General features: G+C 46.4%; 1 protein-coding gene across 1 annotated transcript; it reads left to right on the forward strand.

Moving 5' to 3' along the window:
• Positions 1-5,021: 5,021 nt before the first annotated feature.
• EEPD1 (endonuclease/exonuclease/phosphatase family domain containing 1) lies at positions 5,022-114,008 on the forward strand. Its single transcript, XM_059171553.1, has 8 exons — positions 5,022-5,496; positions 5,973-7,040; positions 75,068-75,119; positions 100,982-101,092; positions 104,568-104,702; positions 107,014-107,152; positions 111,566-111,760; positions 113,299-114,008. The coding sequence occupies exons 2-8, from the start codon at positions 6,163-6,165 to the stop codon at positions 113,496-113,498; spliced, it is 1,710 nt and encodes a 569-aa protein (XP_059027536.1). The 5' UTR covers positions 5,022-5,496; positions 5,973-6,162; the 3' UTR covers positions 113,499-114,008.
• Positions 114,009-132,502: the final 18,494 nt, after the last annotated feature.

The raw sequence follows: 132,502 nt of genomic DNA on the forward strand, positions 1-132,502 counted from the left end.
CTTCCCATGGGGCATGAAGATCGTGAGCTCCACGGAGCCTGTCAAGGGAGTATGGGAGATGGGCCAGGTACTGGACACAGTGCCGGCAGGAACTAAGCAGGACGTAACTGATGCCATGCGCTCACAGCCTGCCGCGAGAGGACTTTGTGCATCCAAAGAGAGAGGGGCCTACGTGCTCTGCCTTTGCTCACAGGGTTCAGACGAGAGGATGGCTGGCACCTCCACAGCCTTCACAGGCAGTCTCCATTTTATAAGAGAACGGCCCTGAATGCTTCGAAATTCTCTTGTGATCCAGCTGAAAAAAAAAAAAAAAAAAAAAAAAGCCTTCAAACCACTTTCTTTGAGGGAAATCAAAGCCTGGTGAGATCACACTAAGAATGGGACAGAGGTCAATGAATTGTAAAGGGGACTACCTTTAGGGCTATGACATTGGCTTTTCTTTCTGGAAAAAAAAGGCCTGAGGATCACATCTATCTGATCGATATTTCTGGGAGACAACCTTTTCAATATTTATAAACCTCTAACAGTGTGTTCTCTCTCATAGTCCCGTAGAGTTGGCTGGGCTCAGCTAGGTGGCTTTCTCTGCTTCTTGTGGTCTCTCCTGGGCTCACTCCTGTGGGTTCATCCAGCTGGTGGCTGGGCTAGGGTAGAAGGTCCCAAAACGGTCTCTTTCAGCCATGTGAGGCCTTAGTGTTGATTGTGAGCTGGAGTGCCCCTTCCCACAGCAGGAAAGCCAGAACTTCCCTCTAGCATGGCAGTTGGAATCTAAGAGGAAACATTCCATGGTGACAAGATCCAATGGGAAAGTGCTTATCAAATCCTTGCTTGCCTCATGTTAGTGTCCCACTGGTCCTAGCAAATCACAAGGCCAAGCCCAGAGTCAACATAGGAAGGAATCACACAGGGATGAGAGGACTGGGAAACACGACTCACGGGGAACCGTCAATGTCACAGTCTACCCCATATTGCTGTATAGCAGAGCAACAGGCTTATTTAGAGAACCCAGTGAAAATGGTCCTAATGGTAAGTTTTACAGCTGAGGGTCTGCACACAGAGCAGCAGAAGAAATGTGAAGTCTGACAGTATATCCATTGTCACTGTCCATGGGGTCCATCCATGGTCATTCTGGGCCATCAAAAGCCATGACTCCCAGGGAGGCAGGGTCTGATTTAGAAAGTTCAAGTGTACTGTCAATGGCTGTGTTTCATCGGTTTGGGAGCCCAGAAGCTGGCTGCGGTGGAGAGTGACAAAACTACTGTTGATGTCACACGAATATTCAGGACAGAATCTAGCGCGGTCATTGCCCAAGGGTTGGTGCCAGCGTAGATGTCAGTAGCCTGGCCAAACCCCTTGCTGACTGGGAAACTGGGGCCTCTCTGCAAGGACTGAGGTTTTGGGGGTTGGGGCATCTTTCCTTATCCGTCTGTCAGGTGTCATCCTTGCCTCCCAAGGAAGTCCCCTACACTCAGTTATTTTTAATGTACAGCTGTACCCTCTTCCCCTTTCCTTTATTCTAACATGTTCTGCTCTTGCTGATTTAATATCTGCATTCTGCTGGCCTCTCAGCCCTGGGAATAGAGAAATCATGTGTTTTCCTCATCACCATATCTCCAGGGCCATGGATGTTGAAGCTGAACATCGAAAACTGCTTTCCCTTCTTTCCTTCCAGCACCTGGATCACCCTGAATCACTGTTTACCTCTGAAACCACCCACTAAGAAGCAGGACAGCGACCCCCACCACTCTGTCCCTCTGACCAAGGCCCCAGGCAATATCTCTGTTGGAAGGAGCAGCGGCCACAGGGTATGGCCCTCAGCAGGAATGATGGGACCCTTGCCCTCTGCCAGACTCCTGTCACACAGATGTCAGCCAGACCCTCGCTTCCTGTCCTTGGAAGCTCAACCTTCCATTCCCTGTGTAGCAGGACCCCAGCCAAGTTCTCAATCTCAGTGGGGATTCGTGAAAGTCAGACATGTCACCAGGTCTCCCTGAGGTTTTTGTTCCAGTGAATTCCGGATCTCTCCCTCATCTTGCATGTTTCAGCTGCCCCTGTCTCGCCATCCCATAGCTGCCCAGAGAGGCTCAGCTCCTCTACCTGATTTCTCCTGAACAGCACTCAGTCAAGGCCATTGCCTTTCTTATTAGAGGTTCAGGGTATAAGTGTGGGGGTTCCATCAGAGAAGAGCACAGCAGATAAAACAGACTGTCAGTCATCATTAGTCTTAAAGCCTCTGGCATCCCCTTTCCCTCGGCCCCATCCCTCCCTCACTGGGAATGTTCGCTGCTGGTCTCTTCTGTTTCCTCCAGACTCAACTTCTTCCTGGGTCCCTTTGTTCCCCTTCACCTCCCTCCGCCTCACCCTGGCTCATCTCCTCCCAAAATAATCCTGCCTCCCCTTCTTCCTCCTCCTCTTCCTCCTCTTTCTCCTTCTTCTAGTTCAAAAAGCAGTCTTTTATCTTTTGAAGGTTTTTTCCCAACTTTATTAAGACATGATTGAAGAACACTAAACTGCACACATTTAAAGTGTACAATTCTCTGTTTTGACAGACACACACTCTTGAAACCATGATCTCTCCAACAACATTTCCATGACCTCCCCGCCCAATTTCCTTGTGCCCTTTTTCATCCACTCCTTCATCCATCACTACCCCCAAGCAATTGCTGATCTGCTTTCTCTGCTTATAGATTAGCTTATATTTTCTAGAGTTTTGTGTAAATGGAATCAAGCCGTATGTATTTTGTTATTTTGTTTGTTTTCTTGTTTTTTTTTTTTTTTTTTTTTGCTTGGCTTCTTTCATTCAGTATGATATCCTTCAAAAATGCGTGTGTTAGAGGTTTGTCTTTATTGCTGGGTAGTAGTAGCCTGTCCTATGGATATTGTTGTTTATCCATTCATCTACTGGTGGACTTGAGTTGTTTCTGGTCTTTGGCTTTAACAAAGCTCCTAGAACATTCATGTACAAATCTTTGGGTTTCATGCTCTCATTTCTCTATGGTAAATACCTACGAGTGGAGTGGCTGGGTCATATGACAGAAACTGCCAGACTGCTTTCCAAAGTGGTTATACTGTGCCACACTCCTACCACCAACGTGTGAGTTTTAATTGCTCTATATCCTTACCAACATTTGGTATGGCCAGTCATTTAGAATTTCATCATGTTGTTGTGGTTTTGTTTGTTTCAATGCACAGTGGTTTTGCTACCTCTTGGCTTCATTTCTACCATATGTTTAGATTAACCAGATTAATATATGCTTAGATTAGCCAGGTTATGCCTGCTGTGCAAGTGAAGTTAATAGTGTCCCTTTTACTCTGTGAAGTGTCCTGGTTTGTATAATAAAATATGTGATTTCTTTACTTCTATTCCAACTGGTCATACCCCTAGGCTGTCTGTCCACAGCCACAAAGGCTCATCAAGGCATTATGCTCAACAAAGACTTTCCTCCTCTACAAAGGATTTTCATGCTTTTTCTGAACATTTGTTCTCCTATCACAACAGGATTCCAGGAAGAAAGGATTGGCATAATGTAGTTTAGTACTAGAGTTGCAGAGTGGGGTGGTGGATGGAGGGAATAAGAGGAGAGAGTCAGACCAGGTCCTGATGACATCATTTGAGTGGGATGCAGCCATGCTTGACATAGGCTTTATTCCTTAACTTTTGCACACAAGAACACAGAACCCTCACCTTTTTGTTTTGTTTTGTTCTGTATAAGCTAGTGTAACTTGTATTTCAGTCACTTGCGATTAAGCCCTGACTAGTATGCACAGTAGGGGAATGTGCCCCAAAAGTTAATAGCTTTTGCCAAGCCCTGGCTGCCTCTCATTTCACATCTAAAGTGCTTTCTGCCTTCCCTAAGAGTTACTGTTTTTGCTGACCTAGCCCTGGGAATTTAAAGCAGGAGCATTGGTCACATTGGTTGGGGGAATGAAACTTCAGAGGACACTGAATGCCCAGGGTCAAAGTATTCAAAACTATCACCACATGGTTTGTTTAATCGAATACTCCAGCTCCCTGTACCCGCTGTAATTCAGCAGGCTCTTTAATCTTTAACTACAATGTCATTTAGTGGTATGATCCAAAAACTGTTCTGAATTTTGGTAAGCAATCTCCCTTTCCATCTAGCATTTTCTGTCTTAATGATTAAATTTAATCCTTATAGGAACATAACCATATTTACTCAGAGCTATACGTTCAAACCAGCAACCCTATTAAGAGATGTCTTCCAGCACATCTCTAATCGGTGGTTCATGCCCTCTCCTAGCAGGGCAGTGAGTTACTAACGTTGTGAGGACATCTCTCTCTGAGCAGTGCAAAGGTAATTCTCCAGTGGAAGAAAAGAGGAGGTCGAAAGTCTGGGAGGGTCAGAAGTTAAAAAGATCCCATTCAGTCCCCTCTGGAAATGTTCTCAGCTTGACTGCTGAACTGAACTGAGCGAGGCCCCTGACAGGCAGGTCTCCTTCCCCACAAGGAGTACCCAGACCCTGCCCCATGCCCCAAAGATGATGTAAACTCGGGCTATTGGCCTGGTAGTGTTTGAGCCCTGGGCTCTTCTTGCCGTAAAGCAGCTTGCCTGGTCTCCCCTCGGGCAAGACTAAACACCCTCCATCCCGCACATTCAGCCCTGGGTCTCTGATAAAATCACTCCCCCCAACCCCCCAAGAGCTGCAGGACCCAGGGCAACCTCGGTGTGACCGGCAGCCTGAGCATCGGCCCCGCCCACTCAGTCCCTAAATCCCGCCTCCGTGCCCCCGCGGCCCACCCCTCCCGCCGTGGCCCCGCCCCTGCGCTCCCGTATTCCATCTCCACCCCCACGCGCTCGGGCCGCCCCCGCGCACCAGGGCCCCGCCTCTCACACTTCCCGGCTCCGCACTCCACCCACTCGAGTTCTGACCCCGCCCCCTCGGGAGCCGTGGTCCCGCCCCCGGACCCCAGGGCCCCGCCCCAGCGCGCTCGGGTTCCGCTCTCCCGGGCTCGAGTCTGGCGCTCGTGCCCCGCCCCCACGTTCCCTCTGGAGTCCCGGGAGGAGTTGCCGCGCGGGGGGAGGCGTGGCCGTGGTGCCGGCCGAGGCGCGGGCGGCGCGGCCAGGACTTTGGCTTTGACACGGACGGCGAGCTGGAGCTGTGGCTCTGGTGCTGGGCACCGACGCGGTCCTGGCGGATCCCGCGTCCGAGTCGGGAGCAGGACTTTTCGGCTAGATCAACGCAACTGCGGCGACGCCGCAAGTCCTGGTGCAGCCTCGAGACTTGGTGCAGCCACGGCGGCCGCATTTCGCCGCCGCTACCGCCTCCGCGCAGCCCTGCTGCTCTTGCCGGCTCTGGGAGAGCGACTCTGAGAGTTTCTCTCGCAGAAAGAGCTGAGACGCGTGGCTGGAGGCGGCCCAGCTACTGACCATACATGCGCGGGCACCCGTATTGGAGGCAGGGGGCCCGCGCGGTCCTGGGCTAGGCTCAGGCTCCTGAGCCGCAGGTGGAAGGACGCCTTGGGGGAGCAGCGGAGAGGTGGGGCGCGGGGACCGGCGGCGGGTCTGGTGGAGGTCGACAAGTCTGTTCTCGGTACCTGCATTAGTAAGGACGGGATTCCCAAGTTGCAGATGGTGCTGAGCGTCAGGAGGAGGGGTGGGCGTGGGAGATGCGCTCTCCGTTCTTCCTGGGCCCAGGTGGGGGCGACCTAAGCGGGGGATGGCCTCATCGCTGCCAGAGGTGAGAAAGGCAGAGACCAGAGATGTGGGCTGATGAGGGTAGGTCTCTTTCCAAGAGAAGCAGCTCATAGTCTGTTTGGACCTCGATATGACAAAAATCGGACCTCTCCAGAGGAAAATCCATAGGGGCCAGCCTCATTGTGTGTGTTCAGGAGTTCATGGGCAGCCATCAGCCTGGGACTCTCCTGGTTAAAACTCCTGCTCTAGATAGGGAGTGCTAATGCAAACTGATTAACTGATTCAATCGATTTGTGTGTTTATAAATTTGTTTTCCAGGTGGCCAAGTGAAAGGTACTTTTGGACACCCTGAGCATGGAGATTTAGTGTTTGTCTTTGGTAACTGTTTCATTCCCTGCATCCTGAACCTTTCCTCCTTCTGTGCCAGTAAGGTCTATTGGGCTTCCTCCCTAGCCAGAAAGGAGTTCTGCGGTGGTGAGGCCGTCCTGGGCCACTGACCCTGGCCGGCATGGGGAGCACGCTGGGCTGCCACCGCTCCATACCACGGGACCCCTCAGACCTGTCCCACAACCGCAAGTTCAGCGCAGCCTGCAACTTCAGCAACATTCTGGTGAATCAGGAGCGACTGAACATCAACACGGCCACAGAGGAGGAGCTGATGACCCTGCCTGGTGTGACCCGTGCGGTGGCCCGCAGCATCGTGGAGTACCGCGAGTACATCGGTGGCTTCAAAAAGGTGGAGGACCTGGCGCTGGTCAGCGGCGTGGGTGCCACCAAACTGGAGCAGGTCAAGTTCGAGATATGCGTGAGCAGCAAGGGCAGCTCGGCGCAGCATTCTCCCAGCTCCCTGAGGCGGGACCTGCTCGCGGAGCAGCAGCCTCACCACCTGGCCACCTCTGTGCCCCTCACCCCACGGGTCAACATCAACACGGCCACCCCGGCTCAGCTCATGAGCATACGGGGCCTCACAGAGAAGATGGCAGTCAGCATTGTGGACTATCGCCGTGAGCATGGGCCTTTCCGTAGCGTTGAGGACCTGGTGAGGATGGGTGGTATCAATGCTGCCTTCCTCGACAGGATCCGACACCAGGTGTTTGCGGAGCGGTCCAGGCCCCCATCTACCCACACCAATGGAGGCCTGACCTTCACCGCCAAGCCTCACCCCAGCCCTACCTCGCTGAGCCTGCAGAGTGAGGACCTGGACCTGCCACCGGGGGGGCCCACCCAGATCATCTCCACACGCCCTTCTGTGGAGGCCTTTGGAGGCACAAGGGATGGGCGGCCAGTGCTGAGGCTGGCCACTTGGAACCTGCAGGGCTGCTCAGTGGAGAAGGCCAACAACCCTGGAGTGCGAGAAGTGGTGTGCATGACCCTCCTGGAAAACAGGTGAGGGTGGGAACCACTGGGGGCGTTGGGTGTGAAGGCAGTTCTCGAATGGCCTCACCTGGGCATGCAAACAAGTGGACTTTTTGGGGAATAGGGAGAGGGCAAGACTATTTAATCAGTGTTCTTGAGGACCTAGCGGTACTGTCAATGTGGCTGAGCTCTCCTGCTCTAGAATTTTTTGAATACAGCCATTCGGGCTTGTGGCCCATATCTTGAAAACGAGATATATCCGATATCAGTTCCTAATTTGGGGGTAAGTGGAGATTAGGTTGATGTTATTGCTTTGGAGAATGCTGTTTGACTCAGAAGACTTTGTGGGGTTTACGCCAAATCAGGCACTCAGAGGCCTGGGAACCATTGCATAGTTTTGCATATGAGAAGGGAGATTGTTGGATTTTTTTTTTTTTTTTTAATGAGAGGGAAAGTCACATTTGTCTCACCAAATATGCCTATTTGTGTGCACAAAATCATCTGAAAAGGCAGGTATTTGCAAACACATACGCTGTGTATATTCACCGAAATGCTGTGAATGAATCACTCCTCATTCTTTTTCCTTATTTAGCCTGAAGTTGGTGTTCAGGCCCACAATTGCTGCCCCAAATGTATGTAACCTCTCTTGTCCCCATAGCCAGGAAAGGTCAGGCTTACATGTGGTGAATATTGGCCAGATTTTCCCATTTGAACCACAGGGAAGAGACTTGTAGGAAGGACTCTTACCACAGCATGTTTACATCATTCACAACACTGCTCTCTGTAGGAACTTCCGTTACTGCCCCCCCCCCCATGAAACAAAACAATATCATTGTAGCAGTTAGCTCCTGCTGTTAGTAAAATAGTATAGTGTATCATGTAATTAGCTTTGGGAAGGAAAAGAAATATTTTTAATGGTCTCGTCTGGGTCAGAAATCCTCCGAGCCTGGTCTTGAGGGACCGTACCCCTGCTACCAGATGTAGGGTGGCATGTTTGTGGCCACTGGCTACTTGCCTTTGCATTGGCTTGTCAGTGAGCCTGATGGGCAACAGTTTAGTGACAAGAATTGAGTTCTCAGCGGGCAGTCGCTGTGCGTTGTGGCAGAGCGTCAGGATAAATGAGTGAGGAGAAAACCAGGTCACACCGTTTCCCTGGCACTGTCCCCATGGCACACTCTCATCACAGGACTGAGGGATTGTGCAGCAGGTTAGAGAACTGGACTGGGAGAGCTCCTGAGCGCTCCTCCTGCACAGCTGTGTCCCCTGTCTTGTGCTATAGCTCACTCCTTTTGCAGAATCGCCTTGTATGCAGGTGAGAACTAGACTCAGCGCTGGGTGATATTTATCAGGAACGGCCTGATAATTGTTCTCTTTATCCATTAGCAATGGAGGTGCGTGTGGGGGGGAAAGAAGAGGGGCGGGAGAGGGAGGGATGGCTGTTTAATTCCTATCTTGAGTTTTCTTAAGGCTCCGTTTGGGGAGGTGAAGGGGCTGAATCAGGATCTGAAGTCGCCCCAGAGAGAATGATAGACCAGGCAGCTCTTGCCCATTTACTGTGACAGTGGTTTTTCAAGTGTGGTGTCTGGACCAGCATCAGCGTCAGTGACTGACTCAGAAACCCTGGTTTTCTGTGTTTTCACACACTGTCCGGTGGTTCCAATACAAACTGAAGTTTGAACCCCATTGTGCTGTTCATTGGGCGATCAGCTGTCCCTGTGGTTTTCTCTGTAAAGCACCTCATCAAGGTCCGTGAACTCACAGACCTTCCAGAACTTTCTAGGTACTATGTTTTCTTAGATTGTTCTGATCATCCCTGTAGTTGTTCAACTTCACGATGCTCTTTCTGGCCAGAGTTTGAGGGGCTTATTCTGCCTCTAAAACAGATGAATGCAATGGGTAGGGAATGGGAGAGAGAGCAAGGGCCGGTTGGCCTCAGAGTGGTCTTTACTCTGCAGTGTAGACCTGGGTCAGCCAAGGGCACACTGAGGAGAGTACTAGCAACTCTTGTCCTGCATGGAATTAGGACTTCTCCTGGTGTTTCTTCTTTGGATTTCCTGGAGGGATGGTGGTTTGTTGAAGTCATTTAAATACTGTCCTCAGGTGAGAGGAAGAACTTACCCAGGCCTGGTAGGGATGGAGAAGGAAACACCTGTAAGTAAGCAGGAAGGTGACCTATATCCCCATCGCATTTCTCACACCTGGCCAGCTAGGTTGTCCTGTGGCTTGGTGGTTTCTTTGGCCTGTTCACAATGTGTTCAGAGTGTTCTGGGCACTCCTAGCATCTTATTAGTGTCCAGTCAACATACATTAATGGGCTTAGGGCTTGGTCCCCTGTAGAGCTGGAGTAGCTCCATTTGTCTATGACTGTCCCAGGGCACCCAAAGATGGCTGCCTGTTCCAGAGTGGGTCCCATGTCCTCAGAACAGAGTGCACATTCCCCAAGAGCTGTGTGTTCGTCCTGATTCACAAAAATCTCTCGCATTCCAGTTGATCCCTTTATTAGTAAGAGGACATACATGTAGTGTGAGCAAGAATGAGTGCTGGTAATCTTCAAGGTGGTTCTTATTTTTGTACATGTGTATGTGTAATACAAGTCTTGTTCATGTTTGCTGATACTGCATATTCATTTGGTTCCCCCATTAGCCTGGGAGGGGGGTAATGCTTGTTTCCCCCATTAGCCTGGGAGGGGGATGATGATGCTCCATCTCTGGGTGAGGAAACTGAAACCAAAGAAGTTAAACGACTTGCCTCCATCCCATAGCTCATTAGTGACTCAGCTGGGACTAAGACCCATTCCTTCTCACTGTAGTCCCATGCTCTTTGCAGGCACACTGTGTTTTGTAAGCACACCGCCTTCACCCTGCCTCTTGTTCAGGCATCCCATCCTCTGCCTACAGAGGCACTACACTTGCCAGTTTGTGTGCCAGTCACATTTAAGAAAATAAATTCATTGTAAAGGCACAAAAAAAGAAAAAAAAAACCACCTTGGCTCCACACTTTCTGTGTAAAATCAGTGAAATTCCTTAACCTTTCCAGGTCTCAGTTTTCCCATCTGTTAAATGTAACTAATGAAAGAAAAAAAAAAAAAAACCTTGAAAAAAAGGAAAAAAAGAAAAAAAAAACCCTTCTTTTGTAAAGGGAATCGCTAGCTGGCTCTTCATTTTCCTTTCTGTGGGTTTGCTTTCTTCTACTAAAGGGTGCCAGAGTAGGACTTCAAGGTTAGAGACCTTTCTTGCCCTGAAAGGCTGCCCCTGGATGAGCATGTGTGAGCTACAAAACACCGAGTCTTACGTGAAGACCGAGGTAGGACAGCAGAAAACTAGCTAATCATGCAGTCACCAGGAGCCTTCAAGGACATCGCCCTGTGGCACAGAGCTGATGGGTTTCATCACATTCCTTTGCCAAATCTCAGTCTCAGGCAATGTTTCTCCTCGTCCAGTGTTTATGAGGCAAGACAGAAAGAGGAATGCTTCTGCTAAACATCCTGGCAAAATTTGGGGACAGCCCACATATGGAATGAAGATTAATTTTTAATTTTCTCTTTTTTGCTGAGTAGCTCTTCTATTCTGAAAAGTCCCTTTGGTTTTTGGAAGCGTAAACCCTGGAGGAGCAGACGTTGACAATCTCCAAAAATAAATATATAAATAAATAAATAATAGGTTTACTATCCTACTTGTGCATTTCCCCACGGCCTCTGTCAGAAGGGAACCTGTCGAAGTTTTCAGCTTTATAATGCTCTAAATCTGTTTCCTTGCTACATGTCTGTCTGCAGTATCCAAGCACAAGGTGAATTAGTATGTTGTGCAAGATGGGATTTTAGTTGATCAGACTTGATTAGTAGAAGCCATGTAGACACAAGCCGTGTTGTCATTTGATTCATTCATTGAAAACTGTGTGGAGTAGCGGCTGTGTACATGCAGATGCTAAATGTGGGAATCAGGTTGTCCTGTTATTTAACTTGAGTAAAGTAAATGGGAATCAGCTTGTGTGACTTAGCCTCCAAAGAGTCTGAGAAACCCAGATTTGAGGTGGAGTGTGATTGATTTCAGGTTGCATCTTTCTCATCCCAATAATGAGCTTATCCTGGGAGACTGAACGGTGAGTAGATGCAGCCAGACATAACATCTGAGGCAAAATGGCCAGCAGTCCTCTTAAAGCAGAAATAATGAAAACTGCTTTGACTGTGGAAACTGAGGCGCAGAGTGATGAGATAGCCTCTGTGTGGCCTTCAGAAATGTGGATTGCGGTCAGGATTTGAAGCCAGGCTCTGTGTGATTTTAGGGCGGGGAGTGGAAGTGTCTTTTCCCAAACACCGTGTCCTTTTACTGACCCGTGGCCCACCTGCTGTTTCCTCCCTGTCTTGGGCCTCGGGTGGCCAGGCCTCAGAGTTTCACCTAGACTTCTAGGGCTCAGTCAGGCCCCAGGAGGCTTCTGCTCCCTTCCTGTTTTTGTTCCTCTGAAGGACAGGGCTTATGGCCAGAGGTAGAGCCATTCAGAGGGCGTCAGGGCCTCTCCACCCAGCCCCTCAAATGTGAGTCTGTGACCTTGGCTCAGCTCCACGGCAGAGTTCCGGTTTTGTGAGCCAAAGAGTTCTGGGTGGTTTCCAGAGGGAGAGGTGGTCTTTAATAAGACTTCTGTGGATTAATAAGAGGAGATGGTGTGGCTGAAGGGAAGTCCTGGGGTGGGCCCGGGGCAGGCTTTATTTCACCAAAGGGAGAGATGTTAGTGTGTCTTACAAGATGGGCCCATTTAGGATCTGATTTTGGAGGTTTGATAGTACTGCTTCTCCCAGGGGCTGTTCAGTCCTCTATTATTTATTTCTTCCACAGATACTTTTTGAGCTCTCATTAGGTACGAGGTTCTGCGTCAGGCCCCCCATAACAAGATACTGTCCCTGCTCTCATGTGAGGAGCTAGACAAGTCAATACATGATGGATAAAGACAGATAATGGCGAATGCTGAAGAGGATGGAGGCGAGCTGAAGAGAAGCCTGCTGAGGTGGATGGGGTAAAGGAAGACCTCAGCTAAAGCTGATGGATGAGAAGGACCCAGGCATAGAAAAAGCTCGGGGGAAGAGTACTCACTAGAGGACCCAGCACGTGCAAAGGCCCTGAGAGTGCTTGTTCTAGACAGAAAGCCAGAGTTCTGGGCATGGTGGGTGGCAGGGAGTGGAGGGGGGCAACAGAAGGAGGGGAGGCAGGGCCAGATGGATAGGGCTCTTATTTTAGCAGGAGGAGGCCATAGAGGATTAGAAGCAAAGGTTGGTGACTTACCTGTTACCAGGCTCTTCTAGCTGCCAGAGTAGGGGGAGGCGCTTGGAGCAGGTCCTGGAGTTAGGTAGAGGGTACAGTTTGAGAAGGTTGAGTTGCAGAGTCAAGGTTACAGAGGATAGTGATGGGGTGAAGGGGGAGTGGGTGATGATGAGAACATCCTTTAGCAGCAAGGACTGGAAGGCCATGCCTGTGTTCCAGATGTTGGGGGGATTAACCATGTGGATTCCTAGAAGGCAGGCTCAGAGGGGGTTAAGGAACCCCAGGCTAGCCCACGTGACTATGCATTGCATTAACGTGATGCAGCTTGCCAGCCTCACCCCTCCCCTCTCTTCTTGCCTCACACTGGATGGGTGCACGGTGCTTCTTCTGGACAGGGAGGGTCTCGGTCCATAGTAGATGGAGGAAAAGGCCTTGTGGTCTGTCTTCTGTGCACAGAAGATCATGTATCTTATGGGGCCGCTTTCCTTACAGTATCAGTTACATATATAACAAGGGCATATTTGGGGGGATTGGGGGTAACTATTTCTATTAAAAGACATTTAAATGAATTTAATTCAACATCAATTAAGAACCCCCTCTTTATCCCCTCCCCCCAGTGGCTTGGGATCACAGGGAGAGACCACCCTGTGGTTAAGGAGTTCACAGTCCGGGTAGGGGACACATCCATTGGTACTTACAGCATGCCATGGGCGGGGCTGTGAGGGAGGAGGTGACGTTTAAGCACAGGGATCTGGTACCTGTCTGCTGGGCTCTGGAGATAGATCAAGTCCTCATACAGGGGAAAGATGTGGGGCTAGGACCAAGTCAGGTGGCTTGGAGGGAGCTAATGTGGAGAGGAGGGTGGGGTCTGGGCGTAAGTGTGTGGTGGTCCTCACAGCGAAAGCCAGCAGCCCCCCAGCAGTTCCTGACACTTTGGGGATCCAGGCTGGCTCGCTGGCTGGGCTTATAATCCGAAATACTCAGGGAGCACAGTAGGTTCCCGAGAACCGTGCCTCACAGTAGGGAATAGTATTGAGGTAGGTGTTATTTGCGGTGTGTTATTTTTATCTCAAAATTACCCTACTTTACACAATTTTTATCTCAGAATTCCTTAATAACAGTCTCTGTGGATAAGAAAAGGATGCATTTCACCAATATTTGATGTGCTTGTCACAGACACCCTGGTCTGAGTGTAGTGATGCACAGTTGAGTGGAAATTTCACACCAGTGACTGCTGGTCATCGAAGCAGCCAGCAGATGCCACACAGAAATGTCCCGCTGCCCCTCCAGGTGTGTGGTCCTCCTCAAATATTTAGGAACCCCGGAAGCTTCCTGACCCAGCTGCTTGTGACTGTCTGCAGGCACGGTAGGTATAGCAGCTTTTACAGCAGTATTTTGATTGACAGCTGCCCAGTAGCTGGAGAGGAACCCTGTGGGTGTGTGCTCAGAGTAGAGGTTTCATTGTAACGGAAAGTCTTGAGTTCTTCTACCAAACTGCTGGATAGAGAGACCCTGGGTTTTCTTTCCTGAGCACAGCTCCCCACCTCTGTTGCTTTGGCATTTGTTTCCAGTGGCCCTGTTTCCTGAGAATTCTATTTTGGTTCCGTCATTACCTGATTAAGCTGTTAAACTGGGCCTTCAATTGTTTTATCCGGAGACCACGGTAAACTCCCGGAACGCTTTACCGCGGCCAAGACAATGTTGTTCATGTTGCCTCATTTAAGGCCGCGTGCATTTGGAGTGCGGTTTTACCGTGTTCCAAGGATCCCAATCCCATTGGCTCACCCAGATGTTGATAGGTGACGTCTGTACTTTTGTCTTTCTCAGCTTGTGCTAAAAGCACTGTGTCTTTCCAGGCAGGAGGTCTCAGAGGGATTGTTGTTTTTTAAACTACTGCTCCAATATCCTGTTGGAAAAAAAAACCCCAAACCAAAAACTTCTTCAGAATGTATTTTTGATAAGTATATTCAGTCTGACTTAAATTTTTTTGCTGTCTTCGTTTTCTTAAAGGGCAAAAAAGTATACTTTTTGGTGACCTTGAAGTACCGATGATCAGCTTTAGGTCGTGGACTCCTCTGGGCTTCCTGGCTCGGTGGGCAGCCTCTGCTGCTCAGGCCGCTGTGTTCCTCTACCCGTCAGGTTTTTAAAGAGTGGTTCTCAGTTGCTTTTATGTTGAGGACTCATTTAAAAAAACAAAACAAAGCAAAAAAAAAAAAAAAATCAGCAAAACACTGCATGTCCCTCCCACCACTCAGTAGTGGTGGTTGTACTTTCAGTGGCTTTGTGGACGTAGTAGTTGTACTAAGACCAGAAACAGTGGTAATTAACATGGTCATTCCTGTGGCTGAGGTCCAGAGCCCAGCAGCTTCACAAGTGGGTATTGCCAGTGGCCCTCTTGTAGAGATGCAGAGAGATGGCTCAGAGAAGTTGCATAATTTCCCCCAAGGTCACACAGCTTGTAAGTGGTGGAGCCTGGACAATAACCCAAGCAATCAGACCCCAAATTTGGATGATAAAAACCACTCACTAATGCTTTCGTATGTATGCCCTCGTCTGCACACCTGCATATGAGAATACATGTTCCTCTAACCAACCTGCTTTGAGTTCCCTAGGCCATGACCTTTCCTAAGTGTGTTGATCTGAGATGTTATCTATGTGTGTAGCTTGTCCTTGTTTCTTCAGAGTGGAGCAAGGATATTTGCAAAGAAATCTGAGTGCAGGATACTGTATTTTTATGGCTTTTCAGTCTTTTACAGTGGTCTCGCCCACACCTATTATGACAAAGGTTTCTTTAAACAAGTTGCCTTTAAAGAAGCTTTGCCAGCATTTGTCTTAGTTTTCTTGGAAACCACTTCTTTTTCTGCTCACTATTTCATCTCTTGATGTCACGTTTTAGGAGACCACAGTCACATGTCCAACTGACATAAACCTGGGGACAGATACACCTGAGTCCGGGTGAGCACGTGACACACAGTTAATCTAGCCAGGAGTACTGACCATGCCGTGGCCATTCATCCCTCAGTGGGTTTTTAGAAGGGACTGAGGATAGCCTGCTGGGTCCTGCAAATAGAGGTCAGTTAGGAGAGCATCTATGGGGTATTTTGAAAAATGCTGGTATCTGGGCCCCTGAGCCCACATGATACTATTTCTGTAGTCTAAAGACAAAACTTGCCGTATATGTATATTGCAGACCTCCTGCGGTAACTGCAGGTTGGTACGGACCCACTATTATTTTCTTAGAAGACTGACTCAAACGTTGTAGCTAGTTATAATGTCGGGGACTCATTGTCCCAAAACCCTCACCCCCTCAAAAAAAATCTCGTGCAACTTTTAGAAACAAAAGAGGTGAGGAAATAATGAGGGTTTTTTTGTTTTGTTTTGTTTTGTTTTTTTGACTGAAGACCTATACTAGCCAGCATCTTCTCGGTAACATGGATGCACTGCTTATGACATTGGTGAATAACAGTAAGCTGGGAGGAATTTAAGGAAGAGCCCTGGACTAGATACAGTATCTTTTAAAGTACCTCCCCAAATGTGTACCTCTGTGCTTTCTCTTTTCACTGGTCTGAACTTAATTTAGTTTTCAGGTTTGATTTTTGTTAATGTTAAATACACGCGCAGACATGCGGAACTGAGCAAGACACTGTCGTGTTGCTCTGCACACGTGCTGAACTCAGTGAAAGGCCAGGCAAGACTGTCTGGGGTTGGTTCGTAGTCTTCAGTTATGTTACTGTTAATACTTCCAACATTTCTAATAAAAATGCAAGGAGTTGTAAAATATCACTAGAATTTCAACTTAGAATTTGCTTCTGTCTTTAAAACTTTGAGGTAAATTTAATTGAAGAGCTTCTGAGATTATAAGGTGGTTGTTTAAAATGTTACCATTTGCAGCCATTTATCAAAAGAATATCAGGCATTCCTTATTACTCATCTTCCAAAGCAAGGTATAGAAATAAGCTAGATGATGGGAACTCCCCTCCTCTTGCTAGATAGGAAACAACAGGCTGATTAATAAAACCAAAACATCTTGGGGGGGGGGGAGAAATAAATGGGATGGAGAGTGAGAATGATTGCAGGATCACCCATAACCTCTGATTTCAAATGCAATGTTTACATTCATCAAATAGCTGTGCTATTTTTATTGGTGGATTGTATGGCTAAAGGTTATATTTTAGAAGTATGCGTTTCTTCTAAATCACAAAAGTCTCTTCTAATCCTGAGGCTTTTTCAAGAGAGGGTAAGTGATCACTATTTCTGCCAAATGCCCTTCAAATCTGAGAAGGAAAAGCAATTGTTCCTATGGGTAAGATGTGTATTTATTTGCTATGGCTGTCCTAAAAAGGTACCACAGACTGAGTGGCCAAAACATCAAAAATTTATTTTCTCACACTTCTGGAGGCTGTAGGTCCAAAATCAAGGTGTCGACAGGGTTTTTGTTTTTTAGTTTTATTTGTTTTTCTGAGACCTTCCTCCTTGGCTTGTAGATGACCATCTTCTCACTGTGTCTCAAATTGTCATCCCTCTCTACCTGTGTGTGTCCAAATTACCCCCTCCTCCTCCACTTCCACTGCTGCCACTACTACTACTACTACTACTACTTCTACTTCTTTTTCTTCTTCTTCCACCACCTCCTCTTCCTCCAACATCACCTCCTCCTCCTCCTCCTCCTCTTCCTCCCCTCCTTCTCCTCTTCTCCTTCTTCTTCTTTTTTTAAGTGGGCTCCATACTTAGGAGCCTAACATGAGGTTCAAACTCATGACCATGAGATCAAGACCTGAGCCAAGATCAAGAGTTGGACGCTTAACCGACTAAACCACATAGGTGCCCCAACCAAATTTCCTCTTCTTATAAGGACACAAGTCATTTTGGATTGCGGCCACTCTAATGGGCTTCTTTAACCTTCATTACTTCTTTGGAGACCCTGTCTCCAAATGCAGTCACATATTTGGGGGTTAGACTTCAGCATATGGCTTTGGGGGACACCATTCATCCCATAACCAAAAGACACAAGAAAAATTGCCCAGGGATTCCTTCTTGGTTCCTTGTGAGGACTCTGCATCTTTGGGTTTTTCCTGGAAAGATGATGATTCAGGATACTTGTTTAACAGTTTAAACACTAGAGAACATTATATGAGAGTCCTGGAGTGACAGTCTGATGGACAAGAGGGATGACTTTCTTGCCAGCCATAGTCAGCATGGACCAGCTCTTAGGGGCTGGGATCCTCAATCATTTCTCTTTGCAGCTTGCTAATCCTTGGTTTTCTCCTGAAATTCAGCAGTGACCTGAAACCTTGTACCCACCCTGCCAACAGTATTCCACTTTGCTGAGTTCATTGCTTACCCTTGGCTGCAAGGAATGGTGATACTTGAGTGTGTCTGCTCTTTTGAATTTAGTGCCCTTTGGAAGTGTTGGCAAAGGAGAGATTCAGAGGGACCACCATGAAGTCCACTCAAGTTCAGCTGTCCTTGGCTTGTATGGTTAAGCACTGCAGCTGTGGGCTCCCTGGATGGCTTATGTTCCCCTCCCAAATAGTCATTGTGTTGTAATTGCCTGTGTGTTGCCGTCTGCGCTCCTAGACCATAGCACAGCCTACTTTCAGTGCCATAATACTCAGGGATTTGTGGAAAGAAGAAACCACCACTGACATTTATTGATTATTTACTTTACCCCAAGCGCTTCGGCTAAGCCTTTTATCTTCACACCATTCCAGTGAGGCAGCTAAAGTATCCCACCTTGCACATAAGGAAACTTATCTTACAGAATTTGAAGAAATGTGCTCAAGGTCACATGGTTGGTGCATGTGGAGCAAAACTTCAAAGCCAGGAAGAATTACTCAGAGACCAAAGCCTTTTATACTCAAAGGCACAGAATCCATAAACTTGGAGATATCCTAGCCTTTTTGTATTTGGAAAGTATGAAGAGACACATTTAATTGGAGGAGGTACTCCCTGGAGTGGGTCTCAGCTGATACTGAGGAAATCATCCCATTTTATCATCTGGTGAAGTCAGGAATGTGGGGCTTTCGGGGTGCTGGATTTTGTAAAAATCGTGATATAATTTACATAGCAGACAATTCACCCTTCTAAAGTGTACAATACAGTGGGTTTTGGTAGATTCACAAAGTTGCGCAACCCTCACCCCTGTACTAGAACATTTTCATCACCCAAAAAGGAAACTCCGTACACATTAGCAATCACTCCCCACCCCACCGCACAGGGCAACCACCAAGCTACTTTCTTTCTCTCTGGATTTGCATGTTTAGGAAACTCCGTATAAATGGGATTGCATAATATGTGGCCTTTTATGTCTGGCTTCTTTTACATAGCATGTTTCAAGGTTAAGCTGTGTTGTGGTGTGTATGTTTCTTTTTTTTTAATGGCTGAATACTATTCCATGATGTGGATATACTACATTTTCTTTATTCAGTTGTCAGTTGATGGACAGCTGTGTGGCTTCTCCTTTGCGGCCATTATGAATAATGCTGCTGTGAACATTCGTGTGCAAGTTTTTGTGCGGACATATGTGTTCGTTTCCCTTGGGTACATATGGAGGAGCGGAGTTTCTGAGTCACATGGCGATTCTATGTTTAACATTTTAAGGAACTGTAGACTGTTTTCCAGAATGGCTGCACCATTTTATATTCCCCTCAGTGATATACTGGGTCTCCTATTTCTCCACTTTTCTCTAACACTTGTTATTCCCTTTTTTTCTTTCTCCTTTTCTTTTCTTTTTTTTTGATTATAGCCATACTGGTGGGCGTGAAATGGTATCTCATTAGGAGTTTGAGTTACATTTCCCTAATGACTAATGTTGATGTTGAGCATCTTCTCATGTGTTTCCTGCCTTTTGTAGATCTTTGGAGAAATGTCTGTGCAGATCTGGGTGGGCTGTTTTCACAACTGTTTCCAAGCGGATAAAATACAGGATATTTTTATGTGGTTTCCCTTTTTACTCCACATTCCCCCTCTTCCTTGCCCCTTAATCATGGGGTCATTATACTGGAGCCTAAACTAGAATAATCACTTTGTACTAGGAAAAAGGGCCCACCATCCTACAGGAATAACCTCCCTCCCCCAACCCTGTCTGGGGAGGAATTTTGAGAACACCATGTTGTGCTTCAGTACTCTGGCTGGAGTGGTCTGTCAACACTGCACTTTCAATACTGTCTTTGAGAAGTGCTTGGTGTCTTCTGAGTTTTATATTTAAACTATGTTTTGGGAGGAACTTTAGCACTTTTTATCTAAAGCCAAATGTAACATACGCTATGGCAGGGTTTGCAAAGAGAGAGGAGCTTTGGATTGTTCCTGACAATATCTGCAGGACCCCCAGCCAGGAAAAGAACCTTGAAGGGGCCCTTTCCATAAGACCCTGCCCAAGTCATCATGGCCAAATGGAAACTTATGTGTATTCTTTTGAGCCCAAAGGTGGAGATTTGAGTCCTTCCTTACACTCTGCAAGGTACGGCACCATGTGTCACCCATCGATGCTAGGCCCCACTTCTGTTTGGTTTTATTTTAAAAATGTCTTTTCTTCTTCCTCCACATCTCCCTTTACCCCCTTCCATAGATCCCCAGTGCAAAGTGTTAAATAAATGTCCTTAGACATATCTTGGAGAAATGGAGTGCCTTTAATCTGCAAACACCTCGTGTTTTTATCGTTGCCAGCTAGCTCTTTGCTGCTGACGGGACGGTTGCTTTGTCCCTGGCCATGTGCAAGGACAGGTGCCTCGTATGCTTACCCATCCCCCAGTGGTGACACACCAGATGGCCTGGGGCTCCCTGGTACCAGTGAGGCCAGCGTCTCCTTCATGTCCTTTTCAGCCATTTGGATTTCCTCTCTGAGGAACAACTTTTCTCAACTTTTGCTCCTTTTATAAACTTTAATATCACCTTAATTTTTTTAATTATTATTTTAGTTGTTCAGAACTATTTATGCACATTCTAGATGCCAGTCCCCAGAGACTGCAAAAAGCTCTTTTCCCAGCCCATCACCCTCTGCTCACTTTGTCTTTGGTGCCTGTCATGCAACAGAAATTGTTCATCTTGATGTGACCGAGTCTGCCAAATCCGCCTCACCCCCAGTTCGCACCTACATTTTCCTCTTCTCTTCTACATTTTATAGTTTGCTTTTGCATCTAAGTGTTTGACCTAACTGGAGAAAACCTTTGTGTGGGGATGAGGAAGGGACCCACTTTGGTTCTTTCCGACTTTCCTAACGCAAGTTATCCTCTCCCCCCTGATTTGGGATGCCACCCTTATCACATGTGTCCATCACATCTCATGATCCATTTGTGTGTACCTGTGTCGTTCCCACACTGTTAATACCATGGCCTCTTGTCAGGGGGACTGTCCTTTGTTCTTCTACTTCAAGATTTCCCTAACTATGTACATTTCAGAGTCTGCACATCTCAAACATCCCGTTGGAATTTTGACTGGAACTGCATTAACTTTACAGATGAAGTTTGAGGAAATATAACGTCATTGCAATGTTAACTCACCCTGTCTTTGAACATCTGTATTTTTTCCTTTATTTAAGTCTTCTTTTGGAACATTTAATGGGTCTTTACTCATTTCTCCATGGAGGTCCTGTTGCATTCTTCGTTGGGTCAAATCTTAGATGCTTTGATTCCTTATTTTTAAAATCCCCAGAGCAGGAAGTTCCGTGGTTTTATTCTGTCACTCACACTATTGTGACAGAGCCCTCTTTACTACTACATTGCTCTTCCTCTACTTACTCTGTGTCCTTCATTTATAGTTTAGGCCCTTTTTGCTGAATCCTTCCTGGTAGAAGTAAACACCGGCCAGTCAGAACCTCTGTGAGGCTCGCTCTGGACATGTGAAGGCCCCCATTCAGCTTCCTTCCACCTTATGGTCTTGCTCTGAATAATGTAACTTCATTTTGCCTTTCTCCACGGTTCACATTTTTCAAGGATAGATCAGTACTCTAGTCCTCAGATTGTTCTTTTTTTTTCTTCTTAAAGTTTCCTTGTTTCTTTTACTAATCTCAACACTCAACGTAGGGCTTGAACCCACAGCTCCGAGATCAGGGTTCACACACTCTTCTGAGTCAGCCAGGTGCCCCAGATTATCCTTCTTGTATGAGTAGATATACAAATATGAGTGGATTCCATGGGAGAACCTAAAGATATGCCACTGGCTTAACCTAAGCCTCCCCCAAAATACATATATATAAACCCTAAATTATAAATGTTTAAATTTCAAATTAATTTTATTTGTGTAGAACAACTCTAGCAGCGAGTTGCATTTTATTGCGGGTCAAATTTGAGATCAGAGACCTTGGAATTATCTTTAATAGTTCAAACATCATTTATGGAGTCTCATTTTTATAAATCTTATTTGCTTCTCACGTGTCCGTGAATTCCTGTGAGTCTGACCACAGACATATGTCTGTACATGCCTCCACCCACAGAGTGTCTGGGTATGTGTGAGTTATAAATATACCCATCGTTTTAAATAGATCTTTATCTTTAGTGTTAATTGCTTCTTTCTTCTTCCACTTTCTCAGTGAATAAGCTGAGTTGGGAGGACCTGTACGCAGCTGGCTGTGTACTCCCTTCTAACTAATTATTTGTAAGTTCTCTGTAGTTCGTTTCAACCCAGCCCAATGGTACCTGGCATCTGATTTCACCTAAAAGCAACCCAGGTGAAAATGAGAAAATTTTTTTTCTACAGTCGGCTTTCAGATGGCCTCGGGGTTACCAAAGTCAACGTCAGGTGCCATGACCTAAGTCTTTTTTGTGGTTAGAGCCAAACTGTGTTGTTTCCTTTTGGTGTCCAAGTCAAGACCTTTAGTTTTGATGTGAGACATTTAAAACATACAGAAAAATATAAATAATGCTTGACCATTTTCCCCCTCTTGTCAATGTATCTTGCTTTCTTGAGGACTCAAAGCCCTTTTATCCCACTGTCATCCTTTTGGATTCCTCCCACCCCACCCCTTCTGTGCTTGGAATATTTCCTTCCTTATAAGACTTAGTGCGCAGTAGAGTCCATCCCCTATGGGGGCAGCTGGAAATGCAGAGGCTCACTTTCCCAGCATCCTTTGCAGGTAGGGCCTGGGCTCTGCAGGTTGGAGGGGGAGGGTCTATCCTCATCTCTGAGTGGGCAGCCCGTGGGACTGACAGCTCAGGGACACGAAGAGCTCACTCTGGCCCTGGAGACAGTTTACACAGGATCGTGTCCCTGGGACAGCAGAAAGTGTGGCTGCTGGTAACAGTGGGGTCCCTGGGGGTTGCTGTTGACTGCATAGGCTGCAGCATCAAGAGTTTGGAATTGTGGCAGTGGGATCCTCACACCCCAGTTCTGGGGCATGTTTGCCCCTTGTTCCGTGATTGCCCAGCCCCCGCTTCTTCGTGTCCTTTTAATGAAGTACTTTTCTGCCTCAGTCCGTCGATGTCGGTTTCCGTTTCTTGCCATCTAGAATTGTGACTGATACACCCTGATCTAGAGGCCCTCATTGTGCTTTTAAAACACTCTGTAGCCAACAAAACCTGTTTGTAAATGAAATCTCATGGGGAAGCACAAGGCAAAGCCAGTGGAAGGGCTTCTTTGGGAGAGGGGCCTTCACTAGGCAAAGCAGAGTTGAAATCCACAGCCCTGACATTTTTTGACCTTGGATCAGTCACTGTCTCTCTGCCCACATTGCCTAAGCCCTGTTTTCTCTGCCACACAGCCACTGGACGGGCAGAGGGTGGCGTTGGCTACTGGTTCTTCACTGGTTTGTGTTTCCAGAACCCCAGGACTCTGGCCTTCTCTCTGATGGCTTGCACCGGTGAATGGTTACAAACGTGGCTCCAGATCCTGCACAACCTGGAGCAACCTGGAGCAAAGGACGTTTTTTTCCATGTCTTCCTTGGAGTCTTCTTTAAAACACACATCCATTTTACAATAAAAAACTTCACTGTCAACTAATTGGTGAAATTCACCCTCATGTGTGAAGAAGGAGGTGCCTTACAGCGGCATTTCTCAACCTGGGCAATTTGGACTTAAAAAGACCTTTCATTCTGAGGTTATTATAGATCCACACTCTGACATGTTGAGCCAGATAATTCTTGGTTGTGGGGGTTGGCTTGTGCATTGTGGGGTGTTTAATGACATCCCTGGCCTCTAGACTCCAGGAGAACCTTCTCCAGGTGTGGCAACCAAAAACGCCTGTAGACATTCATTGCCAAATGCCTTTCCCATCTCAGTCCATGTGTAAAGAAGCCTTGAAGTATGCTGTGGGGAGCAGGGCTCTGCCTGGCAGATTTTTCTTGGCTTCAGTAGAAGTGCTGGGCGGTGGGGCATGGGCTGGATAGGGAAGGAGGCAAGCCAAAGGGGCTGAAAGGTAAACCACCTGGTCTCGGTGAGGTTGAAGAAGGCAGGCAGGTGACCTCTTGTAGCTGGAGAGCTAGGGGAGGGGTAGTGGCTGGGGCATGTAGGTGTCAGCCATGGGGCGGCTGTATGTGGAGTAGAAGGCAGGGTTAGGGAGGTAAGGCCCCAAAACCCCTCTGCACCCCTGACCCTTGCTGGGGCTACTGAGTGAAGAAGGTACTTGGGGGCCACAAACTGATCTTCCTCCCTGGTCATGAGGGTGAGTCGGGGATGCAGGAAGGGCAGGAACACTAAGCATAAGGCCCCATGGAGGAGGTTCCCTAAAGAGGATAAATCAAGACCTTCCCTAGGGAGGCTTATGCACCTGCTGGGCTGTGGATCTCTGCCAGAGCAGCCTGGAGTAAATCCCTTCCCTCACACAGCCCGGTGCAGTGCAGAACTCTGCAAGAGGAGGAAGGCTTCATTATCTCCCAGCCTCACTTTACAATAGAAAAGTTGTGTCTCACGGGAGCCTAGTGGATTTGGCAAGTTCTCTTATGCAATGCTCCTTGAATAAAATTACTTCTGTCCTCTGGTGCTGGGAGGTATGGTTGTAACTGTTGCGAACATGTAGGGAAAATATTAGCTGGATTTGAGAAGTAGTGTTCGTACTTCTGTGGGGGAAATTATAATTTTCCCTCAGTAGTGACCCCCCCCCTTAAAATAAACACGAAACCCTTGTTAAAACAAAGTATTATTTTGTGTGTGTGCAGAGAAACATCTCAAAGAGATAATTGTATTTGACTCTAGATCGTGCTAATTTGATGTGTGCTTGACTGTATCATAAATATAATCCTAAATAAACCGCTAAGGCCGAAGAGCAGACTAAATCATTTTCAGTAAGGAAAAAGACGTGGGAGGAAATGGCATATGGTATAAAGTTGTACAGCCTAAAAATACAGCTGCCCGGTTCTCCTCAAGCAGCTCTGAGGCCCTCTGAGTGTCTTCAGTGGAAAGAAAAATAATGAATCAAAAAATGATAAGGTATATTTTTACTTAAAATGTGAACACTTTGATTTTTAGGGACAGAAAAGGGATCGGTGGTTGGGGCCGGGTTGACTGCAGATGAGCACAAGGAAACTTTTGGGGAGGATGGAAGGGTTCCAAAACTGGCTTGTGGTGACGATCACACTACTATAAATTTCCTAAAAACCACTGGATTGTACATTTGCAATGGGTGGAGTTGACAGGATGTAAATGTTCCTTCGCTAACACGATCTGAGAGTTCTCGCTCTGTGCTGGAGGTAATATCTTACTTGACTTCTCAGTAGTTTTTCTGTGTCTGTGTTTCCTGACCCCTTTTAACAGGTGCCTCACTTAAGGTAGGTCTTAAACTCTCTGTGCCTTGTGCCGTTTTCCTGGAAATGGGGGTGATCCTGTATTTCCCCAGAGGTTGGCCGGACCGGCAGCTTCATTAGTAAGTGTGAAGCCCTTACAGAAGCCCCTCTTCCTGATGTTCTTGTCACCACCACGGGCATCAGTATCAGTATTCAGGCCCGTTGTCATTTCCTTCTCTATCCTGGCCCAGGCCTGCCTCTGAGCCTCCCGCATCTTCCTTTCCACAGTCAGACTGCAGCTTCCAAAAGGAAAACCTAATATTTCTGAAAACAGTGCTGTAGGTGGTTCCCCATAGCTCTTTGGGTAGGGGCCAAACCCCCTGTACTAACAGGGACCCCCACCCTCGCTGTGGCCCCTTCTTCATCTCCAGCCTCACCTCCAGCTCTCTAGTCATCTCTCAGCCCTTGGCGTTCCTGTCAGTTGAGAATTCTTCCACTCCCCCATCTGGGCTCTTCCTGGAAGGATTTCCCCACCATTTCTCTTTCTGTAGGTGTTGGCATCCCTGTGGCTTGTGGGGAAATCAGCCTGGAGCCTGTGCCAGGCCCTTCCAGCCATTGCTCCTGTCATCCCTTACCTACCTACCGGGAACTCCACAAGGTAGGGCATGCCCATCTCCTCTGTGTTGGGCTCAGTGTCCAGCACAGGGCCTGGCACTTGGTCACTGACCCTTGAAGAACAGTTGTGTTTCTCAAGCGCTAGATTGCCTTGCTGCTTGAGTTGCTCCAGCAAAACGGGCTCCTCCAAGTGTGCATTCTGGTCCTTGTAGGAAGCCACAGGTCTGGAACCCTTTTTCTCTTTGGGTCTTTGTTCAAGAGAAAGCTTATCTGGTCTTCCACAGGTTTGACTTAAACTGGAAAAGAGATGTGGCCTTGGCATTTCACAGGATGGTGCTTTTCCAAGGCAAAGATCCTGTCTCCGTCTGGTCTCCTGGGATCTTAAAGCCCTAAATTAGAAATGCTTTCTTCGCATGGAATAAAAGAGCTTACCCATTAACCATCTGCTCACCTGCAAACCAGCTTTTTCCTGTGGAGATCTCCTTTATATTTATAAAAATATATTTTTATTTTTATACTTGTGTATAAAAAATATATTTAAATAAAGCAAGGTTTCTGTTTTAATTTGAGGGATTCAGTGGTTTAGCTTCCTCCCTGATAATCAGCCTTTCTCTCTCTTGCCACAGCTGGGCCAGTGGGGGACTGGCAATTCCCTCAAGTTTTATTTTTGTGAATTTTATCTCATCCTTTTAATATTTCTATTTTAGGTGTATTTGTAACATGTACAGTATTACTTTAGTACTAATACATAATTGATCAATAAGTTTTATATATATATATATATAAATACCAAGAATACTGGTGATGCTATAAAGATGGCTGAGGCAGTGATGTGTTATTTTAAAAATTAGAAACAGGATTACAGTAACATAAAAACTTATCTAGATGCAGTGGTTTGCAGACTTTTAAAAAAAGCAGAAGCTTTTCATACAAGGAAGTTGTAGGTAGAACTCCAGAACGTATACAACATGCACCCCGCACGTACGCACGAAGGACTGAGGCCCGGAGTCTTGCCCATGTGACTTCCCATGACAGCAGTGCTCAGCCTGGTTTTGTGCTTCCCAACCACCTGAGGAGCTTGGAGGATGTTCCCACGCCCAGTTTCTGCCCCAAGATGCCCCTGTGCTGCCCAGGGTGGGGCCGGGCGTGGGAGTTTTCCTCGGGGCTCCCTCCTGGTGCTGGGAGCAGCCCGTTGAGAACCGCTCCTCCCAGCCCAGTGAGCAATGGCTCCAAGCTCCCTCCGAAGGTGCTCAAATACTGGAACTGTAGAGCAGGAGGAAAGGCTCTATGCAGACTCTGACACCAAGAAGAGATTCACAGATAAAGGAATTGGGTAACTGGCAGGGCCTAAGATGCTTAGGATAATTGTGCAACCACGGGAGGAAGTGACAAGGGGGTAATGCCCCACCCATGCAGCAGGTGCCAACAGTTTCCTATCTGATTTGCCATTTGTCTGGTTATTATCTGATGTCATATTTCATTGTTGCCCTTTCCCACTTGGCCCGACCAGGGCTGGCAGAGGAGGGCAGAGGTGATGCGACCGCAGCTGGTTCCTTCCTTCTCTCCTGGCCCTGTCCCCTGCCATTTCCCATTCTGGGAGTAGCGGAGGAGAAGTGTCCAGAGTGGCTGCAGATCTCCCCCAAAAGCCCTTCCCAGAAACCAGGGCCATGGAGCCTCTTTCTGGCTCTGCTTATGGAATGTTGGGGTTTGTGTGGCTGTACTCATAGCTATGGGTTGTCGCAGAAAATAGCAGGAGGCAGGAGATGACATACTCGGGACAGAGGCAGGGTGGCTGGCACAGGAGCTCTGGGAGGTTGGGCATGGACCCCCGCCCCACAGCGGGGCTTCTCTCTGCTGTGCCTGCTGGGACAGTGGGCATCGATCATAGGCCTGGTCTGCAAACCCATAACGCCAGCCCGTCAGCGTGCACATGGCCTCATGCCCTTACTCATCTCGGGGCCTCTTGCCCCTTCTCACTTTGCCAGCTCCACGGTGCCCTGGACTGATTAGGCCTGCTTATACCGCCTGTCACTCCACGCCTCCCTTGCCTTCAGCAGCGTTTCCTAGAGTCAGGTTGGACAATCTGCAGAATTACCCAGAGTGCTTTCTTGGTGCGGATTCTTCAAGCCCTCCGGGACCCACAAGATCTGATGTCTGTAGGTGGGGCCTGGGAAGCATGCGTTTGACAAGCTTCCCGGTGATGCTGGTGCCGGCTGGAGTTTGGGGACCAGTGAGCACAGTCGCCCAGGTGCTCAACAGCAGCCTGTCCACAGGCCCTCTTTATCTTGCATCCTTCCCCTCTCCCCACCCCACTGTCGCCACATCCCGCTGCCCTCAGCCTCCTCGCCACCTCTGTTCCCTCCTACACTTGGAGGGCTTTGCAGTCCGTGTGGCACAAATGCGGGCCGGGGACCCCCCGTCCCCCGTCATGGTCCCCTCCTCCTGTCCTGTATTCCTCTCTCTGTTTTGGCCACTACTGAATTGAACTGCCGCCCACCCCAGGAATGACTTTTCTGTAAGCTTCTCAAGAGGAGGGGTCCTATTTCTGCATGACCGACAGCTCACATAGTCCGACGTGAGAGGCAGAAACAGACGTTTTGAGCTGAATGTGCAAGTCAAGGGTGTCCAGGGTATGAAGGCGCTTGAGTTGCCTGTATCTTGCACATTTTCCCTGTTCTTAGCCCCCAACCACCCTTCTCGTTTTATTTTTATTTAGTTACTTATTTTAAGATTTTAATTTTTTATTTGACAGACAGAGATCATAAGGAGGCGGAGAGGCAGAGAGAGAGAGAGAGAGAGAGGAGGAAGCAGGCTCCCTGCCAAGCATAGAGCCTAATGTGGGGCTCCATCCCAGGACCCTGGGATCATGACCAGAGCCGAAGGCAGAGGCTTAACCCAATGAGCCACCCAGGTGCCCCTCTCCCTCCTCATTTTAGAGGGAAAAAGTGTGGGTACATTTGGAAATACTTTGGTGTAGGAGATAAATAATTCTGGTCACAGAGTTAGAAAACATCCATGTTTCTCTTGGTGCCCCTGAGACCTGAACCCCGAGACAGGCCGGCAAATGGAGCTCACAGCTTCCCCTTTCATAGATGTGTTTAGTGCATTTGTTTTCATATCCCTTAAGCACAATTGTTGTTTCCCCAACTCTTTGTGGGTGTTAACAAGAAGGAGGAGGAGAAGAAGGGGCAGGGAATCAGGACAGCCTTGCCACGGTATGTTATCCCTTCCCTAATGTTGCCAACAAAAACAACTCCTAACACTCTCAACCCCAATTCCTATCTCTTCTGTTTCTCAGCATTGACTAATTGACTAAAGCCCTTGACAGGAATAAAGATGATTTACAAAAGAGTAGCATCAGGGAGGTGGGGTTAAAATCTGTGATAGGCTTCTGGGAATTTATCCTGCAAACAAACTGAAATACATGTGAGTGAAGTCTGGATTAGACTGCGCATTGTTTGTGACAACAAAACCTGCAAATAGTCTGTGTGTCCACTGTTAACAGACTGGGCACAGCCCCACCAGAGGACTCCGCAGCTGTAACAGAAGAAAGAGAAGGTCCACACAGAAAGATAGCCGTTCTATCTTGTTAAGGGAAGAAAGTAAGGTAGAGACAACATATATACCTTTGTGTAAGAAAAGGAGAGAAAAATAAGACAATATATTTGTGTTTACTTGTAAATGCATTGAGAGATGCTGGGTAGACACCAACGATCCAATAAAATGGTAATCTATGTTGGGGGATACCTGGGGACAGAGACGGGGATGGATTTCTCAGTGTGTCTCTCCATAGTATCTTGATTTTTTTACGTCTATGAATATATTTCCTTTAAAAAAAATTATATACAAATGAAAATACTTCTAATACGGTTCTAAATGTAATGGTACACCAATAGATTATTATTTTGTAATTTAAATGGAATGTTCACATTCCTTCTATTTGGTCTTTGCAAGGAGGTCATGAGCTTTCCTAGGGGCTTGTAGTCGGAAATGGGCAGGCAGGCTGGGAACGCCTGGTCCCCAACCCAGGGCTCAGTCTGTACCATCCTGCAGCAGAAGCAGAGAGCTTCCTTCCCTTCAGCAGATGGCACAGGCATTAAAACGGCTCCCTGGAATTGAGATCCAGCATCTTGGGTCTTCCAACCCTTTCAAAGTTTTGCTTCACTGCTGTAGGTGTTCTTTAGGGTGTCTGTGTGCAGGTACGCTCTACTGCTTATGTGACAATGACCTGAGATGCCTGACCTCTTCCTTCCTCTGAGGACAGCAGGAGCCACGGCTGCCTCCAAGTTCTGGTGTTGGAGAGTCTTCTTGGTTGGATGGGTCCTCGGGAAGGAAGGCCCAGAGGGGTGCCAGTTCTTGTGTGTAAGCCCCAGCCTCTAAGCCAGCACACAGTTCGGTTTGTTAGAACTGTTCTTGTCAGATTCAAGCAGCTGAGTTTGGGCTGCCCCTGAGTGTCTGAGGAAGTGCGGATGGCACACATACATCATCGTGTTCTCCGCAGGGACTGAAATCTGGCTGGCTTGGCACGGGTTTTGTACTTGGCTAATCCACAGTCTAGTTGTATTCCGAGGAGAAGATGGCGAAGACCCAGGAAGGCTGAGCATGGTCTCTCTTTAAAAGAATCTGGTCGTATCTACCTCGTAGACCATCCTGACAGAGAGCTCCACGGAATTGTGCACTTGGCTTCTGTCACGGGAAGCTCTCACTGTGGGGATATTGTCAGGACACCACCAGTCAGCGTGGCAGCATCACCCCTGATGGGAGAGCAGCTTTGCTCCAAGTAACTTATGTTTTTGTTCATTTTCCTCAGTCTGTGTCAGTTTTTCTACAGTACTGTGACTGCTCAAAACACAGATTGGTATCCCAGTCTTGATAACTGTGTAGGCCTCATCACCTGGATGGTCTGTCTCTCTGGGCCGGCCTCCCCGTTCTAGCCAGATGACTCCTGGTCCTCATATTTAAAATTTATATTCTAGTTTATTATATAGTGTCACAGAAGCCATAAATTCTTTATGGAATGAGCCTGAATATAAGCAAAGAAGCACATTTTGTGTCTCAAGATCTTTTCTATTTGCCCCGAGGAGGTCTTTGGTTTTTTTTTTAAACTATTCTCTAGGATGAGGTGGTCACATTTTTTTCTGTGAAGGGTCAGATAGTAAGTATTTTGGGCTTTTTGGGCCATTACCATTTTTTAAAAAAAGATTTTATTTATTTATTTGACAGAGAGAGATCCCAAGTAGGCAGAGAGGCAAGGCAGAGAGAGAGAGAGGAGGAAGCAGGCTCCCCATGGAGCAGAGAGCCCGATGTGGGGCTCGTTCCAGGACCCTGGGATCATGACCTGAGCTGAAAGCAGAGGCTTTAACCCACTGAGCCACCCAGGCACCCCAGGGCCATTACCCTTTTTGTTGCAATTACTCTGTTTGCTGTTTGTTGTAGAAGGAAAGCATCCACGACGACACACAGATGACTGTGGTTGTGTTCTAGTAAAATTCTATAGACACTAACATTTGAATTTTATGTAATTTTCTCATGTTAAAGACCATTCTTCATCTGATATTTTTCAACCATAAAAAAAAATGACAAAATTATTCTTCATTTATAAGCTGTACAGAAACCAGTGGCAGACTGGATAGGGCCCGTGGGTCTGCAGTTTGCCAAGGCCGGCTCTAAGCCACTGGTGGGTTTTGAGCACTTCTAAGCAAAAGGAGCTCATGGTATCTAACCTGGAACCTGTCTTATCCAAGTGACAATCACAGAGTCAAGAATCAAGTGTACCCTGGGAATATCAGATCTGGGACCATGTGAGGGCAGAAGATGCCTCTGGAAGGACAAATCTGTGTTTCTTCCTTCTCCTGAAGAATTCCAGTCCCTTCCGTTTGAAGCTAGAATGACTCTGTAGCTCTCTCTCATAACCAGAGGGTAGCTGTTGACTCCCTTTGCTTTATATTTATTTTTAAGATTTTATTTATTTTTTTTTTCAGAGAGAAAGAAAGAGAGGCACACAAGCAGGGGGAGGGGCAGAGGGAGAAGTAGACTCCCCGTTGAGCAGGGAGCCCGATGCAGGTCTCCATCCCAGGACCCTGGGATCCTGCCCGGAGCTGAAGGCGGCCACTTAACTGCCTGAGCCACCCAGGCATCCCTCCCTTTGCTTTTTTAAATAGCATTTTTATAAAACCACAAAAACTTTCACGAAATATCTGTAAGAGGTAAAGAATTAGAGAGGTGGTGTATACCCATTCGCTACCAACCAACTTAAGAAAGAGAACATGGTCCTCTTAAAATTCCCTTTGTGTCTTCCCGGCACAGAGATGATAACTTGGGAAAATTTGCGTTCATCATTTCATTGCTTTTCTGGAGAGTTTGACCACTTGTGTTTTTGTTTATCAACAGATGCATTGTCGAGCTGCATAGACTGGAGTAAAGTGCCTCGTGTTTCTCTGCAGCTCGCTCTTGGTCACACTCAGCCTCACGCTCCTGAGGTCTGTCCACACTTGTGCGCAGAGCCATCTCTCATTCGACTCGGCCACTGTGCTGTTCCACTCTGGGGGGGGCGGACCACGGTTCACCTGTCCATTCTACTGCTGATGGACATTTAGATGGTTTCCAGGTTTTCGTTATCGCAGGCAGTACCACTACAGACATTCTTATATATGTCGTGGCGTATGTGGGTGAGAATTTCTCTTGGGAAGAGATGAGAAGGAGACTGGCCAGTTTTTGGTGTCTGATTAATTTTTATTTTATTGATCACACTGGCATCAACCATCCCTTTGCCAGACATGATTTAACAGTGATTGCTCAGCACATCGATTCCCAGATCTAACTCCTGTGAGCTTGGCCCATCCCATTGCTACTCTAGCAAGATGTTGCCCTTTCCCACTGATGAAGGACACTGGTAGTTAGGAGCATCCTGAGTTGAGGTTAGCTCTTGTAAGAAAAGGAGAATCGTGCTCTCCATCTGTTCATGGTTCCTAAGCAGCTTTGATGTTTTGCTTGGTGCCCTTTGTGTTGGTGGCAGTGTGTTTGTTTGGCATGTTGTTAGGCTTTGCAGGGATCATATGTTCTCTATCAAGTTTCTTTTAAGCTCCATAGAAGGTCTTCACCTTGGCGTAAAAGCGTACAGCACAAATCAGAATATCCTTTTACCCATTGGCAAAAGGGACAATTTAACATGGGAGCAAGTGTAACTGGCTGTTCTATCTAGAAATAGTTGAAGTAACTTTACTCACTTTTTTCTTTCTAGAGATTATATTTATTTTGCTTGGTGGGTTACTTTTTTCCCCTGGCATTTGTAGAAACCAGCAACATATGATTGTATCTTTGCCTTCCCCAGGGATCCAGAGCCCAGATGGCCAAAACTTTGTTGGCACCCAGACCCGGCTGCAGCACCTCTCTGGGCACTCCCCTCCCTTAAGTACTGGCACACCAATTTCTCCTGCCGTTTTCCTTCCCTCTGTCTTTTACCCTCCTCTTCCTCAAAAATCTACTGTGTTGTCTTTAGTTTGCTCAGGATTCACAGTGAAGGGTGACAGTGAAGGCAGGTGGGGAAAGGGCTTTAGGAAAAGCTGGCTCTTCTTCTGACCCGGGAAGGTTTATCCCAGGTGGCATCATCCTAAATTTTCCGAGGATGATTCCCAGAGAGAAAAGCAGGGTGCATTCCTCTGGCTCCAACGCCAGACCTTCAGTGAGAGTCTTAGAGGCTTCTGTCAGCCTCATTTAAAGACACAAAAAACCACATCACTATATCCTCCTTTTGGATTGTGAAAATACATTAACAGCCTCCTGGAAGGACTCAATAATTGTCTGTTTTTTCCTTTAGGAGTTCATAAATCAGAATGTCTGCATGGATCTAAGGGAAATAGAATGATTCAAGGCAAGCAATTAAAAGCAATTCAAAATAAATGTACAGTTAGGGATGCCTAATTGTATACTTGTGTGGGTGGAGGTAAGGCAGGATTATTGCTGTGGCCGGGGCATATGCAAAATTTGGGCTGATCAAAATTTGGCAAGCTAGCCAATCTTTCAGCAGTGTTAGGAGCTATTATTGGAAATGTTAGATACTGAAACGTTTGGCCATATCACGTGTTTCTATGATGTAGGTTAGCTCATACACTATTATAATCATAAATATGGCAATGATGTCAGTATAATGTGGAAGTCAACTATTCCTAGCATATAAATATTTTGCAGCAGTGCACAAATCCAGCAGAACTCTGCAAGCCAAGGAGGAACCCATTCACCTTGTTCTTCTTGGTTCGTTTTGGCTGTGCACTCTGTTCCGGAAGTGACTTTGGGTGGGTCTGTCTGAGCTTTGTGCATTTCACCCTTGTCATTAGAACCTGACATCCCCAACCCCCTCATCTCTCCTCTTCAATCAAGCCACCTTTACCTTTTAGAATTTTAAGTGAAGTCTTCTTTTTTAAAATTTTAGGGGCACGTGGGTGGCTCAGTCGGTTAAGCATCAGCCTTTGGCTCAGATCATGATACCAGGGTCCCTGCATCTGGCTCTCTGCTCAGCGGGCAGTCTGCCTCTCTCTCTCCCTCTTCCTGCTGCTTTGCTCGCTGGTACTCTCTGTCTCTGTCAAATAAATAAATCTTAAAATTATTGTGTAAGACAGATATAACATAAAATTTGCAATTTTAACCATTGTTAAGTATATAATTCATTGGCATTAAGAACATTTGTTTTTATGGAAACATCATCACCAGACATCTCTAGAACTTGTTTTTATCTTGCCAGACCGAAATTATGTGCCTGTTACACACGAATTCCCCATGCCCCTTTCTTCCTCTGGTCCCTGGCAACAACCATTCTAGTTTCTGTCTCTGGGCATTTGACTATTCTTAAGTGCCTCATGCAATAGAATTATATGGTACTTGTCCTTTTGTGACTGGCTTGTTTCACTTAGCTTAATGTCTTCAAGTTTCATCTATGTTGTTGCACATGTCCAAATTTTTTTTTCCTTTTTCCAGCTTAAGAATATTCTATTCTTAATATGTATATAACACATTTGGTTTATCCACTCATCTGTCTGTAGACCCTTTGGTTGTTTCTACCCTTTGGCTACTGTGAATAATCTTGCAAGTCCTGTGCCTCTACTTCTTAGTGATGTAACTTAACTGTGCTGATAATTTTTTAAATTGGGATGGCTAGTTTCTTTAGTTCTCTGGGTACAAATTTGCATCAGTTTTGAATTGTGTCACTCTCTTTTTTCCTGTAAGCACCATTATTTTTACTAGAGGATTTTTAGAACATGTGCTTTTTTTTTTTTTTTTTGATAGTCAATATAGCAGTAATGATTGTGTGTGAGGAGAGGCCAGACATGAGTAGGAAGAGGCACTTCCTATTCTACTAACATCAGTTATATTGATGTAACTTTATCAGTCATTTTGTGTGTCTGGCACCTGCCGGCATAGAGCTGGGAGCTGTCTGGATGGTGTGGTAATGGTCTTCGATCTCCACAGCATTAGGATGCTGCAGCTAGCTAGCAGTGTGGTGACTGAAACTAAGACAGGTGGGCCAGATGGCTGTCATCTGTCCTGCAAGAACCCAATGGCTAGCAATCAATAATCAGCTTCAATGAAATGCGAGATCTCCAGTAAATAGATGGTGAGGGTTAATTCTACATCTTTTTCCTCTTGTCCTGATTCTTAGTCATCTGTTGAATTGAGTCTATGGTGACATGTGGTAACTAGACTTACTGTGGGGATCGTTTCACAGTGTCCACAAATGTCAAATCACTGTGTCATACACCGGAAGGGAATACATTGTATGTCACTTTTACCTCAATGAAAAGAAATGCCAACTTTAAAAAAACTGAGCGCTGAAATATGAAGTTGGCTGATTATGAATACTTTTAAATACCTTTGGGAAATGAATAGATGAAGTCTTATGGAGCTCATTGGTTACTATACAATGGAAATGCCACATGTTGTCAAGGATTTATATAATTTCATATTTGGAAATGCTTGGTAACAATTTATCAGCAAATGTTAATTTCTGCATTTAAAAATATCTGTTTAAAGCATGACAGATTGTGTGTCCTTTAGTGGATTCAATTGGACAGATACTGTGGAAATACGAATAGTAACCGATCCTATGGAGACATTCCTGGCCTTCACCTTGACCTCTGTGAGTAGGTGGCAGACCCTTTCCTCTGTGCCAGCCCCACAGGGGACCAGGGATGCAGTGAAGATGGCCACTGGGGAAACTCCAAGGCACCCAGCCCAATACGTGGCACAGTGCAGTCCTCAAAAATATATTTGCTGATTGGTTAACCCAATTTATAAGTTTCAAGATGAGTTCTAATCTGATGTCCAAGGATGGAATATTAGTCAGGTTGAAAATAGGGATTTTTTTTTTTTTTAGTATTTAGTCTTGAAATATTATTACTGATATAATTATTAAGTGTTCAATAACAATGGTATAACATATTCAACTTCTTTATGTTACCTTATGTTTAATTTTCCTAAATCTCTTTGACATTCTTTGATTCTGTTATCTTCTTTTTTAAAAATTTTGTTTATTAGAGAGAGAGAGAACATGAACACAAGCAGGGTGGGCAGAGAGGGGAGAAGCAGACTCTCGGCTGAGCAGGGAGCCCGATATGGGGCTCGATCCCAGGACTCTGAGATCATGACCTGAACTGAAGGCAGACACTTAACGACTGAGCCTCCCGTGTGCCCCCTGCTTCTGTTATCTTCTTGAGGTAGATTTTTGTCGAATGTGAGGATCTGGAATTCCAGTCAGTACCTGCTATGGGTAGAAGGCTCCGGTTGGTGTAGGCTTTCAGGGTCAGAAAAAAGTGTGTACCCCATCCGCTCCCACGATGACTGAGAAGGAAGGCTTCCCAGAAATTAGTTCTTCTAGCTCCCTTGCTGAGGTTATTTAATGCTGTGGTGAAGAGTGGAGATCTGTAAATAGTTCAGCTCCTATGCCTGATGCTTGCCGTGTCTGACATGTTAGACAAAGTTTTAACCTTCAGTGCCTCAGTTTCCCCACCTATAAGATAAAAATAAACATGGGCATTGTTGGTTTTGATGACATGTGGATGAGAAATGCATCTAAGGCTCTGTTGGCCTGGGGTCCCGGTCAGTGCCATTATTTTTAGCTTGGAGGCCTCAATTTGGCTCTTGTGTCAATCTCCCACTCTTAATTCCGTGCATAGTCAGACAAACAAATCAATGTAATCGTGACCAAGAAGTGATTCTTGTTTGATTTTTCAAAGCCTGCACGTGTCGTCTTTAGGCACAGGCCCCTCTTGAAGGTGAAACGGGGCACGGCAGCAGCACATAGGTTGGCCTTCGTGGACTTGCAGAAAGAAAAACATCTGGCACCTTCCATCAGCTTCCTTTGTTCCTTTGGGTTTATTTTCGTTCTCGGAGTCTGATACCTAATGGAAGCCCGACACACAAAAATAACACTAATCCGAGTACAGATATAAAGCAGCCCGCTCTTTGAAGATGGGGGAGTGGGGGATGAAAGCCTGGAGCTTGATTATCCCTGGGTTATTTTTAGAGAGGAGAAACCCACCGTCAAGTGATTGCATATCCTTCCTGGCCTCTGCTTTCTGGGGTTGTGTGGGAGCTGCTGAGGCCGGGGCCAGGAGCGTGACTCGTACCCACCACACCCAGAATGTTCGGGCTTCCTCATTCTGGTCTCTTGCCAGCCGTCTCCTCTGAAGTCATTACCGGTCATTGACCTCTTCCCCAGGAAAATGCTTAAGAGGTTTCTGAGCTTGAAAAGATTTCTACATTCGCTTTGACTCAGGGAACACTGTAGTTTCCTCATTTGGGCCAGGTGGTGTAAAAGCAGCACTTGAAAATGACCACAGTGGTATCGAGTTAGGAAGTGTCCATGGAATGTGTCAAGGAGACATTCTTCTGAGAAGAGTTGGTTTGTGCCAAATCCCATGACCTTGGACACCCTAGCTGCTGGTCCTAAAATTAAGCCTGGGCTTAGCCTGCCCCAAGCGAGTTCATGGGACTAGGAGATGAGCTCCTGAGCATTGCGGCAGTAGTCCTCAGTGGCTTTTGCCTAAAACCTAAAATTGGTGTGTCAGCCCTGATCCCTTTCTGAGGGTGAAAACTTTGTGGCATGGCTGTATAGGTAAGCACGGGAGAAGGTGTTTGCTGCACACCCAGCAGATGGGGAGAGGGAAGCCGGAGGAGCCTGGAAGCAGCTTTGTCCTCCCCATTATGGCCGAGACCAGAGGTGGCCGTGACCAGGGCTGACTAGCATTTGCTTTGCCGGGTAAGACGTCCAGCCTACCCTGAGTAAGAGAGAGGAGCGCTTGGATCAAGAATGGCTAGTGACCCATTCAGCTGCCTGGTCAAGTGTGAGCCATCTCAGGTGACATACAGGTGGGGCACTTCTTATTAAAACCAGACACGTGCTCATGTCCTGGCAGTGCTGGGTCTCCAACCAGCTGCCCTTCCTGGTGTGGCTCCGGGGCTCCGGGGACCATATCCAGGTGAGTTTGTGGCCAGAGACCATGCCTTTTCTGGAGTCTGGGATCCTGAGGCTGGTTATGATCCCTGTCATGTGCCTGTGAGTAGAATGGGCAGGTTTGGGGGGTCACGCTTCAGGGCACTGAGGCTCTCTCCAGTTGTTGGAACCACAGGTTAAAACACCTCATCAGTACAATCTAGAAGGCTCCGGGCACCCAAGTCTTACACCCTTTTCTAAAAGTAGAGAGTGTGAGCTTTGCATTGCAGATGTGATTTTTATTTTTAAACGCCAAGAGTGATGGTGTATGAACAGTGACGCATCCCCAGCCAGCTAATCTGTATTGTGTAAAAACACACAAACCACAAATTATTTTTAAAAGGGAAGAAGGCAAAAGAACAGATGCAGAGAAGTCCTCACGTCACGTGCATCAAGGGAAGAACGCTGCTAGAGGCTTTTCTGAGCAGCGGCAGAGGGAAAACCAGCTCGATGGGAACGGATGGGCAGGAAATTGTCTGCTTGCCTTCTCGGGGGTACTGACACCCGTCTTTGTCTCTAATTTTCAGGGCCTTGATGACAGCCATTGTTAGGTAGATGTGTTCCTTCTTTCTCTTAAAATGAATTTGAATACCTTTTTTGTATGTGCTGAAAAGTACAGAAATTGTAAGTATAGAAATTGTAGTATTGTCACAAAGTGAATGGATGTGGGGACTCTAGCAAGAGACCCTCACCAGTCAAAGGCCTGCATCTCAACACTGGGTAATACTGGGCAGCCTGGTTTACTAAACGCAGACTAACAGATCACCCAGTGACTCTTATATCACAAAATATAAATAAATAAATAAATAAATAAATAATCAAACAAACAAAATAAATTTTTAAAATTTGATATTAAACCCTGAGAAGAGAAATGATACTTTTTAGATCAATAACTAAATCGTGTTTCCACGAATGAAATATAAGTCCTTCAGGACTGAGTGGGAGGAATTCTTTCTTCCCTGTCCCTCATTAAAGGGGACTGGCTGCTCGGCACATTCTCCCTGGAGAGGAGTGATGCCCAAATGCTCCTGGGCTGGAGTAGAAGGGCTGTGGCCCAGGGTTCTTTCTGGGCCTTAGTCTCTTATATGGGCTCAGGTCATTGAAGGGGGTCTGGGGAGGGACAGCCTGGCCTAGACCCTTTCTTTCTGCTCTCAAGATAGTCTCAGCCTGGCCCTGCTGGGCCCTGGTCTCTGTCTAGACTGCAGCAACTCCCAGTCTATTGGAGGAAGCAAGCAGAGCACAGAGTGGGACCTTCACAGCATAGACACTAACCGAATCTTGGGGTGAGTGGGGCATTGGGGAAGGCCCCCAGAAGAGCTGATGATGAATGCTAAGCTCTGAAGTGCCAACCAGGAGAAGTTAGATGGAGGAAGAGACTCAGGGAACAAAGTTCCAGAGAGAGAGAGAGAGTGTGCAGAGGGCCAGAGCCAGGAGACGAGGGAATGCTTGGAGAGTAACGGAGGCAAAGTATGGTGAGTGTACAGAAAGAGCCATGTGGGGGAAATGAGGGAGAGATGAGGCTACACAGGAAGGGAGGGACCCCCTCATACAGACCGTGAAAGGCCATTCGGAAATGCGGAGTTCCCCCAAGGGCAGAGGGAAATCGTGGAAAGAGCAAAGGACAGCACAGGAAGACCCATGAAGTTCTGAAATTTTCATTATTACGTGTTAATGGAGTTGTGTCCTGAGGTGGCCAGATACCCTCTCCTAGTGGAGATGGAAGTCTAGAAAAGCTCCAGGGACCACAGCTTCTAGAAGGCCCTGCCTTGGTACACTGTCAGCTATTGTTCTGTGTTCTGTGAGGGGCAATCTTAAGGACACGTGCCTAGAACTGTGTTTTCTGAGACGTTCAGGAATCGAAGCCATCGTAGGAGATAAGTCAGTGATGAGTAGCAGACCAGCTAACACAGTTACTAAGGCTTTTTCAAGAATAATTATCACCTCCCTGTCATGTGGCCTTTGGGGCCATATTGCCATGCTGTGGCAGAGCTGGCAGTCAACTCGGGCCTTGGACAGGAGGTGAGGGGCTCGGAGGGCTTTGCTTAGAGCCGCTCATCTTGACTTGAGTCCTCACGACCAGGCTGCCCCCCAACAATCTCGAGATGGGCCAGTTCTGGGTTTGTGTGGCCTTTGAACTCCACGTTTGGAGTCTTCTTCATTCCAGAAGAATGATGCTACTTCCATCATGAGGGGAAAATAAGATCTGAGTTTATACATGAGGGACCTTTTGGATTTCTTATTCCACATGAGAAAAGGAGCCAAAGTAGTGGATTTATTTGGCTCCCTACAGTTGATGTCCTCTCATCTGGCATGTCTTCCTGGCCTTGGGGACCTCTGTTGGAACAGCTGAAACATATGTGGAGCCAAATTCATGCTGTAGGTTCAGACCCATATCCAGACTTGTTGAGTACATGTTGGTAGAAGAAATCCTGAAGTGAATGAATGAATGAATGAATGAATGAATTCTAGTTCCAACCTGGGAGAATTTTCAAGTTGGTGATTTTTACCCCAGACAGCATCTTACCCTGTCCATTCCTTTGTGCCCACCTCCATGGCGAGTATCCCCGAGGGCTTGGGGGGAACCTCACAGAACTTCCCATGTCCTGGGCCCTCCAGGGCACTGTCTTTCCGGGACTTGCTTCCCCCTGTTCCCTTTGCATCATGATTTAATTGTTGTGAATTGAATCTTCCAGGGTCTGTTCATCCTCATCTCAGGTCTTAGTCTCAGAGGAAAAGCCCTCACATGGCTTTCTGGGGGTGCTCTACTAGTGCAGGGACGCCAAGTGGGATGGACTGTACGTGATTGTTCTTATTAGAGGGTGGTCCTCAAATGTCCCCCTACTGAAAGCTCACCCGGGCCTCATTGTAGAGAAGCAGATTCCCTGGCCCCAGTCCCAGCCAGTCGGACTCGGTAAGCATGGGATGCAAGCCAGCAGTCATCATCTCTAACGGAAGCTCAGGTACTTGTGAGGTAGGTAGCAGTGGGGGTGAACGGTGCACTTAGGGCGCTGCCTGGAGGCGCCTGGGGCTAGGCGTGGGCTGGCCCAGGAAGAATGGTGGAATTGATTGGGAGTCTGCCATGAGAGAAGTGGATGGGAGAGGCAGTCTTGGGTCCTCAATCAGCCCTTCTCATCCCAGGTTGCCAGCCTCGTTGGTCTGGAAGTGCCCATTTTTGAAATGCGGGCAGTTTATCAGAAATGTGCGTGTCCCTCTATGTGCTAAGATTTGTTACTTGGTTCCAGGTCTGATTTGGATGCGACTTTACCTGGTCTCCAAATGCGAGACGCTAAAACTCATGTCCTTGGCGACTACTAAATCTTTAGTTTTCAAACAAATCCTAATGCCCCAGGTAGAGCTCTTGACTTGCAGTCTGTCTCTCGTCTCTTCTTTTGTTCCTTTCTGTATTCCCTTGGTGATCAGGTGTTCCTGAGTGCATTCTCTGTAGGGACCTGTCCCAACCCTGGTCATATAGGGAGAAGCCAGAGGCAGGGCCCCTTCCCGAGTGTCGCAGGCAGGTACCCTTTCAGCGTGGAACATGGGGCCGAGAGGGCTGACAGGGCTGGGGACCTGACAGACTTTGTGGTAGGAGGAGATGAGGGGAAGCATGTCTGATGTGTTCCCGGGACAAAGGAGGGGACTCAGAGTGGCCAGGCCTCCACAGCCAGCTTCCCGGCTGCAATGCTCTTGGCAGTGATTCCATCCAGGACCTGCTCCTCCCAGGAAGTCAAGGGTGGGTCTGAAAAATAGTTCCCTTCCTAATGATTCCTACAAGAAGCCAAGAAACCCATCAAGAACGACCTGAGGTCCTTCTGCACTGAGATCATAGTGACTTCTCCAGTTCTCGTTTAAGGCTCTGACAAAGTGTGCAGAGGTGAGCAGGGTACCCTTTGGGTCTGTGTGCAACTTGTAGAGTATGTCACTGCTGGAAAGTTGAGGCCCTTCTTCCCTGAAGATAACAGAGAGAGCTGAAAAAGATGAGACATTCTGTGTTCCTTGGTTTGTGGGAACAGGACGAGTGCTATCTTAAATCAAGGCACAGTTTGAGATTGAAGGTTACTTCGGCCATGATTGTCCCATCCGCAGAGGCCCCAGCCAGCACTGTCTCCCCAAGCATATGTTCATGGTCACAGGGGTGGAGCCTGCCTCCGCCCAGCCTTCCCCATCTTTGGGGATCTGACTTACTGCTGCCTTGTGGCCTGAGCAGTGAGCCTGGTAGAATGAGGGTATTCTGCTGAATGTGCCCGAAGTTCTCGGCAGTGAGGGGAAGACCTCAGGGAGGCCCAGGGGGAGTCTCCTAGCTGTCCTTCTGAGGTCACACACTGCAGGGGTCTCAGGATTGCCTACCCACCCAGCCAGCCCCAGCAGGACACAAGCTTTGCATAATGCCTTCCACTGAAACCCCTGGCCCAGAGATGCAGGTTTGTCCTTGGGGGAGAGGAGACAGGAGTTTTTTTCTCTGTCTGAGAAATTTGAAGAAAGTTCTCTGAGAGTCGCGGTCCCTGCCAATGCTGAGTACATGCTGCCTCAGACCCATATGTTTAGGGTGCTGCCCTCCGTAGCTGTCTCTCCGTGAGGTCTCAGGAAATGCCTCCGTTCTCCAGGGACTGTCTAGATAATAAGAATTTTCTAGGAAGGGGGACTTATCGTTATTAGCATACCATCATTATTAGTATCATTAGTAGTAGAAGCATTAAAAGTTCTTTATCCCCTCCCTTAAGAATTTTAAGTTTCTAATTATTGGCATGACCCTCAGAAGAGGGGGAGACAGTGGCTTGCTAAGAAATGGCAAAACATGGTGTTTGTAGGAAATGAGACCTCATGCCTGGGCTTAATAATAATATAATAATAATGTCTGGGATTAATGAACCATAACTTCTGAAACTTCCAGAACTCCCAGGACCAGCTTTGTAGAGCCTTAGGAGAAATGAGTGCTGTTGGATATGCCTGGGTTCAGACCACTATTTACTGCCTGGGCGATGTCTTCCTTGCTGACTCTCAGCTCCTTCTTCCCTAAAATGGGAATTATAGGCTCTCTCCAGGAGTCACAGTGCCCCCAACATCTGGGGTGGGAGGAAGGCTTCCCCTGGGTGTGGGGAGCTACGAGTAAATCTGAACTTCTTCCCACTCCTTTCAAAGATTTCTTGGTATTTTCTTCCACATCATCCCATGGCTTTAAGCCTGCCCAGTTTTGCTTCAGATGAAAGCCCAGCTCTACAAGGAAGAACTTACTTTAAAGGAATCATTACCTGCACCTTCCAATTTTTTAGCATGGATTCTCTGTTGTGCTAGATCTGCCCTTCGGAACATTCTTCTTGGGAAGATGACATCAAGGGACTTGTCCGTGTTTTTGTTCTTCCTGTCACTGAGATTACCAGATTTCCCAGGCTAGATCCATGCCCCGGGCTGTTGCCAAGCACTCATTGGAATCTTCTGCACGTCATCTGTTGTGCAAACTGGCCATCAGCAACCACATACCCAGGTTTCCCGAGTCCTGGAGCCCTACCCTGTGACAAATGGCACGTGCTTCAGAATCAGCTGTCCGGACATTTGGGTAGCCTTCGTGTCTCCCCCCACCATCCTTATTCATTACCAAGGAAAAAGCCAAAACTTTCCCCCAGAGACACCTGCAGACATCACCACACCAAGACATTGCATGCTCGGGCATCTCCTGCTACGAGGCCCTAACGAGAGCACAAGCTCTCCTCTGGGCTATTTTTGCCCAAGTGCATAACCTCAATTTAATCATGACGAGACAACAAACAAATACACATTGAGAGATAGTCTCCAAATGTCTGGCCAGTACTCTTCAAATACGTCTGAGTCCCGAAAGAGAAAGAAAAGCTATGGACCTGCTCTGTGCCAGGTTGCAGGGGACCGAGGAGACATGGTGACTCGGTGTGGTGTGGGTTCCTGGATTGATCCTGGGGCAGGAAAAATCCCCAGTGAATCACTGGTGAGATGTGCATGTAGCCTGTGGAGTAGTCAATGTATTATTGTGTCACTGTGACTTCCCTGATGTTGATAATTGCCCTGTTTTGAAAGAAGTTAACCTTTTAAGGAAGCTGGGTGAAGGGTTCAGCGTCTCTCCCACACCAGGGTGTGGAGAAAAGCACTCAGGTTTTGGAGCCAGAAAAGCCTGGTCTGGGTTCACGTCTTACCTTTGATAATGATCAGCTAAGTGACGCTGGCTAGGTAGCATTATCCGTCAGAGCTGCGGTCCCCTTCTCGGCCAGTCCCCTGGCGTTACTGGGAGTGTAGAGGCACCTGTTTGCACCCCACTGAGGTTAATGTTCCCTTCCCCAGTGGTAAACCAGGGATCTGTCTTTTTTCCCACCTCCCAGCCCTTCCCTGCCCCGTCCCTTATCTCTACCGACCTCCACCGTGCACCCTCTCGTTTAGAATTTTCAAAAAACCTGCACGTGCATTTATGCCCAAGGCCTGGGAAGCTGGTTCTGTGGGTGAGAAACCCTCTCTGTGGTTCTTGCCAGAAGAAGTCTGAAGTAGGAGTGAGGCCTGGCTCATCCTGCCCTTTTGCCAGCTCTGGTTTCTTTTAGGATTCTCCTTCAGAGGCTTCATGCCCCTGAAGCAGACCAGCAGCCTCAGATTCATCGAAGAGCATGCTAGAAATGCCGAGTTTCAGGCCCACAGGCTGTGACTCTGCATTTTACCAGGTGCTTCGTGATTCAAGCTTGAGAAGTCCTCTGCTTGACCTGTGAGCAGTCTGCCTTCTCGCGTGTGTCTCTGCCATAAAGAGGCCGGACGAGTTTTGATGAGAGAGCTGAGAAATGTGAACACAGGTCAGAAGAGGCTTCAGGAGGCATTGCTCTAGACCAGGCCCTTGTGTGGAATTCTCTCCTGCGAAGACTTCAGAGGTCTGAGATCCTGCCAACTGCCTGGAGTTTTGGCCGGGGCGTCTGCATGGGGGTGCCCGGCCAGGGAATCGCTGGGGAAAGGCTGTTTATTTTCTGTGAAGACTTGGATTTCTCCCCCTGTTTAATAGCCTGTGTCAAGCATGCCTGGTCCCTGCCCCCAACAGGGCTGACAGCATCCAGCAGCCCAGAGGATGTCCACAGGAAAAGGATAATGGCACAGGTTGCTTTGAGATGATTGGCTTATGGCAAGACTTGATACTACGCAGCGTGACAGGTACCGCATAGCTTGTCATTGAAACTAAGCTCACATTTCTTGGATGATCTAGAGTGCCTGGGAACTGAGCCGTGCACTTTATCTGCTTTGTGTTTAGCTCCCCCCGCCCCCACATAAGGTAGGACCACCATCAGCCCCATTTTAAAGTTCTGGACACCAGGACTCAGAAGGGCCAATAGGGGCTCAAGGTCATGTAGCTCGTAAGTGGAACTGGGATTTGAACCCAGAGCCCACTTTCTGAACCCTATATTGTACACACTTGGGTGCTCTTCTGTTGTCTAAAACAAGACAGCCACACCAGTGCCTTCCAGCAGGCTCCTTCCTGGGATTCTGTACTTGCCCCGAAACCATGTGCCAGGACACAGTGCCCCAGCTCCATGATGAGGCAGGGTATATTGGGTGCAAGGCTTGAGTTCTGGGTTTGGCTGAGAAGGGAGAGTTGTAGGCCGGGAGACCAGGCAGAACATATGGGTCAGGGATGCTCGTCCTGGTGCCATTCCTGAAGGCCAGACCTGAGCCGGCATCCAGGCTTCTTCCCACAGTGGTTGTGAGGCATGACCACTTCAGTTGGGTCTGGAACAGTCACAGAGTGGGCTGAGCCCGGACAGGAAGTAGCTCAGGGAGGCACCGCAGGTCATGCCTCACACCGCCCAGGCTCGTTCCTGTTCTGTGCGCATTTTTCTTCCTTACCCTTCCCTGTCTAACAGATGAGCAGAAGAAAGCAGAAAACCACCAGGGACTAAATGAATGCCCTGCCCTAGCCCCGGGACTCTGCTGCAGGAGAGGCTGGTGTATTTGAAATGGCTTTTCCTTTAGAATCAACTGAAAGGCTCAGAGGTAATTAGCTGTTACAGAAAGACTATATCATCATTTCCAAAAGCTGCCTGGTGGGAGTAATCATTATTTGTAATGGGGTGGGAACATGGCAGTAAAAATAGACCCTGGACCTCATTTGTAGGAGCTAATGGAAAACTGGCCAATTGGCTTAATGAAAATTAGGCAGTGCGACAAAAGTTGTCGCTCTCTCACTTTTAAATGTAAAAAAAAAAAAATGTCATGAAAAGAATGCATTTTACTGTGAAATTTTAGAGGAGTCAGAAAAGCACAAGAATAAAGAAAAATTACCCTTAATACTACCATTGGGAAGAACTGCTCCTAGTTCTGCATTTCCTATGCTTGCAGATAAAGGTTTTTATGCACAAAATTGGGATCATACTGATGCATTGTCTTATAAAGTACTTCTTTCACGAAATAATATTTCAGTTTTCCCCCATGTCATTAAATGTCCATTAAATGTTCTTTGCATCAAATGACTGCATTAGATAAAGGCATCATAATTTATCTAAGAACACCAGTGACAACAGCGATGATAAGGAGTGCACGAGGTTTTGTATGGAACGCGCTCTGTGCCAGGCACGATTCTGAGCTTTACGTTATGAATCTACTTTATCGTCACACAATCTGTGGATGAGGGTTGTTGTGCTTCCCATTTAATCTTTGCTGTTTGACATTTCAACTTTCTCTTTAAAACGAAAGGTATTTTAAACAACTTTGTAATAAACACATCTTTTTTTTTTTTTTTTTTTTAAGATTTTATTTATTTATTTGACAGAGAGAGAGCACAAGTAGGCAGAGCAACAGGCAGAGGGAGAGGGAGAAACAGGCTCTCTGCTGAGCAGGGACCTGACCTGAGCAGAAGGGAGATGCTTAACTGACTGAGCCACCCAGGCACCCCTAAACACACGTCTGGAAACACAGCCTGTTTTCCCACAGGTTGCTGCTGGGTCAGAGGGTGTGCACATTTTAAAGCTTTGAAATGCACTTCCCCTTTGTCCTAGAGAGTGAGTCTCCGCTCCTGTCTCTGTTCTTCTTCCCTTTTGTTTGGTCTGGAGGTGGCCTCGTGGTGGCCTGCAAGGTCAGAGAGGGTGAGCGTCTGCCCTCTGCCGAACACTGCAGCTTGTGACTGAGGGGTCTGGAGGGAGAGCGTGTCTTGAGTCCTGGTTCTTTCGGTCCCATTGCCCTGATCACTCTCTTGGCCCTTTATTGCCCCAAGTTAACTCCAGTCTCTTAATGTGGTGTCTCCCAATTAGACTGAAAATTCCTTGAGGGCAGAACTGTTTCTCGTGTGTTTTCTCAAAGCTCAGCGTCCTACACAGGCTGCTTGCTCTATAAATATTTGCTGACTGAGCAGAGAGGAGGAGACTAGTGTCAGTAAAGATGGGTGGAGTTTACGAGTGTCTGAAATAGATTTAGGAGGGGGTGAAATCTGATCACTGCCCCAGGTTAAATCCCCAGCCAGCAGGCCTGCTTTGGAAAGTCCATTGGGTTACATGGTGTCGGTCATTTGCTCACCTGAGTAGAGCACCAACCTTGACTCATAGACCACCCCCACCATGCACTTCAGGGTTCTCTGGGGTTCACAGGTGCCCCAGAACAGACGAGGAATGAAGTCTGGGGGTCTGAAGCCTGACCAGCAGATGGGGCCACAGGGGCTGCAGAGGCTGGGGCTGCCACCGCTCTCCGGGTGCGTCTCCCTGCTGCCCGAGTCTGGAGACCCTACATGGAGCTCCTGAAGTGATCCGGCGGCGGTCTAGAAAGTTGCCTGTGCTCTAGGACAGTATAGGAAATACTGGTTGATTCCTTCCCAGGTATCAGCTACATCCTGTGCTGACCCTGGGGGCGTAGAGATGAATAAGTCATGGCTCTTCTCCTCTAGGAACTGGGGAAGACCATCCTGTAATGGTTCTAAGACAGCGTGGAGCTTAGCTGTCCCTGAAGCTGGGAGCAGCTTCTGTTCGCATCAGTGGCCTGTCACACGCAGGTCCTCCCCGGCTCTCCTCCACGCTGATTCCCCACGGGGAGAGGGTTATGTGTGCCTGGAGCCCTGGCCCTCAAGGCAGGCCAGATGGGCAGGGGGAGGCAGGGCCTGCAACCAAACAGGCGAAGCAGACATCAGGTTGCCTCAGAATCCAAAGTTGAGAACAGAGCCCCGGACGTGGCCGTGGGGTGGGCTTTGCCCCTCACTCGCTTCGGTGTTTGGGGGATTATTTTTACCATGAGGATGCAGCCATGTGTTATTGGCATAAACAGAGTTATTTAGAAGGTAAACTGTAGAAAAGAAAATTAATCTTTGACTCTAGACTCTCCAGAGATGCCTCTCCTTTCAAAACTGGATGGTGTCTAAGTCAAGGCTGCTCGATTGTTTGGTAATGAGGAAGACTGGCCTCATAGTTTACATGGGGGAGGAGGGAGCAGCCTGCAAAGTATTTCTGGCCTCTAGTGAGCTTTGAAAAGGGTTTCAAGTTTCACTGCCCAAGCAGCCCGGATTCCTTCTTGGCTCCAGCCCTGCAAGGGGCCAGGCCAGGGAAAGCCTTTGTCTCTCTCAAGCCTGGTTTAGAAAATTAAGCTGCAGGTGAAGAGCAGGGATTGTGATTCTTTCCCCTCAGGTGAAGTGGCATTAGATTCGGAATGATATTTTTAAATTTTGAAAAGAGTGACGAATCCCCAAAGGGCGTGGGCCGTTTGATCAGGAGGGGTTATAAGCGAGGAGCACGTGGAAATCAGAACTCTGGCTCTTTCTAAAGTAAGAGTTTTAGTGCCTCTGCAATGTGGTATTTTCTGCAGAGGGGACAAGGGTAGCGAAGAGTATGGCATAGACAAAACCCCATAGAAACTCTCGCTGCGACTCCAGGGTAATGGGGCCACTGAGCTAAATGAGGGCAGGAGCCCGCTGAGTACAATGAGCTCAGGCTGCCAGGATGGACTGAATTGAGGCCGCCGTATCCTCCCATAGCACAGCAGTCCCTGTGCGCTCAAGCCCCAGACGACCTGTGGGGCTGCCTTCCTGGGCCACTGGTCACTCCAGCACCACCCGCACGAGGTTTCCTGGCTCCGGGAGCCTGGCTGAAGGCTGGGTGATAGCAGTGCGAAAATCCCTGGACAGAGGCGCTAAGGAATACGGGTTTTCTCAGGAGAACACTGAGAAGCGAATGAACTGTGTTATAGCCCAGGGCTGGGTTAGAGACACACAGTTCTCGGTGGACCGTCTACAGCAGTGCTGTCCCGTTGAAACACAGTGTGAGCCACATACACAGTTTTTAATTTTCTGACAGTGTAAAATGGTAAGACAAAGCAGGTGGCATTAATTTTCATATTTTTATTTAATTCAGTTATTTCCAAAATGCGGTCAGCATTTATGCACATAATCAATATCAAAAGTACTAATGAAATGTTTTACATTCTTTTTGTGTGCTCTTGGCTGCTGTACTGGAGAGTGGACGTCTAGGAACCGTATCACTCAGCATCTTACAGAGTGAGGGGTGCAAAGCTGCCAGAATGCCCTCTGGGCCATAGGATCATTGCGGCATTTGATGTACAGTTCTCAGAGCGTTCTTTCACCGCTAAAAAACAAACAAAAAAAAAAAAACATAACAAACAAAAAAAACTTAAGGGGTGCCTGGATGGCTCAGTTGGTTAAGTGTCTGCCTTTGGCTCAGGTCATGATCTCTGGGTCCTGGGATTGAGTTTTGCACCAGGCTCTCTGCTCAGTGGGGAGCCTGCTTCTCCCTCTACCTGCTGCCCCCCCTGCTTGTGTGTTCTCTCTCTCTGACAAATAAAAATAAAATCTTAAAAAAAAAAAAAAAAACCTTTAAACCTTAATAACAAGTTATAAATAATAATTCTTGACATTTTCAGAGGCCTTTCCATTATAGGATACTTTAGTATTTTCTCTCTTGCTCCTAAAACTCTAGGAGGGAGGGAGGCAGGGATAATTCATTTGACAAAAGTCTATCAAGGTTTTACTGGGTGATAGGCCCTGATTTCACATACAGCTCCTGCTTGGAGTTCAGATTCCAGTGGAGGAGAAAAACTACTCATTGTGTCAGTATGCTGGAACTATGGTGGGAATGTGAGCAGGGATGATAGGAGACACAGAAGGAACACCTGCATTTCTGCCCAAGATGTCGGGGAAGCTCTTCAGATGTAGGATATTTGAGTAGACAGTTGCAGAATGAGGAGACCTTTGCTAGGCAGAGGCATTCTGAAGGGGAGAGGCATTCTGAACATGATCCCCTGGAGTTAGAAGCTCCAAGCCTAGTAGGTCCATGGTACAGGGTAGACAGAGTAGGCCACCTGCTTGATGTCCTGCTGGGTAATACATAGGAGGGGTTTCTGGAGCCCAGGAGGTCAGGGTAGCCATGCCTAGGGGGCGATTTATTTGGAAAAAGTGATTTCTGAGCAGGTTCCTTAGAGAGTTGGTGATGGGAGAGGCCCTGTCCAGGGCCTTTCCTGCCTGTAGCCACCAGGACTTGTTTTGAGATCTGAAATAAGAATGGCCTGTGTGTAATTCTATATTGTCATTATGTTCAAGTTCAGTAAGGACGTGCACTTTAAGTACCATTTGCTGTGGTTCTGTTGGAGTTACTGGGGAGTCTTGGGAGAAAAATCACTATTTCTGGATGATTCCAACCCCAGGTGATCTGACTGCCCATCTGGAATCTTAGTTCACGGGTTTAAACCCAGACAGGGATGTGGGCTCTTGCCTTTTGTCCACAGAAGTCCCTTGGCCCCCATGAGGATAGGACAGAGACGGCACCCACATGCCGGCCGAGGCCCTGCTGCCCTCCAGGAACGGCAAGCCTCTGCTGGGCTCAGCAGTTTTTATTTTTATCTCATCAGCGTGTTCCTCCTTTTAAAGTGTGAATCCTAGTGACCCGAATGAGCTGTCTGCCTGGGCCCGGGCCAGAGGGACCAGGTTACTCCAGTTCAGAGGTGGCCCTGGGCTGGGATTGCAGAGATGGGGGTTTCCTGTGTGGCTGGCTGCAGTGGGGCAGGACGGGATCCCCCCTGGCCAGGAGCAGAAGTGACCTACCAGGCCAACAAGTTCTCAGGCTGGGCAAACATGATGCTAAATGTAACCTGGGGCCTGTGCTCCCCCCTCCCGCATCCCCTTTATAGCAGTCCTTTAAAAAGAACCAGCAGAGTTTGCAGAATTCAGATTAATGTTTAGAAACACAAAGTCAAAGGTGGGTACCTCTCAGAGCTTGGCTGTGGATAAAATTCAGGCCCGTTGGCTTTGGTGCTCATGCATGTGGGGCTTGGCTGAGATTTTATCCGTGCTGAGGCATCAGAACGACACGGTTTCATATTCAGAGGCCGGACATTGGTGCTGTGCTCTTTCCCTGGAAATGAGCAGTCAGGGGCAGCTGTCCCAGCCTCTTCGGGGAAGGTGTGGTAGAATTTCAGACACAGGAAAGCAGAGACCTGCCCTGCCCCTCTCTTGGCTGATGCTTGAAACCCACCTGAATCAGAAGTAAGAAAAATAATATTTCTGGTCCCCTGAGGCTGTACTAGGACCTGTGTTAAGTGCTCTGCCTACGTATTCTCATGAGTTCCATGCAACTGTTCTGTGAGTTTATCATTGTTAGCGGAAGTTTTCCTTCCACAGGGCAGTAGTTCTCCAGGTGTGGTCCTTGGACCAGGGGCATCAGCCTCACCTGGGAACTTGTTAGAAATGCAGATCCTTAGAGGATGCCCATGACCTTCAGAAATGAGGACTCTGGGGAGGGGCCCAGTTTATCTGTGTTTTTGCAAGTCCTCCAGGTAATCCGGAGGCACTCTAAAGCTTGGGAACCCCACCCAAAAGGTAAAGAGCACAGTCCTGGGGCTAGTCTGGGCTCAGGTCTCAGATGTGTGGCTTTGGGTGAGTTGGGCAAACCACTCTGTGCCTCCATGTCCTCATCTGTAGGTTAGGGGGTGGGTATTAATAGTGCAGTACACTGACGTGTGGATTCCATTAAATAATTTGTATTAAAACTTAGGAATGGTGCTAGGCATATGCTCAGCACCCCCTAAGTATTTGCTCTAACTTTCTCAGATTCGGCTTTGATCCCAGGTCTGATTGAACTCAGGGCTATTTACTCATTTATTGTACTGGCTGTTTTGTAGAAACACAATTTGTTTAGCATCTTATTCTGCAAAAATGTCAGATGCTCTGTAGGTCCAGGCTAGCAGGGATGTCCCTGTCTCATTGTCAACTCTGGTACCTTAGTAGGAGTTGCTTGAGGCCTGAGAGAAGGATTTTAAGACCAAACCTGATCTTAGCATATGTGTGTTGTTATTGATTAGTGATGGCTGTTCTGGGTGCCCACAGAAGGGTTCTTCTTTCCTGCTGTTGGTGGTTGTCAAGCAACCTAGAGTAAATTTCTTTTGCCTTTTTTTTTTTTTTTTTTTTTAAGATTTATTTATTTGAGGCGACTGGGTGGTTCAGTGGGTTGAGCCTCTGCCTTCGGCTCAGGTCATGATCTCAGGGTCCTGGGATCGAGCCCCGCATTGGGCTCTCTGCTTGGCAGGGAGCCTGCTTCTCCTTCTCTGCCTGCCTCTCTGCTTACTTGAGATCTCTCTCTCTCTGCCAAATAAAAAATAATAATAATAATAAATATTTATTTATTTACTAGGGAGAGCAAGCAGAGGGAGGGGCAAAGAGAGCGAGATTCTGGAAGCAGACTCCCCAATGAGCATGGCGCCTGAAGCAGGGCTTGATACCAGGACTGGCAGGTCATGACTTAAGCTGAAATCAAGAGTTAGTCGCTTAACTGACTGAGTCACCCAGGTGCTGGTAAATTTCTTTTCTTTTCCTTTTTTAAAGATTTATATTTATTTGAGAGAGAGATATGGAGAGAGAGCACAAGTGGGAGGTGGGGTGGTGGCGAGAAGCAGGCCCCCTGCTAAGCAGGGAGCCCTATCCAGGGATCATGACCTAAGCAGAAGGCAGTTGCTTACCCGACACTGAGGCACCCAGGCACCCCCGCCTCAGTAAATTTCTGATCCTTTTCTGTTATTGGGTTTTAATGGGAGGCTGTTAAGAGTCACCACTAAGTGCTGCAGGCCAGAAGAATTATTTTGGCATACATGTGTTCAGGGTGGGTTAGCAGGAGTCTGCATGTGGTTTGCGGGTCATGTCTGGCCTAATGTCCTCCTTGGCCTGGTGCTGTCCCTTTTGGCACTTGTGAGTGACCGTGGCGCCAGAAAGGGACCAGTTGAGGATCCGAATGTTCTGAATCTTGGCCAGATACATGTGTATTTTATCATGATTAATAGGAGCTTTTAGGTCCATTTTGCAGATATGGAAAGGGCTCTCACAGCAGAGTACCACAGACTGGGTGGCTTAAACAACAGAAATTTCTTTTCTCACAGTTCCAGGGGCTAAAAGTCTGAGATCAAGTTGTCACCAGGGTTGGTTTCTTCTGAGGTCTCTCTTCTTGGCTTATAGATGACTGTCATCTCCCTGTATCTCCACATGGTGTCCTCTCTGTAGCTATCTGTATCCATCTTCCTCTCCTAAGGACACCCACCATATTGGATTAGGGCTACTCTATGGCCTCATTTTGACTTATCCCCCTCATTCAGCACTCTATCTCTAATTACAGTCACATTTTAAGGTACTGGGGGTTAAGACTTCCACATATAGATTGGGGGGGGGTCAATTCAACCCATAATACCTGGCCTCAGATTATCCATGTGGGTCTTTCACAAAAGGGAATCTTGCGTGGGCAGGTCCGCCTTGAGGTGACTGAGTTCACTGAGTGCAGAGACGAGGAGAGGAGAAGCTAGCTTGGGGGTGGGGGAGCACTCTGGGGAGCACGACTTTTTGGACATCCTGTAAACATGAGTGTTTATAAAGCAGAGAGATAAACTGAGGTAGAGAAGTAGGCAGGAGTGTGGAAGGAAAGGAGGGACCCTGGTTTGAGGAGGTGGTTAGTTGTAATAGCTAAGGCAAGAAATAACGTTGTTGTCATGACTTGCTCAACATCCATTTCCCCCACTAGAAAGGGAAGCAAATAAAGAAGCACTTTGCCTGGTTCCCTGCTGTGTCTTCAGCCTAGAACCATGCAGGGCACAAAATACCAGCTTGGTAAATATTTGTTGAGTGAATACAGGAAAGCATGATGGTAAAACATAATACAAATGCACTGTAATTAAAGTAATGCTAGTGTATGTGTGGAGACAGAGATAAAAGGAACAGAATAATATCTCAGAAGCTAACCCTAGTATTTATGAGCTTTTAATATATGATGATGGAGTATCACCAATCAGTGGGGAGAGGGGATGAATAATTATTCAATGACCGATGCAAAATAATTATATCCTTTCCTCACAACATGTATCAAAATGAATTCCAATTAGACATATCAAATTACCATGAAAAATCCAAGGAAGTATGTGGGACCCTAGTGAAGAGTTGGCTTTCTAAACACAAAGCACTGGGGGAAAATTCAGAATAAAGAGTTGTGGATTAGACTACTTTTAAGAATTAAGTGTATAACTTAAGGCCTGTATCACGTGGCTTAGAAACAAAATTTATCATCGATGTAGAAATATTGAAACGTGACAGGAAAACATGTCTGAAACCTTTAATATGCAAAGTATTACTTATTTAGGTCTATGGGAAAAAAACTCACTAATATCTCAATAGAAAAATTAGCTAAAGGGAAGATATAGATAATGTGTAGAAGAAATATAAGCAACAATAATATAGGGGAAGATGTTTCACTTAACTGCTATCAAAAAATTGCAAAGTAAAATGAGATGTAATTTTTCTCCTGTCAGGTAACCCAGGAAAGGTTAGATTGCAGAGGGCACTTTGCTGAAGTGCTGGTGGTAGTTTAACTGGAGAAAGCTTTTTTGGCATAACATTTTAAAGAGGCTTAACTCTATACATGTCTTTTACCCTACTAATGCCAACTCTAAAATCTAACCCAAGGAAATAATCAGAAGTACATGCAAAGATATTATTAGAAATATGAGCTATGTGAGGGAAAATCTGCATGTCCAGCAATAAAGGAAATAGCAGTTTGGTTATGGTACATTCACACAGGAAATATCACATAGCCTTTAAAAATAATTTTTTAGGGGCACCTGGGTGGCTTTGTCGTTGGGCGTCTGACTTCGGCTTGGATTGTTATCTGAGGGTCTTGGAATGGAGCCCCACATTGGGCTGTCTGCTCAGCGAGAAGCCTGCTTCTCCCACTCCCACTTCCCCTGCTGTGTTCCCTCTCTCACTGTCTCTCTCTCTCTCTCTCTGTCAAATAAATAAAATCTTTAAAAATAATAATAATAATAATAATAACTTTTTAAAAAGACTTAATTATTTATCTTAGGGAGACAGTGTGTATGTGTGTGTGTGCATGTGCAAGCAAGTGGGGGGAGGGGCAGAGGGAGAGAATCTTCAAGCAGACTTCCTGCTGAGCATGGAGCCTGACTCGGGGCTCGATCCCACAACCCATGAAATCACGGCCTGAGCCAAAATGAAGAGTGGGACAAGTAACCGACTGAGCCACTAAGGTTCCCCCCAAATAGTTTTTTAAGATTATTTCATGCAGGAGATTTTAACTAAGGGCCTTTTTTTGCATCATGCTCACTAAAGTCCCATTGGCTAAAGCAAGTCATGTGACTAAGCCCTGACTCCTAAGTAGTGAGGAGTGAGGGCCACCGGCTTGTCAGATACGTTGGTATTATGATTGCATTTTCTAAATACAAGACACACAAAAACACACACGCCTATGCAAATAGGACAATGTTATCAATGGCTATTTTCTAATTTCTATGTATTTTCAAAATTTTCTGTAATGAGTATATATTTTATCACAAGCAAAAGATATACATTGAATTAGGAGAGTATGGCTATGGCTTCAGAGAACTTAATAGATGATAAAGGTTAGATTCAGAAGATGGTTGGGTAGATAGAATTAACCTGTATCGGTGGCTTTTCAGTGATGGGATATGGCAGGGAGTGGGGGGTTCAAGAATAATGGCGCTCGGGCCTTGGTTGGATGGTGTCTAAGGTGGGGGAAGTGGGTATAGACCAGCTTTGCTGGGAGAGCTCTCATTTAATGTGTTGAGTTTGAGGTCCCTCTGAGGCCTTGTAGTTAGAGTCTAGCAGATATGGGAAATACAGAGGTGGAGTTCAGCAGGGAAGTAGGTACTGGAGAGAGAAATATTTTTTTTTGAATCACTGCTGGTCATTGTGACAGAGAAAATTGGGTTGGGTCTTTGAAAATATGATTGGACCCAACATTCAAGGCACTAAAAAGACAAGGGTCAGGCCAGTTCCTTTTCCAGACCCTGGCTTAGTGTGGCTTCCTTGAGAAGGCCCTTGCTCCAGCCCCAGATTAGATTAGCCACCCCATACCTCGCATCCCCTCATATGCCCTCCGAGGACCTTGTGTTTCTCTTTTGGAGCACTTGACACATTTCTATTGAGATGACCAGTCATGTAGTGTGTTCGCCAGCGGGAGTGGGTCGTCAGCTGCACAAGAGCAGGGTGAGCCCTGTCTGTCCACTGTTGTTCATCACTGTGGTCTGGCATGGGTTTTCAGGGAGAATGAATGAACAGAAGCATGAGGCAAGCAAACCAAAGAATAAAAGGGTGAGAAGGATTCAGAGAAGCTGTTAGGGGTCCAGGAACATATCCAGAGAAGGGTTTCAAGGAAGGATCAGGGGCCAGTGCCGGGCAGTGGTGAGAGATGGAGAGAGATGGGTTCTAAGAAGAGTGGGAGCAGGTCCAGGGGAGGAGAATACGATCAGTCTTTCAAGAGCACAGGTGGGTGCGTTGGTCTTGGGTAAGGGGAGCAGAAGCTCTTCTGAGTGGCCAGGATAGCAAAGGGGATGGGAGAGGCATAGGAAAGAGCAGGCATGGAGTAATTCAAACGTCGTGGTTCGAGGCCAGCGGAGTTGAGTACTCTGTGACATCTGATTTTTCCAAACTGAGTGTCCACAGGAAATAGGTGCCCTGTTTGAGAAACAATAGTTGTAGTCTTATCTGGCAGCCAAGCCACCAAGAGTCTCCCCAGAGAGCCCTCCTTACCAAGGCTGGTGCCTTGAAAAGTTGTGCCTTGTAAAGTTGTCTGTGTTGAAATCATCATGGAAGTGGCATTCTGAGTGAGAGCATATTCTAATTCAGCGATTCTTCAAGTATGGTTCCCAGTCTGGCAACCCTTGCCTCTCCTGGGAACCTGACAGAAATGCAAATTCTCAGGCTTCCTCTCAGACCTGCTTAAATAGAAAGCTCTAGGGAGGGGGCCGGTGGTCTGTTTTAACACTACAGCTCGAGGACCACTGCTGAACTACAGAATGCAAGCCAGCACCTCTTGGAAACCAGCTCGCTCCACTGACGCTCAAGCAGCATCCTCCAAGAGCAGGGATGTCTGCTTTCTTTCTGCCTGCTTCCTGGAAGAGGAAGTTGTTAACCTAAAACCCACTTTGGAACTCGAGGCCCCCGTCTTGCAGAGGCCCCTTCCGTATTTCATATGGGGCCAGCAGTTTCTGCGGGGATCCCAGGCAGCTTTCTGGGCCTGATTCTGCAACAGGAGGTTCTGAGCCAGCTGGTGGGGGGAGGAGAGATGGGAGGCGGGCTTCTGGGTCTCCCTGATTTCAGTATTTTAAATTAAAGACAGTGAAGAACTGGAGAGGCCTGAGTTAGAGGCTGGAGGATAAGGTTTCACGCTTAGCAGCTGGAATTCATAGCAGCCGTGTCTGGGACGATTGCTTTGAAGACCCCGTGAGATGCTGTTTGACAAAAACAGGTCCCAGCCCCCCAGCCGCTGTCCTCACGGTGACTCGGCACCCCGCGGGGACAGACACCAAGCCCCTCTCGCATCTTGGGTTCCCTGGAGATAAAAGCTTGGCAGTGATGGCTGCTGCTGTGACTTTTAAGGGACTTCTTAGCTGCAGCTCACAGTATGGACATCCAGCTGCAAATGGTAATTGCTAGAGAGATTGAGGGAGTCTTCTCCCTTCATAATTTGGAGGGACAGATATCTGAGACAGACATCCAGAGACTGGCCAGATCCCCACACATGTGGAACTGACTCTAAAAACCAGGGGCTGGAGTTCTACAGGTAACCAAGGCTTCTGGCAAAGCGTTAAGTGGCCATTTGTCCCTGCAGTGACATGCTCACTCTCCCTCCGAAAGCCTGGGGATGTGCTGTTTTGGAAGCCTTGCTGCCCGGGGTTTGTGTTCCAGTCTGTTCTGCACTGTTGAGTGCAGTATTGTAGTTAGATCCTGAGGACCCGTGGCTGGCACCGGCCCCTGACGTTGGGGTTATTCCCAGGTGGGAAGGCCTGTGGGCCAGTGCCTGTGCTTTCGCTTGGGGGCTCCCTCTTCCCTTCTGGAAAACCACTGGGCCTCCCTGTAGACTGCAGACTTGTGTCAGTCTGACTAAATTCTTTTGCATTGTGCACAGTTGCATCGCTACTTCTTTTGCTGCCCACACTGTAGGGAAGGTGGGAGTCCTCAGTTCCGGTTCTAGTTTACCCAGATGACTTTGAGCCAACAAGATCTTTCAAAATACTCTTTTTTTTTTTTTACTCTCTCTGAAGTAAGTAGGCTTCAGTCATACTTCTTCTGGCTGGTGGGGCGCTAGACAAAATTTTTTTGGCAAAATATTGATAGTAGTTGTTTATCAAGAAGTTGGGGAATTAAAAAGCCTTGTACATACTGTTCTGGTATCTCCAGAGAAATATATCGAATTAGGAAAGGAGAGGGGGGAGACAAATGGTTTGAGAGCTTCCACTGAGGTACAGAGGCCCAATTGTTCATTGATTACCCTGCACAGGGCTGCTGAGCTTTGCCACCCCCCACACCCCCATCTACATCCCCACTCCAGGCTTTCCAGTGTGACTTCTAGGTGCTGCCGAATATTCCCTGGGGCTGCTCCACTCCCTTGCCATCACTCACTGGCTCTGATGAAAGAATAATTAAAACATTCAGTTTCTCTGGTGGACAAATACATGTAAATTTAAACAGCTTCATTACGCCTTTTCCACCTATTGGATTAGGGAGTTTTTACATAAATTACACAGGCCAGGGAAGTGGGTCATACAATGGGTAGCAGAAGTCCAAGTCTGCAGAGCAGTTTTGCAAAAATTATTTAAAATCTTAAAAATACTCATAGTCCTTGACCTCCTGGAAATTTATTGTTAGAAACAAAGTTATACAGAAAGTAGTATGTTCAGAATTATTCACCAAAGTGATCGTTAGAACACTGAAACATTGGAAACACCTGCTGGGGTGGAAAAATGTTTGTTTTACCCTTCTAGGTTCTTTGGCTGATGTGACAATTAAATTGACATAAGATAGATTAATAGGAGAAAAATAAATTTTTAATTTCATACCTCTGAGAATCTCATAAAAATACAAGACCCAAAGGCAAGTCAGGCAGTTGAGGCTTATATGCCATCTTGAGTTAAGGAAAGGGGAAGGGGCCTGGGGCTTCAAAGGGGAGGAGGGTGATTCATAAAGCAGTAGATGCAAGATGTGAGCAGATGTTCGATAATGAGCTGTTTGCTCTGCCATATAGATGGGTCGTTCACATAGAAAGTTATCCCTGGTAATAGCTCTCTTTCTGGGCCAAGCTCCATATCTAAATTGTTTATGGTGGTTAAGGGAGAGGTAAAAGTTTTTCTTGAATCTGCTGAGTCTTGATTGCCTTTAGCTAAAACAATCCACACGCCAAAGTGGCACATGGTGGGGCAACCTATTCTGCTCCCTGTCGCAGATTAGATGTCCAACAAAGATTACTAAATATAGCTTATATCTGTATTTATAGCTCTTTAGCTCCATTAAAATTATATCAAATAATACTTAATGACATGGAATCATGCCAACTAATAATGACAATAATTTATAACATAATGATAACTTAAAAATAATAGGAACAGCATGTACAATATAATTTCAATTTTCCAAAATGCATATATTCATCTTTTTCAAGTCTAAAAGGGTAGAGATGAAGTTATTAATGATAATTCCTGCATGGCAGAATTATGGACAATGTTTTTTTTCCCTGCCTCTTTTTGTATTTTCTAAATTTTCTCATATAAATATGTGTTTTGCGAATGACTTCTTTAAAAGAAAAAAAAATGAAAGATTGCTGTGAAATATGCCCTCATAATTGCTACTTTAAACAGTTCCCTGCCCAGAGAATATTACTGGCTCATTTGCAATATAAGGAGGAATGAATGTTTACTCTTTAAGCTGATTAATGAGGCCATTGCTTCTGACAAAACCCAGGGGTGGATTTTGTCTGGCCTAAAAGGAAGAGAAGCCTAGCTAAGAGGTGAAAGGTCAACCTTGAAGCCAGATGAAAAATTTTGGCTGGAACATTAAGTTGGAATCACAGACCCTGCATTGTGTTAGAGAACTTTGTAATTTCTAGTATGTTCTTGAAAGTGGAAGTTTTTTTTCTCTTACACATTCAGTTCATCACTCTTACTCTTTCCCAGTAACTAAGTTCTTAAGAAGGTGTCAGTGTATAGCTGAAATCAGCAGCAATAAGCCTCCTTGGGCAGCCATGGCACTGGGGTCACTGAGACATGGGCAGAGGACTGAAAGGGTCACAAGACAAGCCGGTCTTATTTGGTTTTGAAGGGCGCCTGGAGAAATCATACTGAGTACTATGTGAAAATAACACTCATTTCTTGGCTGAAAATATGTGATCAAACATAAAGTGGAGCTTTAGAAATATTCATTTCATGGTGGCTTGATGGAAACATTAAAAGGTGGAGGAGTTGAGCTGGAGGGGAAGAATGGCCATTTAGTCCAGGTTAAGGGAGGCTTTAAGGTTAAGGTTAATGAAATCTTCCAGGACGGCCTTGAGAAAGGCCTGGAGGACAAACATTCATGCTGGTGGACCTTCAGTAGAGCTCCAAGGTGGGCTCCCACACTGGAGTCTAGGAGTCTGCAGGGAGTGGTTCAGCTGAGAATGAGAGGAATTACTTTGAAGCCAGTCTTTGTGTGAAATACGAGACAAATCACTGGGCTCCGGCTTACTTTGAAATGCATTTCAAAAAAAGAAGAAAAGAAAAAAAAGATGGGTAGATGGGTGGTTAGGACAGATGTGTGATAAAGCAAATAGTGTGAAATGCTAATGATTATAGAAAGGGGGTGGTAGGTATGTGTTTACTGTAGAGTTCTCTGAATTTTCCCAAAGGTTTGAAAATTTTCATAATGAAAATATCGGGAGCAAAAAGAGCAACTAGTTGGCAAAACCTAAACTTGCGGACATTTACAGAAAAACTAGGTAACAAGGAGTCCCCCATGAATCCCAAAATACAAAAAGGGTGGGGACCAAACAAACAAAAAAAGCCCAAAACTCATAATTATTGCTATGATAGCTGGCCAGCCACATAGTACTCAGTATTCATTTCAAAAAGCAAAAGCGTGTGTGTGTGTGTGTGTGTGTGTGTTGCTTACTTCCATCTCACAGGATTTGATGCACGTAAGGAAATACATATAATGCAAAAAATTAAAATGTTGGAGGGAAGCTTTGTGAATGGAAAGGGAAGACAGGAAGAGACAGTATGTCAAAGTACATCTCATGTAGTTGTGAAGGAACTGCTAGGGAAGACCATGGGAAAGTAGAAATGTAATGGGAGAAAGGTCAAGCTATACCCCTTTCCAGGTAAGGTCATGCAGGATGGGGATACCATCCCCACAGTACATACAAAAACTTATTTGATCTGGTTATTTCTTTTACCTCCCCCAACGAAAGTCAAGGAGCAACCAAAGAGGATTTAGGAAAAGCCACCTGGAGAGGAGTGTGGTAAAAAATATTTCTTCCTCAAGGAAAAATTATCCTCAGATGATATCTGCAGCATTTTCTGATTTGTGTTGGGCAGGTAGCCCTTCTTGGGTGAAAGTATGTTGAAAAAAATTACGGAAAAAGGTATGAGTTCCAAGAAGTCCCCAGTTTACTTAGATTAGAGAAGGAACAGTACCAGTGTAAGAGCCCCCTTGGTTTAGGGACATCGGGGCCTGCATTTCATCATAACCGCTTGGAGTAAGAATGACCAACAAGAACCTCATGCAAGTTCTGAGGCTCTGTCATTAACTAGTTGGATGCGACAGCAGGTGGGGAATTTGAAGTGAAACCAAGAGGTGCCAGTCAGGGCCCTGAGCCCTGGGTTTGAATGATGGCTTTGCTCTTGCCATGTGGCATAGCCCCACTGTTGTCCTCTCTGAAGCAGAGCTAAGGAGGCCGGACTCTCTGTGATGGACAGACAAAATGGGGACGCTTGCGGGACATCTGGCCCTTTGCGTTGCAGATGGCAGGCTGAGAAGAAGATTTTTCATTCTCCTTTAATTCTCTGTCCTCATAATGAACCTCTAGCTATAGCTCAATTCTTTTTTTTTTTTTTTAAAGATTTTATTTATTTATTTGACAGAGAGAGATCACAAGTAGGCAGAGAGGCAGGCAGAGAGAGAGGAAGGGAAGCAGGCTCCCCGCTGAGCAGAGAGCCTGATGCGGGACTCGATCCCAGGACCCTGACATCATGACCTGAGCCGAAAGCAGTGGCTTAACCCACTGAGCCACCCAGCCGCCCTATAGCTCAATTCTTAAAGAAATAGTAAAAGTAGTTGAGCATTTTTCTCTGTTCAATGGGAGAGTTTCACCCTTCAGTGTAAAATAACTTAATACTTAATTTATTTTCAACATTTTATGCAGCTTTATCTTTGAGGGGGTTCTCGTCTTTACCGTTTTGTCCTGAGACTTGCATTCTGTATGAATGGCACAGCTCTGAATGAGTTTAAGAACCAATGCTGTGGTGGAGGCTTTACTTATTTATCTGCATATCCTTTTGTTTTCAGTTCAGAGGAGGAAGGAGAGCAAAACTATGGGGTCTACTCATCCAGAAGAGTTACAGCCTTCTTTGTACCTCTTTGAGGGAGGGTGGTGTAGATTGATTTGGAATTAAAGAGCTAATTATTAAAAAATTTAATTGAATTAATCAATAATAATAATAATAATAAATATGGGGACACTGCAAGTTCTAACATCAGTGTTAGAAGGCCTGGCATTAAGAACTTAGCGACTCCATGTGTATAGCAACATTTCTAGGTTGTTGGTCAGTCATTTAGAACTCGTTTAAGTGGCTAAAATACTAGCTTGATTTTCAGGAATGAAAACTTTATATTCTTATCAGTTCTAAGGAAGATGAGAATTGTGTACCAGGCCATCTCTATATCAGTTCAGATAAATATTAATAGCCATCATTAATTGAGTACCTACTATGTACTTGAAGGGATTATTCTATAGTAAGTGCCATTTCACCCAATCCTTATGATGACACCTTTAAATAGAATCATTAGCCTGACTCTACAGATGGGAAAATCCAGTCTCTGACCCAAATGTCATCTCATAGCACCCTTACTACTCCTTTACCCTGCTTAGGTTTTACAAATTCATCACCCCTGGGCACATTACCTAGTTGTATAATTTATTATATATTCAATTTGTAATTAATAGAAAATTGGTTTGTCGTAGATCCCTGCTCACGGTGGTATGCTGGAGCTGGTGTGAAGTGGCGTGTCTCTTGCCGTCTCTGTGTTTAGTCACGTCAAACTGGTGGCTTGAAATGGGCCATAATGGGAGTATATCCACCAGGGAAATCGGGAAATGCTACAGCTCTCCCGTCCCTGCTTCCCTAAGGCCGGTGGTTAAACAGAGGCCAGCAGACCGCTGCTCCCCATCCCTTGGCAGAATGAAAGCTTCACGAGAGTCAAGATTTTGTTTTGTCCATTGCTCTGTCTCTGGTGCCATATGCCTGCCACACAGTGGGTGCTCAAGGAATATTTGTTCATTGAGTAAAAAGTGGCAAGGGCTTTCAAATCATCCAGGCCTGGGTGCCATTCCCTGCCGTTGTGTGGATTTTTCACAAGACACTTGATTTCTCTGAAGCTAAAAAGTAGGAGTTGAAATCCTTTCCTCTTCAGCAGAGAGTAAGCTATCCCACAGCCAGGAGGAAGAAAAATTGATATTGTAGCATGCAAATCATCCATTCAGTCCCCAAATGCTCTTTCGCTTTGGAATCTGCAGTTTGTTAGAACAATGTCCACGAGGAGAAACTTCGAGGTGTAAGTAAAATAATGTCATAAAGGCTTAGTGCAGTACCTGACATCTGGAAGTCGCTCTGTTAATAGGATCCTCTTTCTCCTCTTCATTGGTTCTGTCTACATTTCCGTCTGTTCCTGTGTCTTTTCTTCCAAACTCCCCATGGGTAAAATTGCCCAGTGGACTAGAGCTTTATCTCCTGCAGTTAAAGCAGGCTGTTAACTTTCTAGTGGGCTTTCCTCAGACCTTAGATGATTAGGTTAAATGTTTCCGCGTTTTAGGGAAGTGGCATGAAGTAGGCAGTTTGCTGCTGAGGAAAAAAGTGCAGGTGTGGAAGAGTGATTCCTGGTCTCCATTTGTGAACCAACCTCACTCCCACTGTTAGCTTGTCCATTCTTGGATCTGATCATCTTCTGCTGTTTTCAGTGAAAGTCAGGCTTCCTCACTGCAGGCCAGGCCCCTGGTTTGTGCTTGAAGAGATTTCCAGAAGGTCCCACCCTGATTCTACCCTGTGGACACCCTGCCAGGTGTTCAGCAGCCTTGAGACCTGAAGCCCTGGGAGCTCTGAAGGGCCAGATCAAATGCGGGGAAATGGTTTCTCTTTCGGATACTTTTCCCCACAAGGAGGACGAAAAGCCCTGAAGTTTGAGGGAGCCAGTCTTTCCACATAATGAGCAGGCCATTGCTAAAAACAAGAGACCGGACATTATCCTGCCCTTCAGAGACCCCATCTCTGGAAGGTTTGGCTCAGATACCCATGATGACGCAGAAAAATAACAAAACCTCTCAGGCCAGCAAGAACTGAGAGGAGTGACCAATGGCAGAAACGTGGAGGTGTCAGCTGGTGACAGCGAGGAGGCGGACAGCACCAGGCTGGGGGAGCCTACCCGGGGTATTGCTCGTGACACAAAGAGCCACCGGGAGAAGACCCCACCTCACCACCACCCCCTTCTGCCTTTCCTGAAAAACAGTGACAAAGCAATTTACACGTTTTTCATCATTTGTTCCTGACTCACACACTTAAAGCAAATTCCAGCTGGTTAGTCTTTCCTTTCTATCCTCCGCTACTAGCCTCAGATGTGGGCCCTTCCTCACAGGGCCGTCTCTTTGGGATTTTTCTCCATTGCCAAGTAGAGAAAAAAGAAACATCAGACTATAACCAGATGGGAGATAGGGGGAAACTGGCATGATTTCAGTGCACTCTAGTAAATCTACTCCCCAGAAGCAAAGTGCTACAAGCGGGGTGTCCTGGCAGCTGCACGTGTTGGGAGACAGGATGCTTTCTATCTTGAACCGACTGAGAGTCTCTGAGGAGGAGGTGAACCTCTGAGCAGGAGTTGGCCAGGAGCTGTGCCCTCAGCCAGTCCCCTCCCATAGCAGGTCTGGAAAGGAGATCCATCCTTTATGCAGGTGAGCAGAAAACAGCCATGGTCAGTCTGCTCATAATGTCTGTTGAAAATCAACCATTGGTCAGGACAAACCTTTCCTTACTTAAGGATGAATAAGACAAAAAAAAGACTTTATGGAAAATTCCTGCAGAACAAAGTAAAGGCGGAAGCTTCTGGAGACCCAGAAAGTCATCTACAGCAGGTTACAAAAGAGAATCTGGGGGAAATGTGTGGCATCCTCCACATACTACGGCAAGACATGGCCGCTCTGGAACAGGGACAGAAAAACATAAGGAAAGAATGGGCTAGTGGGAAAAGGCAACAGAAATAAAATTTTAAAAAGAGATGCAGTGAATTAGGGAAGGTCTTGAGGAAACAAAATTTCACAACAGAACTAAAACCCAAATTAGTAGGAGTGTAAGGAGTATTAATGTGTGGTAGGCTGAAAAATGGCCCTGAAAAGATATCCATAGCCTAATCCCCAGAACTTGTAAATATTATGACCTTATAAAGCAAAAAAGATGCCACAGATATGATTAAGCTAAGGATCTGGAAAGGTGGGGAGACTATCCTGAATTGTCCTAAGTGCAATCCCAGGTGTCCTTATGAGACAAGCAGGGGCAGGTTTGCTGGAAGAGAAGGCGCTATGATCCAAGAGACGGAGACCCATCGCCAGATACTGGCAGCCACTGGTAGCTAGAAGAGACAAAGAACTCATTCCGCCCTAGAGCCTCCAGAGGGAGTGTGGTAGAGCCGGTACCCTGATTTCTGCTCAGTAATCCTGATTGGAGATTTCTGGTCTCCAGAACAGTGAGAGAATATATATGTGTTGGGCTAAGTCATCAACTTTGTGATAATTTGTGAGAGCAGCCCCAGAAAACTAACACAAATGCTATGAGAAATCAGTGATGTGAATGGAGGGGAAGAAAAAAACCAACCTTGAGAAATAGTTCCGGAAAATATAAGAAAGAAAGAGAAAAATAAGAGACAAGGTTATCAATGTGGAAGACAGAACTGACAGCCCCTATTCAGATTGGTGTTGGTGATTACTGGGACCAGTGATCCAGATTTAGCTACCTCCCTGAGTGACAGAGAGATTGGGTCTGGGTATAAGGTACTTGCTCACCATGTTCTGAACAGCTGTTGGAAAAAAAGAGGCCTGGATCTGGGTATAGCCCGGAAAACAGAATAACAAGGACAAAATGGGGAGAAATTCATGGGAATCCAAGCAGAGAAAAGAATAACAAAAATCAGGTTGGCTTTAGGCTTGTTCTCTGCAACAGAGAGTCTGTATCTATGGAAGATATTGGAGGACTAGAACACCTGGGAGTTTTGTGTTGTGTTGTCTTTAATTCAGATATGTTCCCAGGCCCTGTATCACTCCTCCCTAGGTGGGATCTGGAAATCTGACACATTAAAAGTTCTTCTGATTATCAAGTAAGTTGGCAAACCAACTCTGAAGTTTTGGGGGTTATGTTGTAACCCAACAATTTCACATCACACTCGGCTGAGTTGTCTTTCGTGTATGAAGCCAATCAGAAAGACATTCTCGGGCATGCAAGGGCTTGGGAAAACATAGGAACATACTCCTTACTTTAAAGCTTACTTTGGGGCGCATGGGTTAAAGCCTCTGCCTTCAGTGGGTTAAAGCCTCTGCCTTCAGCTCAGGTCATGATCCCAAGGTCCTGGGATTGAGCCCGGCACATCAGGCTCTCTCCTCTGCAGGGAGCCTGCTTCCTCCTCTCTCTCTCTCTCTCTCTCTGCCTGCCTCTCTGCCTACTTGTGATTTCTGTCTGTCAAATAAATAAATAAACTCTTTAAAGCTTATTTTAAAGATACATTGTAGAAGTTTAAGAGATAAGACAAAATATTGCTCAAGATGAAGTAACACAGGGGTGCCTGGGTGGCTCAGTCAGTTAAGTGTCTGACTCTTGGTTTCAGTTGAGGTCATGAGATTGAGCCCCATGTTGGGCTCTGTGCTCACTGGGGAGTCTGCTGGAGATTCTTTCTCTCCTTCTGTCCCTCCCTCCTTTCACTCTATTAAAAGAAAAAAAAAAAGAAGAAGAAGAAGAGGTAGCACAAGCTCTAGAATCAATAGAACTAGCAATTTTTTATTTTAAGTTTGGTAAAGAAGCAAATAAGAGTGTCAGAAATTGTTCTTAAGAGCAGCCACAGGACGCAGCAGTAGCAGTGGGACTATACTCTGGATCTGTTAACGGGTGTTAATGGAGACCAAAAAGCAAATGGGAGATAGAGAGGTTTGTTGTGCTGCTTATCTGGAAATAGGTTGGTAGCACAAAAAGTTGTTGCTTTCTTTATTCTGATTTTTAGAGAAGTGTTAATAGCTTAAAAAAAAAAAAACCCTCAATAATATTCATACCAGTATCCACCATTGAAAGTGGTTTACCCTGAACTAAGCAACATGATAAATACTTCCCCTGTGTCATCTATGTTCAAGGTCATAGGGGTGAATGCCAGATTCCTTCCCTGCCTCCTACCTGGAGGTTCTTAAAGTTCTTAAGATGCTGCAATGAGTAGGTGATACAGCTTGAACCCAGGCAGAGTAACTGCAGAGCCCTTCCCTAATCCCCCTACAGTAATATGAAAACTTAAAGGTACACACTGGGAGATTGAAAAAAAGTTCTAGAACTACTCAAACCCTGGGAAATAGAGAAAAGCATCATAAAATAGACCAAAAAAGACTATGAATAGATTTTTAAAAGCAGGAAACGTACAGGGTACTTCCTTTAACTTCAGTACATTAGAATTATAGAAAATACAAAACTATACAATTTAAAACCCAATTACTCAGAGATAGAAAAATATAATCCAAAGAACTATCGACTCCAATAAGAGACCAAAATAGCAGCTTCAGACTTGGTGGTAGACAAGAAGGCTACACAATGAGATTGGAAACAAGGATGAATATTTACATAGAGAATGAATTTTTATTCATGGCCTTATAGATAATAAAGAGATCTGAATCATGAATACCTGACTCAAGAAGGTAAATAGAGAAACTGAAGAAAACAATGAAACTTGGAGAAAGGAATTAGTGAAGGTAAATGTTGACCTGCTTAATTAGAAAATAAAATGGTCGACTTGATAAGTTCAGGACCTAATTTTTTTCAGAAGACCAATAAAAGAGACTGATCTCTTACAGATCTACTTTTTTAGATGAGAAAAAGTATCTATACACATTAAAGAACGAGGAAGGGGACATCAGCACAGAAGCAGAGGTTGTTTTTTAAGTTAAAGTGACCACTAGTACCATTCTGTGCTCAAACTTTGAAAATCTGAGTGGATTGGGCAATTTTCCAAGAAATTTCTAAGAAATGGAAATTTCTATAATTGATTCAAGCAGTCGAAAACCTGACTAGAACAAAAACCATGAGATTGTCGTCAGAGAAGTTTCCTGCCCACTGTTTCGCCACTAGTTTTCTCTAACCTGCCAAGAATAGCCAGCCAAGCTAAATTCCATGCTGATTGTTCTGATGGTGGTGGTGTGGTTCAGCCCTTGGCTTTGGGAAGGAAGGATGAGATGGTGAGTGTGTGTTTGGCAGCAATGGGACAAGATGCTGAAGAGGGCGCCTTCCCTGGGGGCCTGCCTTCTCTCTGAGGTGTGCACGCTCACTAATATCCGGAGGCCGATGTCCACTGTGTTCTCCCAGCCCTGAGTCAATGGTGGAAGAAAATCTAGACTTAGGGAAAACCAGTCTGCATTTAACCTCCGTGGCATCGTCTAAAATTTGATGATCAAAAGAGAACTCTTCCTTCCTTTATTCAGAAGTTAATGGGGAGCCTTCCTTCAGAGGGAAAGGAGAAGCAATCCAACGACTGGGTTGACCTAGTTTCTGAATTCGACTTTCGTGAAGTCTTAAGTGGCCCCCATGTCCTGCATGCGGACATATGGATAGAGAATCATCATTGCCTGTGGCTGCTGGCTGTGATTCCATTTTCTCTCCAAATTCTGCTCTCGGGCCCCCTGTCCCTTCCTGGGAGTCTGCCCAGAGTGTCCCCTCTCTAGAGATTCGCATCTGTTCTGCTGAGGATACAGGTGGTAACCATGGCCCCGTACTTGCCTGGTTTCCAGTCCGGGAGACAGTTTGGGCTGGCATGCTGGGTGCAGAGCTCGGGTCTCACTTACTCCATTCTTGTCCCCCACTCCCACTCCACCCCCAAGCCCTTCACACCAGAGCCACTTTATACCTTTATCGGGCATCTTCTGCCCCTTGGACTTTCAATGGCACCACCGCCCTAACTCATCATTAGCTACTCCTTGCCTCAAGATACAGTTCAAACTCCTTAATATGGTTTAACCAACCCTCTAAGCAGGCCTGGCCTCAGTTGTTTCTGCAGAATAATTCTTCGTCACCTATCCCATCCTCCAGACATCGCTGTGGTCCCTGTGGGCATTCAGTCTCTGGGCAGGGTGGAGGGATATGTTCACTCTACCTCCTGGTTCCTTTGCTCATACTTTTCCTCCCACTTGATCTCTCTGCCTCGCAAGCCCATGGGCATCAGCCTAGAACAGTCACCTCCCAGGGAGCTTGCCAGCTTTGCACTGCCCTTCCAAAGAGCCCCATGGCACCCTGTGTTTGCCCCTTGAGGGTGCATCTGTGGCTGATGTATGTAACTGGTTCCTCCATCAGACTGAGAAGTTTGAAGGCAGAGGCTGTGTTTGCCCATCACTGCATCTCCGGTGCCCAACAGTGCCTAGTGCGTAATGCATAACCTTAAATATTTTATCTGTGCGGTGAGTGGATCACTCCTCCATGTTACATGTACATCCATAACGCATTTCCAAATGCTGCTATATCTCACGCACTATACTGTGTCACCTCATAAATGCAGGGGAAGCTCGGTGCCAGAGTCCTCAGAGAGAGGGAGCTGGAGGGAATCCTTGACTCTGGTACCGCGCATGAGTTTCTGCATAGTCACAAGGTCTGGCCTTTAAATGATTTTGCGGCACCTATAGAACCATCTGCCTTTTCTCTTATCTGGCTCTTAGCTGCCTTTTCAGGGGCCATTAAGGTTCAGCCTGCAGCTCCAAGCCACCCCAGACAGCAGTGGGGCGGTGGTGGGGTGGGGGGAGCCCTCCAGCTTCTGTATCTTCAACTTTGTTGCTTTGCTTCCCTGCTTGCCGTGTCTGGTCCTTTCCCCATTGCTACCTCTCCTCGATAGACCTCGCTGGACCAGGCTCTGTGCCGCAGAATAAGGCCTCAGCCCTCAGCTAGCTCATCTCCTTGGGGATTAGTTAAGCAAACATTAATAGCAGGCATCCCCGGTCTACCCAAGTGTTGGCACTTCGACTTCAGAACTTGTCCTTAAAGTTGTCGTTTTTCTACGGAAAGCGCTGCTCTCGGCTGCTCTTGTGTTACCATTTGCCTCCGTTCTCAGCTGGGTGCTGAAAAAGAAATTGCTTGCCACTGAGACTGCTGATGGGAGCTCTGCTGTTTTCAGAGGGTGGTGACCAAGCCCCAGGCCACCATAAAGATATGCCCTCTTTAGTCCAGCCACCAGCCTACAGAACCCGGGAGAGAGGGGCACACTTCCCTCGGCACGTGCCCAAGCAGGATCCTAGCCTCTGGGAGGGCAGGGATAGTGTGGGTTCATCTCGGTCACCCTGATGCCTGGCAGTTTCTGAAATGTAGGAGGCATTCCATACACATTCATGGACTTAGCCAAAGGACAGAAGGAGGATGGGCAGGAGGGAGGGGACAAGGGAGGGAGTGAGGGAAAGACGAGCAAAGCTGGCACAGAGATGGGGGGGGGAAATGAGAGGTCTGAACTGGAGGATGCAGAGAACGGCTTCATACGAGTGACATTATGTCCCAGGGACTCTCGGTATCAGTATCAGTTTAGAGGAATCTGATACCACACATACTGAAAGAAATACCCCAAACTTGGAGCGTTTCCAATAAGGGAAGAACTAACATTAGGATAGTTATGTAACAGGAAACATCTCATATACTCTTTTTTTTTTTTTTAAGCTTTTATTTATTAATTTGACAGAGAGAAATCACAAGTAGTCGGAGAGGCAGCCAGAGAGAGAGAGAGATAGGGAAGCAGGCTCCCTGCTGAGCAGAGAGCCCGATGCGGGACTCGATCCCAGGACCCTGAGATCATGACCTGAGCCGAAGGCAGCGGCTTAACCCACTGAGCCACCCAGGTGCCCCAAACATCTCATATACTCTTAAAGACTACAGCTCTAAGGAGGGGAAAAAACCCACAGCTCCCTGAAGAAATCCAACATTATAAGCAGCTGGGGCAGTAATGTCTCAGTACCATGTGCTGTTTCCATTTTGAAAGATCTGAGTGTCTTTTCCTCTTCTCGTCTTTTCTGCCCCGCCCCTAAAGCAATCTCACCTCACGCTGATGCTTTCGAGTAGTGTGGGAATGCCCCTCTTTTTCTCTGACCCCCTGCATAGGTTAATACTCTTTGGCCTTGGTTGTAGAGCAGGTGTTAAATCAGTTTAACTTGATTTAACTGGAGTGTTGAGGATTCTGAAGCTGCATCGAAGGTACATGGGAGCAAAGTTCATGGGAAGAGGTGGAGAGGGTTGGAGAGTGGCACTAGACATGCCACGTATTTGCCACATCCCCATTCAGGAGGAAAGTCAGAGCAGGAAGCAGCATCCTTCAGGCCTTGACTTAAATGAGAGTCAACTGATGTTGTCTTTATATCATTTTTCCTTAGAGCCTGAAACTGTCGGTTTTCAGCTCACGTTCTATAATGGCTTGTGTGTACTATCTTTGCAAGCAGGGAGAGAAGGAGAGTTGACTACCTCAACAGTGTTCAAACCTTTCCTCTCATCGGTCGATGTCTGATATCCAATCCTGAATCGGACTTCAAGACCGTGGACTGGGGCAGAAATGAGAGACTGCTGAAAAATTTCCCCTGGTAGAATTATGTTCCAGTGGTTATTTCAGAAGCAGTTTAAGCTTCTGAAACTTGAGCTCCAGCTGGAAACCCCTAACTGAGCATGTAAGTTGCCATCCAAATCGGTGGCCTGGAATTTAGATTCATGGGGAACCAGAATGTGCCGAGGAGTAGCCAGGAGCGCTGACCGGCCACTGGATACGTCCCCTTCATAGCAGGCCTGTGCGTACATGCCTGCAGTGCGTGTCACTGAGGGAAAACACACACGGTCATCTCGTTGGAGGCATTCTTCTACAGAGAGAGAAACTAAGGTCCGGCCAGTGAGCCAGGCTGGGCTGCATCAGCTATAATATTGACTGGGCCCTGCTAGTCGGTTAGTAAGTGTTCCTTGAATCCTTTCCATGCCTCAGTCACAGAGCCTGCAAACAGAATGGCGAGAAGACCCTTGAGCTCTCAGCTGTCAGGAGCTTCCTTGCTGTTTGGGAAGGGACAGACCACAGCAGATCTATTAAAGCACCCCAACAAATCAATGCTTTAATGGACTAGGAAGTGGGCCGGAGAAAATGAAATGTGACGATCAGAGCTGCTGCTTGACCTCAGTGTCCAGAGAAGGCTGCTTGGAGGACATGGAGTTCACATTTGGCCTGGAATGACACAGTGTCAGAGTCAGGGTTGTGAAGATGTTGGGCAGGACCCAAGCCGGACGAACAACAAAACCAGTGTCCAAGACATGGAGAGTCAGTGTGGCTGGAGCAGAGGGAATGCCCCGAGTCCTGTCTTTTCACTCTGAGAGTTGCCGAATTGTTAGTCGTGCTGGTAGTGTCCTGTAAATTTTAAAACCATTATCGTCCTTCCCCGAGTTGCTGTTATGTAAGCCATTGCACTTGGCTGCCTGGGCTTGCCTTAGGTGCATGGAGAGAATACGAAGAATTCTGTAAATTAAGGTGAACCTTATCATGAGGAATAACCCCTTTGGAGGGAGGCTCGTCAGCTGGGGAGTATGGACATTTCTGCTCCAGAGAATCCAGGCAGGTTGGTCGGAGGTAGAGAACGCAGTGGCCAGTGACCACAAACAGACTGGCTCCGCAGAGAGGGAGCGTCACGCGCCACCCACGGCTGACCTGCTCCCTAAACGATCTCAGCGAGCACTCGTGCTTCCTCCCATGTGCGCTGAGTCTGGCCTTCTGGCCACAAGTCAAAGGCAGCGTGTCGTGATGGGGAGGATGCCTCCTTGTAAAGCCTGCATCCACTAACGAATTTACGTCTCAGTTGCTGGCTACCGTCCCGGGCTCTGGTCCCTAAACTGGAAACTGGAGGGTTCATACGCTCCACACCTCTCCAATCCCCCCGGTGCCTTTGCCTCTGCTGCCCCTCTGTGGGTGGCCTTTCTCCCCAGTCAAGGCTAGCCCAGACCCTCCTCCAGGAAGCCTTCCTTGTTCTCTGCCAGGACCGGGCTTCTCTTTGCATCTTGGCCCATCCCTGTGGCACCCTGCCTTGTGTTCTGACTGTGGTCTGATTGTGGCCTCCGAGAGGCTGTGAGCTCCTGAGCAGAGAGCGTGTCCTGGTCATTGCACACCCTTGCCCACCTGCACACAGTAGGGCTTGATTACTGTGCGGTCAGCAGCTGAGCAGGCCGTCTTCGTAAGCAGAGGTTTTAGCTGTTGGCTTATTGGCATCAAAAGGACATGAAGAAAAGATTAATACTGAACATGGGCACCTGTTTACTTCTTTATATTCCTCTGAATGTGTTCAGATCCATTGCATAAAGCAGCTGTCATTATTTTTTAGAATTTTTTTTTTTTAAGATTTTATTTATTTGTTTGAGACAGAGAGAGCACAAGCAGGGGGAGTAGCAGGCAGAGGGAGAAGCAGGCTCCCTGCTCAGCAGTGACCCCTATGTGGGACTTGATCCCAGGACCCTGGGATCATGACCTAAACCAAAGGCAGACACTTAACCAACTGAGCCACCCAGGCGCCCTATTTTTGGAATATTTTTAGGTGTAATGTACGTAACATAAAATCTGCTATTTTAACCATTTATGAGCATGAGACTATGTGAGTACATTCACACCACCATCCATCTTCAGAACTTTTTGGTCATCCCAAACTGAAGCCGCTAAACAACAGGTCCCCCATCTTCCCTCCCCCCGCCCCAGGCAGCCGCCCTTCTGCTTCCTGTCTCTTTGGATGCAACCGTGCTAGCTATCTGATAAAAGTGGAATGAGACAGCATTTGTCCTTTTGTGTCTGGCTTGTTTTACTTAGCATGATGTCTTCGTGCTTCCTCTATGTTGTATCACGGGCCAGAATTTCCTTCTTTTTCAGGCTGAATATAATTCCATCATAGGTCTCTGCCACATCTTGTTTATCCCCAGCATTGTCCATTAATGGGCATTTTAGTTGTGTCCCCCTTTTGGCTTCTGTGAGCATGGATGTGCAAATGTCTGCTGCAGGTCCTATCTTCAACCCCTCTGGGTGTAGGCCCGGACGTGAAATTTCTGGATCCTATGATGCCATCAACTGTACAATTTAGAAACATTTTTGATCATTCTGAAGCGGTCATTTCAATTCAAAGCAAAGGTTCCTTTAGATGGGACTCAGCAGAAATGCAGGCTGACAGGTCAAAAATTGTTCTCATGATTTGGCTGATGCTTGGTGATGTGAAATGATTTGTTTTCAATTTGAATGATTTGTTTTCAATTGGTTTTCAAGCCCAGTTTCTTTTTTTTTTTTTTTTTTTCTTACAGCATCAAGCTTCTAGCTGTGCAGGAACTACTTGACAGAGAGGCTCTGGAAAAGGTAAATCTTTTGTTCTTACCACCCCACCATCACAAACATAGAGCAGAGGGCCACACACGGGAAAAACTCAACTCCCTGTGGTCAGAGATAGCACTTACTGCAAAGTGCATCTGTTATTTTGTTCTTACCAGTCAGTGAAGCGTGCGGCATTTTCATCCACTTTCCCACATTGCTCACATCCTGTTACAGTCTCAGCACTGCTCGGCCACTTCAGGGTCCTGTTGAACGCAGAGGCAGCCTTTCTTTTCCTTTTAACACCAGGCACTGGACCAGACTCCATGCTGGCCCCTTCACTCCCCTTCTGTGTGTGGGTGTTAGTTCCTCTCTAGGCTTGTGAATGATAAAACAGAGGCCCAGTAAACTTAAGTCACATGCCCAAGGAAAGTTAACTAAGCAGCAGAGTAAAGATTTGAACCCCACGGTTCCATTTCCTAAATCAGTGCTTTTTCTGTTTAATGGGCGAGTTCATGAGTTTGATCCCCCTTTTAGGCTGGCTCTCTGTGAGGATTAGGAAACTCCCTCCCCAACTCAAACTACTGTTTCACTATGCCCTGGAAGAGATACCCAGTGTTTCAGCTTCCATGATCAAGTCAAGCAGGCAGCCGAGGATCCTTTCCAGGTCAGGAGTTCAAATTCTGTGTGCAAGGTTGGGTAGGCTCTGGAAAACAGATCGGGCAAGACCAAGACCCACCTCTTGGGTCTCTCAACTCATACCAAGCTGCTCTCCTGGGAGTGACTCTGTCTCTTCCTGAGTATGTAGCTATGGGTACTAATTAGAATCTATAACGTTAGTGTAAAAGGAAATGGTTAGAGATATAAACACTCAAGCAGTATTATTTTATTAATAGAATTTTACATGTTTGGATTAGTGGTCAGTCTGCTGGTTGGCCCTGAAGCAGTTTTGAAGCACCAAGTGGTCATGTGCGGGGAGAGGGCTGCTGAACGCTGGCTCTGAATTTAACATTACTTTAAGCTCATTTTGGCCCCGGGTAAAACAGAGATGATGCTGCTTGCCTGACCTCAGAGAGGCAACATGAGAACCAAATGAGCGAGTGCAGCGGAAGGGCTTTCTAAATGCCAAAGCACTCGACACATATTAATTCTTAATTATGTGTATCAATTCTTAATACACATCCAGCCATTAAAATGCAGGAGGCCTGGCTCACAAAGATATCCTTGGGCCAAATGACAATGTTGGATGTGGATCATGGATTAGATTAGAAAGTATTCTATCAACGTGAACTTTCCCTGAAGTCGATAACTGGCACGTGTCAGAGAATGGACTTGTTCCTAGGAATTATGCACTGATGTGTTTAGGAATAAAGGGGCATGCTGTTTGTGCCCTCTTCTCAAATGATTCAGAGAAAAATGTGTGTGTGTGTACACACACACACACACACACACACACACACGTTGGTGGGGAAGAGGTTGCGTAGATGATAAAGCAAATGGGGCTGAGTAGGACTGGGTAGAGGAGCGTATGAAGATTCTTTGTTCCAGAAACCTTTAAAAAGTTACCTCTCCACAAACAGTGTTCTCCTCAATATTCTTTATGATTCTTTTGTTTTACTACTTAATTTCAAAGAAACCCAGAGCCCTTCAGACAAAACTCATAAACCCGTGGCGTCCGTGCACTAAGCTGTATCCGTATAATAAGAACTCAGGCACCGAGACCATCGATTAGGTCATGCAGCTATGTTAATATTCGATTTGGAGAAGCTGCCCCAGGCAAGCCAGTTTGGGGGACTGACGGGGGGGGGGGGGGGGGGGGAGTCAGGGCTCACTGTGGGTGGCGGGCAAGCCGCTGTGCTGCCCTGAGGGGGGAGTGGTGAGCCTGCCACGGAGTGGGGTGGGGAGTGTGGGGCTCAGGCAGCCTGGGCCGGAGCCGTCTTCCTCCTTCGTAACTGGGGCATCCCAGGTCACTGACCCTCTCTGTGCTTCAGTTCCCCAGTCTGTGAAGTGCAAAACTTTATCATCCCCAGTTCACAGAGGGCTTGAGAAGATGGAGTTGACAGTCAGTGTAAAGGACTTGACTCTGTGTCTGACGCTCAGTGATCCCCAGAAGTTAGTGGCTGCACCTCCCCCCTCCCCTCCCCTCCCTCCCTCCCTTTTTCTCCCCAAGTCTGATGGTGGTTTTGTATTATTCCCCGATCTCTGCACGTGGTAAGTACGAAGATTTATGAGATGGTCCAAATATGCACAGAGGCTAGCTGGAGGCCAAGTTCACTTAGCGTCCTTCTTCCTGCCGCCTTCTGTTCATTCGTTCATCCATCCATCCATCCATCCATCCATCCATCCATCCATTCTTTCCTCTCAAGGCCTCTGCTGAGCTTCTATGTGCCAGGCAAGCAGCAAACATTCTTCGGAAAGTCCAGAAGCAACCAGTTGATGCAAGCTGGGTCGTCAGCGGCATTTTGAGGGACACGTGGTCTGTTCCCTGGCATCGTATTATTTTTTTTGCAGCAAGACTGACCTGGTTCCTTTGCTGGCATGAGATAGGCTCCCAAGGTGCCTCATGACATGTGGATTCTCATTCACCTGGACAAGTTCGAGACCCACCTAGGAAGGGGCTTAGTAAACTGCTTAGTTTGCTGTTCAGAGTGTGGTCTGTGGGCCAGCAGCATCGTAAGCTGGTTAGAAAGACAGATTCTCGGCTCCACACAGACCCCTAGAATCAATCTTCCTTCTAACAAGACCCATTGAGTTGTGTGTGCTAAGGTCCAGGAAGGTGTCCTGAGGATAATCAATTCTGATCACCATCCCTGCTGTCGACGCACCCACCTCCGTAGAGAACCTCTGAGATGTCAGGCATTTGGTTTGGGGGCCAGATAAGCTCTTTTTCTTCCTTTCTTTTTTTTTTCTTTTTTCTTTTCTTGCACCAGAAAAGCAGCAAACATCATCATTCTATTTGTCAGAACCCAGTTTTTATCTTTAGTTTTCCTGTTTATTCCTTTCATTTATTTTATATATTTTTTAACATAAGGATGATAGTTCAGTTTTTTTTTTGTTTTTGTTTTTGTTTTTTTTTTTTTTTTGACAGAGAGAGACAGCAAGAGAGGAATACAAGCAGGGGAATACAAGCAGAGGGAGGAGCAGTGGGAGAGGGAGAAGCAGGCTCCCGCTGAGCAGGGAGCCCAATGTGGGACTCGATCCCAGGACCCTGGGATCATGACCTGAGCTGAAGAGAGATGCTTAACGACGGGGCCACCCCGACATCCCTTCTTTTTATTTAGAAAATAGTCTTATTTAATTTAATAGTTAGAGCCAGAAAGGCGTCAGCTAGACAAACATCCTGCAAACCTCAAACCTCTTTGACTGTCTTTGGAGCTGGGCTTCCAACAGCAATCTGCTTTTGTGGTTTGCAAGACTGAACTCCCTGAGACCCTGCCTCAGTGGAACTGGTCCCCCTCCAGACTCAGGCCCAAGAGCGGGGACCTGTTGCCCTCGTGCCTTTCTCTTATAGTGTGGAAGCTCTTCGTGCGTTATCTCCCTCCTAGGGACTTGCAGGTTGAATCCGACCAGTAAACAGTCAGATTATATAAAACATACTGGAAAAGGCTGATGAGAAGCAGTGTTTTGGAGTCTCCTAGATACTAAGATTTCTAATCCTTTTTTTCCCCTCATATTAGGCATTATTATGGTCTTAGTATTCCAGCTTCAGACTACCAGCCATGTGCCTGACTCCTCCTGTCCCAGGTTTTAGGCAGAGAGCCTCTCTGCTGTAATAATGGCGAGGTGTTCCTGGCTTTCACAGGGCCCTGGGGTCAGCTCTGGGGAAGCTCTATTGTTGTAGAGCCAAGGTCCCCTCCTAATCTCACCCCTGTTTGGCTACTGGACCTGGCAAGGGACCTTCCTTGGAGGCCCCAGGCCCTTTCTTCATGCATAAAACTGATCTCTCTCGTGTCCTCTCACCCTAAAATGCTTGGGGTTTACTTTCCTAGTACATCTCTCATCACATCGTGGAGAGGAGGAAATTGTTTTTTCATACTCTGTTTTCTTGCATTTTCTCTGCTTCCCTGCCCCGGGGGTCCTTACTGGGCTTCAGGACCTCTATGGCTAACATTTGCCCTACTCACCATTAGAACACCCTTCCTGAGGAGATGTGAACGGTGAGCTCAGGCCTGTGTGTGTGAACCCTCACACACTCAGTAAGGTTCCAGTTTTCACCTCTCCTAACACTGCTCATCTTAAGTCAGGTGAAGTAGTAGATTGGGTTGGAGCTTAGGGATCCCTGGGAGGATTAGGTCTCTGAATTTCTCTTCTCTACAAAGGCTGCAAAAAGTCATTTCCTGGACGAGTGTCAATTACTTGTCTTTTATTTAAAAAATAAGCTATAAACCACACAATTAATGAACTAAGTTTCTCTACCAATTTCTTGTCTTAAAAAACTGTTGGAACCACGAGAAGATTCCTTAATATGCATACATGTCAGGACATGTGACAGTCCCCTGACAAGAAGTTTTGGATTTTGCTGGGCTTTGTTGTCAAGCATCTATCAGGAGCGGAGATTGAGGACCGACTTCGAGAAGGGTTCATGCCATCCTGTTCTCTCCATTCTCTCTGGTTTAAGTGTGGGACACTTTTGTTTTTCTGAACTTAAGGCACACAGACTAGTTTCCCAGGCCTTATAAACAGGCCGGTCTAATGCCTTTAAACGTGGCATTGCATGAGAGGAAATAAAAATATTAGTACAGCTTGATTTAGTAAGATCATTTTTCAATGACCCTTTCAAACAGCTTCCTGCAAAGCCGCAAACAATAGTTTGGCCGTTCACTCCAGCTGAAGGTCATCCTGTTGCTGGATGAGCCAGAGGGCAAAGCACCGGCTGACCCAACCCCAGATCCAAGTCGGCCTGAAGACCTGCCTGTGTGAGGTTGAGGCCACCCAGCACACAGCCATCGGCCATCTCTGTGCTACAACACCCCGGCCTCCACAGGCCATGACTCAGCCGTTAATCACAAGCTGGCTGAGCCCACGCTCTGTCCCCTGGGACTCTAGCTTTGAGGGTGAACAGATTGGGGTTGAATCTAGCTCTGATATTTACCAGCTGGGGGTTCTCGTGGGCAAGTTATTGATCAGACTTGGTTTCTTTTTAACATGAAGGGACTAGTACCTACCTCCCTGGATGTTTTACGAGAATTAAAGACGATAACATGTGAGATAAAAGAAATTATGTCTAGAGTGAGCATGAAAGTGATGGTGGCTGGTGCTGTCCCTGCTTAATGAGATTATCCCTGTTGTCACCATCACCATCATCATTGGTATCTCTTTTTTCTCCTTTCTTGAGAAGCCCAACTTGAGATTGAGCTGATGCCTTAGAGGACGTTGAAAAAGGAGTTACCACCCCTCCCTCCCCTTGTTTGGGAAGTTGTCCAGGGCAAACGGCCTGCCAGTCTTCGTGTGTGCTCTTGGACATTTTCCCTAGAATTTCAGCATTGAACCCAGGCTCTGAGTCTAGTTTTCCTACAAGGGGAGCAGAGGATCCCTCAGACCTCTTCTGGCACTTCATGTGGGAGATGAAGTGAATACATTTCACCCACGAGCCTGACCCTAGAAAAATTGAACTTGGTGCTTGCATGTGGTAGCTGGTCAGGAACTTTTGCAGCTGGACCCTGGTGGTGGGCAATGTTGGAATTCAAAGTTAATAGCTTTCTGGGAACTTTCAGAAGGAAATAGGGGGTATAGAAGAATGACATCGATGGGTATGAATGAGCTATGGATGCTAAGTGCTTGTGTCTCTAACTGGTGACCGGCTTTCCTGAACATATGCGCAGGTGCACATAAACTTTAGCTCTGACATTACCTGCTTCTGGAGTGTTTTTCGCTGTGATCTGGACTTCCAGTTAATTTAGTTTGTGCAGCAATTGAGTACTTAACATGTGCCTAAGTTGTACTGTAAACCAAGGGAGATAAAGTTACGTAAATACATTTGAATGGCGTGTATAGAAACTCAGAATGCCAGAGCTGAGGGAAACTGTTCAAACCCTGGGTTCTCACCCTGTCATCTTGTAGACAGGGCACAGAGGTCAAAGGAGCTGAAGTGTCCCCTTGACCCAGGGCCAGTTGTTTTGGAACCTGGAGTGCCCCAGTGGAAGGGGCTCCAGTCCAGAACTCCCTTCAAGAGAGCAGCTGCCTGTCTCCTGTGATCTCATTTAATCTGGACACTAGCTTTCCCGCAGGCTTTGTGGAAGCTTCTATCTCTGCATCTTCCAGGAGTGACCCAGAGGGTCAGTCCCAGGCCAGGTGATGGAGAGGTGAGACTCAGGGCTTTTAAAAGAATGACTTGTAGTGAAACAGACACAGGCATGTAGTGTTGGTCTCCCTGAGCCCCCCTTGGGTCCAGGAGGGGAAATAGAGAATATGGGCTGGGGGTTGGAGGGCCCCGGATGTGGACAGGCCCAGGGGAGCATCTGAGAGTGGTGTGAGGGCTGAGGGGGTCTGGGGGCCTGCAAAGGGGGCAACACAGAACGTGCAGCAGACATGCCCTCCACGTGGGCTCAGAGTCAACATGAATAGCTTCAAGAATTTCAACATGAAGTCTACTTAAAAATACCTTCAAAAAATAGCACTCTGTCTTCATTTAAAAATATCAGAATGAGATTCTTCAGCTCCCTTGGTTTATTTTTTTCTCCCGTGCCCCGGTCCTTCGGGTATTTTGAGCCTAATTCAAATACCATCTTAAATGGTCAGTATTCATGTGCCTGTTACTTTTTTTCTTTTTTTAAGTGGGTTGAGCCAGATCAGTGTCTAAGCATGGTTAAACTCATTGTAACCATGTTTCTGGCCAAATCCCTTCCAGCAGGCAGCTTGTTACCTTCCTGAAGGGTCCAGGAAGCAGAAGTGGAGACCCCTATTGTCAGACTCCCCCTGTTGGCTCTGGGGAGTCTGGCTCAGGTGCACGCTGGGCGGCCACAGCCACCCCCTCACCAGCTCTGCTTTACAAACTGCGCACTTGTACCCCACCCCTGTTCTGGAAAGGGCTCTTGGCTGGGGTCCCCCCCCCACATACACCTCCACCCCAGCCCCTCAGCTGCCAGAAAATGGAACATCTTGGTGAATTATGGGCCGGGCCTCACAGTTCATTTAAAAAAAAAAAAATGTATTTTCTCTTTATTCTTTAAGAATCACCAAGATACCAGGTAATTTTAGGGTCTCCCACCACCTTTCTTTCTTTATGAAAAGCTTTTATTTGAAGTGAGCAAAAAGTAGAATTCCAAAAGGGCTCTTAAATCCCCTTTAGCGTCCTTAGCTATTAAAGAGACGTAAATTAAGCAAAAAAACACTTTTAAATTTATTACATTAACAAAATTTTTTAAGGAACAGTATAGAATGTTCACGTGGGGATAGAGCCGGGGGGTCCCCATTCATTGCTGGGTGGGGCTGGTGATGAGGTGCCGTCTTCCCATAAGTTCCTGGGTAACATGTTTTATCAGCCTTCAAGATGCCCCTATGCTTTGGCCAGCGATCCTATTCCTGGACTCACATCTTAAGGAAATGATCCATAAAAGCAGAAAATAATAAGCCTGTCATATCATGCTTTATAATTACAATAATGAATGGCAGTTCAGTGCTCTGGGGGAAGGGAGGGGTTAAACAGTCTGTGGTAGCAGTCCCCAAACCTGAAATGTGTGGCTACTTGTCCTACTTTCCTCTTTGGTCCTGTCCTATTTCTCTTCTTTCTTGCACTTGGAGTTTCCTGTACCCTGCACAGTCAGCCTTCATCCCTCCTCAGCGATCCTGAACCCTTCAGAGCCTGACCCCTGCCCGTTCATCTACTACTACATCATGGATTACCCTAGCCAGCTTCCCACCCAGAGCATTTTTATTTAGGCTTTTTTATTTTTTTAATTAAAAAACTGTGAACTGATTTTAAATAGAACTTTAAAATTTTATAAGCAGTTATACATGTTTGATAATTTCTGTGTAACTTTGTTTTTGTAATGGATACATAATGATTTTATGTTAAATATTTTGTAACAGTTTGAAGCCATTTAGATACAATGCTAGGAATCTGGGAGTGGGAAAAGAAAAGAAATCATATCTGAGGCTTGTCTTGTCTAGGTGAGTCTGAACCCCCTGCCATATTGTACCTGTGATGGGTTGTCCCTGGGGCTGTTTTTGGTGATGGTTCCCTTACTTTGCCTTCATACCCTAAATTCATTACTTCTTCATCTCCTAATTGATTCTGTATGTATAGAGGAAAAAAGGAGAAATCTCATATCCACGTGAATTACAGGTTCAGGCAGAGGCCCACCCAAGGCCTATTCCAAGAGCAGAAAGATAATTTGATTCAGGACTTCAAAGTGGAGGAGTCCTTGAAAAATCACTGCTCTCTGTTTGGCTAAGAATTGTATTATCAGCCACAAGATAGAGAGTGACTGGCTTCTCCTAGTGGCTTAGAAATGATGGGCCGGTCTTGTGCATTTGTCTAGTCCATAATTTAAACATACTGTGTCCATGTTCATATTTTTCCTGTGCTGAGTCTTGGCTTGAGATGCCTTCTTTCCTCTTCAAGAGGGCATCTGGGGGCCCCAGTTCTAGAAATGGCAATGTAGCTTGTATCAGTATAGCCTTCCCTCAAACAACAACGATCAACTCTGCTTAAAATGCAAAAAGCATTTTAAAACTTGAAATTTCAAAAATTTCAGTAAAATTTTTTTCAAAAAAATTTTAAAGAATTTAAATTTCAAAAAATTTTCAATAAAATTTCAAAAATTTGAAAGCACCAGGAGCTACCCAAATCAGGCAGACAGGGGAGAGCCATCAACCCTGGAAAGAAGGAACCAGCCCCGAGTGAGATCCACATCTGTTTGGCTTTCCCCCTGATCACCTTGACTGGCTTGTGTGCTCAGCTAGAGTTCAGGCAGGAGATCTTTGGGGGGATATCATGAGTCTTCTTTTTCTTTTTTCTTGGTCACTCTAGCTAAAGGTTTCTCTTTTTTCGTTGGATTTTTCAAAGACCTTTTGAGTTTATTTATTGTCTCTGTTATTTTCTATCTTTTATTCTACTCATTTCTGCTCTGATCTTTGTATCTTTCATTCTCTTTGCTTTGGGTTTAGTTTAATCTTTTCCCCCCACCGGTGTCTTCAAGTGGAAGTTTGGGCTATTGTTTTGAGATCTTTCTTCTTTACTAAGATAAGCATCTACAGCTATAAGTGTTCTTCTAAGCACTGCTTAGATGACCCCCATAAGTTTTGGCATGTTGCATCTTCATTTTCATTTATCTCAAAATGTTTTTAGTTTCTCTTGAGATTTCTTCTTCTTTCTTCCCATTGGGAATTCACAAGTGTATTGTTTAATTTCCACTTAATTCTGGATTTCCCAAAATTCTTTCTGTTATGGACTTCTAATTTTTTTCCATTCCACAGTGATCAGAGAACATGCTTTACTTAACTTCAGTCCTTTTAAATTTATCAAAGCTTGTTTTATGACCTAGAATATGATCGATTCTGGGGAATATTCCATGTACACTTGAGAAGAAAGTGTATTCTTCTGTCGTTTGGCTGAGTGTTCTATAAATGTTTATAGGTCTGTTTGGTTCATATTGTTGCTTAAGTCTTTTATTTTCTGTTAATTATTCATTTAATTGCTTAACCATTATTGAAAGTGGGGTATTGAAGTCCCTAAATATTGTTCCTTCCTTCGGTCCTGTCTGATTTTTTTCTCATGTATTTTGGTACTCTGTTATTTGGTGCATATAAATTTATAATAGTTATGTCTTTCTGATAAAACCCTTTTATTATTATAAAATGTCCTTCTTTATCTCTAGTAACAGCTTTAATTTTAAAGTCTATTTTTGTAATATTAGTTTAGGCATTCCAGCTTCCTTATGGTTACTGTTTGCATGATGTGTCCTTTTTATCTTTTTACTTTCAACCTACTTGTATCATTTAATCTTAAGTGCTATGTCCTGTATGCAGCATGTGGTTGGATATTGTTTTTTACCCAATTTGACAGTCTCTGCCTTTTGATAGGGTTATTTAATCCATTCACATTTAATGATATTATTGATATGGTTGAGTTTACAGCTCCCAAAGTTTTACTTTTTGCTTTCTGTATCTTATATCTTCCTTTTTTCCTCTTTCACTGTTTTCTTTTGCATTAAGTGAGTATTTTCTAAGATAGCATTTTAATTTCCAAAATGATTTTTTTCACTCTGCTTTTTGAGTTATTTTCTTCATAGTCGCTGTTGAGTTTACCATATAAATCTTAATGTATCAGATTTATACTAACTTCTTTCAGATCTGTACTAACTTAATTCCAATGAGAGATAAACACATTGCTCCTGTATGGCTGTATTTCCTTTTCCCCTTTTTGAGGTGTTGTTACACATGTTACATCTAACTACTATGCTCCAGACCCAGATATACATATTATACTCATTACTTTATATACTTGTATGTCTTTTGCAGAAGGTGAGGAGAGAAGAAAGGAGAACAAGTAGCTATTTATACCATTAGCTACATTTACCTTCTTATTTACCATTTGTTTCACTTCATTTGTTCCTGTGGATTCACATTACCATTTGGCATCATTTTCTTATTGGCATCCATTATATGTATATACAAATGGATGGATGGATGAATGTGTAGGTGGTTGGATGAATGGATAGATGGATGGAAACATGGAAACATACATACTACATACATACATGCACAGCTGGCAGGTAGACAAATAGAATATTTATATTTATATATAAATATATAATATATAAATGTAATATATATATATAATATATAATATATAAATGTAAATATAATATATAATATATATATAAATATATAATATTTATATATTTATATAATATATAAATATATAAATATATAAATATAATATATAAATGTAAATATAATATATAAATGTAATATAACATAATATAATATAAATATATTATATATTATATATAAATATAATATTTATATATAATATAATATATATAATATATATAATATAAAAATATATTTACCGCTATGAGTCATGGTCACAAATGTTTGAAAACTGCTGTCCTGCACTATTGGTTGGCTTGGGGAGAGGAAGAAGCTTGCTCTGGCATTTTTTTTTTTAGTACTCAAAAGGCTTGCCCTTGGGTGTATCCTGAGCACTTTCCCCTCTGACCTTGTTTGTCCCTTGACTCTATGTTGCTTCTCAACTGAGAGAAAAGGTGCTCGACTCACCACATTCCCTTCAAAACTGTAATGTAGCCACCGCCTTGTACAAACATTCACATCATCATGGTGACTGGAGTTACATGCAACTTCCTGTCGTATTTGGTCCACCCTCAAATGCCTCTGTTATCAGGAAATGCTAACAATGAGTTAGTGCTGAGAGAACTTTCAATTCACTTTTTTAGAGAATTCTGAGACGTTTCACGAATGATTCATTCATTCATTTCTTGAGAGCATGACTTTGTACTTAGCAAGTGTGGGTTGCTTTGTCATTTTAAATAAAACAGAAGGGCAGGTAGGTAAAACTGTTTTGCTTAGTTGCTAAAAACATTTATGCTGGGTGTTTTCAGTGGGTAAAATTATCCTGATTGAGCTGGTCACTAGGGCTTGCTTTGTCAGAATTAATTCAATGGAAAAATCTATCAAATTATTAACTAGCCATTTAGAATGAGTAATTCCTACAGCTGATAAAATATTTTTTTATTAACCTTCAGGAGGCACTGAAAAGGTGAGCTTGGGCCTTAACAAGATTCCAAACTTCTGGGAAAGCATTCAACCTGCTTTCAGAGATTTTGATCCATCTTGGTAGAATTTCAGAAAAGTGTACTGACATCCCTTATGAACACAGTCCAAGACTCCTTTCTAGATCCTAGACTTGGTTTCTCTTCCACATTCTGACTGTGCTGCCCGGCACTCCTTGCCTCACCCCCAAAATTCCCACCTAACTCTCATCCATGAGATGTGGTCCCATTTTCACAGGCAGAATTAATTAGGTTGGAAGAAGACAGCCAGAGAAAACAAAGCAGCTCCCCATATATGAATTATTCTAAAATTGCCTGCCCTCCTAGGTATCTGTCAGTGACTTCCTATACCAGTAGCCAGTCCAGAGATTTATTTAAGTGGCTTTGTAGACTCATTACTGAGACAAAGAGCACCTTCCTGATGTGTCCAGCCGTCAGTAGCCACAGGAATCAAAAGTGCCCAGGGCTAAAGCAGGATCCCCAGCATCTATAAGCCAAAGAGCTGAACTTGGAAGGGGAGGTGACAAGCTCTGGTTTTTGGCCTGAATTTCCAGCATTTACCCCAGCTCTGGAGATGGGGGTAGGAGCAGTGGATATGGATTAAAGCCTTTTTGGCCTTAATTACAAAATTATGAGACTGTAGTTTTATATTACTGTGAATCTTTGCTGTCCAGCAAGACTTGTCTTCCCGTCATCTCTTCACCTGGCTGAAACTTCTAGTTGAAGAATAAGTTGCTACATATCAATTTTTCATTTTATCTCTAAATTACCCAGACATCCCTGTATATGCGTTTCATCAGTGGGGCTCTATTTGTGAATAAAAGGAGAAGAAGTACAAGTATTTTCAGGCTTCATTTCAGGATGTGGCAGGGACTTTTTTGATGTTGTTTTTGGTGTTTATTTAGCAACAGCAATTAATTTGCTTTTATTTATGAAGAAAATGCAACGTGTGTGTGTACACAGACTGGCACGTCTTCCTGCACAAAGTTCAAGCCATTTGATCCCTATTTATGCAATGGCTAGAAAAGTGAGATTTCTAGAAAACTTGAAAGCAGAGAGAAAAATTAAAGCATAGAAAAGGATTATTTGGTCTCCGTAGTTGAATTTTTTTTTCCGTCCTTCATTTATAGTGTTACCAGATAACCCTTCTAAGATGCAGGAGGGATCATGCAACACCTCTCTTGGTTCTTGCATCAGCAGGAAGCTGAAGGGCATAGTGGGGTCACATAGACGGGGATTAGGGTCCTGGCTTAGCCCCTTGCCCTCTGGGCCATCTTATCCCCTCCAGGCCACACTCTTCATTGTTCCAACCACGGCGTGAGTCTCATCAAGCCACGTGTGCAAAGAGCCAGCCGTCATGTTTGGCTTGCAGTGAGCTGCTTTGGTTGCAGCTCATGAATGTGGACGTCTTTTGGTGCCCTGCAGGACACTGTTCTGGCGTCCCTGGTTTGGTCCTTGCCTGGTAGGCCACTGGATTTGTGTACCACTTCTCTCCGCCCTGTTTGCTTTTACTCCACCCACTCCCAGGCATTTGAAAAGAGCTGGAGAGCCTATCAAGCTAACCTCAGGTAGCTGGGCTCTATTTTTTTTTTTTTTTAAAGATTTTATTATTTATTTGACAGAGAGAGATCACAAATAGGCAGAGAGGCAGGCAGAGAGAGAGGAGGAAGCAGGCTCCCTGCTGAGCAGAGAGCCCAACACGGGACTCGATCCCAGGACCCTGAGATCATGACCCGAGCCGAAGGCAGCGGCTCAACCCACTGAGCCACCCAGGCGCCCCGGTAGCTAGGCTCTTTTTAGTGCCTCTGGCCAAAAGTGTAACAGGAGGGGAGGTTGACTAAAAGATAGTTCGGGGACTTGGCTTTCCATTTCTCCCATTAGCACAGAAAACTGAGAAGTGATGAGCCTCAGGACATTCTCCAAAATGAGGATGCTGTTTCACGAACTGCAGCCTAGAGTTCTTGCTGCCAGAAATGGCCTGCGGTGTGACAAATCGCCCGTCTCTCCATCCCTTGCTGCCCACGCAGAAAAGAACAATCAAATATATGGGGTTTGCCCTGAAATAATTTAGGAAATATGAAGGCTTGAAAGTGTAGGATTTGGCATAATGCAAATCAAAATAAAGTAAGTCATGAATCAGTAATACTTTCACCCACAGCTTCGAAGTCTTTATTTTTATGATTATCGCTGCTGAGGATGGCAGCTTGCATAAACGCTGTTTAGAATAGCTGAAGGCTGGCGTTTTATAAGAAAAATGGCTACCAGAGCAATTTCCCTGAGGGTCCATAAGAACTAATTTTGTTTAATGTGACGGTTCCTAAATAACTCTGGCTTCTTCACAGGAACACACAGGGAAGGTCTGGGAGCTTTGCAGCCGAGACTGAGTCTAGGAGTGAACGAGTTGTCAGTCATTAGGGACTGAGAAAAATCTATCTCTGGGGCTAAAAAGGTGTAGGTGTTCTCGTAGGAGGATAGGAATGAGGAGCTAATGTAAACCGTGGCTTTGTTCTGCTTCTTTTTGGATTGTTTTCTTTGGATTTAAGTACCTAAATAATGGTCTCCGACTTTCTTGTCTTGGCTTTTTCGCTCCTCCCATCTTCCCTTTCCCTGTCCCCACCCTTTCTGTTGCCGTATCTGAAACCTCAGAAGTAAAAAATACTCTTGTTAATCAATTGTACTGTAGGATGGTTTTGGGGGGTCTAGAGACACTCTTTTCCTGATCTGTACCCATCTTTCCTAATCTTTGAGCCTGTTCCCCTGAAAATATCAAAAAGGGAAGGAGATTCTAGAAAGGAAGAGCCATTGTTGGCTACACCAGCATGGCTTGTCTTAGGAAATGTGATTGTTACCTTACAAGCTTGGGACAGATGCCTTTTGCTTCTAAGTGAAACGTTGTAACATGTCTGGATCACATTTGCTATCGAAATTTTGGTTCAGCATTTCATCAGGAAGGGACGAATGAAATCTGTGCTGCCAGCCTCATCACTGATATGTCTCTGAGGTGACGTGAAAATATTAGGATCTGTGAAATGGCATCTTCAGAGCAAACCATGGTGTGACCATCCCAGTGTCTCTGCTCCAACGTGGGGTGCTTCACTCTGCCCCTAAGCTTTCCTACTCTCTCCTAAAATAGCCACAAAATCCTCCAAAACTCATTGCTATTTTCAGACCAGCTTCCACTTGGAATAATTAGTTTCAATCATTACTCACATGTTTAATGCCTAATTTGGGACAAAGTATTTATTTTATTTGCCCTAAAACGGTCTTTTTTGAGCTTCGGAGAGCCTCTATTCCATGAATTACCGAGTGCTATGCTCCTCTTCTAGGTGACCCGTAATGTGCCAAGAACCCTGGAGTCACCCCCATTGCAAGGTGGCCTCCCCAGGTCTGGCACTGAGCCCTGATCCTTGCCAGGCAAAGGGCTCTGGGATGGCCCTCACCCTGGTTCGCTCCTGGTGTTTGTGGTCGAACAGAGTGATGTCTCTGCTTTACTTTCAACAGCCAATCCATTGTCCAAGGCACTGTCATTATTATCTACATAAAATTCACATCCCAAAGAATTAACCAGTTCAGAGCTCACGAGGAAGCATGTCATCTGGTGGCATTTAGCATGTCCACAGTGTCAGGCAGCCATCAACTCTGTCTTGTTCTAAGACATTTTGATCTTCAAAAAAGAAACCCAGTACCCCATTACAAGTCACTCCTCCCTCTCCCTTCCCCTGGCCCCTGGCAACTGCTAGTCTGCTTTCTGTCTCTGTGGATTTGCCTATTCTGGGCATTGCATATAAATGGAATCATACAACATGAGGACCTTTGTGTCTGGCCTTTTCACTCAGTATAGTATTTTTGAGGTTCATCCCTGGCAGACAGGGATTAAATGTCATGCCTTGTTGGGGGTCACTACCATTGCATTCTGTGGATGTAGCACACTTGGTGTATCATTCATTGCTTGATGGACATGTGGGTGCTTTTTATCTTTGAGCTGTTGTGAAGGGTGCTGCTGTGAACATTCCCATCCTAGTACTGATTTGAGTACCTGTTTTCATTTCTTGGGAGCCAGGTTATGCTTGTTTCATGATTATCTCCCAAACTTGTCCACTGCTCTCCCTTTAGTCAACCACCCTCATATCTTACTGCGCTACCTAACTGATCTGGCCCTTCTCCAGCCTGCATTCTACACTGCAGCTCAAAGGCCTTTTAAAAATGCAGATCTGTTATTCATGTCCTTCATTGATTTTAGGATTGCTCTTAAGGAACAGAGTCCTTGCAGGTCAGGCAGGGTTCTGCAAGCCAGGCCTTGGACATTCCTTTAAGCTCATTTCGCCATTCTGCACCTCACCACCAGTGCTGTAGCCACAGTGACCTTTCTGTCCTACAAATCCTCCATGTCTGTCCTACCTCAGGCCCTTTGCATATGCTGTTCCACTGCCCTGGTTACTCGCCTCTCCTCTTTGCGCAATTAACTCTGTCTCATCCTTAAACATGACCACACTTAACATTACAGCTTTAAGGCACTAGAGTGGGGTAGACATTCCATGGCATTGTGGCCTGGCAGGACACCTGAGGGTCCTCACAGATAGATGGACAGCAGGACAAATTCTCTAAAGAGAAATTTTATTAAAAAAACAAAGCTAGGGGCGTCTGGGTGGCTCAGTGGGTTAAAGCCTCTGCCTTTGGCTTGGCGGTCATGATCTGAGGGTCTTGGGATCGAGCCCCGCATTGGGCTCTCTGCTCGATGGGGAGTCTGCTTCACCCTGCCTCTCTGCCTACTTGTGATCTCTCTCTGTGTCAAATAAATAAATAAAACCTTAAACAAACAAACAAACAAAACAGGGGCGCCTAGGTGGCTCAGTGGGTTAAAGCCTCTGCCTTCGGCTCAGGTCATGATCCCAGGGTCCTGGGATCGAGCCCCACATCGGGCTCTGTGCTCTGCAGGGAGCCTGCTTCCTCCTCTCTTTCTCTCTGCCTGCCTCTCTGCTTACTTGGAATCTCTGTCTGTCAAATAAATAAATAAAATCTTTTTTTTTTTTTAAACAAACAACAAAGCTAAAGGGAAAAAATAAAGGTGAAATTTATTTATCTGTAAGTGAAAGAAACTGAACTATTTTTGAAGATTCCTATCTCTTATATCAAGAAGTTAAAAAAAGCAAGTGTCACTTCCTCTCTGATTGTACATTCCTGGGGCTTAAGCTTAATGTCTGTGGTCATTCACACTCTAGGCCCTGTGCTGCCGTCTATTTATCACCAGTATGTATATTTAAATAAGCAAAGACCTCCTGATTTATTTTCAGAGCTGAAGATGTTATCATTGTAAACACTAACTTACTGAGGATTTTTATTTAAACCAGTGGATGAAATCACTTTGAGCAAGTGAGGGTAGAACTGGTCTTACGGCTACCTCGTTAGGTGGTTTTAGGATGTTTATAGTGAAACAAAATGAGCCTCAAAAGAGCAGAAATCTCTTCCAACCAAAGAAACCTCCAGCACCGTAGGATGGCACGCCACATCACATGTATAATAGCATGTGAGACGTCCCACGGAGGGGATTTAGAAAGGTTTCTAATAGCATGGCACAGTATATAGCTTCCCACAGTAAGTGGGAAGAACAGAACACAGAGCCGCATGTGTCTGTAGGAACAGACAGACGTATTGACGAAATCCATAGGAAACAGCCTGCAAGGAAATCCACAAAAGGTTAGCGGTGCTCACCGTCGCATGGTAGCCTTGTGTGGTTCTCTGCTTTACAGGTTCTCCTATAATGAGCTTGTGTTCCTTTATATCCTGACATAAGCCTCGATTTAGAGAAGAGAAAAAACCCCACCACAAAACTATCACAGTCTTCACATCCAAAGACCTTTGGAGAAGGAAAAAAAAAAAAAAAAAAAAAAAAAAACCTTTGGAAGCAGCCCTGGAGGGCAGCAGTGAGCGCTGATGAGGACAGTGGGGAGGGCAGGGCGAGGGCAGGGCGGGTCCCTCCCTTCCCAACCCAGCTTCCACCTCCAGGAATCCTCCCCCTACCCCGTTCTCCATCTTACCATTCCCCCTGCAGAAAAATGTCTCAACGGCCCTTGAAAAGCATTCCCCCCCCCCCCACTTCTGCATATTTTTAACCATCTTGTTCAGGAAACAAGTGATAAGTAACTTTTGGGAGCACAGAGGAGAGGCTACCAGACCCGCAGCGTTCTGCTGACAGGAGTGCATGTGGGCGTCCCTTCGCCTGACTCTGTAAAAGCAGCTAATGATTAGCTGGTTGTGGAGGCTGAGGAAACGTCTCTTTGTTTGCTCTTTATCCTCCTCGGCATGATAAGAACGTTTAAACAAGGATGAACAGTCACCCAGAATTCCGCTCGGGCCCCCACGGAAAGCGCCTGTTCTTGGAGCTGATGTGGAAGCACCCCTCCCCCGCCGCACCGCTCCTGGGGAACAAGGGGGCTATAAGGCCATGGCCACCCTCCACGGGTGATGGAGGATGGGGTCCGAGCTTTAGAGCAGGGGCTGCCTTACGAAGCCCTGAGTGCTTGAGGTAAGTTACAGAACCAGCTCGTCTTGCCAGACCCCGGTGCCCACCAGCAGGAAGTCTGACACGCGGAACTTTCCAGAACTGCTGTGTCCCCACGTCCCCGGGCCCCCTGGGGCAGTGACGATGAGCTCCAGCAGCACTGTGGAGACTGCGCAAGGTCTAGTCCCGGAGAAGCCAAATCCTGGGGTCTGGGGGACACCCCCCCCCCACCCCTCCACCCACAGGTTTGGGTTTTCTCAACTTTTCCTCGTCTGTGCCTTTCGGCCTTTGAGCTGCCCATGCCTGGGTTCTTGCCTCGCTGGGCCCGCTTGCTGGCAGTGAGTGACCTTGCCGTGTTTCTTTTCCGTCGCCGCTTTCCTCGTGGGTCACAGGAGAGTATTATTACCTGCCTCCCAGCGTTGTCATTAGGATTAAATGTGATAATCTGTGAAAAGTACTTGCCAAATAATTGGCACTTAATAAATGTTGGTTCTCTGCCCTCCCCAATCCTTCCCTCTGGGTCTGTTTTTTATACAGGATTCAGAAGCTGACCTGCTTGTAGATTATTGGCCACCTGTGTTTCCTACTGTTGTTGGATGTAGCCAAACCTAACCTATTAGAATGACTACCTATTAAAACTATGCTCTTAGTCGGGGCAGTTTAGTGAGGGGTCTTTGAGGGGGGCTTAGGGGATGTGAAGGGAAGCTGATGCCATTTTGGGAAGAGGGGAATCCACTCTCCCTGTTCCGGTGCGGGGGGAAGCCTATGGAAAGTTCACCCAATGTCCTGTCAATGCAGGCAGCTTTTTCGCAGAGTTCATGCAGGGATTATCCCAGAGAAAGAAGGAGAAAGTTCTAGTCTTTGTGAGAATCTTGTACTCCCGCTCCCATCTTTACACTGACCTCACCCGTCCCCCCTCCACCCTTCCCTCACCTTCCTCCCAGGGTTCTAGAATCATACAGTTTTGGAGCCCGAAATGTCTTTGGGCTGGGTCATCTCCTCTCATCCCAGAACTTTATAGGTGGGGAGACCAAGACCAGGGTCCCAGAGTTCCTCCTCTTCTTCCAGCCCAGGAAGGGGGCCCTGAGGAAACTTGCAAAAGTAGGAGGAAACAAGCCCAGTTCTTTCTTTCAATAATGGAAAACTGTAGTTGCTCAGTGAGCCCCCAGGAGCAGAGAGAATGACCTGCTTCTCTCCCTCCGCGGACTCGTGGCCTTCTAGGAAAGGACATGATAGGCAGTGTTGTAGCTGTATTTAGAGAGGGGCTCTGTGCCCTGGAGTCCTCCCCGCCTCCAACATCGCTCTCTGTCCCACATTGCACCCGGATATGTACCTGTGTTTGCACTGCCCTAAGACAGGGCTTCTTTCTTCTATAATGGTCCTGGCTCTGTGGAATAAGCCAATGAGAAAACTTTTTTCTTCTGGGCAGACTGAGACAGAAAGAGGATTTAAAGACTTTTTGCTTTTGCTTTATGTCCTGTTGCATGCTGTGTGTGAGCCCCTGCTCTGCAGAGAGGCATGCCAGGGGCCAGTCAGATCTCGAAGAACCATGAAGGCACTTAGCTCCTAGTTCAACCAAGCGGTGGAACTGAGGACACTGCTGCCCCCATAGGCCTTTAAAACATCAACATCTTAAGGTCTAAGTATCCCAGGAAAACTTTCTAATAGACTTGTTATACTTAGAAGGCCAAACAGAGTTTGGTAATTCATAGGTAATTTGCTTTTGCATTGGTGTTTTCACTTAGAGTAGACTGACATTTTTTAATGACCTTAACCAATCCTTGGTTTCACTTTAAATGTGATCCTTCACCAATACCAGTAGATGTACTGGCTTCTATTATTGTCCCTAACATTTCCACCCTTGAAGATCCTGGCAAATAATAAGCCTTGTTTACTATTAGCCTTACAAAAATGTCTCTGTCCTTTGCTCCAGTTTCTATAGTATTCAAATGAAAGTTCAGTCTCTTGACCTCACACAGTCTAAAACAGGGACATTTGTATTTGATGATGGCAATGTATCTCTTTAAAGGAGAGCTTACCTGTGCTGTTTTATCCATCGTATGCTGCGTTTTCAATGGCCCGCTGATGAGTGCAGGGAAAATGGGAAAATCATGTCAAGGAGAAGTGACCTCCACACTCTGAAAAGCAAACAAAACAAGGAACTCAAGGCAAAGCAAGTTTATCTGGAAATTTGACCCAGAGGGTTCTGAGTGAAAACACCCTTTCCCCACCATCCCGGAAGCAGGATCAGGGTGGCCGTTTAGAGCTGGCCTTCGAAATGCCTGCCAGCACTCCTGATATTTCATCTTGGGCTAACTGGGTGGTCCCAACTACAACACATCTTTATGCCTAGCTCACAGAACCGCAGGTTTCCTTCTGACATAACCGGACAGGGACAATGCAGGGCTGGACAGGCCACCGAGTGACGCTGGAATGCCTTTCCTATTCGTGTTTCTCACTCAGGACCAGATAAGTGAGGATGGGGAGGGAATAGAAGGAAAGAAAAAAAGAAGTCCGGAGGTCTACAAACAAAACACAGTTGGTCTCAAGGCTGGGAACCTTTCTGTCACTATGGAGATGAGCGGGCAAGAGATGGTCCAGGGCAGACCCAAGCCACGGCACATCTAAAACAGGGCTGAAGGACTCTTTTCTTTTAGGACTTGACGTACCTAAATGCCAGTGCCTCGGGCGTCGTGTAGATTGGAGTTATCTGTCTGATGTTGAGGCCCCCTGTTGCCGAGCCAAAGGATAGGGTGGGTGTGGAGTTGATGATCAAGTGCACTGCCGACTGGACCTGCTGGTTATGGGGCGGGGGCTACAGAATGGTGATATCACCCCATCTGGTTTGCGGTTAGAAAACAAGTCCAGCCCATGGTCATTCTTGTGACTTATCCTGGGAGAGAGAAGCGGTCCCTAGGATGCTCGGGAGATAGCCCTTTGATTCATTCATTCTTTGGGCCGGTATCTACTGCTTGCCTTCCTGCACCTTGCCGCGGGTGGGCTCCCTTCATGTTATCTCCCAGGATCATCTGACAAGAGCCACAGTCAGAGGCTTTCCGAGTGTGCGGGGACAGCCAACATGCTATGCTTGTTTTGAAGAGTCAAAACCGTCTTTCTAGACCACAGGTATGAAAAATATGAAGGCTGAGTTCAAAATCAGCAATTGTCGAGCCTTGTCTGAGCTTCTGAAACTTTTTTTAAAAGATTTTATTTATTTATTTGACAGAGACAGCCAGAGAGGGAACACAAGCAGGGGAACTGGGAGAGGGAGAAGCAGGCTTCCTGCTGAGCTGAGCAGGGAGCCCGATGTGAGGGTCGATCCCAGGACCCTGGGATCATGACGTGAGCCGAAGGCAGATGCTTAAGGACTGAGCCATTCAGGTGGCTCGAACTTTAGAATTGCTCAGGGGAACTCATGAGAACTGCCCAGACTGGCCCTAACCTCAGTGATTCTGAGTCGGCAAAGAATGAGGTTCGCAAACCTGTGGTTTTAAAAACAGGAACCAGTGTGATTTTGATGGAGACAGGATAGGCTGAACCCCAGAATTTTAGAAACACATTTGAGAGGGCTTGTTTCGGGTTATGCAGGTCAGTTACCTGGGAGAATTCTTCCCCAGCATACACATCTCCCCATTTCCACCCTTTCTGGCCTGGTGAGCCTCTTTTACTTAGGAGAGTATTATCTCTGCCTTCTGCTCTGTGGGCAAAGCAGAAAATTTGAGAACCAACTGTTCTACATAAAACAGTTTCAGGCAGAGTTCAGATAGAGGGCTCTCAGAGGATGCTTTTGTTTTCCTAAGATATTTTTAGGAGAAAGGATGTAAGGCTTCGGTAAGGTGACCGGCCTCCACTGGGCATCTGTCCTACCCCCACTATTTCACCTGTCCAGCCGGGAGGTAGGGCAGCAGGAGGAAGACCTCAGTTTGGACCATCCCCTCACACTGACCCACTGTGTAATCTCGAATAGAAACTCACATTTCGGTTTAGCATTTCTGTGCTGCCCTTCACTTGGGAGTCATGGGTAGGCTGTCGGCCTCAGGCGGGCCAGTGGTGGGGGGTAATAGGGCTGGGGTATACAAAACAAGAAGGCTCTGAGCAGGCTTCTCACATTTGCCGAACTTGTAAATCACTCCAGGATCCCGTGAAAAGGCCTATTTCAGTGCAGGAGGTCTGAAGTGAGCCTGAGACTTGGCATTTCTAACAGACTCCCAGCTGAGGTCAATGCTGCCCATCCGTGGACCACGCTCCAAGTTGAAAGAATCTTTTTTTTTTTTTTTAATCTTTTTCTCCTCTGAGTAGCAAGAATCTCTAAGGTGCTCCTCAGTTTTGCTCAAACCAGGAGTGCCGTCGACAAAGTTAACAAACTGGCAACTGTTTTTTTAGCCCTAGGAATAGAGGACAGTCCTCCGGCTCAACTGGCACTGATCATGTAGATGGGCAGAGAAGGCTTCCAGCCGTCAACAACTTTTTCCCAGTTCCTTCAACTATGAAGTGTGTCTGATAACATAAGAACTACTGAAGAAGGGGACAGAGAGGGGGCTCGTCTGACTGTGTAGGCTGAGAGAGGTTATCAAGATCAAGGCTTCAGATGTACGAGGGAGAGGTGGCCCTTAAGGTTCAGGAATTACGGTTCCTTAAATCTCTTAGGAGTATAACTGCTAAAGAAAGGCTTTTAGGTAGAAAACGAAAGGAGAATGTCTTTCCAAGAACAGTAGCTTTAAATTGTGTCAGAGTCCCCTGCAGGGTCTGTTAAAATGCAGATCACCTGGCCCCAGCCCAGAGTTTCTAATTCAGTCCCTTGGGGCGGGGCCTGAGAACTTGCCTGTTTAATGAGTTCCCAGCCGAACCTGAGGATCCCACTTTGATTAGCAGACTCAAGGCCCCAAAGGCCATCATCTCGGAGAGTGGGAAGCACGGAGCACCGTGCTACGTCTTCACATTCTAACCTTTCTGATCAGAAGGGCGTTGCCCGGAGTGCAAAATGTTTACATAGAGCCGGTGGCTGGCGTTTGCAGTGTCAACTGGAGCTCCTCGTGTCTTCAGGTGTCGGAAGGTCCTGTGAGGGTTAGGAAACGTGGGATGTGTAGCACCTACATGTAGCTCTTTCCAGCGTGATGGGACCCCCCAAGGACTGGGGCTCTCTAATTTGGCTGGTTGGCTAATCATCTTATGGGACTTTTGAAAAATGGAGCCCCTTCCCCCAGCTGCTTCCTGGGAGATCAGGGAGCAGCCAGATGTGCGGGACTCCCCCCATGGGGAGGGGCGAAGCACCAGCCTGGCATTAGGAGCTGCTCTCCTTTTTAATGATTCTCAGATTCGGCTCTGGTGATCACTCAGCAAGCAAATGATTTCCCAGCAGGAAATCAGACCCTTTATGGAGTGCATTTCCTTGCTGGATCCCTGTAGTCATCGTCGATACATTCCGGCTGCATTTTCCAAAGGGCTTCATTTCCCATCCAAGGATGGCTTCCAGCCAGGACCATCTGGCCAAGGGGACCCATCTGCGATGAAGGCCCCATTAAGAACAGCGCTGGCCACAGCCACTCAGCCCCGATAAAAGCCCCGATGACCAAACCCCAAAGAGAATACCTCTCAGGCAAACTCAGAATCACATTCAAATTGAGGCAATTATTTAGATAAGGAGCTGCAAGGAGACGTGTTTGTCATACCCGGGTTTGAGGTGTGCTGGCCTCCCTGGGGTTCCCTGGTTCACCAGCAGATGCTCAGATGCCCAGAGCATGCCCTGGGCGCCATGCTCTGTGCCAGGTGAGCTTGATAAAGGGGGCTTGGGAACAGTCCCTGCTCTTATGTTACCTGTGATCAGGAAAAGACAGACACTTAATTGCCTACCTGTCGGCACAGAACCCCGAGAACAGCGTGTCTCTAGAGTAGACCTCCTGTCATACATCCTCCCTTGCCCGGGGAGGGGTGCCCCCTTTTCCCGCCTGAGGCATAAACCAGGTGAGGGCCCTCCCAGGAAGGGCCAGGAACGCAGCGCTGTGCGGTGGAACTGTTTCTGCAGGACTGATGGCTGACAGCTGTTTGCCCCCGCCTCTGCGCTGCATGCGGGGGTGGGGGGCGGATGCCTCTGAAGTCGGGGCAGGGCAGCCGCCGTGGCTCTCCCACCTTGGCGGGCATCAGAATCACCTGGAGGGCTTGTTAAAAACAGGTCGGTGGGCCTCCCTCGCCATTCTGATCCTGTAGGTCTAGGATGGGGCCAGAGGATTTCTAACAAGTTCCCAGGTAAGGCTGAAGCTTGTGGGCTCCAGGCCACACTTGAAGAACCAGAGGGGTAGCATGTGAGCATGGCCATCACAGCTTCCCCAGGGACAGATGGAGGGAGGCAGGAGCCCATCACAGCTATGCTGCTGACCCAGGTGAGAGAAGATGGGGCTCTGAAACGGGCCACAGCCGTGGGACTAGAGAACAGAGAGAGGGAGCTCAGGACATGTGTGACAGTAGAACAGGTGGGCCAGGCCCAGTGAGGGAGGGGATCCGGGAGGGGAGGGAAGAGTCTGAGTAGCTGCAGGGATGGACATGACAGGACCTGAGATGGGAGTGGGACCAGGAGAGGGGGGATGGGCTCGTCTCTTTGTGACCTGCTGGGTTTGTGGTTCGTGGAGACCTTCAGGTGGAAACGTGAAAGGGGCTGTTAAACTGCCCTTCAAGTCTCAGGAGAGAAAGCCGAGCTGCAGACCCAGATGTGGGGGACGAAGGTTTAAGCTAAAGCTGAGGAGTTAAGTAAGACTAGTTAAGGGCAGCTCCTAGAGGAGAGAGTGGTGAGGGCTGGGCAGAGAGAGAAAGAGGGGGCTGGCATTGCTCTGAGTGTAAGAAGCAAACAGACAGACAGACGGGGTCACCAGGAAGGAGCAGAGCCAGATGTTGGAGGACCTCAAAAACTGACACATTGTGGGGACCCCTCAAAAGAACAATCCTCCCGAGTGTGGGCTGCGTTTGAGGAGAGAGTAGGAGGAACGGATCCCCATGTTTTGAAATAGCTTCTTAACTCCTCATTGTTTCTTGACTCCCCATTGACTTGGCCTGGGCAGTTTTCCTTGGCCTTGGTGACCCAGTGGCTTCACAGGTCCGCCATTTTGGTGGAACAAGCATAAGCAAAAAGAAGCAGACCCTGCGAACACATGTGTGGTGCAGTAGCCATGGTAGTAGGCTTCCTTCTCCGAAGAGCGTCAAAGTGAACAGTATGGTAGTTTGGGGTGAAGCTGGGGGTCCGTTTTTCCACCTCTAAGCAGGCCTCCGGTGAGAAAAGACACTGAATTCCTCTTCCTTCCTCCCTCCCCATTTGATACCCACCTGGACCCCCTCTCACATCCCCCTCTCCCCCTTGAAGACCTTGAAGCCACTGGTTTTACAAGGTTAAAAAGGATTCTGACCGCTAGTTTTGTGCAAGTTGTGCGAGAATGCTACAGAAAGAATTGATTTCTATGAACTAAGAGCCCGCCAGGTGATAATTGTATAATTTATAGTTTGCTTTTTTAATTTGTGAGGCGTTTGAGTCCTCTGGGTCTTCACAATCCCTAAGAACACAGAGAAAGTCCGAAAATCTTTAAATAAGGCCGATGAGTCTGGGTCAGGCACTTCCTGGCCCCTCCTGTTGCCACCAGCTATTAGGAGCTTTGGGCAGGAACACACACCGACTTGTTGCTCTGTCTTTGCAGTTCTGTGCGGAGTTAAACCAGCCTATCCTGCCCAACATCCGCAAGTGGAAGGGGCCCCGGGGATGCTGGAAGGCCATTGTTGCTGAGATGCCCTCCACTCAGCTCCAGAAGGTACCCTCCCTCTGCAAAACCTGGATTTTGTCTGCATCTTACTGAAACCTCCTTTTTTCCCTAATCACAGGAATTTGCAAATTTCCTTTGCCAGCATCCTCGAAGCAATTCTGTGTTTCTGCACATTTCTTAGCTCTTTGCCATTCATTTCAAAATGCCCTGGTTCCTGTTTCATGTTTAGATCAGGAATGGACCGCTGCCCAGACGGAAATGGGAGTTTAGGGTGTTGGGAGGAGAGGAGAAATCCTGTCTGGAGCCAACGCTGCAAATGGGGTATTTCTGTCCTTTGTCCTCTTAATCCCGTCTCCACAGTTCCATCCTCTGCCAAGTTTGTGGAGAGCCCATTGTTCATTGAGTGAAAACTTCAGATTTGCTCGATTCATACACAAAGCATTTGCTTTCAGTGGTAGAAATTGCGCGCGTGGAAATGTTCTGTGGACATTTTGAGCAGATTCTCATTTTGAATGTTCTTTTGCTGGCATTTCCCCTGTGGCTGTGGGTAAATTATGGAAGGGGGACCTGTCACTCATACAGGTAGATTCACAGCCGGTTTTCACTCATTTGGAATGTCTGATATTAGTGGGGTTTTGATCTTAAAATGGACTTCCAATAGTTCATCATGAGTCAGAAACTGTCAGTACATAGTTTTTCTATAAATGCGCATGTCATATTTTTTTTTCTCTCTAGTATACCTCACATGTTTATAAACACACAGGAATTGTATTTATGTGAGTGACCCTGAGACATGGGGCTTTTAAATTACACATACATACTGGATTAAAAGTATGTTATGGACATTAAGCTCTCATTTGTGGACAATAAGCTCTCTTTTTAAAGCTACTATTTAAAAATGTGATCTAAATCTGATTTCTCTGGGTTTTATGTTTAGGACTATAAATGGTTACTATAGCTGGCAGCCAGTGTCTGTTTCCCCATAGGCTGGAAACTAAGCCAAACTGGGAGGTATCTCGTCTTTACCTCTGTTGCCCATGGCTGTCGCTTCTCAGTCCATATAGAAATAATTCCACCTTGCCTTTTTTTAAGAAAAAAATAGCATGTTATATGTATGTAGGGTCACAAGGCTCTCCTAGTCCCTCTATTTATCCACTGAGAAATTGTTAGAAATGTTCCCACGTGCCAGGCACTGTGCCACATGCCAGATACACATCAGTGAGAAGCACAGCCCCAGGGACCCAGGCCTGCCTGTTTGTAGTCCTTGCAAGTCCAGGGGTAGAATCCATGCTGAGCTGATGGGGCCCCTCTCAGGAGCTCACAGCCGGCTGGAGGCACAAGGTGGGAAACCCTGCTCCAGATCAGGGTGGCAAGGCTGTTGGAGGGTGGTGTGCTATTGGAGGGAGACCCGTGTTCAAGCCACTGCAACTTCTCAGCCTCAATTCCTTAATCTCTAAAATGGGAGCAGTTTTTCCTTCCTTCAGCCAGTCACTGGGTGGCTGTAGGATTTACTGCAATGCCCCATTAACTGAACACAGGCCAGGCCTGGTGGGGCCCACAGGAGGCAGCAGGCTGGCCGGGCTGTGCCAGCTACAAGTCCATGCACCTGTCTCGGGGAGCGGCTGGCTCATCGGGGCCTTGCTGCCATGGAAGCTGGAGGGCCTCTTGGGGACAAATCTCCCAGTCTCTCAAAAGATGCAAATATCTAGATTTTAATGTGAAATTTCCTGACTTTTAAATATGGACAGATAAGCAAAAATGTTTCTAAATGCTGTTGAACAAATTGTATCTGCAAGTCTCACACGTTCCACTTCTACCTGGACAACCATGGGCAAGTGGCCGCAGCAAACCCCGTTTCCCGAATGCCTAAAATGGCATCAGGCGCCTCTGTTCGGGTCTCCAGTCCTCGCCCTATAGCCAGAGGGGCGTCTCCGTAGATGAGAAAACGGAGCTCGATTTGCCCCAAGGTCTTCCGGTGGCGACATGGTGGGGTCAGGCCCGCACCCAGCTGTCGCTCTGGTTCTAACGGGATCTCCCGCTGCCCCGGAAGGGGCTGGGCCAGTTCTTCCCGAGCCAGGGGCTGCCTGGGTCCAGGGGATCGGGAGAGTCTCCCAGAAACGCCCCGTACTCACACAGGTGAGCAAGTGTGAAGGGCGGACCGAACAGGCAGGTGCCTGGCTGGCCGGGTTTTTCGGGCAGGGGCTAGGGCACACGGGGAGCCACAGGAGGGTCTGAAGTGGGGCTGAGCACCTGCGTCCTACCTTGTTTGGGGATCAGTACATGGGAAGACGACCCTCCACAGCAGAAGGGGAAAATCCCACTTCCGTCACTATATACCCGAGGAGACACATTGAGAAAAACAGGGGGCTCCGTGCCCCCACGGCGGAGTGACACAGGTGGCCCTGAGATCCGGGTCATCCAGTTCTTAAACTAGGGCTCTCTCCAGGGGGCAGGCAGGCCTGCGGTTCTAAATCTCAACCTGCACAGTTTACAGAACACGGTTGCCCATTGATGCTTTCCCTCCTCACCTCGAGTTGGGCTAGTGGAGGTGCAAGCCCAGCAAAGCATGGCGCTGGGACCGTGCGGTGCCGGGGACTCAGCAGAGGCCACTTAAGCTGTTCAGGGTCGCTGCTTCTCCTTCAGTAGTAAGTGTTGCTGGCCTCTCCAGTGATGCCACAGATCCTACTGCCCATCTCCAATCTCCTCCAGCTGCTGGGGTGGAGTGGGGAGAGGAAGCTTTTCCCTCTTTCCAGAAGGGATAGCGGCGAGAAGCTGGCAGACTGACAATGGCCCATCTGTAGCCAGAGAGGGTGGTGGTTAGCACCAGGACCCAGGACATTCCTGCCACCCCCTCGCTGACCCTCACAGGCCTCCATCCCGGGGCTGCAGGCCCCTGTGTGGGCCCCGTCCACCCGCAGAATGCCCTTGACAGATTCTGAATCGTGGGGACTGCTAGCGCTGACCTCCATCTGCCCAGCAGGTATTTATGGAGGATCCAGGAGGTGCCGGGTACTGGTGATGGGAAGCTGCAGCTCATCAGTAAGCAAAGCCCGGCCTTCGGAGTCTTCTGCTTCATTCTCAACATTGCTGTTTACCAGCTGTGGGATTTTAGGGTAGTTACTTAACCTCTCTGAGCAGCTGAGTCCCTGCCTGGTGGAGAGGGGTATGAGTGTCCATCGCATGGGTTGTGATGATTAGGAAGATGACTCTCTGCTTAATCAGGGCTTCCCCTCCTTTCACTCCCCAAAAGATAAGAGCCCCCGCCCCCCTCTCCTGCCCCAGCTACACCTAAAACAAATTGGCAGCATGGGAAATCTGGGGCAGCAGGCAGGAAGGAACATGCTGTGGCTTTTGGCGTATGCTTGTGTTTCAGAAGCAGTCCCTGCACATATGATCTCAGGACCCAGTGCAGAGTCCCCCTGCCTCCTCCCTGCTTCTCCGCCTCTCTCCCCAGGTTGGGGCTGAGCCCTTCCAGGAAGGAGACTGGTCTCCAAACTAAGTGATGCCTTCTCTTCTCCTGCAGGGGGCTGGGTTCTCTGGATTCCTGTGGGATACCACGGCCGGTGTGGAGCTGAGAGACGCCAGCTCGCAGGAAAATTCGCCTGGTAATGGGCATGGGAAGCCGCTGGGGCCCAGCCCGTACCTTGCACGGTTCAAGGTACCATTTGTGTTGCTGTGAAGGTCTACTTCTAAAATGGGGTTGGGGGGGGTGGTCCCATTCTAAACTGTGATCCAGAGCAGCCTCATCTACTCTGTCCCACGGTCAGGTCAGCACATACTCTTGGGGTTTCCTTGGCTGATGAACCTGTCCAGGGCAGGAATGAAGAGGATTCTGGGGGACTCTGACAACTCTGGCATCTGGACAGGAAGGAGAACAGGCGGCTGGCTCCCAAACCTAATACACATCAGAATCACCTGGGGAGATTTTCTTAAAATCAGGGATTCCTGGGGCACCTGGGGGGGCTCAGTCAGTTAAGCAGCTGCCTTTGGGCTCAGGTCATAATCCCAGGGTCCTGGGATTGAGCCCCACATCAGGCTCCCTGCTCAGTAGAGAACCTGCCTTTCCCTCTCCCTCTCCCTCTGTCTGCTGCTCTGCCTACTTGTGCTCTCTGTCCATCCCTCTGTCAAATAAATAAAATCCTTAAAAAAATTCAGGGGTTCCTGGACCCCACCCCAAACACACGGAATTTCTGGGTTAGGGCCCGGGATGGCCCATTTTTCAAAGACAACTTTAGGGCTTCTTCATCCCTCTGACATTTAGAAATCACTGGATTAGAGGACAGCACCCTTGTCTGGGGACCCCTTCTCCTGACTATGGGGAAGGGGCTCACCTTCAAGGGGTCACTGGGTTCAGAGGGGATTCTAAAGGAGCTTCTGGGCTGTGGGGTCAGGGAGAACAGGGGGAGCAGCAGGGAGACTGATCTGAGGGCTCTCTCTGATACCCCCCCGCCCCCATCCCTGGGGGGTGTACCTGAACAGCGAACACTCAGGAGGGAGAAGAGGCTGGCAGGTCGGCACTCAGCTGACCTGAGCCCCATGGCACTTCCAGTGAAATCACAGGGCAGGGCGGGAGTGGGCCCCCAGCACAGAGCCTAGCAAGCCACTGCTGGGTGTTTGAGCTCCCCCCTCCTTCTGTGTGCTCCAGAGGGGCTCTGGAGCCTGCGCATTCCCTCCAGCCACAGCGTGGTGTCTGGCAGCCCCTGGCTGGGGAGGCCCATGTTTGGGGCACCGCGTTGGCTCTGGTGGGGGTCTAGCCCTACTCTTGCTCCTGGCTGCAAGGCTGTTGGGGTTCTGTGTGTGCCCACACACCTGGGGCATCTGCAGGTTGTGCTTAGGAGACTGAGGTGGAAAATCAGCCACTTACCATATTTAGGTCCCCCTCACACCACACTGGGTTTCTCATTTACGTAAAGTGGTGATGCTTGCTCTGACCTGACAAGGCCACAGCCGGACCAACCAGTGTCTCTCACAGGCTGGCTGCTTCTAGTGGCCAACGAGAAAATGCTACCGTGTCCTCATTTGCTGGCGCAGATCCTCCAAAGTGCGTAGACAGGCCTTCAGCCCCCAGCCAGGCTGGATTTCCCAGCCTGTGGCCTCGTGGTGGTTCCTCTGTGGTCAGAGCCACCGCTGCTGACAGCGGTCCAGGCTGGGGGAGGGGGGGCGGTGGGCAAACCAGGGTCACATGTGTAAGATGAAACTGGCAGGCTCCACTTCCCGGGGGCTCCCCCTACACCCCCTTCCTCCCCGGCAGTGTTTCGTGTTTGTTGCCACGACAAACGGGAGGGCGGGATTGCCAAAGCCTGAGCAGCTGAGCAGCGCCGCGTACTCAGGAGACCGGCTCTGAGGGCGTGTCCCTGCACCTGCCCGCCGCGGCACGCACCCCGGGGGTGCAGACTGGGCATAGCCTGTGCTGCCGAGGCTCGGCCACCTTCCCCATTTGACACATCTGAAATCCGGTGAAAGTGAGCATCAGGGCAGAGCAGTCTCTGGAGGGAAGAGAAGGCAGAGGGGTGGATGGGCTGGCTGGGGAAGGAAGTGGGTCCCAGAAGAGGGTCCTGGCAGAGGGACCTCAGCCTGTCCTAGAGGGTAAGAACCCAGTCTTGGTTAACAACCAGCTGCTGGAATTGCCGCCGCCTCCTTCTCCGTCGTTGCTTAGAAGGAAAAAAACAAAACCCCAAACCTGATATTTCCAGATGTGCCTGGTTTTCCAGACCCTCAGCTGGAGTAGGGGATGTGATATGGTGGGGGTGGGGGGTGGACTGACAGAACAAGATAGGTTTCGGTCCTCCGGGTGCCTCAGAAAAAAAATCCAACCCTGGACCACCTTAACCCTTGGGGTGTAAGCCAGCCTGGGCTGCGTTCACCGTTGTCGGCATGGTGCGAGAAGCTGTTGGTAAGTGGGGAGCCACGAACATGGGCAGCAGGGACGTCTAAGCCTGTGCCTGCTGCTTTGTCTCCCCTCGCCTCAGGTGGGAAGCAACGACTTGACCCTTGTGAACCTTCACCTGTCAGCCTTGATCCTGCCGGGGAGTGAGAATCCGAGCAGGAATCACAGTGACAGCCACCGCTTGGCCAGCTTTGTGCAGACCTTGCAGGAAACCCTGAAAGGTAGGAAACACTCTTTCTCTGTGACTGGGCCCACGGCTCCCACTTCTGAAGGGCAGGCACCGAGTGGCCTCTTCCAAGCATCGCTCCCACCCCTTAGGCTGACCCAGCTATTGGCAGTGGTGTATCTTGAGGGCACAGAAGACCACCATCCCTGGGCAGGGTGACATCTGTCTCGGCGGGTCTACCACACATGTACTGTGGTATCAGCTTTGGGGTCCTTCTAACCTCCCTTTGATGGAAAGATTGTGGGGGGAGGATACCTTCCCTCGTGACCCGTCCTCCTGGTTCAGCTGCCCCTGTGGGGGTGCCACCTGCAGATTCACACGTGCTCGTCTTGTGAGAGAGAGACCATGGGTGACAGGGGACCGGGGAAGTACTGATGAGCGCCTGTAGGCTTTTTCTTCCTCGTGGGGTGCAGGTGACCCTGAAGGAGCCCTGGTGCTCTCAGAAAATCTGCTTGTTCATCTTTGCTCCTTCGTAGTGGTAGGACCTGGATGAGCCCCCCACACCACTTGAAGCCTGTCTGGTCGGGGGATGGCCGGTGCCCCCCTCCCCGGGATGCCTGGTGGGCACGGTAACTGTCTATGGATGAACCAGGCACATAGTAGGGGCTCAGCAGGCAGGAACTGACTCAGAAAATACCAGAACACTGAGAAGAGCAGAGCTTCGGGAGGAAGTCGGTTCTCTGGGTCCAGGCTCTGGCCCAGCCTTACAGAAAGTTCTTGTGTGCAGGGTTTACCGGGAAGGAAGCGTTGTCACTGCTGCGAAGAATGGGCTGTTGTCAGCTTGGTGGGGTTCTTGAGAGCCCTGCCCTTCTCTAGGTGAGGGTTTCTGGCTGGAGGTCTGGAATTCTCTTCCATGCTCGCCGATATTCTCTAGTTTTCTAAGCCTATTGCATGCTAGATCAGCCCCTCACGTGGGTGATTCATGAGCATCCGGCTATAAAAATAATTAGGTCGGGGCGCCTGGGTGGCTCAGTGGGTTAAAGCCTCTGCCTTCAGCTCAGGTCATGATCCCAGGGTCCTGGGATGGAGCCCACATTGGGCTCTCTGCTCAGCAGGGAGCCTGCTTCCTCCTCTCTCTGCCTGCCTCTCTACCTACTTGTGATCTCTCTCTGTGAAATCAATAAAGAAAATCTTTTTAAAAAATAATTAGGTCCTATTATAAATTTGCATCTTAAAAAGGTGTCTTGGTTATAGTAAAGTATATCTGACATGACAGTGACCTTCTTCACCATTTTTAAGTGTACGGTTCCGTGGTGTTAAATTCATTTACATGGTCTTACAACCACGCCCTCCATCCGTCTGCAGAACATTTTCTTCTTTCCAAACTGAAACTCTGTGTCCATTCAGCACCAACTCCCCGCTGCCCCCATCCTCAGTCCCTGGCGACCGCCCTTCTCCTTCCTGGCTCTGAATTCGGCTACACCAGGTACCTCTGCTAAGTTGGAATTGGGCAATGTTTGTCCTTTTCTGGCTGGCTTCGCTTACATTAGGTCTTTATGGTTCGTCCATGGTGTAGTCCGTGTCAGAGTTTCCTTCCTTTTTCAGGCCGGATACTATTTATTCTGTTGTCTGTCTACTGAATTTCGTTTATCCACTCGCTGGCTGATGGATGGATCCCTGGGCAGCTTCAATCTTTTGGCTGTTGTGAGGAATGCTGCTCTGAGCATTGATGGACAACTTACATTTGAACCAGGATATGCTGTGGCCAACATTCTATTTAGGAGTTTGGGGGGCTAAAAAAAAAAAAAAAGCTTAAGCCAAGATACCCCATCCAAGAAGCAACCCTATGGGAAATTGTTTACACACAGCTGGTTTCTAACCTATTAAAAAGGATGACCTGATGGCTTTTAAAATCTGTGGACGTTTCTGTCCTTCTCCACCTCAAGCCCTTCTTTGCCTGTATGTAGGAGTAGAAAGCAGAAATTCCGGTTCATAACTTCTCTGGTAACGTCTCACTGCTTCTTTCTGACACTTAGGAGTACGCAGGTCATTGTACCAAATTGCCAAGGGGACTGTTGACCTACAGCCTGGCTCACCTTGGCTTGTCCAGGTATGGACGGTGACTCCTGTTCCCTGCACCCTTGTGTTTCTAACTGATAACCAGTGAACAGGTGACACAGCAGACCCAGGGGTTCTGGAAGCCCTCCAGCCTGCCCCAGGTGCAAGGACAAATCCATTATTTGCAGAGGTGGCAGAGCTAAAACAAAGACGAAGCTTTTTTATTCCACATCCTTGCATCAGAGCAAACAGAAGCGATTTGATTAGCAAACGCTGGGCCTTTCTGCCTTTGTCTGGAATGTGTGTCTGGGTTGACATGAGCATGTATGCCAGGCCTCTGTTGGCGTGTTCTTCTTTCAGGGCCTCACTCTGTGAGCCCTGGGGCTCACTCTGTGAACTCCGCTAGACTGAAACACAGTGCGTGGTAATGCCTGGCGTCTGGGTTGGACCATCCCTCAGTGGGGACCAGCTCCTGCTGTTGCCCCTGGCATTCTGCATATCTGTCACTATCTGAGGAAATCGGCCCCAGGCATTCTTCCCTCACTCCTGAGAACCAAGGAGCCCACTCCTGGGGATCCCAGGCAGATGGTGTTTTGGGGGGTTCAGGCCTCCTCTTCTCAGAGGCAAGGACCATGTTGATGTCCTCAGTGCCACCAATTTAAAGGAAAGCAGAGAAGTCGTGGGGGACCCAGATGTGCCCCTTCAGAAAAGGAGCTGTTATTTTCATTCTTGAAGTTACACAGAGCTGGGTTTTTTGACCTTTGACACCAGCATCTCACCTGGTTTCAGAATTGCCTTTTTGGCCCAGACGTCTTCAGGTGTGCCTCCCAATGAAAACTTCCCATTGTATGGAATGTTCTGCCTCCGTTCTCTTAACCTTCAGTTTTTCTTATCATTTAGTAAATACAGCATCGTTCTTTCCTTTCAAAGAGTTCGTCTGCATTCTGGGGTTTTCCTCACGCCTCATTCACGAGTTCATTGCACACGTGTTTATCAACCGTCTGCCAGGCAGCAGGCCCGTTCCAGGCATGGGGGATTTTGTGAGGAGCACCACCCATGTCCCTGTGGCTCTGCTGTTCTAGCGCTTTGTGAACAGCCGGGGACTTGAGGGCTGGTCTGATGCACTGGAGCGAGCCATTCAGCGTCTCAGAGACTAGCTCCTTACCTATGGAGAGGGGCCTGCACCAGGTGAGGGCTCTTGGATAGGTCTGACCAGTCGGGTAGGCGTTCTGAAGTCTGCTTTCCTGTTGAGGTTGGCCCTGATTTCTCAAGACAGCGAGAGCTTGCCCTGCTCTGGGCACCAAGGTTGTTGAGTTGTGGCGTGGAGGTACCGTCACACAGTGGGGCGGAGGGAGAGTCTTACTTCCCCTTGGCCTCCTTCGGTAGGGGAGTGACCACTGCAGTGCCCAAGTGCCCTCTGCTGGTGACTTGTGTTATTTCACTTCAGATTTCTTTGCTTCTAGCCATTATTGCTGCAACATATTGGCGTTCAAGAAAAAAATTTGTTGAGTGTCTCAGATACCTTTGGCTCTCATTCATGAACTGCTTTCCTCAAAGCCTCCCTTGCTAGTTAGGACGGGAACCCTGCTCCCCAAATAATGTGTCTTCCCTGAGGGAACCTGAAGACAGGAAGGGATGGTTAGGCCAAGATAATGGGAATCCAAGAGCCTAGCTGGGGTCCAGTGTCTTCTCGGAATGTCTGCTCCGTCTAGGAAGTACTTTGTGATGACTCCACTTACTCTAGTGTACATCAAACAATGGTAGAGATGTTGAAAATACTCTAAAGAGAAAACATTTCCACTCTGGCCCTGTATTCGTCGGTTAGGGCCACCATAACAAAATATAGCAGTCTGGGTGGCTTAGACAATAGAAATGTATTTCCTCACAGTCCCGGAGGCTGGAAGTCTGAGAACAAGATGTGGGCAGGGGTGGTTTCTCCTGAGGCCTCTCTCCTTGACATGTAGATGGCCACCATCTTCTGTCTTTGCACGGTGTTCCCCACCGTGCCCAAGGAGCGTTTGTCAAGCTCTTATGAAATATCCAGTCAAGACCCTCAGGCTTTTTCTGCCATGAAATTTGGATCACATGAGCTGGAACAGGGGTGATCTCTGCATCCTCCAGCTCCCCTTTTCCAGATGTGTTACTAATCTGCTCTAAAGTCTTGTGAGCATGTTGGGAGTTTGTGTTGTTGTTGTTGTTTTTGTTTTCAGTTTTTGGTTTTCGGTTTTTTTGGTTTGTTGGTTGCACAAGGTATTTAGAAAAAATGGAAGAATGAGAACCAGATAGATGCACTCCTGACCCCGCAGAGTCCAATCAGAGAATCGAGATCCCACTTTGTGGGCTGTGATCAGTTTTGTTTCGACCTCCCAGCACCTCTTAAATGCCTGCTTCTCCTTCTTTCCACCTGCAGGAGAAAAAGACATGATTGTTTTAGGGGACTTCGGCCAGGGTCCTGAGAGCAGTGACTGTGATATCTTGAGGAAAGAAAAATTCTACCACCTAGTCCCTGCCCACACCTTCACCAACATCAGCACCAAGAATCCCCAAGGCTCGAAGTCTCTAGACAACATCTGGATCAGTAAAAGCTTAAAGAAGGTCTTCACAGGTAAAGCAGAAGTCCCTCAGTCTTTGTCCTGCTCAGAAATGTAAGAGAGACTTGTCCAAACTGATCGTCCCAGATCCTTTGGTTTGATGACTCTGGTCAGGAGTTCTCCTATGTTCTCTGTGGGTGATTTACAGGATTATATATAGTTTAGGCTCCTCTGTAACCATCATTCAAACAGCCACTCTGAGGAGTGAAGGGGGGCCATGAAAAATGGTGAAAAGGCATTCACTGATCTTCAGCAGGGGCAAACCTGGGTAGAGGCCAGCAGAGTACCAGTTCTGAGAGGAGCCCATACCTTACTCTAATTTTAAGGACACTTGGTCATTTAGCAAACATTCCTCAAGCCTCCTCATATTCAGGCGCTTTATTGTGGCCTGTGGTTTCCCAAAGTGCTATCGGTGCCCCAACGAGCTGCCGTTGAGGACAAGCGGAGACGTCTCAGAGCATTGTGGTAGGATGCTGGACCTGGACCTCATGAGGACTGGGGTGTGGTGGGTAATCTCAGCGCAGCAAAGCAGCCCCAGGAACCCCCAAACCAGTAGCCTGCTGAGCTGACTGTGGGCCAGCAAATATTAGTCAGAAACAGGGCAGTGACAGGCAGTGTCTTTTGATGAACAGCAGGAACTGTGGTTCTCCATCCTGCCTGGCCGCTTTGCTAAGTCCCAGCACGTTATCCATATTCTACTTCAGTGAGACATTTAAAATCTGTGAAAGCGCCCGTTCTGGAGTTGGCCTGGGAGCACCTCGTGGGCAGCCAGCACTGAGCTCCTCAGCAGAATTTCCAGTCCAGGCTGCGTCACCAGCTTCTTGCACCTCTCTCTGGGTGCTGGTTTCCGTTGGACTGTGTTGGGGGCGGGTCTGCAGGTAAAGGAATGGGTCTCAGGAGGATTGGCTATCATCCAACTCTGTGAGACACGGTTTGTGGAAAGGCGCTGCTCGCCAAAGGCTGGCCCCAGGCTGCCTCAGGATGCCCAGGATGCCAGAAGGGCATGCTCTCATCAAAAGAGAACACAGGGCCAGAAGGAAATTAGAAATGATTTCATCGGTCTCCTTGCTGCGAAATTCTAGAAACTCAGGTGCGGGGAGGAGTGAAAGAACTGAATAGGCAATTTGTAGGACTTCTTTGGAAAAAATGTCACTGTGTACATGAGAAGACACTCAAACATCACTCATCGTCAGGGAAATGCAAATCAAAACCGCGATGAGATATCATGTCTCTGAGAGACATTTGACCCTGCGTCAGAAATTTATTCTTGTTGCTCAGATTAGAAGAGGTGTATGGTGAGGAGGAGGTCAACCATAGGCCGATGGGTATGGCAGTGAGTGGGAGGCCAGCCTCCGGGGGACTTCGGTGCCTACACAGTAAGCCCTCGCTTGTCCAGATCACATTGGCCGAAACCTGTTGTTTGCACCGGCAAGCTGAGAGGTATTGACAGGGCATCCTGGCTCCCAGCTGCAGCAGAGGTCTCCACCCGCCGGTCCGTGGCCCCAGCCAACCCCAGGCCTGATCCCGGGGTCTCTCTTCCCTCCCCCTCCAGGTCACTGGGCTGTAGTGAGAGAAGGCCTCACGAACCCTTGGATTCCCGATAACTGGTCCTGGGGCGGAGTGGCTTCTGAGCACTGCCCCGTGCTCGCTGAGTTCTATGCTGAAAAGGATTGGAACAAGAAGGAAGGCCCTCGGAACGGCAACGGGGTCACCTTGGAGCGAAGTGAAGCCAACGTTAAGCACGAGCGATGACGGCACCCAGACGTCTCTCCATCTCTGAGTCTGGAGGGCCCCAGGCAGGGGAATCCACCCTTCCAGGTGAAGACGCGGAGCCAGAACTGCGTCATGGTCTTGGGCCTGACAACACTAGCCCCTGGGCCTCGACCTGCCTGCCTTCTCTGTGGACGTTCTTGGACCTCTCATGGGGCAGATCCCATCAGAAGCACAGTGGGGGACCGAGGTGTCTTATAATCTGGGGCTGTCGTCTACTCCCACAGACGCAGGCCGGCCAGCCGCCGCCCCTGGGTGGCGGCGTGCACAGAACCGTGACAGGGCTGTTGGGGCTGGAGAGGGTGGTCTCAACCTGCTAGGCCGGGTCTGAGTTGTGCCAGAAGCGCTTGTCTCTGACTAATGACTGGTCCATGACGCTCTGGCTGCCGATTGTATAAAGCTTTTAACTGTGACTGAGCTGAGCACTCTTCTCAGATATTTTGAGTGGTGATTTTTAGTTTTGTTTTGAAAAAATAAACAGAGATGAACGTGCCTGGTTGCAGTGAGCGTCCAGGGGGTGGGCCCCCCCGCCTACGGGTGTTCTGTGCCCAGTTCTGGCACCTCTGTGAGGCTGTGGTCCAGGCAACGGCTCATTTACACCCCCTACTTTGCGGAGATGCCTCCCACACCCCTGTCAACCCCCTGAGTTTACTATAAAATCTTCCTATGACCTTCTCCCTCCCAGCCTGTTCTGTCTTCTGACCCCTGAGCGCCATTTGTGTCTCTGGCCGTTCAGTGTCGGTTCCCTGCACTGGGCAAGAATCCCAGAAGGATCCTATTTCCTCCCTCCCTCCCTCCCCACCCACTTCAATTTTCAGTCCGGTTCCTAGCCCAGAGCTGCCCTATGGTGATTCTGAGGACTGTCTGTTGATTCTAGATCCACAGGAAGCTAAGCCTGGGTGTAATGAGGGAGGCTTCATTTTTGTGGGGGTTGGGGAAAAGGGCAGGGAGATGAGCCCATGTTAACAGCCACAAGGTATCCCTTCCTTTGCTGGCATGGTTTTCCCTTAGGTCTCCTGTGAGACCAGATCATAACACCCATTTCCAAAGAAATCAAAGTGTAGAGCACTTAACCTCCTGCAGGTCGCATAACCGGTAAGTAGATGAGATTCAAACCCAGCCTGAGAGCCCGTGCCCACATTTCCAGTCTGTGCTTGCCAGCACCAATGCCGCGAAGGCAGCAACCCTGATAGCGAATGTGTGAGTACTGAGCCTAGATGTTGAGTTGTTCCAGGTCACCATGGAAGCCGAGGGTTTATTCCTCCCTCCACGCTGGAAAACCCGGTGTGGACCAGTACCCAGAAACTGTTGTCACCACACAGTGTGAACCCTGGGGCCGGGGCCAGATGCAGTGACAGACGCCTGTTTCCCCCAACGACCATCTTTTGGACCAGCCGGCTACAAGGAGCATCACTGATCGTGGGCTCAGGAAGGAAGTCCTCCAGGTACTCTGGGGGTGCCTGGGCTTTGGCTGGGCCTCTCCTGAGGGACCAACTCCAGTGGGGGAGGGAGGGTGAGTAGTGCCTCTCTCTTGGGCTCAGGCTGTGCCACTGGAGACATGAATGAGCCTGGACCAAAAGCACTCAAGTTAGAAGGAAAGATCATGGCAGGGAGGAAAGGGTGCTCCCCAGCAAAGCAGGCCATTTTTTGGTGCCTCATCTAAAGAGCAGACTTCACCAGCATTCACCAGCCAGCTGCCCCAAATCCTTTTGGCCAGATTGGCTTTTGCACCAAAACTACGGAAAGACAAGTCCTACGTGAAAGTAAAGGAAAAGAAAACCAATTAAATGGCCTTACTGAAGGTCACTCCGTGAGGCAGGGAGGGAGGGGGCGTGGAGTGGAAGGCCGCAGCCACATCTCAGACACAGAGTGCATCCTGGCTTTGGCTCCTAACATTCAAGCAGTTGCTTGGAGGCCTGTTTGCCGGGAGGGGGCACTGCCTGCAGTGGGACAGTCCTGTCTGCAGAGGGAGCTGCTGTTCTAGACACAGCCTTCTTGGTTTTTGCTTTAGGGGGGATGGTTTTGACTTGGGTTTTATTTTGCTTTTCTTTTTTTCTTTTTTTTTTCTTTTCTTTTTTTTCTTTTTTTTTTTTTTCCATCTTTAATTAATAGATGTTATTTTTAGGAATGGTTTTAGGTTGGTAGGGAACCAGAGCAGAAAGCACAGAGATCCCGCATTCGCGGTAGTTTTCCCTGTTGTGGCATTAGTGTGGTGTACTCGCTACCACTGAGGGACCAGGACTGATACCTTATTAACTGAAGTCCATAGTTTAAGGTTCACTCTTTGTACGTTCCATGGGTTTCAACAAACGTATAAAGACATATATCCCTTTTTCTCTGATCTAAAAATCCTCTGTGCTCTGCCTGTTCATTGCCCTGCCCTGGCAACCGCTGGTCCTTCTACTGTCTCCCTGGCTTTGCCTTTTCTAGAAGGCCATATAGTTGCAATCAGTCTGTAGCCTTTTTCAGTTGGCTTGTCTTAGCAACCTGCATGTACAGTTTCTCTGTGTCTCCTCATGGCCTGATAGCTCTTTTCTTGTTATTGCTGAACTTTATCTGCTCCCCACCCTTTGGACTCTTTCTAAATCCTCACTTTCTCCAGACTTCGCTCCCACCCCATCCCCAGCTCCGTCCTCAGATGGGACATTTCTCTCCCATTCTTCCTTTCCTTCCCTCTCCATTCTTTTCTTCCTTCCCTGCTTTCCAGGATTGTTCGAGAAGGGCCCTACTGCAAACCCGCTTTGTTGGAAAAGCCCAGTTGGAAAAGCCCTGATGCACAACAGGGCTTCTGGCAGGTGAGTTTGGGCAGGAGATGTGAAGGAATTACATGCTAGGGACACACAAAGTCCCAGGGGACAAGTAGAAGCTCTGCCATCTTTCCTGGGGTCCCTCTATCCTGGAGCACACAGGCAACCACAGCCCTTCCCCTTCTGCCCCAGTGGAACCTTCCTCTCATGACCATTGTCCCACAGAGGTGCTGTGATCAGAGAGCTCCCCTCCTCTCTCTGTGCAGGAGCCAGTCAGCAGGGCCCCGGGGACCATCTCTCCATTCTGCTGCACCAGCCCCATCCCTTACTGTCCCCAGACTTAGCGGCAGAGGGTGGGGGCAGACAGAAGCCCTTCTGTGCTACAAATAATTGGCTCCAGGCTAGGACTCCCTCACTACTGCTTGGAAGATGTCAAAAGAAGCAAAATGGGCATGGCCCTCAAGAGCAGGCTGCATTCTTCCAGAGCCAGAGGGATATCGTTTATTTCTTTGTGTTTCTTTAGATCTAAGGGTTGAGTTCTCCCCGGATGCTCCCATGCAGACACTGTCCCACCGGAGTGAGAACCCCGCCTGGCAGGAGTCCCCGCCGTCTGTGGGATTGGGAGGTGAGCGCCCATGGCGTCAGAGTGCCACGGGGTCTGCTGGCAAAGGAAAGGAATTCATGGCTTCAGCAGCACTCAGTAATCTTAAACTGGCTCTTGCTTGTAAATCATCCCTGCCCACACTTACTGGCTCCTTACTGTCCCAAGCACTTGACACGTGTAACTGCTTTATTCCTCAGAAGGGTTCAGTGAGGTTGGTTCTACTGTCCGTGCTCCTCCTGCCGATGAAGGAGCTGAGGGACTGAGAAGGGAAGACAGGAGGGGCTCTGGTTTCCCTGGGATAAGGAGGGCGCTTGGTCTGGGACCTGTCAAGCCGACACAGAGGGCTGCGGAAAATAAGTGGCCTTGACAAAGGCAAGTGGGACTAACGCCAAAGGGACAGGCCGGGGAGATTTTGCCGGGTCTTCCAGCTTTCTGGAAACCACCTGGGAGGCTGAGTAGCCAAGGGTGACCTTGGAATTGGTCTTGCCCCAGCAGCACACAGACTAAGGAAAGCAGGTGGGGGAGCCCCAGGGGTGGCCAGGTCCCGCCACCACTGCAGGCCAAGGGTGCAGGTGCAGGACAAGCTTTGAAGGCTGCGGGGTGGTCTGGGGCATCCTGGGACTTCTGACTCTTGCCTCCTAGGGTGTCTCCAGCTCCTCCCTTTTTCTCTGATGGGTGCCCATGGCCCGGTTGGGTTTGGTAACATGGACAGTTCAGGTCCATTAGAGCAGTGAAGTTCAAAGGTCTGAAAGAGAGCATCAGGAAAAAGGGCTTTGTCTCCAGAGCACCATGTCCTTGGGTGGCAGTTGTTCCCAGTGGCTGGGGAAGGAGGGACAAGAGGGAGAGAGACAAAACCTCCGAAAGGCCTTTCGGGTCTGCTTGTGCCTTCCCAAGTCTGGGGTCAAACCACATGAGGCAGGTTTCCCTTGGTGCTTGTGGTTGTGGGGTGTTTAACAGTTAGTCTGCTCAGTGGGCTGGGCTCCAGTCAATGGGCAGTGTTGGGTGAGGGACATGCCTAGGCGCCCTGTTGACCTCCATTATGGTGAGTCATTTAAGTGTATGGGGGGGGGGGTGCGAGCAGCAAGGACTCAGGTTTTACTGTGATGAGTGAGCACAATTGGCCGGCATTGTGTGATCACATAGAAGCCACGGCCTTGGACAGAGCCCGACTTTGCAGCTGGAAGAAGGTGTCTGGCCCCTGGGCCCAGGCCCACTGTGTTTCCTGTGGCAGTTTCTTCCTTCTGGGCTCTGAGAAGCTGAGGTGGTGGTTTTAAACAGAGATCCCAGAGACAGTTTCCTCTGGAAGGAAGTGCCAACAAGATACTGTCCCTGTTCACTGCTTTAAGGAATCCTGTGAATTTTCCTGGCTAGAAAAATCCACCTTACTCCCCCAATGCTAACTCTAAAACCCAAGGCTAGTGAGTGAGGAAATGCCAGGATGAAGCCAGCTATATCACAGATTTGCTGGGAGCTAGCAGCTACACTGAACTGCATTTCCCAGGCCTTTCCTTTCCTTTTTGTTCTAAAGTGTTCTGACTGTGTTGTGGAACAAGGAGAATCACTTTCTGGGGCAGTGGGACTCCCACTCTGGCACATGGAAGGATCACCCAGGAGCTTTCTGGCAAGCAGTTTCCTTAGCCCTAACGCAGGGAGTCAGAGAATGGAGTGCTGATCGGTCTGGCCTGTGGCCCAGCAGAATCAATGAAGGTGCCCTGAGTCTCACCCTTTGAGAAACACGAGTGTTGGCGGCAGGGCGGGGGGATCTTTAAGTGCCTAGAAATGTGCCTGAGCCTCCTCTACATAATACTAAAGATAGGACATCAAGAAGAAATGTTGATTAGGGTAGTTGATTAGGATTTCAGTGTGGCTTTTAATGACTAGGTAAGAGATTCCTTCAGTGGGGACAGTAACTGTGACAAGTCTCCGTAGGAGATCCGCGGGAGCTGAGCAAGTGAAGGCTCAGAGCTGACAGGTGGCAGAAGCATTGTTACTGTGACTGTTGGATTAAGTGTCTGAGCCCTGGGCTTGCTGATGTCGCCAGGGCCTTTTCACGACTTTAATTACTGAACACAAGACCAGGTTTCAAAGACCAATGCCGAGTAAATCCTTACTATTTGGTTAACAGCTGGAGCTCTGGGAATTTGTGGAACTTTCCTCCAGAATTTTTCTGAACATCGTTCATCACTTATTCAATTTTAAATTACCGGAGAACTTTTTAGTAGTTTGATCTTCTCACGTTTACCACACGGGGGTCTCATGGGCCTGCATGCAGACTGAGTAGTTTCAGTGCTGAGGCCAACTAGGCTCAGTGAATATATGGGAGCATCAGACCCAAGAGTCTTCGCAGGCAGCTTCCAGACAGACCCTGGAGGCAAGGGCCCCAGTTCCCATCCTCAGTGTAACATACAGTACGTTCATGTTCTCAAAGCCTAGGCTTTCCCTGACAAATCTAAATCTAGTCATTTATCTAACCCCTAAACGCCTCGGTGCTTGGGAATCCCAGTTTATAGGTATGTTACCTGGGGGTATGGGTCATGAAGGAGAAGGCTTCTGTGTGCTTTCCAGTGTTTCATCTAAAGACAGTCCAAAAGCTTATAGGGTTTGAAGGTGCATTGTTTCCAGGTACCTGGGGTGTGGGACAGAAGACCTAGAGTCGCCCTAGAGGTGTGGTACATTAAAGCACTGTGGGTCTTGAGGTCAGAAGTTGTGAATTCCCTAGCCTTGCCTGTGATCCAGAAACAGTGGGGACCTCAGTCTGTGAGCCATGGTTAGCTGTCAAGCTGAGAAATCTCTTTGGCCAGAGGATCTGATGTCTTTCCTCAGTATCTCCTCTTATTTCCCTAAAAGCAAAACACTGGTTGTACTGAGTAGTGTCTTAGGTATTTGTATTTGGAGGCTGTGGTAGGATAAAAGAGCATCTAAATTTCAAATTGTTCTCATCTCACAGATTTGCTTGTTTCAAACACAATGAAATGTTATTGAAGATATCTCTCAAGACTGTAAATAGTATTTAACATACTTTAGCATATAATACACTTCCTGTGCTTATACGCAGAGTACGTATATTGGTTTTTAGCCTAACTCAAGGAATTTTTATGGCAAACTCGTTAATGAGATTAAAATTGAACACAAGAGGACACCTGATTTTGGAATGGGACTGCAGACTTCAGTAAGTCCTTCTCCTGAGCTCTTGAAAGGGTTATACATATCTTTCCTAGAAGAATTATGATGGCTTAAAGTCAAAGTGTAGTTCTGGGTTTAGCTGTAAGGATTAACCAGCAAGATTAGTCTAATCTAGACAGCCTGTAGCCTGAAATAAAATAGGGAAAGGGAAGAGCCAGAAGAGAAGGGGAAAGAAGAGCTCGTGGTCCCTCTAGTGGGTAGTTGTGGAGTGGCACTCAAATTCCCTCGAGCTCAAATAACTCCCTCTAGAGTTAGGTCTTCCTAGATCCAGGAAGGCCCATTGACCTGTAAGATCCAAGATACTTAATTTCCTGGGAGAAACACAGTCATTAACCAGGGGAGTACAGTAAATATGATAGAGGTTATTTTTAAAGGGCAAAAGAAACAAATAATCTGATTTATCTAAATTTGAGTTATTTACACCCGAGGTAATCATGTATTTGCTGCTCTTGAGAACTTTGACATAAATGGTGTTTGGGACTTTTTCAGGTTTATCTAATTCCCATATTGGAAAAAATAATCTCCAGCATTCCACAATCTCTTGAAATTATCATCCACTGAAATGCCACTTATTTTTTTAAAAGAACAAACCCTCATAACTTTATTTAGAGAGTTCATATCTTAGAATAATCTGATATATATTAAATGGAAAAATCAAAAATACAGAAAAATATGTGTAGTAACCTGTACTAAAAAGAAAGAGTAGTTTTGCATATTTGATTGTAAATGCATAAATATGTCTGGGACCCAGTACACAACACAAATAGTGTAGTTGGTTTTCTTGTTTTTCCAAGCTTCATTGAGCTATGATTCACAGAGAACATTATGGAGTATAATGCGATGACTTTCTCTTAAAGACTTTATTTATTTATTTAAGTTATCTATCTATTTATCTATTTATTTATTATTTAACAGGGAGAGACTCAGTGAGAGAGGGAACACACACAGAGGGAGTGGGAGAGGGAGTGTGGGAGAAGCAGGCTTCCCGCCAAGCAGGGAGCCTGATGCGGGGCTCGATCCCAGGACCCTGGGATCATGACCTGAGCCTAAGGCAGATGCTTAACTGACTGAGCCACACAGGCACCCTTAATGTGACTACTTAATATGTTTATGTACTATGAAATGATTACTACAGTAGTATTAGTTAACACCTCTAGTTAACCTCTAGTTAACACCTCTACAACCTCACATAATTACCATTTCTTTTCTGTGGTGAGAACATTTAAGATCTTAACGTTAAGATTTAATGTTAAGATCTTAACATTTAAGGTGTCTCTTGACACCTTTCAGGTATATAATACAATATTGATAACTGTAGTCACTGTGCTGTACATTAAATCTTTCAGAATCAACTGGAAGTTTGTATCCTTTGACTAACATCTCCCCAGCAACATCCCCTGGTAACCACTATTCTACTCTTTCCATGAGTTTAGCTTTTTTAGATCCCACATATAAGTGATAATCGTACAGTAATCGTCTTTCTCTGATATATTTCACTTAGCATAATGCCTTCAAGCCCATCCATGTTGTTGCAAATGGATTTTCTTCTTTCTTGTGGCTGATTAATATTCCAGTGTGTGTATACGCGCATGTGCACATCTTCTTTCTACATTCACCTTTGGACAGACACTTAGATTATTTCCCTATCTTGACTATTGTGAATAATGCTGCAGGGAACATTGGAATGCAGATATATATTCAATACCCTATTTTTATTTCCTTTGATTATATATCCAGAAGTGGGATTACTGGCTCCTATAATAGTTCTATTTTTTTTTTTTTTTTTGAGGAACCTCCCTTCTGTTTTCCATACTTGTTTTACTGATTTATATTTTCACCAACAGTGCACAAGTCCCTTTTCTCCATATCTCTGCCAGTATCCCTTGTCTTTTTAATGATAACTATTCTAACAGGTGTGAGGTGATAGCTCACTGTGGTTTTGATTTGCATTTCCCTGATGATTAGTGTTTTTGAATGTCTTTTCACATACACGTTGGCAATTTGTATGTATTCTTTGGGAAAAATGTTCAGTTCCTTTGCTCATTTTATTTATTTATTTTTAAAGATTTTATTTATTTATTTTACAGACAGAGATCACAAATGGGCAGAGAGGCAGGCAGAGAGAAAGAGGAGGAAGCAGGCTCCCTGCCAAGCAGAGAGCCCGATACGGGGTTCGATCCCAGGACCCTGAGACCATGACCTGAGCCAAAGGCAGAGACTTTAACCCACTGAGCCACCCAGGTGCCCCTCTTTTGCTCATTTTAATATCAGATTTTATTTTTTGCTCTTGAGTTGCACGAGTTCCCTATATTTTGGATATTAACTCCTTATCAGATAGATGATTTGCAAATATTTTCTCTCATTCCAAAACTAGTATTTTCATTCTGTTGTTCCTTTTGTTGTGCAGAGCTTTTCAGTTTGATGTAGACCCACTTATTTATTTTGCTCTTGTCAGTTCTACTTTTGATTTCACAACTTAAAAGAAAAAAAAATGTTGCCAAGGCCAGTGTCAAAGAGCATTTCCCCTGTGATCTCTTTTAGGATTTTTATGGTTTCAAGTCTTATGTTTAAGTGTTTAATCCATTTTGAGTTAATCTTTGTGCATGATCTAGGACATCCAATTTCATTCTTCTGCATATGGATATCCAGTCTTCCCAACACTATTAATTGAAGAGACTGTCCTCCCATTGAGTATTCTGGGCCTTCCATTCTGTTCTGTTGGTCTGTGTGTCTATTTTTATGCCTGTAGGATACTGTTTTGATTACTATTGCTTTATAGTATAGTTTGAAATCAGGAAGTTTGATGCCTCTGGGGTTTTTTTTAAGATTGCTTTGCTGATTATTCAGGGTCTTTTGTTGTTCTATATCAATTTTAATATTTTTTTCTATTTTTGTGGGAAAAAAAATTCACTGTGTCCTAGGCGTTTCACACTGGAATTTTGATAGGGCTTGCATTGCATCTACACATGGCTTTGGGTAGTATGGACATTTTGAAAATATAAATTGTTCTGATCCATAAACACGAGTTATTGTTCCATTTATTTGTGTCTTCTTCCCTTTCTTTCATGAAAGTCTTATAGTTTTAAATGATAGAACTCCTTGGTTAATCTATTAAGTATTTTATCATTTTTGATATTGTAAATGGGATTTTCTTTTTCAGATATTTCGTTGTTTAGAGACACAACTGATTTCAGTATTTAGATTTTGTATCTTGTAACTTTATTGAATATGTTAATTAGTCTATGTTGGTGGAGAAAATCTTTAGGATTTCCAATGTATGAGATCATATCTGGAAATATAGAAAATTTTACTTCTTTATTTCCAGTTGGGATGCCTTATTTATGTGCTCTTGCCTGATTGCTCTGGCTAGGACTTCTAGTAACATGTTGAATGGGAGTCATGAGACTGGGCATCCTTGTCTTGTTCCTGATCTGATAGGGTAAGTTTTTAACCTTTTACCATTTGAATATGATGTTGGCTTTGGGCTTGTCATGTGTGGTCTTTATAATGTTCATTCCTTCTATACCCAATACTTTTATTTTATTTTATTTTATTTATTTTCAGCATAACAGAATTCATTGTTTTTGCACCACACCCAGTGCTCCATGCAATACGTGCCCTCCATAATACCCACCACCTGGCTCCCCCAACTTCCCACCCCCTGCCCCTTCAGAACCCTCAGATTGTTTTCCAGAGTCCATAGTCTCTCATGGTTCATCTCCCCTTCCAATTTCCCTCAACTTTCTTCTCCTCTCCATCTCCCTACATCCTCCATGTTATTTGTTATGCTCCACAAATAAGTGAAACCATATGATAATTGACCATATGATATTTCACTCAGCATAATCTCTTCCGGTCCTGTCTATGTTGATACAAAAGTTACCCAATACTTTTAGAGTTTTTAATCATGAAGTGATGTTGAAATTTGTCAAATGCTTTTTCTGCATTTATTGAGATGATCAGATTATTTTTATCTTGTATTCTGTTAATGTAGTTTATTACAGTTTTGATTTGTGTATGTTGAACCATCCTTGTTTCCCAGGAATACATCCCACTTTATCATGATGTATGATCCTTTTAATGTCCTGTTGAATTTTGTTGAGAATTTTTGCATCTGTATTCATCAGGGAGATTGGCCTGTAGTTTTGTTCTTCAACTATCCTTCGGCTTTTGATAGCAGAGTAATTCTCACAGAATGAGTTTAGGAGTGTTCTTTTAGATTTATTGGAAAAGTTTGAGAAGGAATGGCATCAATTCTTCTCTAAAGGTTTGGTAGAATTCACCAGGAACATGATGTGATCTTGAATTTTTCTTTTTTAGATTTTTGATTACTCATTCAGTGTCCTTACTTATTACTGATCTATGTTCAGATTTTCCATTTCTTCCTTATTCAGTCTTGGTAAGGTTGTACCTGTATCTTTCTAAGAATTTATCCATTTCTTCTGAATTATCCAATCTGATGGTATATTAATTGTTCATAGTAATCTCCTATAATCCTTTGTGTTTCTGTGGTATCAATCACAATGCCTTTCATATCTGATTTCATTTGACTCTTTTGTTCTTAGTGTAACTAAAAGTTAGCCTATTTTGTTTATCTTTTCAAAAAAACAACTCTCGGTTTTGTTGAATTTTTTTTTCTATTGCTTTTCTGGTCTTCATTTTTCCTCTGATCTTTGTTATTTCTTTCCTTCTGTTAACTTTGGGCTTATTCTTTTTTTCTAGTCTCTTGAGGTGTAAAGTTACGTTGTTCAAGATTTTTTCAAATTAGTGTTAGCGTTTATCATTATACGCATCTCTCCTGGAACTGCTTTTGCTGGATCCCATAAGTTTTGATACATTATATTGCCATTTTCGTTTTTTTCAAAGATTTTTTTTTTTTAATTTTCCTTTGATTTCTTCTTTGACCCATTGGTCGTTCAGGAGCACGTTGTTTAATTTCCATATGTTTGTGGATTTTCCAGTTTTCTTTCTGTTACTAATTTCTAGTTTCATATCATTTTGGTCAGGAAAGATACTTGGTATGATTTCAGTCTTCTTAACTTTGCTAAGACCTGTTTTGTCACTGATTAAATGATCCATCCTGAGGAATGTTCTGTGTGCACTTGAGAAGAATGTGCGTTCTGTTGCCATTGGGTGGAGTGTTCTGTATTTATCTGTTGGACCATTTCTGTCTAAAGTGTAGTTCAAGTACAGCATTTCCTTATTGAAAATAATACATTATGTTAATAAAATTTTTTTAAATTTAAAAAAGATACAAGAAAAGTGGAATATTGAAGCTCCCCTACTGTTACTGTATTGTTGTCTATTTTCTCTATTCATGTGTATTTACCTAATATGTTTAGGTTCTTCAGTGTTGGGTACTTGTGTTATGACTGTTAGATCCTTTTGAACTGACCCCTTTATAATTGTATGATGATCTTCTTTGTCTCATTACCCTTTTGGGCTTAAAGTCTATTTTGTCTGATACTAGTTACCCCTGTTCTTTTTTGGTTTATACTTGCATTGGGTATCTTTTTCCTTACCTTCACTTTGGGCCTATGTCTGTCCTTAAAGCTGAGTGAATCTCTTGTAGGCAGCCTTTAGTTAGATCTTGTGCTTTAAGTCTATCCTGGCATCTGTGCCTTTTGTTAGGTAAGAATTTATTGATGCTATCTTAATGTTTTCTAGCTATTTTGTATTTTCCTTGTTTCTTATTTCCTCTCTTGCTTCCTTCATTTGTAAATTCATGATTTTCCATAATGGGTATGCATTGATTCATTTCTCTATCCTTTGTAAATCTTCTGTAGGTTTTTACTTTGTGGTTACAATAAGGTTTACATAAAACATAGATAAAACAGTCTGTTTATGCTGGTAACCACTTAACTTTAATTACATACAAAAGCTTGATCCTTTTATGCCTCCCATTTTTGCATTTTGGTGGCCTAATTTACCTCTTTTTATACTATGTATCCATTAACAAGTTATTGTAATTATAGTTACTTTTAATACTTTTATAGTTACTTTTAATACTCTTGTCCTTTAACCTTTATACTAGCCTTATTAATATACAACCATATCACAATAGGGGTATTCTGAATGTGATTATGTCTTACTTTTACTAGTGTGCTACTAATTTTATTTTAACTCAAACTCCTTTCAATTTACAGATTTGAAAAAAATTTTTTTTTAGGTCTTCAAGTAGACTATAATTTTAATTCATTAAGCAAGACTGACAAAAACAACTGCATAGCAGGATGCCTGGGTGGGTCAGTTAATTGTCTGCCTTCCAACTCAGATCATGATCCCAAAGCCCTGGGATTAGTCCCACTGAGAAGGAAGCTTCTCCCTCTGCCTGCCTCTCTCTCTTCCTGATAAATAAAATCTTTTTGAAAAAGAGAGAAAAACTGCATAACAAAGTGCGAGGGACATCCATTACAAGGGAATAAAGCATTTTAGAGAAGGAGGTGTCAGGAGGGGATAATTAGAAGATGTGGAGTGGTAAGAGTGCTCTAGAAGAGGGGTGAGGTGCCTTAAGGATGGATGGAAACCTGATTTAGAAATGAACAAAGGCAGAAACATGAAATACAAAATGCTGCTGTTTACAATTCATCCATATTTGTGATACAACAGGATTCCAGTGATTTGGGAGTAGACTAAACATCCAGTGAGAATCACAGAATACACCTTAGTGGTGTAAAATCATGACAGACTCAATCTGTGACTATTGTGGCACTACATTGTCAACACCAAACAACTACCCAATGAAAATGTAAGTTGACATCAACTCTGCTACTGAAATTTTATTGAGTCAGACTTTTCAAAATCAGTTTCTCGAATCCACCAGAATAAGTAAGTTTCTTATGACAGGAATCGTTGCCGAAGTTGCATAACTGTACCAAGTAGGATACTTGGTATAAACAGATGACTAAGTCCCACTGGGTTCAAAGGAAATATCTCAGTTTGATTTCTAAATTAGTTTTCTTGAAGCACAGCTTTCATTTTCTCATTTCCTTGGTTCAAAAAACAAGGGATCCCTCTTAAATCTAAAAAAAGTTATTGAACTTGACCTTCGAAAGTCCTTTCCCACTTTTTAAAAATTTAATTTCAGTATATTTAACATGCTATGGTATATTAGTTTCTGGTGCACAATATAGTGATTCAACAATTCTATATATTACTCAGTGCTCTTGTGATAAGTGTACTCTTAATCCCCTTCATATTTCCCTCATCTCCCTGCTCCCAACTCTCCTCTGGTAACCATCAGCTTGTTCTCCATATTTTTTTTGGTTTGTCTCGTTTTTTCTTTGTTTCTTAAATTCCACATATGAGTGAAATTCTATTGCATTTGTCTCTCTGACTGATTTCAGTTAGCATTTTACTCTTTAGATCCTTCTATGTTGCTGCAAATGGCAAGATTGCATTTTTTTAAAAGATTTTATTTATTTGACAGAGAGAGACACAACAAGAGCGGGAACAGAAACAGAGGGAGTGGGAGAGGGAGGAGCAGATCTCCCGCTGAGCAGGGAGCCGGATGAGGAGCTCGATACCAGGACCCCGGGATCATGACCCAAGCCCAAGGCAGACGCTTAACGACTGAGCCACCCAGGTGCTCCAAGATTGCATTTTTTATGATTGAATAATACTCCATAGTTTATGTTTACCATATCTACTTTATCCATTCACCTATCATGGGACACTTGGGTTGCTTCCATATTTGGCTATTGATAGTATGCATTTATTGCCAGTTTGTTATTTGTTTTATGGCTGTTTTTGTAGTTCTTTTGTTCCTTTCTTCTCTTGCTCTCTTCTTCAGTTTGCTGGCTTTCTTTAGTGATATACTTGGAATCTTCCCTTTTTATTGTTTGCATATCTGTTCCAGTTTTTGATTTTTGGTTATCATTACCTAATGATAACATCTTATGCACATAGCACTCTATATTAAGTTGATGGTTACTTAAGTTTGAATCCATTCTAAAAACATTGCATTTTTACTCCTCCCCCTTCCACACCATGTTTTAGGTATATGGTGTCATACTTCACATTTTTATTTAGTGAATCCCTTGATTGATTTTTGTGAATACGTTTTTTATTGCTTTTGTGCTTTCTACTTTTCTTACTTCTGCTTTTGGTCTTTCTTTTCACTCACAGAGAGTCACTGTTAACATTTCCTGTAAGGCTGGTTTCATGGTCTTGAATTCCTTTAATTTGTGTTTGTCTGGGAAACTCTCTATTCTGAATGTTAACCTTGCTGGGTAGAATATTGGTTGAAGTTTTGCTCCCCTCTTTCTTTCATCTTTCATCTTTTCTTTCATATAGTCTTTTGAATATATCATGCCACTCTTTTCTTGCTTACAAACTTTCTGCTGAAAACTCAGCTGATAACCTTATAGGGTTCCCCTTGTATATAACTGTTTTCTCTTGCTTTTGATTCTCTTGGAATCTCTGCTTTTTGCCATTTTAATTATTATGTGTCTTAGTGTGGACTTCATTGGGTTTATTTTATTGGAGGTTTCTGTGCCTTCTGGATCTGGATTTGTTTCTTTCCCCCATATTCATCAAATAAATCATCATATTCATAAATTCATCTTATTCTTCAAATAAATTTTCTGTGCCCTTATTGCCCTCTTATTTTGGGATCCCTATAATGAAAATACTATAATGTATGATGGTTACACTGAGTCTCTCTCAACTATTTTCATTGTTTATTCTTTTTTGTCTGTCCTGTTCAGCTTGCTTGTTTTCCATTACTCTGTCCTTCAGGTCGCTCATCCCTTCTGCTTCCTCTAGCCTACCATTTATTCCATCTAGTGTATTTTTAATACCAGTTAATAAGTTCATCTCTGATTGGCTCTTTGTATTCTCTCTCTTAAGGGTCTCACTGATCCTCCACACTGTTCTCAAGACCAGTATTTTTATGACCATTACTTTAAATTCTCTATCAGGCATATTCTTTCCATTTCATTTAGCTATTACTGTGATTTTGTCCTGTTCTTTTATTTGGGAGATACTCTCTCTCCTCATTTTGTCTGTTTTTATACATTAGGAAAGTCAATTCTGTCTCCTGCCCTTGAGAGTAGTCGCCTTATGATAATGAGGTCCTGTAGTGCCCTGCGGTGCAATGTCCCTATTTATGAGAACCTGGCATTTAAGGGGTGTCTCCTATTTGTGTCATGTGTGCCCTACTGCTGAGGCACATTTGCCTTCAGTCTAGTCATCTGCACTGGCTCTATTTGCCTGGTTGTGGGTAGGGTTTGGTTACTATGTTGTTAGTAGGCCAATTCGGGGACACCTTGAGCTTGAATTGGGTCAGAACAGATATTTGCTAGAGCCCAGGTAGCACTGAACTGCAGGGTGCTTTCCCTGTGTTGTCTGAGAAGCTTTTGTTGGTGGGCAGGGCCTGGAGTCAGACCAGTTATCTGCCCCTGTCCACGGCTGGGTTTGCAGTGTGACTGGTATGTGTGATTATCTTCCCCTCCCTCCCCAGATGAGGAGTCACTTTAGGGTGGTGCTGGCCACTGCTGGGGTTGCTTGCACCCTGCCAGGTTTTTGACACTGCTTCAGTTTCTCACTTGCCCAAGCTGCATTGGGAGGGGTGGATCTGCAGGAGAATGCAGAGGCAGGTCATGTGGTGCCAGGAAGTTCTGCACTGGTCCACTGTGAAATGCGCTGTTAGCAAGCTAGATGAGACTGTTCATGCTATACTGGTTCCCACAAGTGTCTGTGGGTACAGGGGTAGAAGAAATGGCACCCACCAGCTCTTTTGTTCTTGATGAAGTCTCCCAAAGATCAGCACACACGCACTGAGATTAGGCAGTAAATCTTGCTGTATCCCCAAGGCACATTTCAAACTGCTGCTCCTGTGCTGTATCTCTGCAGCGCTGTTTGTTGTGCTGTCACTTTAAGGGAGAGGACTCAGCTTCCTATTGCCCTCTGAGTCCACTGATTTTTAAAATTTCAGGTGTTAAGTCTCATTATATAAACAAAATTGGGCCCCTCTGGTTTTCAAAGCCAAATGTTACTGGAATTTGTCTTCCCAGTGGGTCCTTTGTGTCTGGGGTGCCTGGTGTGGGATCTGCTCCTCTCCCCTTTCCATGCCCAGGGTGTTCCTCTCACCAGTGCAATCCCATGGGTCAGTTTGGCTCCTGAACATGTCTCTGCCCTCCCTCATTGATGTGGTCTCTTCTCTGCTTACCTGTGGAGAGTCATTTTTGCCAGTCCTCAGGTCATTTTCTGGTTTATTTACTTTGATATGGGAGTTATTTGGTATTATAACCATAGGAAGAGGTTAGCTTGGGATCCTCCTACTCTGCCAGCTTCTCTGGAAGTCAGCATTTTTTTTATTATTGAATTTTAAGAGTTCTTAGGCATATGTTCCTTATCATATACATGATTTGCAAAAAAGTTCTCCCATTCTGTGGGTTGTCTTTTCACTTTCTTGATGGCTTTGAAGCACAATAGTATTTTATTTTTAGGATGTCCAGTCTATTTTTCTATTTTTTCTGTTGTGGGTTATAATTTTGGTTCTAAGTAAAAATAACCATGTGTACAGAGTTTTTTATATAATAATTGTCTCTGTAAGAAAGGATGAGGGACAAGAAGAATATATGTGTTTATTTGCTTATATATGCATAAACAGTATAAGCTGAAAATAGCACTTATCTACTATTAGGGGAGAACTTCAGGGATGGGTGCCAGGGGTAGAGAAAGGAGAATTTGCTATATACCTTTTTAATTTCATTTTTAATAAACTATTTATTATGTAAAACAATTAAAAATAGTGCTTGAGTAAACCTAGGATTCTAGTATTATACTGAAGATATTATGTACATACGGTAGAAAAAATCCAAACAGGAGTATGCAGTAAAAATGAACCTGTGGTCCCCAATCCTTCAGATGTCACCATTCTTACCAGTTTCTTGTGGAGCCTACTTGAGATAGTATGTGACTCAAGCCTACTTGAGATAGTATATATTCCTGTACAAATACATACCACTCCTCTCCTTTTCCATTAAAAAAAATAGAAACAGACTATAATGAATAATGAATTTTAAGGTTGTTTTCTACTCTCTTGTTACTACAGTGTTGCAGTGAATATCCTTATACAAATATGCTATGTAAATATGATGGATAAGTGTATGTGATAGTATATATATTAGATAAATTCCTGATGTTGAGCTGTTGGGTCAAAGAGTATATGCTTTTGTAGCACCTGGGTGGCTCAGGAGGTTAAGCATTTGCCTTCAGCTCAGGTCATGATCCTGGAGTTCTGGGATTGAGCCCCATGTCGGGCTCCCTGCTTAGCAGAGTGTCTGCTTCTGACCCTCCCTCCTCTTGTATTCTCTCTCACTCTCTCAAATAAAATCTTTTTTTAAAAAAGTATGTGCTTTTAATATTTTCATGTATTTTCTAACAGTTCTAGAATCAAATTATCGAAAATATCCTCTTGGGATTGTGACTGGAAGCATTTCTCGTAAGGCAGGTCTAGTGGTGATGAACTCCCTCAGCTTTTGTCTGGGAAAGTCTTTATCACCCTTTCATAGCTAAAGAACAAGTTTTCCAGAAAGTATTCTTGGTTGGCAGGTATTTTTCTTTCTTCTTTTAAAAAATCTCTTTTTTAGAATAAATGGAACAAGATGGGATCGGGAGGGAGACAAACCATAAGAGGCTCTTAATCTCACACACAAAAAAACAGGGTTTCTGGGGGGAGGGAAGTAGGGAGATGGTGGTGGAGTTATGGACATTGGGGAGGGTGTGTGCTATGGTGAGTGCTGTGAAGTGTGTAAACCTGGCGATTCACAGACCTGTACCCCTGGGGCTAATAATACATTTTATGTTTATTAAAAAAGTTATTTTAAAAATTTTTTCTAATCTTTTTTTTTTTTTTAGGGGGTGTCTAGGTGGCTCCAGTAGGTCATGAGATCTGGGTTCTATGCTATGGGTGTCTGCTTGAGATACTCTCTCTCTTCCGCCCCATCCTCCCAGCTTCTCACTAAAATAAATACATCTTAAAAAAATTTTTTTTTTAAATTATATGTGCGCTCTTTCATCTCCATTCCCTATTTCCTCTATACCCCCACCTACCTCCCCTCTGGTAACCATCAGTTTGTCCTTTATAGATAAAAGTCTGTTTCTTGGTTTGTCTCTTTTTTTCCTTTGTTTATTTGTATTGTTAAATTCTGCATGTGAGTGAGATCATATGGTATTTGCCTTTCTCTGACTTATTTTGCTTAGGAGCATACCTTCCAGCTCCATTAATGTGTTACCAATGGCAAGATTTCATCCTTTTTATGGTGACTAATATAATCTTCTTTATTCAATTGCCTAGCAATGGACACTTGGATTGCTTCCATAGTTTGGCTATTGCAAATAATGCTGCAATAAACACAGGATGCATATATCCCTTTGAATTAGTTTTTGTTTTTTGTTTTTTTTTTTTTTTAATTTTCTGGGTAAATACCCACTAGTGCATAGAG

Source organism: Mustela lutreola, chromosome 4, assembly GCF_030435805.1.
Source record: "Mustela lutreola isolate mMusLut2 chromosome 4, mMusLut2.pri, whole genome shotgun sequence".
NCBI lineage: Eukaryota > Metazoa > Chordata > Mammalia > Carnivora > Mustelidae > Mustela > Mustela lutreola.

Bases quoted from the DNA above. Each gene is read 5' to 3' on its own strand.
- EEPD1 (XM_059171553.1), top strand. From the start codon at position 6,163: ATGGGGAGCACGCTGGGCTGCCACCGCTCCATACCACGGGACCCCTCA. The intron at 7,041-75,067 runs GTGAGGGTGGGA...TTTTTCTTACAG, and splicing joins ATGACCCTCCTGGAAAACAG to CATCAAGCTTCTAGCTGTGC. The intron at 111,761-113,298 runs GTAAAGCAGAAG...CTCCCCCTCCAG, and splicing joins CTTAAAGAAGGTCTTCACAG to GTCACTGGGCTGTAGTGAGA.